This window comes from Melozone crissalis, unplaced genomic scaffold, assembly GCF_028551555.1.
Source record: "Melozone crissalis strain CALT ecotype California unplaced genomic scaffold, PUWL_Pcris_2 ptg000108l_1, whole genome shotgun sequence".
Taxonomy (NCBI): domain Eukaryota; kingdom Metazoa; phylum Chordata; class Aves; order Passeriformes; family Passerellidae; genus Melozone; species Melozone crissalis.
This window is the reverse complement of record NW_026535885.1, coordinates 362,889-475,940: the sequence shown is the minus strand read 5'-3', so window position 1 is coordinate 475,940 and position 113,052 is coordinate 362,889. Positions and strand designations below refer to the sequence as shown.

The window sequence follows — 113,052 nt, the reverse complement described above, 5'->3', positions numbered from 1 at the left end:
TATCTTTAACAGCAGCTCCTGGCTTAGCTTTTATTAATGAATATTGCAGCTCAGAGCATTTGGGAAATATCCCAGACTCCAGGACTGCTTTGGGAAGAGCAAGGGAACAGCAAAACCCCGAGGAAGGGAACAGGAACAGTGAGGATGTTACCGTGTTTTAGGAGGAGCCTCAGCTGCTCTGTTACTGCAAGGGCCAGGCTGTGAGGAATTAGGGTCCATCCATCTGCTTCCTGATGTCTAAGCCACACTGAAATCAGTAATTCAGCAGCTCAGGGTGGGGATGTGCGGAGGAATTTCTTCAACACTCCTGCAGCCGTTCCCTGCAGAGCTCCCGAGCTGCCCTCACCTGGTCCCAGGGCACCCTGGGCAGGGGCACAGCTCGGGCTGGGCAGGACTGGGATCCCTCTGAGGGCACAGCACAGCAAGAACCCACAAAGTGGGAGTGTCTGGAGACTCCTGGCACAACCAAGCCCAATAAAACCAAACAATGTCTTCAGGAAAAGCCAGGTGCTGAGTCAGATTCCCAGAAGGAAGCACCTGTGTGAGAGAACACCTCCAGAGCCAGGTAAGGCTCTCCTGTTTGTGAGGTCTCCACTTGGGCAACCCATTCAGCTCACTCAGCACAACACCCAGTGCATGCTCAGAGCAAAAACCAGTCCAGCAAGAGCCAGGACAGCTCCATCCACAGCAAACAACTTCCTGCAGACAAAACCCCTGGACTCATCCCATGTGTGGATGTGAACCAGGAAACAGCAAACTGGGAAGCTGCTGAACAAACTGGGCTGACAGGCCCCACCCAGCTGGTCCGAGGGCTCCAGACACAAAATCCTCCCCAGAGACCCTTCCCAGCCGAGAGAAGGCAGCATTTACCTGTTCATGGCTCTGAAATCCTCCCAGGAAACACATCCTGGTCCTGTGCGCCAGCAGGAAACCCCCAGGGTTCCTGCCCCAGGGGGTGAGGGAAGGCCAGCGGGCAGGAACGGAGCCCTGCAGGTTATCCTGGGGTTTGCACTGAAATGGGCAAGTGCAGAACTGGTCCTTCCGGTCCCAGGGTCAGAGGCTGGGCCACCCTCCATCCCTGAGCTGATCCTGCAGAGCAAACCCCACATCTGCTGCCACGAGCTGGTGACACCACAGGGACAGCCTGGGAACTCTCCCCCAGGCTCAGCTTTTCCAGAGCTCAGGTCCAGCATCACGCCCTGGGAGGTCCAGGTTTCCCTGCAGGACAACAAACCCTTCCCCAGAGGCTCCTGCATTTGCATCCAGACACCAGCCTGGCATTCAGGATCCCCCTGGAGCCACCAAATGGATGGAAATGTCCTTGTCCATCTGGGACTGCAGGATCCAGCCACCCCCTGTGCAGGATCCCCAGGCTGATGAGAGCAGGAATGTAAAAGCCACAGCACAGTAAAGAGCACAACTTTTACTTTATAAAAAAAACCAAGCCATAACATTTAAGGCCAATGAGTGCAATAGAATCCCATAAGACACCACAGGTGAACCAGCTTCAGGGACCATCGAGTTGACAGTCTTCCTCTGGGTGAGTTTTTGGGGGGCTTGGGGTTTTTTCTGATAGTTTAATCCTCACATGCTCACTCCTCACACCCAGACCAGCCACTAAAATGTGGATCTGCTCTAAACCAGGGACTGCAGCTCTCTGCAAGCTCAGCTCACCCCTCGTTTCCAGCTCAGCCCACAGAGCTGTGTCAGCGTGACCCACGTGAACCTCAGCACACAGCTTTGAGGAAACTTGTCCAAATAACAACGTACAAACCCAGGAGAAGCAGAAGCCAAGCAGGTCCCTCAGGACGGGCAGCATTTGGAGGGAGGTGACCTCACACAGCTCCCCTGGGAGTCCCAGCCTGGCCTTGCTTCAAGTCTTTCCCTTGTATAAACTCGATTTCTCATCAACCAACAGCTTTAAACACAAAGCAGGGAGGGGAAGCCAAATCCAAGGCTCAGTCCCTTCCCTTCGTCTTTGAAATATCTCTGTCAGTGTCTCCAGGTGTGGTCTCAGTAATGCCCCTGATTCCTGGAAGCACACTCTGAAAACAGCCAGTGATTTACAGAAACAGGCTCTAACAGGGACTGCAACTGTCCATTTCAAAGGGTTTTGGCCTTTTAAAGAAGCCTGAGAGCTCCTGAGAGGAATTAAATCCTTCCTCCCTGCCCAAACCTCTGAAGAGCAATCACAAGCTATAAAATAAAGGCACATTTCAGCTCAATTAAGGCACATTTCAGTCCAACTGAAGCACATTACAGTCCATCTAAGGCACAAAACCATGGTCCACACTGAAGCCCAGGGCCTGTTTGGGCTTCCCTCTCCCCAAAATCCAGTGGGTGTGTTTAACTTTTGGCTGGTAAATTAAATGAAGCATTTTCTGTTCCTGTCCAAGGGCACCCAAAGCTCCAAACAAGTCCCATGGCTCGCCGTGTTTACTTTGTGATAAACAACCAAGTGGCAACACCACAGATGCAGCTTCCTCCTGCTGCAGCCTCAGCTGGCACCGAGCCCTGGGGCAGCAGTGCCCATCTCCTGGCCCCCAAGGCCTGCCAAGGGAAGGACAAGGTGCTGAGTGCCCACGGGGAAAGGCAGGGCCAGCAGTGCCTCACAAACCCTCTGCTGACACTCTCAGGAGCCTTTCCTTTGAGGCAAACCAAGGGGTTTGAAGGGATTTTTCAGCAGAACAGTCAAAGAGCCCAGTTCTGAACCACACAGTCAGGAGTGAATCAAGTGCCACAATCCTGCCCCAGGCTCTCCAGGGGAAACATGGACAGAGGAGTGGCGAGAGCTGCAGGCAGTGTGAGCTCCTGGGCTCCAGCAGAGTGATCCCCATGGTCTGCTCATGCAGGGGCAGCCCAGCAGCCACCCCAGCCCCAGCACTGGCCCTGAATCAGGGATGAACCAAGAGGCACAAATTGAATGAGCTCCACAGAGCTGAACCTTCTCCCCAGGCAGCAGCAGGGGACACCAAGGCTCGGCAGGGAAAGGCAGAGCTGCCCGCTGAAAACACCATGGGTGGAAGACTTTGGGTTGATGGGACCAACACAGGCACTTTAAACAGAGATTTGGGTCCCTGCAGAGCAGGATTCAGCCTGCACCTCAACATCAGCACCAGCACAGAGACACCACAGTTATTCCCTATCCAAGTTCACTCAGGCAATGCAGGAAGCAGAACTGTACAACAGCTCCTCAAAGCAGGGAAAGGGCTGAGCCATGGAGCTGCTGGAGCTAACTGTGATTTACAGGAATCACAGAGGCACAAGTTCTCTGCTACTTCCTTGTCCATCTTCTCCTCCCTGGGCACACATTCCACCTCCAAGTTCATTAGTTCTGCAGTTTGCTTCCTTGATTGTCCATAAAAACCAAAATATCCAGTGAAGTTCAGACAGCAGGAGGAATCTGGCTTCAGTAAGGATCAGGGAAGACTGAGAAAAAAAAAAATTAAACTTGGCACAAGACGCTCCACATGGAAGGAGGAGGATTGTGACTGCAGCACAGGCTGGAATGCCTCCTGCTGCTCGGGTCCTTTAACAGTACACCTGGAGCAGAGGTGCCCCCGAGGAGTCAGTCTCTGTGTCCTGGAAAGAGGAATCTCTGCTGGCTGGAGAGCCTTGGGAGGAGAGAGAAGAGAAGAGACGGTGCCATTAGCCCAGGGGAAGCACAGCAGCCTGGCACTGGGGAAGCAGCTGCCACACAAGGCTTTGTGTACCATGAGGGAGGAGAAAGCCACACAAAGCCATGGCAGGGAGCAGCCCTGCCTGCATTGCAGCCATCTCCCAGGACAGAGCTGCTGTGCAGGAGGAAACTTGTCTTGTAGCCCTGGGCTGCTCTCTGGGAGGATAGAGCTCGGGGCAGCCCTTCCTGCTTCCCTTTTGCACAGTTCCTTTTGTTCCCAGTCTCACCCAGCTGTGACCTCTGGCAGTCACACCCCAAATACAGCCCCAAACTTTGTCAGGGTACACAGAGACTGAGAGCTCTCAGGCCAGGTCCTGTGCAAGGACAGGGAACTTGGATTTCACCCTTTTCAGAAAGATCCACCAACCCAGGGAGTGTCTGAGCTCCATCACCTCCAGAGCCCAGGAGAACTGAGGGGAGCCTGAGGAGCAGGGTCAGTTCAGGCTGTGGAGGTGAGGACACAGACGGGGGGGCTCAGGCTGTGTGGAGGGTGAGGACATGGAGCAGGGTCAGTTCAGGCTGTGTGGAGGGTGACGACACAGCCAGGGTCAGCTCAGGCTGTGTGGAGGATGAGGGCATGGCCAGGGGGGCTCAGGCTGTGTGGAGGTGAGGACATGGAGCAGGGTCAGCTCAGGCTGTGTGGAGGGTGAGGGCATGGCCAGGGGGGCTCAGGCTGTGTGGAGGTGAGGACACAGCCAGGGGAAGCTCAGGCTGTGTGGAGGTGAGGACACAGCCAGGGGAAGCTCAGGCTGTGTGGAGGTGAGGACACAGCCAGGGGAAGCTCAGGCTCTCCCCTGCAGCCAGGCCCAGCCCCAGGTGTGTGTGTTACCTGCGCTGCTGTGCCGCCTCATGTTCCTGGCCAGCACATCCGCCGGGGTCTCCTCCGAGATCTGCACGGCCAGCTCTGCAATGCAAACCAAGAGGGGCTGAGACAGGGAAGGAGGATGGAAAGGATGAGTCAGCACCAAGGATCCTGCCAGGGAACACCCTCAGGGAACAGCACAGGCACAGTCTGATTCTTCCCATTGCTTCCGCCATTGTCCGGACAGTCTGAGCTGTGTCCTTAAATCCCAGGAGCAGCCTCTCTGCTAATCTGGGAAGCACAACACCCACACGGTTTGATCAGGGACTTCTGGATATCTCCTTGCTCCCACACTCAGCTTTTCAAGGTTTTTCTACAACAAACTGTTATAGCCTGCTCTGGAGCTCAGACATTTGAGGCTGCTCCCACATGGAGGAAGAAGCAGAAGCTCTGGTGCTGTGGAACAGCCCTTCCCTCCTCTTTGCAGGAATGTTCACTGTGTGGAGGTGGTCTGGGCTCTGAGGACACACTGTCACAGAGTCTAGGGGTGCCATGAGCCAGGCAGCACATGGGAGAGAGCCAGCTGAGTAACTGGACATCCTCGGGCACGAGCAGCTCGTCTGGTCCTACCAGTTCACTTTGACTCACCGTTTTTCTGCCTCCCTCAGATGAGCACGGGCAGGAGCAGCAGCAGCAGCACAAACCCATCTATTGCTCAGCACAAACCTCACGGGCAGGCTCAAGAAAGCCCCAGCACAGGGAGGAGGGTGAGAAGCAGAGCTCTGCACTCACACAGCCCAGCAGAAGGTGCCCACTGGGGCAGAGCAGCCTCCGGCCCCGCCCCAGTGCCACAGCTCGGTGGCTGTGCTGGCACTGCCCTCCTGCAGCACCCAGGGACCCCCGGGACCCCCCGTACCGTCCTGGCTGATGACCATGGACTCCAGCATGGTCTCATTGCCGCTGTCGGGCGCGGTGCCGCGGCCAGACGCGTCCTGCTGGCCCTGGCTGCAGATGTGGGGCCGCACGCGGCTCTTGCGGGTGCTGATGCGGATGATGCCCCGCACCAGCCGGCACTCGGCGTCCTGCTCGTCCAGGTTGTAGTCCTGAGTGATGCTGTTGATGAGGTCCGAGATCTTGTTGGTCTTCTCCAGGAAGACGGTGTCCGAGGTGCACTTGGCCAGCTCGTCGATCTGGTGGACGCTGAAGAGCTCCGTGAGCTTCTTGAAGATCAGCACGTCGATCTGCCTGCTGGACATGGAGCCGTTCAGCTCGCTGATGTCCACGTCGGACTCGTGGAAGGAGTAATACTCCTCTGAGCTCCGGTGGCTGCTGGGGAGCGCTGGCTTTTCTATGCTGTTCCTGAAGGGCTTCTCCAGCAGCTCCTTGCAGCAGGAATCAGATTCCACGTGGTGGTTGGTGTTCCTGTTTGGATAGACAGGGATGCCCTTCAGCTTCACGTCTGGGTAACTGAAACTGCTGCCCATGCTGGACTTTTTGATCTGGTTCCCGTTCTTCTCAGCAGGAGAGGTGTTGGTGGGGCTGTTTGGCAGCCGCCCATTGTAGTCTCCGTTCTTGCCATCATCTGTGGAGGCCTCAGCGGGCCCTGGGTAGGGAATGCAGACACTGCAGTCCTGGAGGCAGCCCCCACACGTCACTATGCAACAGAAAACGGCCTTGTACGTGTTCCAGGCCTGAGACAGGGAGGAGCAGCAGAAGCCCTGGTTTGGGGGAGCCTCTGCCGTCCCAGAGATGAAGGTGATGGTCTCTGCCTCGCGGCCGTTGGGGTCTTTGAGCTCGGCCTTGCGCCCTTTCCTGTCCCGCATCTGCTGCGCGCGGCCGCGGCCGGCTTTGCTCTCGGGGCCGCTGAGCACCTCGAGGCTGACATCCGTGTCCCTGCTGTCCCTGGAGTCCCTGGCTGCGCGGGCCCGCAGGGGCACGGCCTCCGGGCAGGGCTGCTCCCTCTGCCGGGCGCCGCTCAGCTCGGGGGGCAGGCGGCTCCTCCGGCCCAGCATGGCTCGGCTCCGGGGCACCTGCAGGACACAGGGGGGATCAGAGCAAGCCAGCACCACCTCAGCGAGCTGCCCGACAGCACACAGGGGTCTGACAGCCAGAGCTTCCCAAAGCCAACGACTCACAGGAATATTTGTGCCAGGACTCGCGCTGCTCTCACTCGGGGCCTGCGTTCTGTGCTTCTCCCACCACCCAAGCCTTGCTGCCTCCTTTGGGTAGCTGCTCTCATCAGAAGAGAGATGCTTAAAAAGGGCTATTTTCAGACATCAAAATCCCTGTAACCTTCAGAAGAGTTTCCTCCGCGCAGCTGGAAGAGGAGTGAGCTCCAAGCAATGAAGGAGCAGCACAGCTGGAGGTGGAGCCACTGACAGGCTCCAAAGGGAAAGTTATCTTTTTTTAAACAACTTCCCTTTGTCTTGCATTCCTCGGGATTAGGCTGGGCCCTGACAGCACTTATCCATTTCAAAACACATCGTGCCCAGGAGGAGATGACAAGCAATCCATCATTATGCAAGCTGCCAATTCCAACTCCACTTATTTGCTGCTATTTCAATTTAGAGGATTTAGCAATGACAGCATTACCAACACTAATGATTTTTGCCAGTCATGCTAAGGTTGGGCGATGTCAAAGACTTCCCTATGAAAACCCAACGTCTTCATCTGGATTAAGGAAAAGACCTTGTCAACAAGTCGGTCCCAACTCACCCCTTGTGGGAACAAAACCTTCACAAACCCTACAGAAACAGAAAGCCCAGAGCAGACCGTGCTCAGCTGTGCCAGCACAGCTCCTCCAGGTCTGCAGGCAGCAGGGAACTGTTCTTACACAGAGCCCATCACGTTCCCTCTGCACAGAGCCAACCCTCACACTCCGGCACGTTCATTCTCCCTGGTTTTAATCTTTTTATTATTAAAGCTCAGCTTGGGGTGGTGTGAGGGAAGTCGGGTCAGGGCTGTCACTCTGCACTTCTGCTGTGCCTTTATCCCAGGCTGTGGTGGGTCCTGGAGTTCTCCATGGTTTCCAGGCTTCTTGGCTAACGCTGCTTGCACCTCCAAGAGAGCCTTTCAAATACTAATTAGGGTAATTAATAAGCAGTGAGAGCCCAGCCATAGTGTAAGTGTTGTAGGGCTGTCCTTGTTGTTTTACTGTGGACTTTCTATAGGGCACCTCAAGCATGAATAAATAAATCTGTCAGGCCTTGTTAGAGCCCTGCCTCTTTCTCCCTGGTTTTCAAACCCAGAGTCACATTTTCCCCACAAAGAAACTGGCCCAGACTGAAAGCCAGGCAGTTACAGCACACCACTGCTTTCCAGGAATATTTTGGCTCTGTTACCTTATGAAAATTCATCCCAGGAGCTCCCTTTGCCACATTCCTGGACAATATGCAAAATAAAAAGCATATTTTTATGGGAACTGCTTACTGGGATGTTTCTTCTCATTCCAAGGCCTCAATGAGAGACCCAACATCTGCATGGGACAGCAACACCAACAGACAATATTCTGGGATTTCAGAGCATCTGGGACAGAGAGAGGAGCATTATTTCAGCTCTGAGGAGGAGACCTGCAGGCACAGGTGCCAGAGACACCTCTGGGCTGGCCCATTCCCTTCACAGCCCACACCTCTGAGACCTCTGGACCACATGGAAAAGTTCCTCAGGAGCACAGACAGGACACAGCTCCTCGATCCAGCAGCTCCCCAGCATAGGAACGGGCTGGACCAACACCCCCAGCCATAAATAAAAGCTCAGACCACAATCCACATCCAAATGTTACTCACACGATGGCTGGGAGCTTCCTCTGCTCTCACACAGGCACTGGGAGTGACTGCAGGTCCCTCCAGAGAGCCTCAGCATCTGCTCCAGAAGAGCCAGGGAGGATCCACAAGGGGTTTGCAGCACTCAGAGTTAGCCAGGGTCTAAGATCTTCATTGTTCAGAGGGCGGGATTTCCCTGGAAAGTTTTAGAAAAGCTCAGTTAAGTTGTGAATCTCCGGAACAATGTCACATCCATCTGACCATAACCACGCTGCTGGTGCTGCTGGCAGCTAGGCAATGTCTCCTAAATTCAGGAGACAGGATTTACACACTGATGCAGCTTCTCTGAACTCTGTGGAAGCATCCACAGCTGGGAACTGTCCTAAGGAGCCTTGCCAGGAGCTGGAGGTCACCTGTTAAGCTCCTGCTCTGCCGGCACCAGAGGGATGGAGATCCCAACCCGGGGTAAGTGTGGATGCAGCACTGTCCCTGTGCATCCTTGGGGACCCAGCATCCCTCCGGCAGCTCTCTGGGATACCAACAGCCTGCCCGAGGAACTGCCCCGTGCCAAACCCTCCCTGTGCCCCCGGCCCAAACGCCCACCCCGTTCCAGCTGACACCCAGGGCTCCACCAGGGCAGGCAAACAACGTTCGACCCTTTTCCCTCCCAAACGAAAGGGAAGGAGAAGGGGAGGCCTACCTGGGCACCAAGGGGAGCTCCCTCTGCCTACCTTGGCCCCAGCATGAGCTCCAGGCGGGGATTTTGGGGAGAGGAGACGCTGGGAACAGGAGCAGCAGGAGCAGCAGAACAGCCCCGTCCCCGCCTGCCCCGCTCCGCACCGCTCCCACCGCGCCCCCGCTGTTTCCAGCCCTGGGAATCAGAGCCGGTCCCAAACCCCCGGGAGAGCTCCGGCCGCCCCCAGCCTGCCCAGGGACACCGGGACCGGCCGGCGGCGGCGGGGGCTGCCCGCACCGGGGCTCCCTGCGCGGGGGCAGCCCGGGGGCCGAGGGGAGCCCGCCGTGGGGGGACGGACGGGCCTTCCCCCCCTGCCTGCCTCCGTCCTTCCCTGCCTGCCTCCCTTCCTGCCTGCCTCCGTCCCTGCCTGCCTCCGGTCGCGGCCTGCGGCTGTCCCGGGCCGGGCCGGGAAGCGCCGGGCGGCGGGGTCGGGCCGGGCCCGGGGCTGATGCCGGGGCCGAGCTCAGGTCGGGCTGGGGTCGGTGCCGTGCCCGGTTCGGGGCCGGTGTCGGGCCGGGCTCGGTGCCGGCCGGGCCGGGCCGGGTCTCGTTACCTGCGAGCCGGGAGCGCGTCCGGCCCCGCCTCACCTGGGCCAGGTGCGCCACGTGACCCGGACGGGCCGCGCCGAGGGACAGCAGAGCGCGGCGGGCGAAGCTGCTCCGGGGCCGGCGCGAACCCGAGCAAACCGGGCAGAGCCGGGTACAAACGGGGCACACAGCCGGTACAAACCGGGCACAAAGCCGGCACAAACCCGGGTACAAACCGGGCACAAAGCCGGCACAAACCCGGGTACAAACCCGGCAAAAATCCGGGCACAAAACCGGATACAAATCCGGTATAAACCCGGGTACAAACCCGGACAGATCCGGGCACAAACGCGAGCAAAAACCTGGGTACAAACCTGGCACAAAACCTGGTACAAACCCCGGCACAAACCCTGAGCACAAACCTGGGTACCAACCCAGCACAAATCCAGGCACAAGCCCCAGTACAAACCCTGCTCCCTCTGGCCCCCCAAAGGTGCGTGCCCCAAAGCCCCTCGGTGCCAATTACCAAAGCCCTCCGTCCCAATTACTTCCCCGAGGGTCCCTGGGCCCACCCCGAGTGTTCCCACCCCCGACGATCCCTGTCCCGCGGTGTCCCAGTCCCAAAGAGCCGGTGATTCCCTTCTGGGGTCGGATCCTGCCCCGGAGGTTTGCAGGGCAGCGGGGAGGGAGCCCGGTGGAACAGCAGCGGGGCACTGAGTCTGCTGCTGGACTCCAAAAGGATGGTGGGACAGGGAGCTGGGCCAGCCCAGGAGTCCTGGGCCTTAAACCTGAACTCCTGATGCACGATTCCTTCCCTAAAGCTGCCAGGATGAAAGAGCAGCGCCCGAGTCCCTCCTGCCCTGGTAACTGGGACACCCAGGAAAAAACCTGGGGAGAGGCTGGGAGGGAGGGCACGGCGTTAATTATTGCTGCCTGTAACGAGGCTTGGCTTTTCTGGAGCACATCCCAGCGCGGGGCTCTAGTGGGGCTGGAGACGAGGCCACTGCTCATCCCTGGGCTCTGATTCCGTCCTCCTGCATCCCCAATCCCCGTGTCCCTGGGCAATGCCAGAGGCTGCGCTGGCTCAGGATGCAGGGTGGCGTCCCGTCCTGGTGTCTGTCCCGGTGTCCGTCCTGGTGTCCGTCCCCGTGTCCCGTCCCCGTGTCCTGTCCCTGTGTCCCATCCCGGTGCCCCATCCTGGTGCCTCGGCAGAGCGGCACTGCCAGGGAAGGGAGAACAGAGGGAGAGCAAAGGGAGAACGAAGCTCTCACCGGGTTTTTGTCTCACCGAGGTTTATTCTGAGCGTTGCTAATTGCAGCCTCCTCTGCTAAATCATTAATAGCTCGGCAGCCTGAGCAGGAACCCTGCAGTGCCGGAGGGGTTTGGGCACTCATGGCCTCAGGGCAGGGACATTTCTGGTCTTTTTCCACGATTTGCCTTTACCAGCCCCTGTCTGCTCGCTGCTGGGATGTGCTGGGCCAGCCTGGGGACACAAAGGCTGCTCTGGGGGCTCAGCCTCGCTGCCCCATGTCCCCAGCTCACCTCCTGGAACAGCTGCTCCCCCTTTCCATGTCCTTCTCTCGCCCTGGAGCAGGGCCTGGAGCTGGGAAGGCGTCAGGCAGCGCAGACATGGGGGGTGACCCAAAAAAGAGATTATTTGTGATCAGGCAGTGACGGAGCAGGCGCCTGCTGAGCTCCCTCCAAACTCTGAGGTTCCAGGGTTTCATTCTGGGGAATGGGGGAAGCTCAGGGCAGGACACCCCCCGGCCCTTTCCCCTCTTGGGGGGACCCTTGAGGGTCCAGTTCCACCGGATCAGAGCAAAAAAATGAGAGGAGGATGCTCTGTTTAATTCCTGCCTGCCCACACAGTTTTTGGGCTGGGGGCAGAGGAATCATGGAAAGAGCTTTAACCCCAGGGTGGAGCAGCACTCCTCAGCTTCCACAGCCCGTTTCCAGCAGCATTTCTATGGGATAGATGAAGGTTCGATCCAGCCTCCGGCTTCCCCCCAGCCCGGAGAGCAGCGTGAGGAGCTCGGGGAGCGCCGGGGCCGCGCTCTGAGCCGGGCGGGGATGCGCGGGCAGCCGGGGGATGGGTCGGGATGGGATGGGATGGAACGGGATGGAACGGGATGGGACGGGATGGGACGGGATGGGACGGGATGGAACGGGATGGGCCGGCCGCGGGGGCCGAGCAGTGACGCAGCAGCAGTCGCTGACGCTGCTCCGGTGCCTGGCAGACGCGTGGCAGCCTGGTAGGAGCAGGGATGTGATGCAAAGCACAAGAGATGGGGGTTTTTTTTCCCTCCTAAGGTAAGGAAAGGAAAAATGTCACCAGCCCCGTGGGCGACATCCACGGAAGGCCTGGATGTGGTTCTGCCTGAAACAGATTTAGGCACGGTTTTGTTTTTGGCTCAGGCTTTTATTCCAGTCTGGGGGTGGGATGAAACCTTGACACCTGGTTTCTGTCATCTCTGCTGCTCCGATGCGGGACCCACGCAGCCACACGCAGATGCTGCTGCCGAGGATGACATTCCAGCAGGAGGAGCCCCAAAATCCAGGCTCTGGATGGGGAGAGCAGGGGGGCAGTGGCACCCCCCGCTGCAGCCCCCTGCCCCTCCAGCCCACTGCCAGCTTTGTTAACACCGTGTAATCCACAGTGACGGTGGCAGCGACCTTGCCGTGACAGCCGCGCATCCAAGGACGCTCCGGTGCGGGGACAGCCCGGCCCAGCCCGGTCCAGCCCCACCCGGACCCCCAGCGACCCCGCAGTGCTCTGCGATCCCACCGGCCCCAGCTCCGCATCTCCCTCCAAGGGAGGGCACTTTTCCAGCCCCGGTAACGCCCCCGGGCCGGTGCCGTACCGAGCTGTACCGAGTCCGGTGTCCGGGACCGGTACCGCGCCCAGACCCCTGAAGGTGCCATACCGGGCCAGGGCTGTACCGTACCGAGCCCGGGGCCCATCAATGCCGGTACCGCTGCCGTACCGAGCCCGGTGCAGCACCGAGCCCGTAGCGGTCCGGTACCGGTTACCGGTGCCGCGCCCAGCCCGGTGCCGGTGCAGTGCCGGCCCGTACCGAGCCCCGGGCCGCGCCGTGCCGGTCCGGGCTCGCGTGTCCCCCACCCCCTTCCCCCGTGCCGGTGCCGGAGCCGCCCCCGCCGGGGCCGAGCCGCGCCGCCGGCGCCGCCCCCGGGCTATATATCCCCGCCGCATCCCCCGCCGCCGCTCCCGCTCCCATGGCTGCAGCGGCGGCGGCACCGGCACCTCCGAGCCCCTCCGGCGGCGACGCGCAGCGCCCGTCCCGCGGCGGCCCCGGCGGCGGCGGCGGCGGCGGCGAGGGCAAGAGCGGCGGCCCGGGCGCGGTGGAGCTGGCGGCGGCGCGGCGGCGGCTGGTGGCGGCCGAGGGGCGGCGGCGGGCGGCGGCCGAGCTGGAGGGGCGGGTGCGGCAGGTGCACTGCGCGCTGCTGCACGCCGAGCTGCGCCTGGCCGCCCGCGCCGAGACCCTGGGCCGCCTGGGCGCCGGCGTGGCCCAGGCGCAGCTCGCCCTGGCCGCGCAGAGCCAGCGGCTGCAGAAGGGGCTGCGCCGCCGCCCGCGGCCCCGGCCCGGGGCGCTGCTCGCCGCCGCCCGCGCCCTCCGCAGCTGCGTGCCCTGGGCCCCCGCGCGGAGCCGCGGCGCCGCCGCCGGCACCCCCGTGCGCCGCCTGCCCGCCGCCAGCCGCGGCTCCGCCTAGCGCGGCCGGGGGCTACGGGGGGCTGCGGGGGGCTGCCGGGCTCGGGGGGACTCGGGGGGTTTGAGGTGTGGGGACACGGCGGGTTCTGGACGCCCTGGGTGTGGGGGACCCTGCAGGATCTGGGGGAGCCCGTGGTGCGGAGATCCGGTCCTTCAGAGGGTCTTGGGAAGGGTAAATGGTGGGGACGCGGGAGGTTTGGGGAGCTGGGGGGTCTGGGGTGCTTGAGGGGGTTTGATCCTTGCGGAGCCAGCGGGTCTGGGGGCTCTGAAAGTGGAGGGACGCCTGGTTGGGCTCACTGGGGGAGCTGTGGGAGCCAGGGCTGTGGGGGGGTCCAGCAGGGCCTGGGGTCCTTCAGGGAGTCCTGGGGAGTCTGGTGGGTTTGGGACTCCTGGGGTCGGGGGCACCTTGGTGAGTGTGAGGGGCCTCGGGGACCCTGCTGGATCTGGGGGACCCACCTGGTGTGGGGCAACCCAGCAGGGTCTGGGGAATTCGATGGGCTGGAACCCAATGGGTTTGGGGGTCCCAGAGGGATCCTGCAGGGTGGGAGAGGTCTGAGGGGTCCACTGGGATGGGACCCAGGGGGCTGGAAGGGCTAAAGCATCCTTGAGGGTGCCAGGGAGATCCTGCAGGGTCCTGGGGACTCTGTGGGGTGGGGGTGCCCAGCAGGGTCTGGGGACCCCGGCAGTGGCCCGAGGGGTCTGATGGGGGGAGACTTTGGGGTATTTGGGGTTCCAAAGGGGACCCTGTGGTATTGGGGCACTCCAGGGGACCCAGCAGGGCCTGGGCACCTTGGGGTGCCCTGAGGGTTTGGTGGGGAGAGCATCCCTGAGGGCTGTGGTGCTCGAAGGACCCTGCAGGGTCAGGGTCCAGGTGAACTGGCAGACTGGGGGGACACAATGAGATTGGGGGTCCCAGCAGGATCTGGGAACCTCCCTGGGACTGGGAGACCCCTCAGAGTCTGGTGTCCCTGGAGGATCGTGCCAGGTTTGGGAGTGTTTACAGAGGAATCTGCTGCCAGCGCCCCCAGCCCGGTCTGGGGCCGTGTCCCCCTGAAGGCAGCAGGTTCTGGGGCAGGGCCCCTTCCCCGCCTGAGCCCCCGGGAGGGGACCCCGGCCCTGGGGACGCTGCTGGCACTGTGACTCACACAAGCAAGGCTCGGCGAGAGCGGAGCGGGCTCGGGGCTGTCGCACCTGCAGCACCCCGGGCGGGACAGAGCGGGACGGGAGCGGGGCTCGGGCTCCACCGGCACCGTTCACCCCAGCGAGCGGAGTCTGGGACTGCTCCGTGACCGACCCAACCACGCGGGGACACCGAAAGCTCCCGGGGCTTCCAGCAGCGTCCTTGGGGACACCCAATGTCACCTGGAGCAGAGGCGGCGGCTGCGGGCTGGCAGGAAGGCACGGGGAGGCGGAGATGGGCTCGGGGTGAAGGGTCCCTGTATGGATGAAGGACCCCTCTCCGAGATGAAGGACCTGTCTCTGGGATGAAGGATCCTCGTCCGGGATGAAGGATCTTCCCCAGGATGAAGCATCCCCCCGAGATGAAGGACTTCTCTCCGGGATGAATGATCCCCGCGAGATGAAGGATCTCTGTCCGGGATGAAGGACCTCTCTCTGAGATGAAGGTTCCCTGTGCGGGATGAAGGACCTCTCTCCAGAACGAAGCATCCCCGTCCGGGTTGAAGGATCCCCCGGGATGAAGGATCTCTGTTCGGAATGAAGCATCTCCCTCCGGGATGAAAGGACTTCTCTCCGGGCTGAAGCATGTCTGTCCGGGATGCAGGATGCCCCCGGGATGAAGGATCTCCCTCCGCACTGAACGCTGTGCAGGGCCCTGGTGCCGCTGTCCCCCAGCCCCGAGCCGGCCTCAGGACGGGCGCCGGGCCCGGATGGATCGGCCCGGTCCCGCCGGGCCCGGATGGATCGGCCCGGTCCCGCCGGGCATGGCAGAGGCTCGGCCGGCCCCGCTCCCGCTCCGTGCCCGCCGCTCCCGGTGGCCGAGCCAGCAGCGCCCGCTCCGCCGCTCCGAGCTCCGCATGGCGCTCCCGGCAGCTGCATGGATCCCCCGGAAAAACTGAGTCCCTCCGCTATTTATTTATTTAAATTTAAAATACCAAAACCCCGGGTTTGGGCTGGGGTTGGGGGGGGGGAGAGTTCACTAACCCCCTGCTACTTATTCATTTATTTATTTATTTAAATTTAAAATACCAAAACTCCGGGTTTGGGCTGGGGGGGATTTCACTGTCCTCCTGCTATATATATATGTATATTTATTTATTTATTTATTTATTTACATTAAAAAACCAAACCTCGGGTTTGGGCTGGGGTGGGGGGATTTCACTGACGCTCTGCTATTAATTAATTAAATTATTTATTTATTTATTTATTTATTTAAATTTAGAACCCAGCCCCCGGGTCTGGGCTGGGGTGGGGAGGATTTCACTGACGCCCTGCTATTAATCAATTAAATTATTTATTTATTTATTTAAATTAAAAACCCAAAACCCCCGGGTCTGGGGTGGGGGTTTCTCTGACGCCCGAATGTGCCGCCCTCCCTCCGCTGGTGTGACAGCAGGTCTGTTGTGTAACCCCGGCTGTGCTGCCCGCACCGTGCTGCCCGTGCTCTGGAATAAACTTTGATATATATTTTATTCATGACGTGCGGTGTCCTCGAGTGCTGGTTGAAATATAACCGGGAGGGTGATTAGAATGAGGATTAGCAAATAAGCCCTGGTAATGGCATGTAATTAATACCAGAGTGGATTTCTCTGATTATCAGCCTCTTCCCTCCTCTGAGTGTGTGGGGAGATGGGGAAGAATACGTTCAGAATTTCTGCAGCAGGACATCACTGCTATATATAAATATAAATATAAATATATATATATATATGCCTACAGACATGGTCTGTTCTGAAAAACTCACATAAGAGGACAAACAAGGCAAACTTGGGTGACAAACAAGGCACAGCTTGCACATCAGTACCTGCAGAAAAGAGAGAGCAGGGAAACACCCAAGCTCCCATCCTGCCTTTGCAGCCCCACGCTGAGCTCTGCCTTTCCCCTCTAATCCCAGGCTTTGAGCTGCTCCTGGGTTTGTGCTGCCCAGCGCAGGGCTGTGAACGCTCTGACACCTCTGGTGCTCCCCAGCTCCTGCCCTTTCCCTCCCCAGGGCCAGGGAGATTTTCCTGTGTGTAATCCCAGCTGGAAGGTGATTCCAGAGCCCAGAGCAGAGTTTGCTGCTGAGAGCAGCTTAGGGGTCTCAGCCAGGAGAAGAGACACATTATCTCTCCTGGCTTTCAATTAATAGTATGGAATGCACAGCTTGGCCTCAAATCCCTTGATTTTTTTTTCCCTTTCTGTGGTGATTATTTGCAAATCAGCTTTTGACCTGATTAGAGTGGAACCGACTTAGAGGAAATGCAGGGAAAGACCTTAAATGCATAATAAATCAACTCCATTAAAGGAGAGAGGCCAAAATCATTAAAAAATCCCTGTGTGTGCTGGTTGCTCCCCACCCTTCAGTCTCAGCAAGGATACAGTCCCATCCCACTCTGTATTCCTGGAGTATCTTCAGCTGGAACATGACATCCATTACAATTCTCACATTGATTCCCATTTTCCTCCAGGACGGGGAGGCTGATGCAGGCTGTGAGCACAGGAGGGTTGGTGGGAGGGCAAGGAGAGCCCTGCAAGGGGCTGGAATGAGGATGCCTGTGTGCCCCAGGGAATGCCAGGCCCAGGAGTCCAAAGGGTGGGGAAAGGCAGGGGCGCATCCATCTCCATTTTCCAGGCACTGGAAACAGCAAACAAACACAGAGCAGCTCCAGCACCAGGCACAAGGACAGGAGCAGGTCCTGGCAGGTCCCTCCGTGGCTCCAGGGCAGCCCCAGGCTGGGGAGCAGGGGGATTTACGTAACCCCCTGCCCTCCTGCAGCACCCTTACGTAACAGCACCCACACTTGTTGGCTTTATGGGATTACCCTGTTACAGACTTTCTGGGAAAAATGAAATTAATGTGGCGTGTTAATGCCTAAGCCTGGCTTCTCCCCCTTCCCGCTGATAATTCCTCTGGGCTGGGCCTGATGGAGAGAGTTGGTGTGGGGCGAGATGGGCACAGGCACCCACGGGCAGGGACAGAAACTGCCCGGGGCTGAAATGGTGGGACAGAGGGGCAGGGCAGGGAACGTGGGAGGGTGAGGGAGAGGGTGAGAGTGATGGAGGGGATGACACAGAGAGTGGGAGGGCGATGGAGAGGGGACAGGGACATTGGAGGGGTGACAGAAGAGGGATAGAGATGGCACAAGGGTGATGGAGAGGGGACAGGGACAGCGAAGGGTGATGGACAAGGGACAGGCGTGGTGCAAAAGTGATGAAGGGCTGTAAAGGGACGGGGCGAGGGTGATGGAGAGGGTCGGACAGGGACGGTGCCAGAGCGATGGGGACAAGGGACAGGGACAGGGACAAGGGACGGGGGGCAGTGTCAGGAGCCGAGGCCGCCCCCGCTGCGGCCACGAGAGGGCGCTGCGGGAGCCGCCGGAGCAGCCCCGGCGCTGCCGGTGCCGCTGGTCCCGGTGCCGCTGGTCCCGCTGGTCCCGGTCCTGCTGGTCCCGCTGGTCCCGGTGCCGCTGGTCCCGCTGGTCCCGGTCCTGCTGGTCCCGCTGGTCCCGGTGCCGCTGGTCCCGCTGGTCCCGGTCCTGCTGGTCCCGCTGGTCCCGGTGCCGCTGGTCCCGCTGGTCCCGGTCCTGCTGGTCCCGCTGGTCCCGGTGCCGCTGGTTCCTCTCCAGCCCCTCCTCCTCTCAGCGGCGATCCCAGCCCCAAACAGCCCCAGAGGGTTTTGGGAATCGCCCCCCTGGCCTCTGATCCCCCCTTCCAGCCCTGAGCCTGGGCTCCCCAGAGCCTGGTGCGGGTCATTTCCATCTTCCTGCTCCCTCACCCCTGGGGCCAGCAGCCCTGTGCTTCATCCCTGGTCAGGTGTGCTGAGAAATGCCCAGAAATCCTTTATTTTCAGTGTCCATAAACCCTTTATTTTCAGTGCCCATAAACCCTTTATTTTCAGTGCCCATACACCCTTTATTGTCAGTGCCCATAAACCCTTTATTTTCAGTGCCCATAAACCCTTTATTTTCAGTGTTCAGAAATCCTTTATTTTCAGTGCCCATATACCCTTTATTTTCAGTGCCCATATACCCTTTATTGTCAGTGCCCATAAACCCTTTATTTTCAGTCTGTCCCCTAGGCCTGCCAGGTTGGGGACACTGCCCAGGGCCTGAGGGTGGGCACCTTGTCCTCACCACCTCATCACCCCTGTCCCAGCTCCAGGGGCCTTGCTGTGGCTCCGGGCAGCTCCCAGGCCTGGGAAGGCATTCCCATGGCACCTGGATGCCCCGTGCTCTCCTCACTGTGTTAAGCTCCTCTTGGTCCACTTCTCTCTTCCCCACTAAAGCTCCTTAAGTCACTGATCTCGTTAAAGCTCAGCAATCGGGTTGTTTTGCCCTGCAGGTTAATGTGCCCAATTCCTGCCCAGTCCCTGTGCCCATACTGGCCCAGCCCATGGCTCCCCTTGCTCAGATCCTGCCTGGTTCTGGCCAGGGCAGCCCCCCGTGGATCCTGGGGGTCCCTGGGCATGGGTGGCAGGGTCTGGGTGGTGCTGTGCCCCTGGGCTGGCAGCAGGATGGCTCAGGGGGCTGCAGGGCTGGGCAGGGCTGGAGCAGGATATTGAGCTGGGCAGGGCTGGAGCAGCATGCAGAGCTGTGCCACGGGGTCTGTGTGAGCCTGGTGGGTGCCCCAGCCCCAGCTTGGCTGCCCCGTGCCCTCCATGGCCTGGGTGAGCGTCGGGAGTGGTGCCCACCCTGGCACAGCTGCCCCTGGTGTCCCCCCACAGCCCCTCTGCTTGGGGGTGAGGAACAGCAGAAAATGTCTCAGTCAGGCTCAGCCCCTCCTCACACCCCTTCTGCAGGCGTTTGGAGATTTGTTCATCCTTTTGTAAAGGAATCCTTTAAGGGAAATGGGGTAATTAATTAAGCAGGGTAATTAATGCTGCCACGTGTGGGTTATTCAGGCTTTTCTCCCTCCAGCAAGGCCGGGCTGGAGCTGGGCACGGCCAGGGCAGTCCCGGCCAGGATTCTCCAGGGTTCAGCATCCAGGGCTGCCTGACCAGCCCCAGTGCCCCAGCATGGAGCAGCCTCTCTGATTGCACTCCTGGCTGCCCAGGATCACCACAGCTGCTCCTTGCGGGTGCTCCGTGTCCCCAGCCCGGGCAGGAGCCAGCACCGTGTCCCCAGCACCGTGTCCCCAGCACCGTGTCCCCAGCCCTGTGTCCCTTCCTCCTGCTCCTCCCCGAGCGATCCCCGGGCCTGCAGCTGCCCCTTGCCCTCAGCACCAGGGCTTCCCTGCGCCCGCAGCAGCCAAACGCGGGGCTGGCAGTGCCTGGGGAGGGCAGAGCCGTGAGGAGCGGTCCCCAGAATAGCTGCATGACGTGTGCAGCAAAGGGCAAGGTGCTGCTGGGCGGCTTGGCCCGGCTCGCTGTCCCATCTCATGGCGGGGACGTGGGACGGGTCCCCCCGCAGCCTTGATACTGTGACTTATAGTAAATATATAAAATTCAATGTGTGAAATGGAATAGGGAGGTGCGAAGCCCAGCTCCCAGGCCTGCAGCAGGGATGCCAGAGCTGATCCCAGGGACGCCCCTCCCCTGCTGCTTCCTTCCCTGCCCCTGCTAATCCCCAGCGCTCTGACATGACGGGAGCCCTGTAACCTGATCACGGTTCATTAAGAGCTTTAACGAGATTAATTGCCAAAAGCACCAATTATTGCTGCAGCCCTTCCCTCGGGAGGATCCAGAGATCCCTGGGCTCCTTGTGCTGGGCTGTAGGTGAGGATTTCTTAAAAACTGCAGCAGCAGAATCCTCAGAAAGGGCAGCTTTGGGGGTTTGGGGTTCCCTTCCAGAGACAGCTCCGGGTTTCCACATGTCCCAGTGTGGTGCTGATCCTTCCCTGGGTGTGCAGGGGGACACCAGGACCCCCGGAACAACAGCCCCGTGCCCACCACCCCGGGCAAAACAACAACAGCCCCGTGCCCACCAACATCCCCGGCAAAACAGCAACAGCCCCGTGCCCACCACCCCGGGCAAAACAACAACAACAGCCCCGTGCCCACCACCCCCCGGGCACCGGGAGTGCCACCCGGGGGTCCCGGCGGTGCCCCCGAGCCGTGCCGGGCCGGGCCGTGCCAGCCCCGCGCCCCCCGCGCTGACGCCGGGCACTAAATCGGTCGGTGACGGGCAGGAAAGGAATCCAGGGAGCAGAGCCAGGCCCGGGCTCCTCTGGCGCTCCCGCCTCGCCTCTTATGGAGAGGAGCAGGAGGGAGCGGGGCCGGGAGCCGCTCCCGTTATGGAGAGCCCTGGGGAAGCCCTGGCTCAGCCCGGCAGGCACGGGGAGAACAACGTGCTGGGGACCCGGCACCAGCCTGGGGACAGCCCGGAGCCCCCTGACATCCAGGGGTCCCTGGGAGGGGCACCCCAGGAGGGGCAGCCCCAATTTACAATGAATATATGAAATTCAATATAAGAGATGGGCCGTGGCCTCACCCCGGGCTTTCTGTGCCTCAGTTCCAGCGAGCTCTGGCCTCGGTGCTCCAGGCTCGGGTCCCTCTGCAGGGCAGGGGCAGCGGCTGGGGAGCTCAGGAGCTTCTGACACCTCGGGCTGCCAGGGCACAGCCCTGCCCAGCGGCACACACAGGAGCATTTGGGGGACATTTGGGGTCTTTGAGATTCTTCAGCACAGAGGGCAGGGCACGGTGCGCGCCCAGCTCTGCCTCAACACCCCCTCCCTATGTCCAGAGGGGTTTCCTGAGTCCATCCAAGAGACATTTCCCTTCTGGGTGGCAAATTCAAACCCATTTTGTGCAAACCCACGGGGCACAAAGGGCCTCCAACCCCGAGCAGCTCAGCTCAGTGACGGAGCACAGCACAGGCACAGCTGAACCCCCACGGCCAGTCCAGCTCCTGGGAACCTCCCCTGGAGCCGGGGAAAGCAAATCCTCCTGCTCTTTCCCACGTGTTGTTGCGCTGCACAAATATTTGTTTTGGGAAGCGCTGCCGTGCCCCGAGCCCCGCAGCCAAGGCCGGCGCTGGCACCAAGGCTGAGGCCGGGCCGGTCCTGCTCCGAGCAATCCCCGGGGACGGCAGGGACAGCCAGCCCTGGGCTGCATCGGGGCAGGATCCCTGACCGGGGGTGCATTGGGGGCAGGATCCCTGCTCGGAGCAGGAGCTTCTGCCCAGCCCTGGGCTCTGACCGGGATCCCTTCCCCGGGATCCCCATTGGAGAAATGAGGATTTCTCCCCATCGGAGAAATCGGAGAAATCCCCATTGAGAAACCAGACGGGAGGGCAGCCCCCATCCCCGGCCGTGGAGCTCTCCGGTGCCCACACCAAACTCGCAGCCCCCCAAATCCTGGGAGACGCGCTGGGGATGCACCTGCGGAGGGAGAAGCCCTGCTTGGAAGCCTCGGAGGGGAATCCCCGCCTTTCCGAGCTGTGTTTCGGCCTCTCCTCGCCCCTGGAAATGCGCTTCTGGAGCAGCAGACGGGGCCGGGCCCGGGGGGGGCTCCGGGACAGGAATTCGGGGCAGTGGCCCCCGCATGGACTGCAGGGACACTGCCCTTTGTTTGGAGAATAAAGTTAGCGCTGTTACTCAGCCGGTCGCTATTCCAGCAATTCCTGCCTCCACTTTCGCTCGGCAGCGGGAAACATTCCTGCCCGGGGCTACCGGAGGGACCGGGGGGCGGCGGGGGCGGCTCCGGGAGCGCGGCTGCCCCGGGGGGCTCTGGGACACCGCCCCTTCCCCATCCCATAAAAACCCCGTTATTCCCGCGGGGAGCACCACAATCCCAGCCATCGATACACTTCGGTCCCCTGGGTGACCACGGAGCCGCAGAGGATGCGGGCACAAGGCGCGTCCCCTCCGCGCGTCCCCGAGGCGAGGCTTTGTCCCCGAGTGCCACGGCTTTCCATGGAAAGTTCTGCTGATGCCAGCGGGGCTCCCACGCGGAGCCCGGGTTGTTTTCCCTGCCTGTTTTCGGCTCTTTCCCTGCGATAGGCAAAGCCCGCAGGCTGTCCCCGAGGTCCCCGTGTCCCCAGGAGCCGGCCGTGTGTCCTTGTGCTATCGCTGCCGGCCGGGAGCTCCGATAACCCCGTGCGAGGGGGGAAGCGGCTGCCTGGAGGGGAGGCCGCGGCCAAATCCCACACAGCTGCACCCTCCTCCCGCAGCATTCCCTCTCCTATGGGGCAAACTCATCCCGGCGCTCCCAGCTCCTCCCTGGCATCCCTGCCCGGTGTGGGACACACGGAGCCGTGTGGGATCCTCCTCCATCCTCCTTGGACAAGCTGCTTTCCCCAGCTCCCTGCCCCTGCCCGGTGTGGGACGCACGGAGCCTTGAGGGAGCCTTGTGGGAGCCTCCTCCATCCCGCTCCCCCTCTGCTCCCTGTCCCCGGGGAGATGCTGGCATTCTCCTCCTCTGGAAAGCCCGGAGAACGGCTCCCCCCTGACCACCTGCCCACTCCTGAGGCTCCCTGGAAGTCGCTGCGAGCACCAAAATCCAGCGGCTGCCAGGGGAGGAGGAGGAGAGGCCGGGGCAGCCCAGCCCCTGCCGGGGCTCCGCGCTACACTGCCCGAGCCGGAACAAAGGGAGGCCAGGGAACGTCCTTTGCCAGCCCCAGGGACATCAAATAAACCCCAAAGCCCATTCTCGCCGTGTCGGCCCCGCGGGTCAGCCCGGGTTTGATCTACAGCCCGGGCAGCAGATGGAAAAGCTCCCAGGGAGGGTTTTGGATCAGGTCCTGGTGTTTTTCTGCTGCTGGGACGCTCCGTGCCGTGGGGAGCCCCAGAGAGCTCTGCTCACCCTCCCACGGGGATCACGGGGATGTGCTCTCCCCACCACCCTCCTCCTGAGAGCTGTTAAATCTTTCCTGTGACCGGGACTCAAGGGCTGAGCCACAGATCTGCTCACCAGCCTGGAAACATCCTAAACGTAAAGCTCAGCTGCACTGTGAGCTCCCAGAATCTCAGCCCCCTGAGCTCCCATCACCTGCTCTGCTTCCAGCCCAGGATTTTAACCCAAATCCCCACTTTTCACCAGAATTTCAGCCAAGATGAAGCTGTATTTCCGCTCAAGAAGAGCTGCTGAGAGCTTTGCAGCCAAAGAAGACAAGTGGCAGAAAGGGGAATGGCTTTAAACAGAGTAGGTTTAGATGGGATTTTAGAATAAATTCCTCCGTGTGAGGGTGGTGAGGCCCTGCTGAGCTTTCACCCACCAGGAGCCCCAGGCCCGCCTGCCCAGGGCTGCTGTCCCTGCACCCCAGCCCTGCCCGTGCCACCCCTGGTCCCTCTCTGCACACCCGGGATGGCCTCGGGCCCATGGGGTAACCCAGCCCGCCTGGATAATGCAAATCATGGGCTCAGTAACCAGCGGCAATTAGCGCCATTAGCAGCGCCACCATCCCCAGCTCCCTGGGCGTTCTGGGGGCGGCGGGCCCGGCCCCTCCCGGCTGAGCTCAGCTCTGACGCGGGCCCTGCCGAGGATGCTCTTACTCACACCGTGCCCTCCTCACGTCACGGAGCAGCAGCACCAGCAGCGCCCTGCCCAGAGGAGCAGGCTGGCTCCGAGGCTCCCCTGTTCCCTGGAAGGGCGCGTTCCCAAAGCCCGCAGCTGCTGGGGCTGGCAGCATCTCCCGCTGGCAGAAGGTGACACACGCTCCCCAGCCCTCCCTGTCACCCCGGGCAAGGGCTGGGTCTGCCCTGCCTTCCCCCATCCACGGTTCGGGGTTTTAGACTCTGATCTCAGCTGAACACCCCCGGGCAGAGCAGCACCTTTGGAGGGACTGGTGAGGTACTGGGGCCTGTGGGCCCTGGCATCAAACCCCTCTGGAAGGGGATCCCAGCCGGATCCTGGCTGCAAACCCCTCTGCAAGGGGGATCCTGCTGGGCCCTGGCTGCAAACCCCTCTGGAAGGGGATCCCAGCCCAAGCCTTGCCTGCAAACCCCTCTGCAAGGGGGTCCCAGCCCGGGGGCTCGGGCTGGCCATGGAGCCGGCCGGGGCTGCGGGAGGAAGGAGGAGCAGGGCAGGAACCGGCCGGACCCGTTCCGCCGGTGCCATCGGGAAGGGTGACGGTGAGTGGCACGCCAAGCATCGTGTCCAGTCCCTGAGGAATGCACCCGGGATCGTCAGGGGAGCGCTCCTGGGTGAGTCACGGCACGGACACGCGGATTTAGCCGGGATTTCAGCCCAAGCCTCCTCTAATTGCACATTACTAGAGGGATGCTCACGGTAATCAGCTGTTCCAGCCACGCCGGCACGGGGGGAAGGGAGGAGGGCTGCAGGGGTGTCCGTCCCTCCAGCCCCTCCCTGGATTACAAGGCACAAATATAGGGCACGCAAACAGCCCCGCAGCGCTGCCTTCCCCTTTGAAGGCACGGTGACACTGCTCCGGCCGGGCCCGGGCTTCGATAGCGGCCAGATAAGGAGGGTAAACACGCCGTGGTGGTGGCCAGGGCAAGGATCAACCACCCCGGGCAGCCGGGGCTGTGTTCTGTCCCCATTCTGTGCGGAGGGAGGTGGGAACGGCCCGGCAAGGGGAGAGGAGCGAGCTGCTGGCAGTGAAAAGGTGAGCTCAGTGCTGGCAGTGAAAATGCGAGCTCTGCGCTGGCAGAAAATGCGAGTTCTCACCTGCACGGGGAGAGATAACACATCTCACACCGCCCTGCGCCTCCGCGGGCGCCGCTCCAGCCTCTGCCCGCTCCGGAGCCGCCGTCCCGCCCTCCAGCCCTCATCCCTCCCTACAATGTCACTGTTCCTCCAGCCCTCATCCATCCATCCAACCCAGGAATGTCACTGTTCCTCCAGCCCTCATCCCTCCCTACAATGTCACTGTTTCTCCATCCCTCATCCATCCATCCATCCCAGGAATGTCACTGTTCCTCCAGCCCTCATCCATCCCGAGAATGTCACTGTTCCCCCAGCCTCATCCCTCCCGGGAATGGCCCTATCTCCCCCTGGCCTCCTCCTGGCATCCTCCTGGCATCCCACTGATGCCCCCGGTGGGACGGGCAGGGTTTGGGGTGCAGGGGAGCAAGGGCACCCCGTCCTTGGCCTCTCCCTTGTGCAACACCTCCGGGCTGCGGTGACAAGGCAATTGATTTCTCTTCCTCCTCTCCTCAGGAAACGCCTCTGTCCTGGCTGTCAGTCATCCCCCTGAGCACCTCGGGATGCCGGCGGAGGATTTCAATCAAATTTGTCAGGGCTGGAATGCGTGTCCGGGCGCGGGATCCGCCCCGGTGAGCGAGCACAGCTCGGGCACGTGTGGGTCATTCCCGGAGAGCGGCAGCGGCCAAGAGCAGGATCCGGGAGCCTGGGGCAGGCTGGAATGCCGCGGAGCAGGCAGCAGCCTCGGCAGGAGCTGATCTGCTCCTGGGGCGGCTCGGGAGGGGTGGCAATGCCCGGGCTGCTCGCTCCAGGCCGGATCCAAGAGGTGAGAGAAGGTGGTTGTCAGGGAAATCACCGAGCTGCTGGCCTGTGTTCAGAGCTGAACAGAACAAATACTCCATGCACAGAGGGGGAAAAAAAAGCTTTTTACAGGTTCCTCTGCCTGTGCACACAACAGGTTCTACACCCAGGGGTGCTGGGCACGGAACAGGCTCCCCAGGGAAGTGGTCACAGCACGAGTCTGCCAGAGGTCAGGAAGGGTTTGGAAACCCTCAGAAGCACACTTGGGGCTGTCCTTGATGCTCTGCGTGGCTCCATTCCAAACCAGGGTATTCCACAGCTCCAGCAGGAGCTCAAACCCTCCGTGGAGCAGAAAAGGCTGAGCTGGTCCGGCAGCAGGGCTGGGAGATGGGATCAGAGTGAGGGACAGAGCAGAATCCTCACCTTCAGCCTGCCCTTTGCCATCCTGGGGCAAGCAGGGAGCTGTGGGACAGGCAGGAGGCTGTGCCAGCCCAGGGACAGGCATTGGGGCTGTGCCATCCTGGGCAGACAGGCAGGGGGCTGTGCCATCCTAGGGCAGACAGAGGGCTATGGGACAGGCACTGGGGCTGTGCCAGCCCCGGGCAGCCCAGCCCGGCCCGGCAGCTCCCGGGGAAGGGACACATCAATGGAGCGTTTGTCCCGTGCTGGGCAGCGGGCGCCGAGCCCCGAGCGCGGCTATAAATGGCAGGGGAGGCACACAGACAGGCCGTTCTCTCCTCCGCTGCAGCCCAGGAGCAGCCTTCGCAGCCGGGACGAGGAGGAGGAGGAGGGCAGCCAGGGAGAAGCGCTGGCACGCTGCGAGGGAAAAGCTGCACGGAGATAGAATGGAACGGAAGCGCCGAGCCGGGCCTAGCGAGCGCCTGCACGGAGCTGGTGCCGCCCGGGCACGGAGCCAGGCTGGAGGCAGCGGGGCTGCAGCAAGATGCTTCTTGCATGCTGCAGTCAGGACAAATTCCTGCCGTTTCAGTGAGCTTGGAGCACGGCCAGGTGTCCTGCCAGGAGAAAAAGCTGCAGCTGCAGCAGCCGCAGGCAGCCCCGGGAGCTCTGCAGGGCTGGGTGGTTTGGATGCTCCTGCAGCAGAGGGGCTGTGGGCACCGTGCCACCAGCCCTGGTCACAGAGCTGGGCACTGCCCCGGCCACGGGCTGAACCTCGGGGCTGCATTCACGGCCCTGAGCTCAGAGCCAGGCTGAGGGGAGCACTGCAGCAGCACCTGGGCCTGGATTGCACCCAGCACAGCCTCAGGCACGGCCTGACTGACCCATCACCCCTCTGCTCAAAGGGGAAAATAATGACAGACTACAGGCTGTGAGAAAATATGTAGGGTTTTTTTTTTTATTTGACAATTAACAAAAGAGGGATGGGAATCTGGGCTGTAAACATTGATAGCTCCTTTCTGATCACAACGAGTACTTTCCACCAACATCCCTTTGTATGCTCTGATCCACCCAACAATGCCCAGCCAACTCTGTCAGGGCTTTTGCTGCTCTGCTCAGGGTCACAAATCCAGAGGCAGCTCATTCACCACACACCCACAGCAGGAGCAGCACCCACACAGGAGACAGCTGAGGGACTCAGATACCTCAGAGCTGCTTCCATAGGTGAGAGACACTTGGAAAAGGCAGGAGATCATGCTGGGCTTGGGCCAGAAAGAGGGAAACATCTCTAAACCCAGCAGGTCTGAAAGAAATGAGCCCTGAAAAAGGCAGAGCCTGCCCAAGCAGGGACAGGGGCTGTGGCAGTGCCAGCCCAAGCAGGGACAGGGCAGTGCCAGCCCTGCCGTCAGAGGGAAGCTTTGGCCCAGGACTGTGAAGATTTGGAGCTGCAGAGCCAGCAAGTCTGTCCCAGAGAGGGACTGGCACATCGTCAGCTCCATTGTTGCAGTGGAACCAGAACTGCCCGGAGCTTGACAGGGGGAAGTGAAACCTCATCTTGGGCTGGAGGGCAGCCAGGGCTGGAGGAGCTGCACCCAGCTGCCAGCCCTGTCACCCGCAGCACACAGCCTCTCCTGGGACACAGCCCTCCCCAGCACACGGCTTCTCCTGGGACACAGCCCTCCCTGCCCCAGGAGGAACCACCCTGCAGGTGGGTCAGAACCAAGCCCAAGGGCTCCGGGCACCTCTTGCTGCTCTCAGCAGCAGGGAGGGTTCTGGTGCCACCCTCCCTGTGCAGCAGCAGGGAAAGGCAAAATGCACGACTCCAAAGAACAGAGTTTAAAACAGAAACCTCCCCCAGCTGACACAGCCACAGCACTCCCCGGGCTCAGAGCTGCTCTGGACTCGGGCAGATCCATTCCAGAAGCTCAGCCTGCCCCTTTCCAGGTTCCCAGCTGGTTCTGAGCCTGGTTTTTGGTGGGAACAGGGTTGGGGCATCTCCTCATCACACCACCCGGATGGACAAGCAAATAAAAATAATCCAATGAATTAGAATACACTGTATTTATTCGTAACAGATTCTAAAGAATCTAGTGAGTCTATGTCAAGCCCATCGCATGACAAGTGATACAGGTGTAGGAAAAAAAAGACATTTAAAACAAACAAAACAACAAAAAAAAAAAAGAAATCAAGTGCCATTCAAGCTACTGGAATCTTCCAATTGCCCCCTCACAAGAGGCAGCACAGTATCACTGCAAGGTCTAGAAAAATTCAGGTTCAAGCCACTCACAAGAGTCCCACCACACACACTCCATAAATCCAAAGTGCAATCTCAATGGTAGGTCGCCCTATCGAGCTGTTGGCTGTAGGGGATCTGTTCGGACACCTCAAAGGGAAGGAGGGAATCTCAGTTTAGTGTGTCTGTGGGCAGGAGCAGCCTGTAAAAAACACGCTACATGGCATCTATGCTCCATTTCAAACGCAAGGAAAAAATCTCACCTTCCTCAAAGCCACAGGAGCGGCACAGTCAGGCTCCCACACGCAGCCCCAGACCAGCGTGACCCTGCATGGGAAACGCCAAGCTCCCAGCACGGGATGGGGCTCTGGGAGCTGGGGGCCGCCACGAGGGCTGGGCTGAGCTCAGGGGGCACCAAAACCCGCACGGGGTCAGCGCCACTGCCCAGCCCCGGGGCAGGGAGCAGAGCTGGGCTCCAGCGATGCCAAGCGCCACCCCCACCCCCTGACTCCCCATCCGCGAACCCCCACCCCAAAAAAGGTACCAATCTGGCTGTACACATTCCAAGGATCTAGTCTTTATTTCAATCTGCCCGGCTATTACAGTTTTGTCACAAAAACAAAAATAAACCCCAAAAAACACGAGTTAGTAAAGGTACCGGATAGGTCAGCAGCGGGAAGCCCGGCGCTGTTCCCGAGCAGCTCCCTGGGGAACGCCGGCTGCCCGCCCCTGAAACCTGAGACTCTGGGGCTCGGCAGCCCCGGCACCTCCCGAAAATCCTCCGGGCTCCGGACACTCGACAGCTTCAGAGCCACACGGGACTGAGAGCGCCAGACCCTGCAAACAGCACAGGGCCTGCTCACAAGACATTGTTTCCCTAAGGCCAACTAACCTCACCCCTCCTTCTGCCCCCAGGCTCCATTTCTAGCTAGAGAATGAATTTCAAATGCTATCAGGGAATCACAGAGCTGGGAATGGGCTGCTTTGGAGATGGGACCTGCCCAAGGGATGATCTCCAGCGTGAAGAGGTCTGTCCACCTCCCTGGAGGACACAGCGACAGCTGGAAATGACTGACCAGTGACCTGGACGCTTTGTGCTTCAAAGGACAAGCCTCACCTTCCCCATGGCCCAGCTGGCCTGTGGCTTTGTGCATTAAAATCACACTGCATGTCAAAAAAAAAAAAAAAATTGGAAGAGCAGCATTTCAAATTCCCCTAGAAAAAACAGGATTAGGTTTGGCAGCCTGGGGCAGGCTCCTGGACAGATCATCTGCCTCACTACATTTTGGCACTGCAGACTTGGGAGCTTGAAGAAATCCAAGTGTAGGTCCCTGCTGCCTTTTTTCCAGCAAGCCCCGCACAGCATTTTCACCATGCACTCCCCCCTTGCCAGTGCTCCCAGTTTCAGGCATTTCCAACCCCCCGGGTTGGGCAGCCCCACTTTGGCAGCTCTTGGCTCCAGCTGGTCCTGGACAGAGAGCAAGTCATGCCCAAACCCCTGAGCCACACAGAACCTGCTCTGGCCTCAGCCAGGATAAGAAATGATCTTGCGACCCCTCCCACCCACGACAGAAACGTTTTCCTCCTCAGACATTCCCCACTCGAGCTCTGGGCCATCAGCCCCCGCAGAAAATAATAAAGTTTACAGTACAGTTGTGTTTATATTGTTACAGGCACTTAAACAGGATTCTTTGGTCCTTCAAAGGAATTAGCCACCCTGGCTTCTCTCGGCAGAAACCACAAGTTTGCACACCCAGAACAACTCCTGCACTAAAAAAAACAAACCACAATTCAGATCCGTTTCAGGGCAGTGCAGCTCTACCTTAGCGTAATTCTACAGTCTCCCCTCACACACCCCACCCACCCCGCTGCCTCCACAATTCCATAAGGAGTCATTCCCATAACACTGCACTTCCCATCACAGTGTACAGCAGACAAGGCTCGTCCCAACAATCCCAGGAACGAGACACTCGAGCAAGAGTCCAGGAAGTTTCCTTTTGTTGCAGTTCTGGGAAGGTCGGTAGGCTCCGTTTGCTCCCCCCTGCCCACCCTCCCAACCCCCCAAGGCACGGAAATACCTTGGAGCACAGACCCTGGGGTTTGTCCCGGCTCAGTTACAGGGCAGCCACGTGGGGTAGGACTGATTGCAAGGCAGGAAGGGCTGCACGTGGGTCACGTAGTAGTTGAAGTTTATTTCGCTGACATAAGGGGCCGGCTGGTAGAAGCAGGTAACGTTTGTGACCGTGGGGATGATGTTCTGCTCAGCCAGGACCCTCACGGCCAGCATGGCAATGAGGTTCAGGGTCTGCCTCCTCTCGTGTCCCATGAGGCAGACCGTGCTCTCGTTGACCACCCTGTGCAGGGTCATCAAATAGTCATATCTGTTGCTCTCCATGCCCACGAAGTGGCTCTGCAGGTAGCACTCCAGCTTCCGCAGCTGCTCGCCGATGTCAGAGAAGTCTATGAAGAACCTGGAGCACATGTACCTCTGCAGGGCCTTCATGTCCACCTCGGACTTGGGCTTGAAGCCCCTGACGAGGAGGTTGCAGTACTTGAGGAGCCCCCCGCCGCGGATCTCCTCGGGGTTGCGCGTGGCGATGACGCGGTGCCGCAGGTGCTCCATGGCCTCCTCGAAGTCCCCGTACATGCTCTCCCCGGTCACCGTGGGGTGGAAGTTCTCGGCCATGGGGTTCTCCGAGCACTCCCCGAAGAGCAGCAGCGAGTCCAGGATGATCTGGAAGGAGTCCACGCTGAACTCGAACTGGCGGCGCAGCGAGTCCACGAACTTGAGCTCCACGTTCTTGCCGCTGTTGTTGGAGAGCGAGATGAGGCTCCAGCGGTCGGTCTCGTTGCACACTTTCACCAGCTTCTGCACGTAGGCCTCCTTCAGGGTCACAGGCGTGATCTTGTCCTTGTTGACTCCTTCGGGGAGGAAGTCCAGCAGGCAGTCCATGACCACATCTTTCACCAGCTGGAAAACGTCCTCGTTCTTCAGATCCACGCCGAAGATGAGGTCCAGGTCCTTGTAGCCCAGGCCGCTGTCCTGGTGCAGGACATGGCTGGCGGCCGAGCCGTTCAGCCTGACGTTGTGCACCGGGATTCCCTTCTTCTCCAGGCGGCTCCGGACAACCTGGGGCAGAGACAGAGCCAGTGAGAGCGGGAGGGAGCGGCCTGGGGGCAGCAGGAGCGCTCCCCGCGCTCACACAGGTCACTCCAGCGCAGGACAGCGAAATAAAAAGCTAATCCATCGGAAATGGGTCACTCTGGAAAGCATCCCGAGTCCTGCCAGCAGCTGGGGTGGCTCTCCTTCACTTATTCCCTGGCATTAGAGATCTCACTGCACATGATCAGCTGCTCGGCTTCCAGGGCAGGGTCTGCTCTCCCTGCCTTCCCCACTCTGGCCTGGAGGGCCTTCCTGACCCCATTTTTTGGGGTGGTCTCTGCCCTCTACGTCCCCTCCCCGCTGCAGTGACCAAGTCAAGAGCAGCCGACCCCAAAGTGACCCCAAAGAGGAGGTGGCAGCACAGTCTGCAGCAGTCCCTGTGGATTTAATCAGGGTGGCTCACTCCTTTTAGCCATCCCCTCGGCCTGTCAGGATTCATTAAAGGCAAATCAAGATGCCAGAGCAGCTCAAAAGCCCCAGCCAGGCGTATGCAAGTTCATGTCCCAACTAGTAAGTGTATCCTAACAATTTCCAGTGTGTCAGAGCTTCGTGCTGAGCTTGGCGTGCTATCAAGCACAAGAGGCAGCTTTCATCTTACGGGTGTTACTCCGGTGATTTTAATGCTGCCTGCTCAGTCCTGGCACACCCAGCAGCCCCTCCAAAGCTTTGTTCATTTACTGGGAAGCTGAATCACCTGCCTGATTACTTAACAAGCAGGAGGCTAAAATAACCCCCAAGACCATAAAATAAACTATCTGGACACCAGCTTATAATTTGAGTTTAACTCATCTCAAAGATCCCAGGAAGATTAGGTTTGCACCTTCCAGCAGAAGCTCTCCCCACGTCTCATCCTGCTTTCGTGTTCCCCTCCAGCCATTTCCCATTTTCCTGGGAGTCCCAACCAGCCAGCCCAGGGCAAGGCCATGGCTTGAAAGAGCCGAAGCTTGGGACACAAATGGACAAATTGGATCATCAAGAGCCAGTCTGACTGGGCCCTGGGAGCCTGCCCTAGTTTGAGAGGCCCTACAAACTCTGCATTTTGGCTGCCCAAAACGTGAATCTCAATTCCAAGCTGCATCACAAGGGCCAAACCCTCTTGGCCGCCCTGGGCCTGAGCAGTTCTGGGGGAGACCAGAAGCGTTGCAGATCTGGTCCCAGCAGCAGTAAAGCTGCCCCTCCATGGGTTTTGTTTGGAAGGAAGAACACACAAAAGGTCAGGGACTGCAGCAGGGAACCCTCATCACATCCCAGACCCTCTGTGACCGTGCCAAGGCCCACAGCAAGTTCTGCTGCCTTCCCAAAAACACCCCAGAACAAATTCCCGGTATCTGCACACCTGGGAGGCCGTCAGGGCTCAGGAAGCAGCTCCCTGGTGGTGCTTCCCCCCTCTCCTGACAGGAGCCATCCCTGCTGGGCTGGAAGGGCAGCCCAGCCCGTGGTGACAGTCACATGCCAGGCACAGTGAACCAGGGGCTGCTCCCCTGGCAGCCAGGCCACACCTGCCCAGCCAGGGAGTGAAGCTGTTTTCCAGCCTGAAAGGACGGATCTGCTCCTAGAGGACACGCAGGGCTGCCGCCCCAAAGGGAGCAGACATCACCCAGGGGAGCTGCTGGCCTGCCCTGCTGCCAGCTGCAGTCACTCACCCGGGGCACAGCTCCAGCACTGCTCGTGCACTCAGAGCCTGCTCCCAGGCTCACAGACACAAGATATAGGTCACAAAGTCTTAGAGGCAGAGCTGGGCCCGGTGCTCGGAGAAGATCTCGTTCCAGATTAATTTCCTGACCCCAAAGAACATTTGCTTAACCCCTTTATGGGCACGGCTCAGGACCTGCAGTGTTCCAGGCCCACAGGCTCCAAGCTTACTCAAGTTCCCCAGGCTGTCTGTGTGAGATATATTCAGAAAACAGGGAAAAGACCCAATTGCTCCAGTCAGTGTCATCCCAAACCATCCCAGAAATCTCCAGCCTGCTGGGCAGCAGGGAGCAGAGCACTCTGCCATTCCCTGGGAGCTCCCAGCCCCCAGCCCTCAGCTGGAGCTCATCCCCCCTGGCTGCAGGCAGTGGGTTCAGGGCTGCACGTTCCCCCAGAGGGCTGGATATTTGCAGGGTTAGGCAGCTGCTGACCTGCTTCCCAAAACAGCAGCTCACCTTCCGTGCGGTCGGGATAATTGACCGTGACAGCCAGGCAGGAGCAAATCCTGCTGCGTCCTGACCTGCGCCTCGCAGCTCCCCGGACAACAACAACAGGATAAATAACTGCCTTTTGGGTTACTTGTTCAGCTTAGTCAGCCCTAAACACAGGCTCTGCCAGCACGGCCGGGCACAATTACAGCCCTCAGCTATCCCGTGCTGGAGGCTGCTGCTGGCAGCATCCTTTGGGCAGCCCCACGAGCTGCTGCAGGGCCAGGGCAGCCTCCTCCTGCCTGCAGCTCTCACCATCTGCCGTTCCACCCAAGGCAGCCAAGCCCAGCGCCGCTGCTGCCCCGGCAGCAACTCGAGGAATCCCACACCGGCCTTTCAAATGTCACCTTCCGTCTCCCAGGCTCAACTCTGACTCCTTCTCAAGCAGCCGAGGCTCCAAAATCCCGGTTATTGTTATTGTGAAAGCCGGTTGGGTCTTAGCGCCGTGAATAGGCTTTTTAATTAGAAGCCAACATGCCCGATTTTACATTTGATGAGTCATTACTGAGGAATGAAGTCGCCTCCCAAATATGAATATGCATCAGCTCATTCGAACTACATTGTTAGTTTAATATTAAACACAGTTATTACTTGATGGTTAAACTAAGAGGAGCTCATGAACAAGCAGAAGTCTCGGGCAGGCTCTGGAGAATTCAGCCAGGGGTGCCCAGAAATCAAAGGACACGGACATTTGATCCGGCCTTTGAATTAATGTTACTCTTCCAGCACGAGCCCAACATGTCCACCAGCACGAAGCCATTTCGTGGAAGCAGCTCCAAAAAAAACCACTTTTGCCCTGGCCACACACATTTCACTGTTTTTAAGGGCAATAAATTAACTAAAGAAGAATAGGAAGAAGGTAAGAGGGGAGGAAGCTAAGCAGGATCTATGGCAGAAGCTGCAGCAGCTGCAGGGATGGGTGAGCTGCTCAGGAGGGTCCTGCCAGCTTTAGGCACTCCTGCTGTGGGTGCTGCAGGGGCCAGCCCCACCGGGACCCCCGGGATGACGGGGGCCAGCCCCCCCAAAGCTTATAACTCCCCCTGGAGCAGCCAGGCCAGGCTGACAGGACTCAGAGCAAGTTGCTCTGGTGGAAGGTGTCCCTGCCCATGGCTGAGGCGCTTTTCCAGAATTCCAGGCCTGGCAGGAGCCGAGCAGCAGTGGGACACTGCTTTGGGGCACCCAGCATTGGGACACCGCTTTGGGATTTCTGGGTGTCCCGTGCAGAGCCGTGCCGGGCTCCCCGGGCTGTGCCGTGCAGAGCCGTGCCGGGCTCCCCGCGGTCCCTCAGCCCAGGCCATGCCCCGATATCAATTTAAGGTCCCTTCCAGCCCGGGCCGTGCAGCGGCTCCGCTCTCCCCGCACGGGCCGTGGGAGGAGGCCGCGGTGCCCGGCCGGGCTGGCTCGGGGCCCGCCGGGCCGGTAATCGCCGCCTCAGCACTTTTATTTTCTGCCTGCCCCCCGCCGGAGCGGGGCAGAGTCCAGCGGGGCCCGGCCCCGGCCCGCAGCCCCTCAGCCCCGCGGCCCCTCACCTGCACGATGGTGCGCGGCCGCACGGACAGCGTGGGGAAGTTGCCGCGGCCGTGGATGGGCACGGCCTCGCCCAGGATCTGGTCCAGCCGCTGCACCTGCTCCCACGTCAGGACGCTGAAGCGGCTCCCGCGCTGCTCCGCGCCGCCCGGAGCGGGCCCCGCCGCCGCCTCCAGCATCGCCCCCGCCGCCGCCGGAGCCGCTCGCCCGGAAACCGCCGGAAACCCGCCGGAAGTGCCGGTGCGGGGGGGAGCGGGAGGAAAATTTAAAAGTGGGGGGAGGAAAGCAAAAAAAACAAAACAAGAAACAACCCCCCCAGTGGCGCCGGCGAGGGGCGGCTGCGCGGGGCGCGGCGGGAGCGCGGTCGGTGCCCGCAGGGACTCGCACAGAACCGGCCCCGGCCGCCCCCCGCCCGCCACCGGCTCCGCCGAGCGCTGCGCCCGCCCGCGCCCAGCCGCGCCTTTTATGGACCCGCGCCGCGCCCCATTGGCCCGCGCCCCCGCCAATCCCGGCCCGAGCGCGGGCCCAGGGGGAGGAGCGCGGCTGGACCGGGGCCAATCGAAGCGGCGATGAGGGGAAGGGGGCGGGGCGAGGGGCGGGGCGGGGCGAGGGGCGGAGCGGGCCCGGGGACACGGGTGACAGCGACAGCACCGGGGGACACGGGTGGCACCGGGGGACAGGGACAGACCCAGGGATACGGGGACAGGGACAGACCCGGGGGACACCGGGTGGCCCTAGGGTGTCCTGTGGGACCCCAGCCAGGGCCTTGATGTCCCACTGAGTCACCTCGTGCCACAGCAGTGCCCTCTGATGTCCTGTCGGTTCCCTTTGGTGCCCCATTGGTGCCCTTTGATATGCCCTGGTACCCTTTGGTACCCCACTGATCCCCCACTGATACCCCACTGATACCCTATTGGTACCTCGCTGATGCCCCTGATGTCCCATGACCTGGTGCCCCATGAGCTGGTGCCCCGGTGATGCCGCATTTGTACTCTGGTGCCCCACAGATGCCCGGTGATCTGACGCTCCATTGGTGCCCATCCATGCTCTCTCTGCCGGCTGGCGCCCCATTGATTCCCCTGGAGTGATGCCCACGGTCTGGCACCCCACAGATACCCCGTGGTCTGTCACTCCACAGCTCAGTGTGCCCATCCTGGCACGCCCAGCTCCCCCTGGCCCCTGTCCCGGGCCAAAAGGGCCCCATGTGCCAGCTCTGGGTGCCACCCTGAGGCGATGGAGCTGCAGGAGCTCAGAGCCAGCCCCTGGATCGCAGAGCGTGGCCCAGCTCCCAGCGGAGCCACCGCCTCCCCCTGGGGCCAGAGGTGTCCCCAGCCTCTGACCGGCCGTTTCCTTTCATCCCAACAATCCCATCCCTCTGCAGCGCTCATTTCTCCGCGTTTCACCCCGCAGACATTTGCAGCAGGGCCCTCCCTCCCTGCCGAGCCGCTGCCCCGCGGCCCCGGGAAGGACAGAGCGACTCCAGCTCCGGACCTGCACGGCCGCTCCCATTGCCCGGGCTCCTCCTTCCAGCTGGGACCCTCCTCGGGAGCCCAGAGCCCCCCAGGAGCTGGGACCCCTCCTTGGAAACCCAGAGCCCCGGCAGGACCTGAGCCAGGGCTGGTTGTGTTTTACACCTCGCAGGGTTTGATTGCAAGGACTCCCCTGAAAACCCCCGATCATCCACCCTGGGACTCTCCACCTCAGGGCAGGCGCTGCAGAGCTCTCCCAGGAGGCCGAGTCTGGCTCGGGAGACCTGCCCCATCCCAGGGCTGGATGCTGGGAGCTGGAGCTGGCTGCAGAAAGGGGAGCTGGGGGAATCGGGGCGCTCAGGAGCATCCACAGAGGGGTAGGAAGGGAGGGAAGGGCAGTGGAGCCCTGATTCCCCCTGGAATCGCCCCATCCCTGATGCGCTGACAGCCAGAGGGGCTCCCGGGGGTCCCCACTGAGATGCTCCTCCTGCTGTGGGGTTTTGCTCCCTGGCTTTGCACCCCTGTGACTCCGCAGGAATCAAAAGCCGCTCCTGGGTGCTCCCAGCTGGGGCACAGGACAAGGGCAGCCCTGCTGGAAACGGATTTTCCAAGGAACTTGATTAAAAATCAGGCAGCTGCCTCTCGTTGCAAAACCCTTTTGACGTTGCTGGTGAAAAGGCTGGATCGGGGAGGGTTTCCCAGGAGGCTGAGAGGGGCCGAGTGGCTTTGGGGATGGCTCCATGCACCGGGGGTGCAGCCGGAGGAAGGGCTGAGCGGGGCTGAGCATCCCACGGGCCCGGGGGACCCGGCTGTGGGATCCGGGCAGGGAGAGGAGCTGCGGATCCCTCTGGGATGAGCTGGGGGGGCTCTGGTGCTGCTCCGTCCCTCGGGGGTCTGGGGTCCGCAGCACCCGGACCCCGCTCCATCCCCGGAGATCGGCGTGGGGAGCAGCGGGGACACCCCGGTTCCGGGCACGGGAAGGGGCACGGGGGGCAGAGTGGGACCCTCCCCACCCTGACGGGAGCCCCTCGGGGCGCTGGGGACCCCTCGGGGCAGCCCCGGGCAGCGGGAACCGGGGCTCAGGAGCGGGGAGCGGCCGGCACTGGGGCAGTGGGTGAAAACCTCTCCGGCCTGCGGGGAAGGGACCTCGGGCGCTCCGTGACGCGCGTGGGACGGCTCCGACCCACTCGGCATTAGCAGGGCGTGTGCCACCTCCCTGAGCAAGCACAGGGACCCAGCCCTGCTCCCGGAGCCACCGGCGTCACGCAGCCGCCCCGCGGGAGCCGCCAGCGGGCGGGGGCGCGCCGGTGTCCCCCTCCCACGGCACCGGCCCCGTGCCCCGGCAGCTGGCACCGTGCGGGCACCGCTGTGGCACAAACTGGCACCGTGCGGGCACCGCTGTGCGTGGCTGCCCCACGCGGGCATGAAGTGTCTCCAGGTGGGCATCGCTGTGCGTGGCTGCCCCACGCGGGCACAGTGTCCCCAAGCGGGCACAAACTGTCCCCACGCAGAGTCCAGCCATGCCGCTGCACAAAAGCCACCGTCCCTGGCCAAACAGGCACTGTGCCCAGCGCAGCTGCTGCTGTCCCCGCTCTCGTCACTGTCCCCACGTCCACGCTGCCATCCCCACGCGCACGCCCGTGCCCACGTGTCCCTGTGGGTTTAGCAGGTGGAGTTCTCTCCGTGGCCTTGTCCAAGTCCTCCCTGGGCAAACACGGCTCCTGGACACCTCCCAGGCGCTGGAGCTGCTGTCCGGCCCCGCTCACTGCCACACAGCCAGCCTGTCCCCGAGGTGCCACCGCCGCTCCTCGCTCCGCCCTGGGGCAGCGCCACCAGCTGCTGTGGCTGCAGCTCTCCAGAGAGGCAGGGCACCGTCCCCGTGCTGGCCACAGCAAGGCTGGCTTTGGATCAGGGCACTGCGAGCGCCCACTGCACGGCATGAGGGGTGACACTGTGCTGCCACTCTCTGATCTCAGCCTGGCGTCCCTGTGTCACCGCCCTGGCCCCCCAGGCTCGGCCACATCCCCTCCTGGAAGGGATGATGAGTGATGCTGCCCGAGAGGGGCCACCCGGCAGGCGCTGGGATGAAAGGGAGTGCAGGGTGTCATTAGTGCAGGTGACACAGAGCTCGGGAATGGCACCTGTCACCTGCCCTGGCTGCTGCACAACGCTGCCCGGGGAGTGGGGGGGACACGGCCCCGCCGGGCTGTGGGGACGGGGACACAGCAGTGACCCCAGCGCTGACGTGCCCTGCCTGAATCTGCCCCGGGTGTCGCTGGCTGGGGACACTCCTGTCCCTGGCAGCATGACCCGTGTGTCCCCAGGCTCGGTGGCTTCCCGGTGACACCACGTGCTGTTTTTCTTGGCGTGACCTGTGCCTCTCCAGCCCTGGCAGGGGATGACCCATCCCGGTGCCTCAATCGGGGCTGGCAGGGAGCGCAGCCGCTCCCTTCGCTTTGGGCTCGGGGCCCCGGGTGACACCGAGTGCCCTGCAGGCGGTGGCAGCTCCAGGGCTGTGCCCTCTCCTCTGGGGACAGCCGGGAGCTCTGCTCTGGAGGCTGCTGAGCCTGCAGCAGCTGCTTCACTCGGGCAGGGACTTCATGGGCACCTCCAGGGCTCTGCTGGGGCCATGGGGACAGTCCCTGCACCCCAGGCTTCGTGCTGGACCACAGAGGGAAACTGAGGCACGAGAAAGCCCTTCTGGCTGGGGCAGAGGCAGCAGATCTGTAACCCTCATGGATGGGGGCTGTGGAAGGGGCATAAACACCTTGGAACACACATGGAAGGACAAGGTCATCCTGCTCAGAGTCCCTTTTCTCCCTGTTCTTGGTGCCACCAGCAAGGCCCAAACACATTCTGGGAGGGAGAGGGGGATATGGGGCACGGGGGAAGCACACAGGGAAAAGACATCACTGCCAGGATGGGGGACTGGGGGGACACGCTGGGGCATGGGGGGCACACAGATCACTGCCAGGACCGTGGGGCCAGGGGGACACGCTGGGGCCCCTCCACCCCCCGGCCCCAGCACCGTGAGTGCTTTGGCAGCGCCTCAGTGGTGACAGCACAGCCCCGGAGGGATCGTTAGTCCTCCCTCATTAAAAAAGTTACTCACCCTTTGAGACAGAAACAAGAATATCCTGGAAATGCCTGGGTTTGGGGAGCTCTCGCTCTAAAGGCATGACTGCCACCAGGCTGCAGGCGATGCTCCCCAGCACGTGGGCAGGTGAGTTACCTGGGCACCGCCCGGGGCTGCCGCGCTCCTGCTGCTTCCTCCGTGTCCAGGGTGGGCAGCGGACAAACCACCCCGGGCCCTGCTCGGGATGCCAGGGTGGCGCCCACTGAGCTGGCACCGCCTGTCGCACGTCCCCGGCCACCTCCCCGTGCCCGGGCCCCCTCGGGCCGGCCCTGCAGCGGGTGAGGCCGCTGTGCCCGCGGGCACGGGGACCCTGGCGCTCAGGTGTGCCGGGCAGGTGAGCTGCGGGCTGAGTCACGGCTCCGGCCCGGGGCTTTGCAGCCGCGGAACGAATTCCCAGCGCAATTCCCCGAGCGAGGGGCTGCGCTGCCCCCGACACCCCCGGCCCCGGGCCTCTGCTGAGGCTGGGGGGATCCGGGGCGTTTTGGTCCTTCTTCCACCAGAGAAGGACCCTCTGACCCCCCTGCACACCCTCACAGCACGCAGCTCCAGGGAGGGATTTGGGAGCCCCTCCTGAGCCTCTGTGTTTGTCACAGCCACCTTGTTCCTCTGGGACAGCCAGGACCGTGAGGCAGCGCCAGGAGCCCGAACAGCTGGAAAAACCCCCACTAAAAATTAACATTAATTTATTAGAATATTTATGATAAAAACCAAGAATCTCTTTACATGTGGGTTTGGTTTTTTTTTTTTCCTTTTTATACAAGAGAATTTCCATTGCTTTTTTTTTCCTCCTGGACACAGAGCAGGGCAGCAGGCAGGCGCGGGCAGCGGCGCGGGCGCCGGCCCTGGGGGTGCCAGCGGGGCGGGTGGCACGGGGGGCAGGTGCCCACCAAGGCAGCGGCAGAGCGTGGCAAGGCACGGCACGGGGAGGGGACAGCGGCCGGGGGCCCCGGGCAGGGGCGGTGAGCACCCCGTGGTGGCACAAGGCGGGGGACAGGGTGACAGACACAGGGCGCCCCTGAGCCAGGGAGGGCTGCGAGCCACCAGAACGCCCAGCGATCCCTCCCAAGCCTCGGGGAAAGATGGGTCCTTCCAGGCCCCCCGGCACCCCCAGTCGTGCCCGTGCCACCAGCCTTTGGGATCCGAGGTGTCCCCACGCTGGGGGAGCTGGCACTCGGCTCTCCCAGCTCCTCTCGCTGCAGGGGGACAAGCAATCCCCCTGGCACACCCCGGGGGACAAGCAATCCCCCTGGCACACCCCGGGCCTGTCTTTGGTTAAGGAGCAGCCGCTGCCGCGCTGGCACAGGGCGAGGGGCCGAGGCTGGCCCGGGAGGGTCCCCACGGGACAGGTGACAGCAGTTCCAGGAGGGATGGAGAGGCTGCTCAAAGCGAGGGGTCCCAGCTTCGCCCCTGCATGGCTCTAGAGTATTTCTCTGAAAAGACCTGGCATGAAATGTGAGGCCAGGAGGGAGGATCCCAGGCACAGCCGGGCCCACGGGGGAGCTGCCAAGGCGAGGGAGCAGCGCAGGAGCCCGAGGTGAGGGGGCATGGGGAGCGTGTGAGTGTGTATATGTGCGTGTGTGCGTGTGCGTGTCTGTGTGTGTGTCTGTGTGTGTGCGTGTGTGTGTGTGAGTGTGTCTGTGTGTGTGTGTGCATGTGTGTCTGTATGTGTGTGTGTGTCTGTGTGTGTGTGTCTGCGTGCGCGTTTGTATGTGTGTCTGTGTCTGTGTGTCTGTGTGTGTGTGTGTGTCTGTGTGTCTGTGTCTGCGTGCGCGTTTGTGTGTCTGTGTCTGTGTCTGTGTGTCTGTGTGTGTGTGCATGTGCGTGTCTGTGTCTGTGTGTGTGTCTGTGTGTGCGTGCCAGCCCCGTGCCAGCTCCTGCTGTCCCATCTCTCCGCTCCGGAGCAAGGAGAGGGGGCAGTGAAGCACAGCAAAGAGGGGAGAGCAGGGCTGTGCCATGGGAGTGACTGTGGAGACCCCTGGTCAGAGCCGGCCGCAGGTCCTGAGTGGGTGGGCGCCTCCGGGGAGCCCCGCGGGGGCTGAGAGGCGCCTGCAGATCCCAATCCCGGGCGGAAAATCGTCCGTCACCCCCAGGCCACGCGGCCCGAGGAGCCCGGGGCGCCCCGGGGCCCCTTCCCTGCTCGCTGGGGCCAGCCCAGGGCTCGCCGGGCAGAGCCGTCCTGGCAATCCCAGTCCAGCCAGGACAGGCTGCCCTGGCTGAACCCGGTGTGTAGTGACAAGGAACCGAAACGGAGAGCAAAGAACGAATGAATGAACAGAGAGAGAGAAACGCTTTGGAGGCCGCGTGCCAGCGGCTACTGGCCCTTGGGGATGAAGGGCTCCCCCTCCTCGGGCTCGGGCCGCGGGCCGGGGTCGCTCAGGCACCGCAGCATGCGCTGGTTGCTGGGGCTGTCCCCGTTCCCCGGCGTGAAGACGTCGTCAGTCCCCGGCGAGGAAGGCTCCTTCACCCGCATCACCAGCCCCTCCTCATCCTCCTCGGGCGAGGGCGGGAGGCCGCCGCAGCCCTTGGGCTCCTCGCTCATCAGGTCCACGGACTCGGGGGACTGCGGCGAGGCGGGGTCGATGGTGATGATGGGCAGGTTCTCCGAGTCCTCCTTGGGCTCGTAGGCCAGCGGGTCTGGGGGCACAGAGGGGTCAGGCAGGGAGGGGGGGGTCTCAGGGACCCCCGGTGATGCCCCCAGATGTGTGTTTGGGGCCGGGGTGCCTGGGCTGTCTCGCTGATCTCCAGCTCAGCGGTGTAACTCCTGTTCCCGATTCCACAGCCCGGCGGAGCTGCCGACAGCCCGGCTCCATCGGGAAGGGCGAAGCTGCCCTCTGCCGATGGACCGCGGGCTCCGCAGCCGCGGCACGCCCGGCACAGCCGGCACAGCCGGCACCCCGGCCCCGGAGCGGGAGGGACGCACAGGACAGGGGGAACCGCGGGTGCCAAAGCCAATGTGCCAGGGACAAACCGGGAACGCACTGGCAACAGGTCCTGGGCTAAGCGCTCCTGATGCCCGCCCCGCGAGGGGCACAGACAGAGATGTGGCAGCGTGGATGGAGCGAGCTGGGCTCCAAAGGGACTGCCCAACCTGCCTTCCCAGGGAATTGTGCTGGGAGCCAGCTGGGCGCCTCTGCTCGGAGCAGCAACCCTCGGGGCCGGGCTGGATGGGCGCGGGGTGGGGACAATCGGGGCTGGAGCGCCACAGGGAGCTGAGGCGGTGCAGGACAGCTCCGAGGGCTCCGGGTGAGGGCAGTGCCGCTCTCGGCAGCCCCTCCCACCTACCTGAGCCGATGCGAGCCCGGGACATGGTGGGCGAGTCCACCTTGTGCGCCGGCACCGTCAGGTAGTTGTTCATCTGCAAGGGAGCGAGGCACCGTCAGCAGCGTGGCCACAGGGATGGGTAGGGGACTGGACATGGGGATGGGCAGGGAGCAGCAATGGGACGCAGAGCACACGGGCACAGATCCTCCCAGCCTTGCTCCAGGGACTTGCTTGGAGCCTGGGGCAATCACAGGACCCCCAAGGCTTGGGGTCCCCCTCTGTCATCCAAACCTGAGCCCCCTCCCAGGCTGGGAAGCCCCCCTGGCCCCAGTCCTGCCCACCCTGGTGTTCCCCAGCACCTTCTGCTCCAGCTGCCGCGCCTTCTGCCTCCTCAGGAGCATCTGGTTCCAGGCCTCCTCGTAGGGGTCAGCCACCAGCGTGTGCCGGTTGTAGGAGCGCAGCTGGGAACAGATCCCGGAAAAGGACACGGGTTAAAATCCCACACGGAGAGGGAGAGAAAGGTCACAGCCCCTTTTTCCTGGAGATGGACGGGACAGCCACCAGTGGGCAGAGCAGGCCCAGGCAGGCTCGTGGCTCATCCCTTGTGCGCCACCATGGGATGCCTGATCCCAACCCACCCTGGCCCAACGAGGGTTTAAGGGCTGGGCTCAGCCACTGACCAAATCAGCCTGGCCCTCAGAGTACCCCAGCACCATGCCAGGAGGAAAAGCCTCCTGGGGAAGAAGCCAGGCCAGGAGTGCAAGGCACAGCAGGGCAGGGGACACCTCACCCTCTGCCTGGTTTTCTGCAGGTTCGTGCGCAGGATTTTGCGGATCTCCTCCTCCTTGTCCTTGGACAGGGCTGGCAGGACGCGCTCCAGAGGGAGGGTCTGGGGGTTGATGTTCCTGCACGGACAGACAGGGCTCAGAGCCACAGACCACCATGGCCACGCAGCAGCCAAGGGCAGGGAGCACTCAGGGTGCCAGGGAGGTGCCCAGGGCAGGGAACTCACTGGATGGAGACGGTGGAGACGGCAGAGGGGATCTTGCCGATGCCCCCGCTCTCCACCAGCTCGATGGCCTGCTTCATCTCCATCTTGTGGTAGAAGGCGATGAGCTGGGGCTCCTTGGAGCGCTCCCCCGCGATCAGGCACTTCTTCACATACTTCTTGTTGAAGCGGTTCAGCCTTCCCAGAACGGGGCACAGGAGGGGCAGACACAGCTCAGCCCTGGCCCCGGCCCACTCCCACTCCCCATTCCCCACTCCCACAGAGCTGTGAAACCTGCTGGGTGGTGACTGAAACCCTTCCCCAGCCACCAAACTCCCACTCCCACTCCCCATTCCCCACTCCCACAGAGCTGTGAAACCTGCTGGGTGGTGACTGAAACCCTTCCCCAGCCACCAAACTCCCACTCCCACTCCCCATTCCCCACTCCCACAGAGCTGTGAAACCTGCTGGGTGGTGACTGAAACCCTTCCCCAGCCACCAAACCTCCCCACTCACTTGTCCTTCCAGTGGTGATGCCCGTAGTGACCACAGATATCCTCGATCCCCGTCAGAAGGTGATCCAAGAACTGGAAGAGATGGTGCAAGGCGTGAGCAGCTCGGAGGGCTCCTGCCCACCCCCTCCCTGCCCTGACACCCACACTGACACACGGGGAGGGCACTCAGGGTGTGTGAAATCAGGGCTGTGGGTCCAGGGTGGGCTTTGGGAGGGCAGGACGGACCCACACAACGGGCTTGGCTCTACAGGCACTGGGGGTCTGGGTCAGAGCGGGCACTGCACGACACAGACGGGGAGAGCCCTCGCTCTGCCCCCTTACCTTGGGCTCTGATCTAGGGGCAGGTCCCAGTGACAGAGGTGGCAGAAGCAGGGAGAGCAGAGGGCTGAGGCAGCACGCGTTACCTGCGTGTGGATCTCCTCGTTGATGGAGCGCTTCGTCTCCTGCTTCTTCTTCACAGCCAGCAGATCCACCAGGGGCCGGATGGTCATGCCCTGGGCAGGAGGAGGAGGAGGAGGGTTACATCTCTGCCCAAGGCACAGAGTGGGGGTGGGATGGGCTCGGCAAAGCCAACCCGCTGTCGGTGTCACTGAGCAGCGTTTTGGGGACGCGGGGCAGTGACAGGGTAGGGATGGAGCGGGGATGGGCTCCCACCCTCCACAGGGCCATGAGAGCCCCCTCCCCTCTGGAAGCACAGCCTGGGTGGGCGGCACCCACCTGCACGAAGACGGTGAAGAAGATGACGGTGATGATGGCCGTGAGGAACATGTCCCTCATGCCGAAGTGCTTGTAGTCCAGCAGGTAGCCCAGCGAGAAGGCGATGGCGCCCCGCAGGCCCCCGTAGGCGATGATGAACTGGTCCTTCGGCGTCAGCTTCACGATCCGGAACTTGTTGATGAACCAGGTGAGCACGAGGACACCTGGGGGACAGCACAGTCCTGGGGGAGTGGTCAAGGGTCCCCTCCAGTCCCAAAGAGCCCACCCTGCAGCCCCTCAGGGCTGTCTGCTCATCTCAGCATCCCATGGCACCTTCCACCCCATGTCCGGCACCACCACGGCCTCAGCCCCATCTCCCCAACACCAACCACCAGCACGGGTGATGCCCACGGTGCAGCAGTGCCACCCAGGCATCTCCAGCCTCCCAGCAAGGCAAACCATCATGGTTGAGAGTTCACCATGACCCAGGTGCCCACTCTGGCCAGGCTGGACAGCGCTTGGAGCAGCCTGGTATGGTGGAAGGTGTCCCTGCCCATGGCAGCTGGAACGAGATGGGCTTTAAGGTCCCTTCCAACCCAAACCATGCCATGATTCTTTTACCACTGAGGGCTTTGCCACCACACTGACACGCACCCAACACCCTGGCGATGAGGCAGAAGAAGAGCGTGCTGATGACGAAGGTCCAGTTCCAGTAGTGGTGACCAGCCACGGTGGAGACGCCCAGGAAGATGAAGATGAGGGTCTCGCTCACACTGCTCCACATCTTGAGGAAATACTTGATGGTGGTGTGGGACTTGTGGGAGATATTGGCTTCCACATAGGGCCGCATGACCACACCAGCAGCGATGAGCCTGGGGGTGAGGTTGGGGCCCTCAGCAGCCATGGGGACGTGGGGACAGCCCCAGGCCCTGGCCCTGCAGCAGCATTCTGTGCCGTGACACCAAACTCCAGGGCAGCACAGGCATTAGGAACCACCAGCAAACATTCAAGGCAACATGAGGTTTGTCCTTCCTTTGGCAGGGCAGGAGTGAGCCCTGGAGCACAAACCCACGGTGTCCTGAGTGCTCAGCAGGCCCTGCCTGCTCCTGTGTGCCAGGAGAACAGGAACAGGCTGCCAGCACCCTGAGATCCGTGGGACAACTCCCGAACCCACTTCTCTGGTGTCCCTCCTTGCATATCCCAGCCCAAACACAGCCCTGGGCCTCACTGGGCACGCAGTGACCACGCTGGGCCAGGCAGGACTGTGGTCACACACCCCACAAACCCCCAAAGGCCAAAGGGACAGGCCCTGCCCGCCGCACTCACGCCATGATGCCCGACAGGTGGAAGAGCTCGGCAGACAGGTAGGCCATGTAGCTGTAGAGGAACACGAAGAGCGGCTCGATGACGCGGATGTGCGAGGTGAAGCGCGACGTGAAGGCGGCGATCACGCCGTAGATGACGCCCACCAGGACCCCGCCCAGCGACACCACGAAGAAGCTGAGGAAGCCGAGGATGATGTCCAGGATGGTCACCTGCTCGAAGCTGGCAAACTCCTCAAACAGGTGGTAGAGGACCTGGCAGGGACAAAGGAGAGCAGGGCTCAAACTGTTCCTCTGGTGAGGGACAGCCTCACCTCGGGGGACACCTGTCCAGGGAGTGCGGCACACCTGAGCTGAGCTGCGTCCCTGCCTGGTGACCCCAAGCCGGGTGCTTGGCCAGGGCTCACACCAAATGCAGCTGCTGGTGCTTTGCTGTGCCAGACACAGACCCGGGGTACCAGCTCCCTGCCCTCTGTGCCCACAGGGACACACAGAGATGTGTCTGGGACAGCTCTGCCCTCCAGCTGTGCCAGGAGGGCCTTTGGTCAGCAGCCAGAGCCCGTTCCTGTTTTCCCAACGAGCAGGAAAGGACAGATCCAGGCTGGGGGGCTCCTGACAGATGCATGGAGAGAAAAGTCCCATCTGCCCTGCCCAGCCCAGAGAAGAGCCCAAACCCTTGAGGTGGCTTCTGCAGCTGTGGGAAACCCGAGGGAAGGACTTGGGCTGTGCTGGCTTCTCCCACCCCCAGACACTGCAGAGATGTTAAAGCACATGTCAGGATGGGAACAGGATTTATTCCTGCAGGAATAGCAGGAACGGAGGGCGAGGTGCCAGCTCCTGGGACAGGGGCACACAAAGGCATCCCCCAGGGATGAGAGTGGGGACGCAGACCCTGCAGGCACCCCTCTGCTGAAAAACGGGGGAGAAGTGCCTGGAAAAAGCCCTGTGGTGGGACAGAGTGTTCTTTGTCACCAGGAACCTTGTCAGCAGGGGCTGAGCAGCCAGCTCCGGAATGGACAGCTGGGATGTGGGAAAGGAGCCAGGAAAAAGCAGTGGGTTAGGAATCAGTTTAGAGGTCAGCCCTGCAGAGAGGAGAAGGCCACGCTGACAGCCAAGCCAGCACCTGGACACTGATGTCCTCTGGAAAGGGAGCAGGCCTGGCCCCACCTCCCAAAGGTCCCCCTGCTTGCAGAGGGGCTGGGGGTGATGCAGGGGGCTGCTAGCCTGGCTCCAGCCCCTCCAGCCTGGCCTCAGCCCCTCCAGTTCTCCCTTTGCATGGCTGATGTGCTGCCCTCCCACCTCCTGGGGGCTGGAGGACAGTGGCCACATGAAAGGAGAGACAGAGCAGCAGCTACAGGGCAGCTCTGCCTGAGCCAGGGTCAGCCCCTCGTGCTGCCCCTGGCAGGGCAGGCACGGGCACAGCAGCAGCTCCAGCCAGGAGAGCAGATGCCCAGAGCCCATGGCACCAGGAGGCTGATGGGCACACAGCAATTCCAGGAGAGCAGATGCCCAGAGCCCATGGCACCAACGGGCACAGCAGCAGCTCCAGCCAGGAGAGCAGATGCCCAGAGCCCAGGCACCAGGAGGCTGATGGGCACACAGCAATTCCAGGAGAGCAGATGCCCAGAGCCCATGGCACCAGGAGGCTGATGGGCACACAGCAATTCCAGGAGAGCAGACGCCCAGAGCCCAGGCACCAGGAGGCTGATGGGCACACAGCAATTCCAGGAGAGCAGATGCCCAGAGCCCAGGCACCAGGAGGCTGATGGGCACAGCAGTGACTCCAGCCAGGAGAGCAGATGCCCAGAGCCCAGGCACCAGGAGGCTGATGGGCACACAGCAATTCCAGGAGAGCAGACGCCCAGAGCCCATGGCACCAACGGGCACAGCAGCAGCTCCAGCCAGGAGAGCAGATGCCCAGAGCCCAGGCACCAGGACGCTCACTGGGTACGTGCCCAGCCCTCCAAGTGGAACACTCCGCCTCAACCCACCTCTGTTTCAAGGCTCTACTTTTAGCTCTGCACCTGGACACGGTTTGGCGCAGGTGGAGCAGCCGGGCGGCCGCTGGCACGGCCCTGACAGGTGCCCCCACGCTGGGATGAGCAAACCCTGAGCCAACCCCGTTCCCCAGGGCACTCACGACGGTGACGGCGTCGTTGAGCAGCGACTCCCCGAAGACCAGGATGTGCAGCAGCTCGTTGATGTGGATCTCCTCGAAGACGGCCAGCACGGCCACGGGGTCCACGGCCGAGATGATGCTGCCGAAGAGCAGGTTGGCCAGCAGGCCGATGTGGTTGAGGCCCGGCCCGCCCAGCTGGCACACGGCGTACATCAGCCCCCCCAGGAAAAAGGCGTTCCAGAGCGTGCCCACCACGGCGAAGATGAGGATGGTGCCCAGGTTCTCGGTGAAGGGGCGCAGGGGCAGGAAGTAGCCGGCGTCCAGGATGATGGGGGGCAGCAGGAACAGGAAGAAGATGTCCGACTTGAGGATGGGGGGCTTCTCACCCACCCCCTTGATGAGCCCCCCGACCAGAAGGCCCACCACGATGAGCAGGCAGCTCTCGGGAACGATGCTGGACACCGAGGGGATCACGTGGAAGCCTGGAGAGGGGGAGAGAGGGAGAGACACACTGGGTACAGGAATGGAGGATGCTGTCTGCAGGGACACCCCTGCCAGAGCCAGGGACCACTTCCCCGCACTCCTCGTGACCTGCCACTCCCCGTGTGCCTCAGTTTCCCCTCCTGCCCTGCTCTGTCAAGTGGAAACTGCAGCTTAACCAGACCGCGGTACTGCTGGTCTCAGCCAGAACCCTGAGAGTCCCAGCAGCAGGTGACAGCCACCCTTGGGACACGCCAGGGTCTCTCCCTGGACCCCAGGGTGCCCACGGCAGGCGTCCCTGCCTGTGACGGCCCTGCAGCTCTCCCCACACAGCAGTCCCTGCTGCAGCTCTCCCCACACAGCACGGCCCCCAGGCACACACAGGCTGTGGCGTTTCCCTCCCAGCAGACAGCAGCCTGCCCACCGGTGCCACCGTTCCCAGCGTGCCAGGCCAGCCCCATCCCCGGGCATCCCTGGCACAGGGCACTGAGGGATGCGGATGGCAGCTGCTGCTTGGTGCATTCCAGGACGCAATTCTCCCTCCTGGAGGCTTTACAGGCTGGTTGCAGCAGGGACAGGATGCATCCTTGGGGTGAGGGTGACAGGGAACACATTTCCCCCTGTTCCAACCCCAGCACGACCCCAAGGCAGGTCCCTGAGCCAGCCCTGACCATTGGGATGACATTCCCACCCGGCACCCCAGCCGGGCCCCTGCCAGCCCACCAACACCCACAGAGGGTTCTGGGCTCCCTGCACCTCCTCCCAGCCTTTATCACTATTATTTTGAAGCGAGGCATATTTGTTCCCTGGCAAGGGAAGCAGTTTAAAATAAGGAGCCCTGCCTTGGCACGCCGCGTTCCTGCGCTCCTTCCGGCCGTGCCATCTGCAGCAATCCCACACCAGATTCCATCCCTCCAGCAGGAGCCAGATCCCCCCGAGCCTGCAGGGGCCACACCTGTGCCACGGCCAGCTCAGCCCTCCCGCACCCTGCAGACACTCCTAGGGGAAACAGGTGCACAGACCCTGCCCAGGGAGCACAGGTGCACAGGTGCACAGACCCTGCCCGAGGAGCACAGCCCCCAGCCCAGCCCTGTGCAGGTCCTGGGGCAGGATCAGCCCCCAGATCCCCCCGAGCCCGCAGGGGCCACACCTGTGCCACGGCCAGCTCAGCCCTCCCGCACCCTGCAGACACCCTCAGGTGCACAGACCCTGCCCAGGGAGCACAGCCCCCAGCCCCACGCAGGTCCTGGGGCAGGATCAGCCCCCAGATCCCCCCTGAGCTGCAGGAACAGGCTCCAGCCCAGAGGATTCACCACTCCAGGAGCCATTCCAGCTGCTCCAGAGGGCCCCAGGTGCTGCAGGGATGCTGGCAGCAGCCTGCCTTGGCTTTGCCCCCAGCACACAGCTCGATGGACACAGAGGGAGGCAGGAGGAGCTGGGAACACCAACCCTGTCCCAAGGCACCCCCAGCCCCTGCATTCAGGGACTTCCCAGCCCCTGATTTACCCCCATGGGAATTTCCCCTCTTTCCTGGAGCCCGCACAAGCTCCGGGCACCCCAAGGCAGCCCTGGCACGGAGCTCCCATGGGAGGGGAGGTGACAATCCCCTTTCCACGCACAGCTCGTGCAAACCCTGGGAGCCACCGACCCTTCCAGCACACCGGGCAGTTTCTGGCTGGAGCAAGGCTTAAAGCCACACAAGCAGCGAGAAGCCGACAGCAGGGCAGTTTTTGCTTGCTAAGTATGTTCAATCATGAATAAAACACAAACACTGACAATTAAGCATCTCTCACTTCTTCCCCACAGGCCCCAGGATTCCATTAAACTGGAACATTCCTGTGCTGATGGGAATTCAGTGGTTTACAGCCTTTTTGTGGGGCCCTAAAAATACACTTACACGGGCTGCATTTTAATTATGCCTTTGATTTCACTGAATCTCAGCCATTTTTTGCTCCCCGCTTGCTCCGCTCAGTATTTTTAGAGCATCCCAGAGCTCACTGGTACCCATCTGTTGGTGGGAGCCAGCGTCCCACCTTGGGATGCTTGGGGGTGACTGGTGGGAAGGACGAGGCCAGGCAAGGGTGAAGTGCTTTGATCCCAGCCCTGTGCCTCAACTTCCCTCCTGGAAGACGAGGAGGGCTGGGCAGGATGCTGGGAGAGGACAATGCCCAGCCAAGGGGCAGCAGAAAGGGGAATAAGCCTTGATAATGGCTTTAAAGATTACGACAATAATAATAATAATAAGAGCAATAAAATAGTAATAATGTGACCCCTGATCCCTAAATCCCCAGCACAGGGCAGGCACAGCCACCCAAGCTTCCTCCTTTGGAAAACAAACCCCACAGGAGCAGCTCCCTCTCACCAGCATCAAACACACCTGAGCCATTAAAGGAGAGACAGTTGGGTTAAACATGAACCCCGCGGGGTTGAGCAAACACAGAGAGGGAAGCGCAGGAGATAACAGCTCCTGTGAAAGCAGCTCCTTGCCCACGCCACACTGCCAGCTCCCACGTGCCCGGCAGGGCACACACTGGTGGGCAGCAATTCCTTGGGTCGGGGCAGAAAGGAACCAGGGACAGGAACCCCAGTTTCAACCACGGACTGAGCACTTGCAGATCTGGAGGAAATCCCATCCTTGCAATTAAAGAGATTTCCGGCAAGGAAAGCTGCTCTGACAAAGGTTGCTCCGCTGCTTCTGGGTCTTTATTTTGGGGTCAGTGGATTTGCCGGACAGGAGGGAGCAGGGAAGGAAGCATGGGCACAGCTGAAGGGCCCAGCATGCTCATGGTTAAGCCGGATGCTCCTGAGGCTTCACCCCACATTCCCAAACACCCACGCAGGGACACGGCCTCAGCACGAGAGCCAGGATGCTCCAGGAGGATCCTGTCAGCCCAGAGGAGGCGCGAGAAAGGAGAGTGCTCGCACAAACCCCCATCCTGGCCAGGCTCATTGCAGCAGCTGCAGGCTCCAGCAGGCAGAGGAGGAATCACTCAATTATTAACCAGGGCCAGGAGCTCTCCCAGCCTGGGGATGCTGCTCTGGAGGAGGTGGTGGATGAAGGGGCAAGGGGGTGTAAAGCCCCCCAGGAGATGCTCTCCCAGCCCTGGGGACGCTGCTCTGGTGACACATGAAGGGTCAGCCTGGGAAGGGGCAGTGAAGCCCCCCAGGTGATGCTCTCCCAGCCCTGGGGACGCTGCTCTGGTGACACATGAAGGGTCAGCCTGGGAAGGGGCAGTGAAGCCCCCCAGGTGATGCTCTCCCAGCCCTGGGGAGCCCGGGCAGGGGCTGGTTTGGGCTGCAGCGTGGCTGGGAGTGGAGCTGGCTCTGGGAAGAGCAGGCATGCTCAGAAGGGCTGCCCTTCTGAAGGACACTGCAGAGAGCAGGGCTGGAGCACACACGAGTGTCTGACAGCGCCGGGCCCCTCCGAGGGCCACCTTAACCCTGCAGGCAGCAGCAAGCCCAGGTGAGGCGTGCACAGGTGTGCTCACCTTCCCACACTCCCGTGTGACACACAGAGAGCCCCGCACACCGACGCCCTGCTGGCTGAACCCCAAAATCACACATGTGTCACCAGCCCTGGGGACCAGCGCTGCACGGAGCCGTGACTCAGCACCGTGCCCTTCTCTGCGCGTGGAAGGAGCAGCAGGGAGGGAAGGAGGGCTGGGCTGGGCTGGGCTCCAGGGGCTGCAGAGCTCTGGGATCTGCCTTTCCCACGCTGTGCTTTGGGCAGGCCCAGGATGGGGTAGGACCCAGCAGGGTTAAAGCCCGGTGAGCACGGCGATGCAGTGACACAACATTTGGCAGCTGGCTCCCAGGGGAAAATCCATCCCAGCCCTCCAGAGCTGGGCTGCAGCTTCTTCCATTCATCCCGCACAAAAACACGGCGGATTCCTCTCTGCCCTGGCCTGCCCAGGGACCGGCCAGGCTCTGCTGGCTGCTGTGGCTCCAGCAGGGATCTCAGGGTGTCTCTGCTCTGCTCTCCCTTGCAAAATGGAGCTGGATCCAGCAGCAAAGACAGGGGACAAGGAGAACACAGAGAGCTGCACCAGATGCAACGGGGAGCCTCGAGGGAAGGGGATGAAAATTGAACTTGCTCAAAAGGAATTAAAAAGCTGGTGCTCTACGCCTATAAATAGAGCGAGGCCACGGCCGGTGTCACCCTGCCAGGAGAGGGGGTAAAACCACTGTACTTAAATTACACTCAGTGCCTCTCACAGGCTCCAGCACCACCACGTGCCCTGAAATCCCAGCCCCACAGAGCCCCAAGCCGGCTCATCCCCACAGCATCCCACTGGGAGGGCGCACGTGGGGCCGTGACGCAGTCTGGGCTTTGCCAAACCCTCTTCTGTTTCACCAGGGAGCGGGCAGGGTTTAACGCAGGTGCAGCTCACCCCACTGCTCCCCTGCAGCTCCTTCTGGGCTGGTTTCAGCAGCTTGGGTTGATTTGGGCAACCTATTACGCACCCAGTGGCTCCAATGTCCAGAACGGAAAAGCGTTGATTTTCCACCCCAAAATGCCATTTCCTGGTGAGAAGTTGACTTCTTGTTTTTTGTGTTAAGGCACAGGTACAGAAAGTGCTTCTAAGCAAAACAATTTCCTCCAGAACAAACCAAATGTTTCACTCAAGCCTCATTATTTTGTTGTCGCTAATTACGAAGCAAAGCCAAGAACCAGGAAGGTAATTAATTTATGCTGCTTTTTGTGAGTCATGAGCGAACGCAGATCCCACACAAGGGCCACAGAGCCACCCTCCCAACCTGGCCGTGGGCACAGCGTGCAAAGCCAGCACAGCAGAAGGGAAAAGCAAAACACCCAGCCCTGGTTTCGGGGTCACTGCTGCACCCCAAACTCGGGTGGGCAGCCAGGCTGGTGCTCAGGGCAGCATCAGCTCTGCCCCACAGCCCCCAGGCATTTTCAGGAGTGGGGATCAGCTCCATCCATGTGGGATGGGATGGGATGGGATGGGATGGGATGATGGGGTGGGATGGGATGATGGGATGGGATGATGGGGTGGGATGGGATGGGGTGGGATGGGATGGGATGATGGGGTGGGATGGGATGGGATGGGATGGAGTCCTGGGCTGGTCCCCAGGTCTGCCTGCCCAGGGTGCCCAGCACAGCCTGGCCGTGACCCTGCCCAGCACACAGTGTCCCCAAAAGCCACGCTGCCACAGCCCCCAGCCATCAGGAGCCGTGCCAGATGGGGAAGGGGCTGTTGTGTTTCCCCTTGGTGTGACATTACCGCCCCTGTGCCTGCACACCCTGCTCAGCCCCACCCCACCCACCTGCCCCTGGCTTTACCCCTCTCTCCCGCCCAAAGCAAACAGCCCGGGGCACCAGGAAGGAGCTGCTGTGATGGGAGCCCCAGGTACAGCCCCAGCACCTGGGCCAGGTGCGTGTGGGAAGGTGACCCCGCCGGACCCTGCTGCTTTGCTGGAGATAAGAGCAGGGCTGATAGCATCAGGCCAGCCCTGGGGTGACTCAAAACCTGAAAGGCACAGGACAAAAAGCAGACACTGCCAGGCACCAGCCTTGCTGCGGCTCGGCCAAGCAGCCACAAGCCACAGCCTGAGCTGGCTGCACACAGGAGGACTCTGAGAATGGCTTGGTGAGCCCTCAAGGTACAGCCAGAGCAGGAGGCCGGGCTGGTGCAGCCTTCATCCCTGAGGAACAATCCATGGACAGAGGCCTTTAGCACAAACACTTGAACAGTTTGTTTTTTTTTTGAGAGCAGCAAGGGCACGTACCCTGGTTTTATCTTGAAGCACTCACAAGAAATTAACAGATCAATTGGGAGTCTTTTACAGAGCTGGTATTAATTTCCTCCCAGCTGTAAAAAGGAAATGAGAGACAAAAGACATTAAATGGACTTGCCCACGTCCCCAAGCGAGTGGCGTCAGAGCTGGTGTGAGAACCCACAGCTCCCAATTTCCAGTCCTGTGTTTAGATAACGCTTCTCCTTCACACCAGAAGGGAAGGCAAGGACACTCTGCAAGGAAAGCACATATTAAGAAAGACCTAATTGCCATTAAGGACTGCGAGACCCCTGGACTGTCACCCCACGGCTGCAGCATTCCAAGCAGGGAGGAAAGCACAGAACCACTGGGAGGCTTCAAGGCTCGGTGCCACCACATGTGGAGAAACCCTCTTGCAGGCCCAGCTGTGCACAGCTGTGCACGGAGCAGCTCTCCTCCCCCTCTCTGCAGGTCTGGAGCTGCCCTGTGCCCCAAGGCTCACGCAGCCCGGTGGGCTCTGGGACACCAGCCCGGGTTTGGAGCTCCCCGGTAGCCCCGACCCTGCTGACTGCATTCCTGTCACGGGCAGGTTCCAGAGCCACTCCCAAACCGCAGCTGCAGCCACCAAACCTGCTCAGAGCCCCTGGGCAGGCTGCACTCAGCTCTGCTCACCAGCCCGCGGCACTCACCCAGCAGCAGCTGGGCACGGGGCACTCGGGGACAAACTGCCACCCAGACTCTGCTGCGGCTGCCTCCAGGCTCACTTTGACTCTGCCCCACCAGCTCCGGTGGGCGCAGCTCGCAGCCAGGCCTGCAAGCTTATTTATCATTCCTGGCACGGCTCGTTTACCCTGCAAAAGTGAGTTTTCTACGGGATAACAGCATCCTCATCCAGGTGTATATCCTTCAGAACAGTGACAGCAGCTGGACTCGTGCATTTTGAGGATGTTTAGGGTCTAGAAAAACTTCTTTAGCTCCAAGGAAAGGGACAAGGAGCTAAACATAACTCACTCTCAGCAGCCACGCTCTCCCCAGATTCCTTCAGCTGCTACAAGGCGCTGGATGCCGTGAATAGCTGGGCTAGGAGGGGTCAGTGCCAGGGGATTTCTGGAACAGAATGCTCCCAGCGAACATCTGCGTGCTGCAAAGGGAACCCTCACACTGCTGGATGCGGACGGAGGCTCTGGAGCAGGGGGATGCAAACACACAGAGCCTGGTCACCCAAAACAGGGCTCCGGTCGCTCTCCCAGCTCCTGACCCTCAGCCACAGCACACAGCATTCAATGCCCAGCTCCTGCTGACCCTGGAAGCCCTGGGGAGAGCTGAACCTGCGCCGGCCCGAGGTGAGCACGGACACAGTCCCCAGCAGGGCGATGCCAGCCGCCCTTCCCAGGAAGGGCAGACTTCCTACCAGGAACACGGGCAGGAAAGACAAACAAAAGCTTTTCAGGAAACAACCTGTTGGTCTGCACTCGGACAGCGGGGAGGCGGTAATTGCAATTAGCACTGATTGCTGCCGGGCTTTGCGAGCCCAGACAGAGCGACACCGCTCTCAGCACATGCCAGCAGCGCAGCCGGAGCCAGTGCCAGCGCCGGCCACTGTCACCTCTGCCCCAGCACAGAGACAGCATCCCAGCACTCTGAGACAGCATCCCAACCTTCCAACAGCATCCCAGCACTCAGAGACACCATCCTAGCCTTCCAGCACCATCCCAACACCACCCCAGCACTCTGAGACACCATCTGAGCCTTCCAACACCACCCCAGCCTTCCAACACCATCCCAGCACTCAGAGACACCATCCCAGCCTTCCAACTCCATCCCAGCCACGATGGGATGCTGTGGGAAAAGCGTTCCCAAGGGAAACCGAGGCACCAACAGGGCTGGAAACACCAGCTCTTCCCTTCAAAGGCCTGCATGTGCTTAAATCTGTGCCCCTGGGGTGTCTGCTGTTAGATCCCCAGCAGTGGGGTGGGAAGCTGCCTTCTCTCCAAAGCCGTCATTAGGATCGAGCATGTCGTGACTCCAAAATGCAGAATAATTCCAGGCACTGGGAATAAACTGCTGCCACGGGTGTCTGCTCTGCAAGTGTGTGTCTTGCACAAGAGAGGGGAATTATCTCCCTCTGTTCAGTGGGATTTAAGTGCTGTCCCCGGAGGTCGATTGCATTGCAACTCTCTGGAGACAAAGACCTCGGATGCTGAGATGTTTGTGAGTCACTCCTGGGCAACCCGAGAAAATCTGTGTGTTCTCTTTAGTCTCTCTGACTAAAAAAGCACTCTGCATTCCTAAACTTTCCACTCAAAACACCAGCCCAACTCCAAACGAGCCTCAGCCGTGCCCTTCTTACACAGGCGGGGTCTGGGAAGGAGCCCCAAGAGACGTGGGGTGATGTGACACCAGATTTCTGTACCTCCAGAGGTGACACACCACCAATTTCTGCACCTCCACAGGTGACACACCACCAGATTCATCTCTCTGCCCCAGTCCAAGCAAGGCTCAGCCTGGATCCTGCCCCTTCTGACAAACAGGCAGCAGCGAGTGTGTGCACGCCCGTTCTGCTGAGCTTTCACTTTGGTTTCCTCCTCCCCAAGCAGGAACACACGAGCTCTGCTGCCCCAGGAAAGAGCCAAAGAACAGAACACGACAAGGTTAACACACAGCTGGAAGGCATTGTGGAATCAGAGTGGTCCCTGAGATATCCAACACCACGGGGAACAGATGGTGGGACCTCAGTGCAGTGAGAGACTCAACCACCAACACTCGGTTCAACCCAAACCATGCCCTGCTCCTCTGCTGCTCCCTTGGAAGCTGCCTGGCCCTGATCTCACTGAGGTTTTCACCAAACCCACGCTGGCAGTTTTGAGCCCCAATGGGTGAGAAAAGCTGCTGCTGACTCAGGCAGCCCAGCGCAGGGATGAGGTGCAGCCCAGCTCCAGCTCCACTCAGCAAGGCTGTGTTTCCACAGAGTATTCCGTGTGGATTTCGGGTTTTATTTGAACAAATTAGGCCTTGGGGACCCAAAACAGAAGAAAAAAAAATAAAAAGAAAGCAAATGTTTACAAGGCAGCTGCAGTAATTCATGCCCATTACTGTTGGTGCCCACAGCTCCAAGGATGCTGGACCAAGGAGCAGGCCCTGCATGATCCTGGGACAGGCTCAGAGCCCCCACCAGCCCTGCACCCACAGCCAAAACCAGGGCTTGCAGGAGGGAAAAGGGAAGGATTGTGATAAATTAGTATTTATTTGCAAGTCTAATGAGCATCTGGTTTGCACAAGTGCTAGAGAGAGATCTGTGTCTCGTCTGCACGAGGGGCTGCAGTCCCTCAGTACCACAGGATTACGGACACCCCAAGAACGACCCCCTGCCCTGCACCACCACCTGCATTTCCCTTCTCCCATGTGCAACCCTCAAACCCCAAGGGAGACTGTTCAGCTGCATTAATTGCAGACAAAACCTTGTCCTCCACCCCAGTAACTCCCAAGGGAACCCCAGCATCTCTGGGTACGGTGGGCAAGCTGTGGTTGGGGGATTGGGCAGTTTGGGACAAAGGATGGGCACCAAACGGGCCAAGGATCAACACGTTCTGCTGCCACCCCCAAGCCAGCCCGGGTCAGCTGCAGGGCTCAGGGCAGGAACAGCTCCATGGCACCTCCTGAGAGCCAGGCCAGCTCCATGGCACATCCCTGAGAGCCAGACCAGCACCTGGCACCTCCTGAGAGCCAGGCCAGCTCCATGGCACATCCCTGAGAGCCAGGCCAGCTCCATGGCACATCCCTGAGAGCCAGGCCAGCTCCATGGCACGTCCTGAGAGCCAGGCCAGCTCCATGGCACATCCCTGAGAGCCAGGCCAGCTCCATGGCACATCCCTGAGAGCCAGGCCAGCTCCATGGCACGTCCTGAGAGCCAGGCCAGCTCCATGGCACATCCCTGAGAGCCAGGCCAGCTCCATGGCACCTCCTGAGAGCCAGGCCAGCTCCATGGCACATCCCTGAGAGCCAGGCCAGCTCCATGGCACGTCCTGAGAGCCAGGCCAGCTCCATGGCACCTCCTGAGAGCCAGGCCAGCTCCATGGCACATCCCTGAGAGCCAGGCCAGCTCCATGGCACATCCCTGAGAGCCAGGCCAGCTCCATGGCACCTCCTGAGAGCCAGGCCAGCTCCATGGCACATCCCTGAGAGCCAGGCCAGCTCCATGGCACGTCCTGAGAGCCAGGCCAGCTCCATGGCACATCCCTGAGAGCCAGGCCAGCTCCATGGCACGTCCTGAGAGCCAGGCCAGCTCCATGGCACATCCCTGAGAGCCAGGCCAGCTCCATGGCACCTCCTGAGAGCCAGGCCAGCTCCATGGCACATCCCTGAGAGCCAGGCCAGCTCCATGGCATGTCCTGAGAGCCAGGCCAGCACCTGGCACCTCCTGAGAGCCAGGCCAGCTCCATGGCACCTCCTGAGAGCCAGGCCAGCTCCATGGCACATCCCTGAGAGCCAGGCCAGCTCCATGGCACATCCTGAGAGCCAGGCCAGCACCAAGCTGGGCCCCGGCTGCCCCAGGACTGGCAGCTCCCACACCCCAAATTCCACCCACAGCCTGTGTGGGAAGCCAGCCCAGCCCTGACCCCAGCAGCAGGTCTCCAGGCCTTTGCTGGTGAATGGGATGAAACAAAAGCTTTGGTTCCTGAGGGCCCTGAGGCCCAGGAGCTGCCACGGGGCCCTGCAGGGAGCAGAGGCAAGGCTGCCACGGGTGTGATCCTGCCTTAATGGACATCAGGGCTCGCCAGGGAGGAATGGCTGTGATTACAGACCTGTGCTGCTTTCCCCACTCCATCACCATCCCGCACCTCACAGCGGGAATCCTTCACTCTTCCAACCATAATTAAACTAATGGTTTTCTCAGATCCATGGAGGGAACAGTTTGGATGTTTTTTAGCTCAGACACCAGCAACGGGCAGATCAGAGAGGAAAAAATAAATGCCGTGGCTGTTCTTTCTGAGATGGCAAAGCAGGGGAAAAGGGAGCCAGAGCATGTTTAGATCATCCCCACATCCAACAAGGAAGTGGGAATGCAACAAGTCTGCATTGGAAGAGACTGTTTAAATTCATCATCACGACAATTTACACTTGTGTGGCACTCCAAATCCTTTCTGAACAGTCACTCCCCAAGCCCAGCGCCCTGGGACAAGGGGGGACGCTGGGGTGATCCCCAGGCTCTCACCACCCCGTGTCGGCAGCCAGCAGAGATAAGCCAGGCTGTAGGACAAACACTGCAACCAGGAATGAGACAAACATTTCCCTCTGGCCCAGAGAGGGAACCCGGATCAGCCAGGGCCAGGATCCAGCAGGAACAGCCCCGTCCCCCAGCCCAGCAGGGCCATCCGAGCCCACGGAGCACACCTGGGGTGCACCAGGGCCACAGAGCTGACCCCAGCACACCTGAGAGTCACACACACGCATTCCCCACGCTGGGCACAGCTCCTCTGGCAATGTGTCCTGGCTGTGCCATTCCCTCCCTCGCAGGTGGCACTGGCAGAGGTGTCCCCACGCCAGTGGCTTTGCTCTGGGGTGCTCCTGCTGTGTCCGGCCTCAAGATCCAGCTCTTCCATCCAGGGCCACCACCACAGCAGGTTTCCCACCCTGCTTATCAGCCTACAGGAATCTCACGTTCCTCCACTCCCAGGGCTCTGTAAAACCTTGGGGTGGCTCCTCCAAAAGCCACGATTCCAGGGCAGGGATGTGGGCTGATAAAAACGTTTGCAAAGCACCCAAGTGTTTTAGCACCCAAGAGTTTTAGCACCCAAATCTCGCTGCCAGCCAGCAGCCACCAGCTTCCACAAACGTTTCTGTGGCAATTTTGAAATTGTCTCTCCTCCTCCAGGCACAGGAGCCACCCCCATGCCCTGAGCCTCTGTGGGGCTCCACAACCCCACCTGCTCCCGTCAGGTTCTGCCCTTCTTCTCCCAGCTCCTATCACCAGCTCACAGGCACTGGGACCTTCCCTAATCTGGCTCCTCTGCAGGCACAGCAGTGCTGGGAGCACTGGAGCTCTCAAAGCAGTGTCACCGAGCAGGGTGCTGTGCTGGCACAGGGGGCTGAGCTGTGACACCAAACCTGCCCAGGGCACCAGTGTGTCCCCATGTAATCCACCCCAGCACAGCTCTGGGCTCTGCTCACTGAGCTCAGCTCCATCCCCAGCTCGTTTTACACCAGCCCAACATGCTCAGGGTGGGGACACACGCTGGGGACACGCGGGGGACAGTCCTGTGAGTGCCAGGCTGGCGCTGGCAGCTGTCACTCGCTGTGCAGGGGCAGGGAGAGCCCTGCAGGTGACTCGGGCTGGTCTGTGGGGTGGCAGCAGAACGTGTTGGTATTTGGCCTGTTGGGTTCCCATCCTCTCTCCCAGACACAGCAGGGCTGCCAGCGGGGAAGGAGAGACACAGCAGTGACTCAGTGACTGTCACAGCAGCAGCACTGGCGAGTGAAGGAGCTCAGCTGCTCCTTCATGCAAGCACTGTCCCTGCCATGGGCACACAGGGAGGGACGTCCCCACACCCTGGCTCCGGCTCAGCTGCAGCCCCTCTGCCCCACAGCCCTCCGTGGCGGCTGCAGGGGGCTGATAACACCCCGAGCTGCTCACAGCGCCAAAGCTGCCCCACACTGACCCCCAGCAGGAGCTGGGGCTGGGAGGGGACACTGCTGGGACTGTCCCACGCTGGCCACAGGGATATCACACACCGCATCGAGCAAAGGGAACAGAGGAAGACAGGGTGGGCAGCTCAATCAGGACATTGGCTTTCCGGAGCAGCCACCCTGCTTCTGAAGGAACTTCCCAGGAAGTGACTGGACATCATCTGCTGATGGGAAGTAGAGAATAAATCTTTTGTTTCCCTTTGTTTCCGCACCTGACCTTTGCTTCTGCTTTATTAAACTGCCTTTACCTTGATGCATGAGGATTTTTCCATCCTGGTTTCTCCTGCAGAGGAGGGAAGTGACAGAGCAGCTTGGTGGGCACCAGGAGTCACAGAATCATGGAATGGTCTGGGTGGGAAGGGACCTCAAAGCCCATCCAGTCATTCCACATCCCCCATATCCCAGGGACCTCAAAGCCCACCCAGTTCCACACCCCTCACCATGGGCAGGGGCACCTCCCACTGTCCCAGGTGCTCCAAGCCCTGTCCAGCCTGGCCTTGGACAATTCCAGAGCTGGGGCAGCCACAGCTGCTCTGGGCAAGCTGTGCCAGGGCACAGGTAGCCCCAGCTCTCCTCCAGTGTGGGTGGGAGCTGGTGCTCACCACAAAGCTCTGCCTGCTGGGCCCAGCACAGCCAGCAAAGCTGACCACAATCTGTTATTTACATTCCTGACTCACTCCTTCCCTTTCCCCTGAAACGAGGGGTATTTACAGTCCAACTTGAATTCCCCTCAACGTCTCTGGGAGCCACGTGAGCTGAAAGGTCAATCCTCAGAGAGGAGAGCAGGTTTTCCTGCAGAGAATCCCCTCAGCTCACCAACCTCTCCCTGGGCACGGCATGAAGGAGCCTTACGACAGCCCTGCAAACCCTGGAGAAGGGCACAGGGAGCTCCTGACTGGGCTGTTTTGGGAAGGTCTGGCCTTCTGCAACAGTACAACAGGTCGGGACAACGTCTGGCTGCAACCTGCAGCTGCAAAGGCTTCTCCCGGCAGAGCCAGGCCACCACCAGACCTGATCTGCACATGGTTGTAGCTGCCCCTCGCTCCCTCTTCCCCTACACAGCCCAAAATATCATGTGAGCATTAAGCAAAGCAGCCAGGAGCAGCTTCCCCTTCTGCAGGGGGATTAACACAGCAGGAACAGCCCACGCCTGCAGGACACGCTGGGGACACACATCCCCTGTGCCCTGCCCGCTGAGGGATCCCCCACAAACCAGCTCCTCTGAGGCACCTCACAAAAACTGCAGCAAAGGGGAAGGGCTCAGCTCACACCTCTGATTCCCCAACACACCCAGTGAGAGCTGCTGGAGAAAGGACAAATCCCCTGGATGCATTTCAGTCTGAAGAGCTGTGTAAAGCATCAGGAGCCAAAGGGGGAAGCTGAGCAACAGGACAAGGTCAGGCTGCAGAGCAGAGCCCTGGGAGTATTCCTGGGCTCCTCAACATGGTCACCCTGCACTGCCCGAGGGTGGGTGACACCCTGCAGTGACTCACAGGGCTGAAGACTCACTTTTGGAGCAACTTGTGGCTCAATCAGCAGCTTCAGCCAGCAAGGAGAACTGTGGGGCTGGAGGGGACAGGCAGGAGGTGCTGTCATGCACAGCCCACACCCTGGGAATTCCTGTTCTTGGAAAGAGATGATGCTGGTCCCCTCAGGATTACCCTGATGCATCAATAAATGCACACTGACGGCGTGGGGAGAAGGAGGAGCACTGCAAATTCCTGTTCTATTTATCACCCCCCTTGCTCCCTTGCTGGAAATGGGATGCTGCAGAGCCTGTCTGGTGCAGGGAGCCAGGGCTGTGTGAGCCCCATCCTGCCATTCCAGGCCGTGCTGCCAGCAGTGCCCAGCTGTGTAAGAGCCATCCCTGTGTGGAAAAAGCCGATTTTGCTGCTGCTGAACAGCACCCCGTGATGCAGGGCAGGAAACATGGGGCTGGGACAGGGACACAGAGCAGTGAGAGGGCTTTGGCTGCTCACGAGCACAGGGAGCTGTACCTGCAGCTGGGGAATTACCTGCCAAGGCAGCATGACAAGAATGCAAAACGAGGAAAGGAGGCCAAGGAAAGGGGTGTCCCGGGACCGCCCTGTGCCAAGGCCCTGCCACAGCTGAGGGTGAGCTGAGGTGTGGATTCTGGCATACCCAACACCTCTGGAGCTCTGCACAGCACCTGCCACCTCTGCCAGACTTGCAGGGCAGCCTCTCCTCAAATACCCCCCTCGAAACACGCAGTCTTGCATAAGACTTGTACGGCATCAAAGAGCTGACAGCCGGCAGCCACAACTTGTCCTGCAGCAGCAGCACCACGGAGCCCTGGCTGCGGGCAAGGGAGGCAGGAGCAGCTCCGACAGCATCAGTGACAGTGCTGGGTGTCAGCTCCCCATGGCAGTAGTCACAGGGTGCTGGGTGTCAGCTCCCCATGGCAGCAGTCACAGGGTGCTGGGTGTCCCCTCCTCACAGCAGCAGTGGCACAGAGTGCTGGGTGTCCCCTCCATCCCCTGAGCTCTGCTCGCCCTGCTGTTTGCCAGCTTTCCCCTCCATCCCCTGAGCTCTGCTCGCCCTGCTGTTTGCCAGCTTTCCCCGGCAGGCCCGCGGGCCATTGGCCCCTCCTTTCTGCTCCAGCTTCCGCACAGATATTCCTGATTTCATCACTCCCTGCTCCGGGAGCAGCGCTGGAGGCGCAGTGCCACAGCCAAGGGAGCCCTGCGAAGGGAGCCCTGCCGCCCCAGGCAGAGGCACCTTCCAGCCCCAGGTGCTTTGGGGAACGCCAGGAAGGCACAAACCCCACCTGGCTCCAGCCTGTCCCCACTGCCTGTCTCCCAGACAAGCCTGCGGGTCTCAAGTGCTCTCACTCCTCCGCCTGCACGTAAATAAAGCACTCGGGAGGCACTGTGGGAATGGGGCTGCACCTGCCCACGCACGCTCAGCGGGCCGGGGAGGGGATGGGGTATGTGAGGAGCAGCTGGGCAGGAAGGATCTGAGTCCTGGGGGTCTCTCAGACCCCTTCAGACCAGGACAGGGCACAGTTTACAACAGGAACCAGCTTTAGAAAGCTCCCAAAGCAAGATTTCCCCCAACCCATAAGTGAGCGTTATCAAACCACTGATGGCAACTGAGGAGCAAAACGAAGGAGCACAGAGCTCCCTTCCCTCCTCACCTGCTCCAAGGCAAACACCCCACCTGTCCCCTGGCTGCATCACCAGGGATGGGAGCAGGGCCAGCTCAACCTCTGCACTGCCGGGGACAGCACAGCAGGCTCCACCGCGTCACGGTCTGGGCTAATTCGGCCGCTATTGATCCAGCTGCAGAAGTTTGCAAAACACTTTGTCAACAGCCCCCGCCCCGGCAGAGGGATGCCGTGATGCGTTCCCGGAGCGGGGCATCCCGGGCTCAGCCTTTTCCAGCCCCAGCCGCTCTCTCCAATGCGGGAACCTCGGGACGCTGTGCGTGCAGCACAGGCAAAGCCGCCCCGCTCTGCTGCTGCGGAGGGGCAGGAAGGGGAGGCCGGGCACCGGGAGGCTTCTGAGGGATTCCTCCAAGGTTACAGAAAGCATCTGTGGTTAGGGAGGAAGTGAGCAAACGGGGCGCTTCCTCCCTGGGTGTCACAGAGAGGAGAGCAGACCTGGTCCAAGCAGGGTCAGCAGCATCCCCAGGTGGGAGTGGAGGGACCGGGATGCTGCCGTCCACCAGGCCCAGGACAGGGAGCCAAGGTCGCGGGGAGAGCAGTGCCCACCCCGGCCCAGCCGGCCTGGGAGCTCTGCGGAAGACGTGCGGCGGATCTCGCACTGGGATGTCTGGGGTGGTCCCACCCTGGGATGTCCTGAGGGTCTCTCCCTAGGATGTCGCTCCTCGGGATGCTCTCAGGAGCCACTCCTTGGGATGGCCGGGGGTGTCTGTCCCACCCGGTTGGGGGGTCCCGCCCGGGATGCTCGGCGGGTCTCTCGGGGCAGATGCTCACGAGGGTCACTCCTTGTGATGCCCGGGGGTCTCTGTCCCATTTGCCCGGGGGTCCCTCCTTCTCCAGGCCCTCCGCAGGCCCTTTCCCGCGGACCCCCCCGCCACGCCGCCCACCTACCCAGCTTCATGAGGCAGGCCAGGAGGATCCAGAGGGAGATCTCGAAGGGGATGCGGACGTGCGTGTAGTCGATGCCGATGACCGGGAAGGCTTTGCGGTGCTTGGCGTGCCCCTCGGCCGAGCCGTTGGCCGGCTGCTCCTTGAGCGGGTGGATCTCCTCGGGCGCGGCGGGCGGCGCGGCGGTGAAGCCGGGCACGGCGCCGCCGGGCAGCGGCGCGGGCTGGCCCTCGGAGGTGAGCATGGGGTTGGCCTGCAGGACCTGCCCGGGCAGCAGCGGCCCCAGCAGCAGCAGCGCCCAGGGCAGGGCGCGCAGGGCCGCGGCGCCCATGGCGGCGGCGAGGCCCGAGGGGCGCGGGGCGAGGGGCGGGGGGCGCGGGCGGGGGGCGGCGGGGCCGCCGCGGCGGCGAGCGCTGGAGCCGCCCCGCCACAGCCCGAGCGGAGCTGGGCCGGCCGCGGCGCCGGGCTCGGCCCACACGGCGGGCGGGACGGGCCCAGGGAGGCACCGGGGGCGGCGCCGGCGGCGGGAGGCGGGAGCGGGCGGGGAGCGGCGGGGAGGGAGGGAGGGGATGGGGTGGGATGGGGTGGGGGTGGGATGGGGTGGGGGTGGGGTGGGATGGGATGGGGATGGGGATGGGGATGGGGTGGGATGGGATGGGGATGGGGATGGGATGGGATGGGATGGGATGGGATGGGGATGGGGATGGGGATGGGGTGGGATGGGGATGGGGTGGGATGGGGTGGGGTGGGATGGGGATGGGGATGGGGATGGGGTGGGATGGGATGGGATGGGATGGGGATGGGGATGGGGATGGGGTGGGATGGGGATGGGGATGGGGATGGGGATGGGATGGGATGGGGATGGGGATGGGGATGGGATGGGATGGGGATGGGATGGGGATGGGGTGGGATGGGGTGGGGTGGGATTGGATGGGGTGGGATGGGGATGGGGATGGACTCGGGGCCGGGGCCGGGAGCGCAGGGGGGCTGTGCGAGGGGAACGGACAGGGGGAGAAGAGGGGAGAAAGGGAGCTGGGGATCCTGATGGGAGAGGGAAGGAAGGGAAGGGGAAAAGGAAAAGGAAAAGGAAAAGGAAAAGGAAAAGGGAGAGCGTGGGAGAGGCCGGAAGGTGGGTGCAGGGGCAGAGGAAGCAGGGCAAGGGGATGCAGGGGCAGAGGGCACCGGGGCAGAGGGTACCGGGGGCAGAGGGTGCTCTGCAGGGCTGGCTCGGGGGGAAGCGCAGCAGGGGCCGCGCAGGGAGCGGAGCTGTGCGGGAATCCAGGCCCCCAAAGCACGGTCCGGGTGCCGGAGCACAGCAGGACAGCGGGATGTGCGGGCAGGCGGCTGCCGCTGCCGGGGAGCACGGGGGGCTCTGCACCGGGCACCGGGGCTGGCACGGACAGGGGTGCCCAGGCACCCTGCGGGACCGGCCCGGGGCACGGGGCAGGGGCACAGCTCCCTGGCACAGCCGTGCCCGTGCCCTTCTCCCCGGTGACCGCTCGCTCTGAGTCACCAGGAAATCTGATAAGGCTCCGCTGAAACCTCTGGAGCAGCCTGGGGGGGCCGCTGGCACCGCGGCCGGCTCAGCCTCCCTGATTTCTTGGCTCTCCTCCACCATCCTGGCTGTCACACGTGTGTGACCAGAGCGACCCAAACCTGCTCTGCTGCCCAAACTTTGGGAGCCGAGGGGCCTTTTGGTAAAGATGCAGCCCTTAATTCTAGGGAGAAGTGCATGGGCCCTTGCCATGGCATGTGGCAGCCGAGCCTCGAGCTTTGGAGGCGACGTTTGCCGGTTTGCACCAGTTACACTCTCGATTTAAGCCTCCCAAAGCGCTGGTGGTCAGAGGCTGCAGGGAACAGGGAGGGCAGGAGGGGAGCAGCATGGAAAATCACCCCCAAACGTGACCCATCCATTAAAGCTCATCATCAGCCCCAGCAGGAACACGCTAGGTGCGTCAATTCCTCTTTTCCGTTTGGCCGTGTGCTGGGCAGCCAGATTCATCTGTTTTAGCAATCAGGCAAGAAACCCCGAGCGCTTCTCGTTCTGAAGGGCTCAGTCATATCTGGGTGAGAAGCCCGAGCTGGTGATGTGGGCAGAACCCCGGGGGCTGCTCGGCCTCCAGAGGCAGCTCCTGGGAGCAGAGCAGGTACAGAACAGCTGGAAATGCTCCTGTGCAATCCCTGGCTCGGGTTTTGCTCCCTCCTGGCACCAGGATCAGCCGGAGCTGGGGTGGGATGGGGATGCTGGGGGTTTGCAGGGGATGCAACACCCAGGGAAGGGCTCTGGCAGCAGGTTCCTGATGGACAAAGGGGTGTCAGCCCTGAAAAGGGTCTGGGTTGGTGCAGGTTCTTGGCCAAGAGGAAATTTCCTTGCTCTGGCCTGAGGGTTTTAACCTGCAGACAAATCCCAGTCCAGCTCCAGCTGTCTGCAGGACAAAGCACTTACAGGGTAAGGTCTGTGTCTGTGAAACTGCATCTGCACCCTGGGACGTCCTGACTGTGGCACAGGGTGTGAAATTGAACTTTATGTGCGTGTTGTGGGGGTTTTACACTGAGTTCCCTTTTTTCTTCTGTGTAGGTTGAGGATAGAAAAGGAGACAGGAAAGTCACCAGGAAACTGGTGACTTTTAAAATTATTGTTGAAATAATTTAAAATAATTTTAATTTATTATTAATTTTAAAATACATTATTTTAAATTATTATTAATTTTAAAATACATTATTGAAATGCCTTTTAAAATTAATAATAATAATTAAAAATACCTTTTGTATGACTTAAATTTGAACACTGTGAAAAGGGAAGGCTCTCGGGCAGGTTTATTCCTTGCTCCCTGCACCTTTCCTTGGGACAGCCGCAGCCCTGCTCCACGAGGATCCTCTCCAGGTGTGGCTCTCCTGCAGGAGCTGCGCTGCTGGGAGAACACCTTGTTTGCATTCCCCAGCTTTCACACCGCACCAGCAAACTCCAGGCCTGACAGTCAGAACCAGCAAGTCCTGCCTGGCCCCAGCCTGAGAGAAAATCCAGCTCCCCTGGCCCAGTTTCCTCTGCAGCAGCAAGGAAAATTTCCATGTCAAGGGCACCTGAATTTTCTGCGTGGAGCTTTGGGTCCCCATGGAGATGGCATCTGAGGAAAGAAGATAAAACCCTTTTGTGAGGACGGATCCCGGTCATTATTTGTTTAATTAGAGTCTGGACTGATGCAGAGGCAACAATTAACAATTACCTTCTGCGGAGGACTTTGACAGCCGCTGAATAGGTTAATGACTTGCAGGATGGAGAGAAATCATTGCAGCTGTCATTTATGAGGCTGGAGGTGCGAGGAGGAGTCCTCGGGCCCGATGTCTCTGATTTAAGGGGCTTTTCCTCCTTCTTTTAGAGTAACCAAGCAGGAATTTTCCTCTGCCGTGCAGCTGGGATTATCTGGGAGCCAGGGAATTAAGTTCCGAATGAAAATTTAAACTGTTCATTACGCTTTATTAGCAGGCTTCGGGAATGCTGAATTGTGGAAATAAATTACAGGGAGGTGAATGGGTAAGTTTTGCTTTCTTTCACGCACCTCCCCGTCTTGGGAGGGTTCATTAGGAGGATTGGGACCGGGCCGGCTTGTCCCCAGCGTCCCCAGGGCGGGTGGGGAGGATTTTGCAAACACTGCCACCCCCTGGCTCTTCGCGCTTTATTTTACACAGAGTTTTATTTTCCGAGCAGAGCCGGGCTCGGTGCTGCCGCAGGGAGGGGAGATCCCAAAGGGCCGGGGGGTTCAGCGCTGTCCAGCCCAGCTGTGCCGGGTCAGGGGCCACGGACGGTCCCGGGGTGTCCCTGCCGAATCGGGGGTTCGGCTCCTGTGCCCGGAGCTGCAGGACTGGGTGGGGACCAGAGGAGCCTCAGGGTGACCCAACTGCAGCTTCCCAGCACCTGAAGCAGCCAACAAGGGTTGGCTCAAGGAAAAGAGATTATTTAAAAGGGTCTGGAGAGACAGGACAAGGAGGAAAAGCCTTTAGCTAGTGGAGTGTAAGTTTAGATGGGATTTGGGGAAGGAAATGAGGGTGGGCAGGCACAGGGTGCCCAGAGCAGCTGTGGCTGCCCCTGGGTCCCAGGCTGGACAGGGCTAGGAGCAGCCTGGGACAGTGGGAGGTGTCCCTGCCATGGCAGGGGTGGGACAGGGACATTTCCAGGGACAGGAACAGGACCCTCAGCCCCCTCTTCTCCAGGCTGGACAAACTGAGTGACCTCAGCCCATGCCTTCCTGGCTTCCCCTGCAGGCCCTTCACCGTCCTGGCCGCTGTGGAGCGGTCCGAGCTCTGGTTTGGGGCTCTAATCCCCAGGTTTGGGGAAGGGGAGGCGGCGGCCATAACTCCTTCTTAACTACATCTCCCAGCAGCCCCTTCGCGCCGCCACGCTCCCGCCCCCTCGACGCCGTATGGCGGATCTCTCCTCGTCAGTTTCCTCCCTTTCCATTGGCTCCTCGAGCTGTCAGTCCTGGCTCGGCGGCGGGCAGGAAGGGGCGGCATTCACGAACGGGATTTACGCCATTTGCGCGGGGCGGGGCGCGGCGGCGCGCGGGGGGGGGCGGTTGCGCAGTTGGCGTGGCGCATGCGCAGCGCGCGGCGGCGGCGGGGGGCGCAGCGCAGCCCCGGACAGCTGGCGGGGGTACCGAGGGCCGGGGGCGGCGGGCACGGCCGGGGCCCCGCCGCGGCCCCTGCGCTGCGTCCCGCTCTGCCCCGCATGGATGGAGCCTCGCAGCCTCCGGTGCCCGCTGCGCTCGCGCCCGGCAGGCCTGACAGGTAACGGGCCCCCGCGGGCCGGACGGGCCCCGCCGCGCTGACAGAGCCCCCCAGCCCGGATCCCTTCCGTGCCCGCCGCCCCCCGGTGCCCCCTTCCCTTCCCTGGCAGCTGCGCCCCGTGCCCGCTTCGCTCGCAGCTACATCTGCCGGGCCCCTTGTCGATTCGCCGGCCCCGGTGCCCCCGTTCCTTGGCAGCTCTGCCCCCGGTGCCCCCGTTCCCTGGCAGCTCTGCCCCCCGGTGCCCCCGTTCCTCCCCAGTCAAGCACACCTCGTCCCCCTTCCCTGTCAGCCTGTGCCTTCCCTGTCAGCCGTGCCCCCGTACCCCCTTCCTTGGCAGCTGCCTGCCCTGCAGGCCTCAGCCCCTTCCCTGACAGCTGCCTGCCCACGAGCCCCCTTCCCTCTCCGCTGTCCCCCTTGCCTCCCTTTCCTGACATTTCCCCCACCCCTGTCTTTCCCATCAGTTCCCCCCAGCCCAGGCTCTGTCTGCTGTCCCCTTATTCCCCCGAGGTGTCACCCCCTTCCCCCCCAGGAGTCTGACTGCCTTTAGGGATCTCTCCCTTATCCATCCTCCCACCCCAGCCCCTCACCCTCATTTTGCCCAGGCCCTGTTCCCCCAGCCCTGCACCTGCTGGTGCCACCCGTGCCAGGTACAGCTCCTGCGTTCTGCCTTCCTTTCCAGCCCAGCACTGCCCTGTCCTCTCATTCCTCCCACTTTGCTGGGTGTGACCCTGCCCTGCTCCCTCCTCTGCTCCCTGTCCCTGTCCAGAGCTGTTCCCTGCCCTGCTGGGTGTGCTGCAGCCGCTTTCCTTGGACAGGAGGTCAGCCTCTCCTCCTGGAGCTGCTGGCCCGTGTGGATCTTGGCGCTGGGGGTTCTCTGTTCTGTTCCCTTTCCCCGGGGGTGTGTCAGCGTGGGGTCAGGGGAGGCAGGATTGCAGTGGGAGGGCTGAGCTGTGAGCTCTGTGTGCCCTGAGCGTGCCAGAGTTCCCCTGTGCTGCCCCTGCCCCTCTCACCCCTTCTCCTGCTCCCTGCTCCAGCCATCTGTCCTGGGGAGCTCCTGACAGCTCCTTCAGCTCAGAAAAACCTTCTTTTAACAAAGTGCTTGCTGCTAACCAGGGCATTCCCTCTTGGTTCTTCAGGTTTCCTTAAAACAAAAATTCCCAAAAATTTAATTTAGTCTGTGACCTCTTGGAAAGTCAAGGTAAAGAGGGCAGGGAAATAAGTTGTGAGGATAAAGAAGCCTCTCAGAGTGGGCTCTGGGTGGTGTTTGCAGGGGTGAAATAATTTACAGGTGCTGAAGGGAAGGGTCTATGGAGTCCTCCCTTGGGATGAGCTGTGGATCCAGAGGCTCGTGGTGTGCAGTGCTGCTTTTTTCCAGTGACCTTGAGTGTGGAGCTGAGACGCTTGGGCACACGCAGGCAGTCAGGAATGGGATTGCTTGTTGGAAAGTGCTGGTTTTGGGAGCCCTGCTGCTCTGGGGAGCTTTCCCCAAGGGTGCTGGTGCCAAGGCTGGGGCTCTGCCCCCCTGCGCAGAGCCCGTCGCTGTGTTGCTGTGGGTGGGAGGTGCTCAGAGAGGGAAATACAATCCAGCCAAGGAGCAACCCCCCAAATCCAGGCTGCGTTGGGAGCGTTTGGTGTTAAATTGATGGAATTATTTGTGTTATCAGCGCGGAGGCTTTGTTTCCAGGCTCGCGTGAGTGTTCCTGTCCGTGCCCTGGAGCACCCTTTGGAAGTGTACTTTCCCAGGAGCTTAAGGGGCTTTTCAGTGGCTGTCAGTGTCAGCAGAGCCTGCCCGGTTTGGAGCCCGTGGCAATGTGTGCCCTGTTAATTTTTGACTGTGGGTTCGGCCTTGCGCAAGCCCCGCTTGTGCCCTGCGGTGCTGTGGCCACAGAGGGCAGGGGACAGTGCAGAGCTGCAGGTGGGAGTCCTGCTCTCTCTGTGTGCTCAGGGAGCACAGGCTGGCACTGCAGCCCAGGTTTCTCCTCCTGTCCGGGCTGCTCCAGGTTGGAGCAGTGAGGGGCGAGGGGGAGCTGTCCCTGAAGGGTGGCAGAGAAACCCTGGTGCCATCCAAGGGGTAACCCCAGAGAGGCCACGGGCCATGGGAAGGGGTGGTGGGAAGGGACTCAGGGTGGTTTTGTGGCAGGGCAGCAGCTCCTCCACAGCCCAGCTTGTCCCAGGGCTGGCCTGGAGCACAGCGCCAGGGCTGGGGCTGTCTCTGCCTGGTGCAGCACTGCAGATCTGTCCTGAAGTGTCCCTCACTCTGGGACTCCATCCCTCATTCCACCAGGGGCTGCTTGTCCCGGGTTAGTTAGAAGCTGCAAGAATGGGTTAGAGCAGAATTTGCACGGTGGTTTTGCCTAAAGAGGAGCATTCTTCACCAATTTCCATGGTGGAAGTTTCCAAGGAGTTTCCAATTCCTTTAGTGGCGACAAAGACAGACTCTTTGGAGGGACTTCATGTTTGGAGGCCTTTGTGTCTAAGAAATTGGGAGGCACGGTTGATTTTTGTCTGATTTTTATTACATGTATTTTGCATGAGATCTAAAAGTCTTGGGAGATTTTGTTTTATTCCAGGGTCAGTTTGAAACTGGAGGCTGGATCTGCCTGTACAGTGGTGGGGCCAATAGTCTTTAGTGTTAAGAACACTTAATATTTGTTTTATTTGTTTATTATTTATGTATTTAATTTTTGGAGGAGGTCACTGTCATATCCATGGGGACTGGGAGTCGGAGGCTGTGATCAATTGTGGCTAATGCTCAGAATGTGATCTGGAATGAGAATTTGGGCTCCATACTCCTTTGTTTGTGATTCCATGGCAATTTAAAGGTTGCTAGAGCCTTTGTAGTTGGGGAATACCTGTTGAGCACCAAAAAATAGCAAAGGGAAAGGAGGAAAGGCTCTTGGAGCCTTCGTGGCCAAGCAAAGGCACAGAATCTGGGAGACCTTTGAGCCTTGTACAGCATCCGGTTGCCAAATGAAGCACTTTGCTGGAAAGAGAGACACCTGGGGCTCCTGCATTCCTGTTGGACTGGGTTTATCCAGGCCTGTTACCCAAGGTCTGATTTCTGGGGGGATTTTCCTCGCCTGTATTTTTCAAGAAGTAAAGTTAGGATGTCCCACAAGGTAGAAAATGCTGCACAGAGGAGTCTCTGTTGAAAAACAGAGTTTCTAACAGTCTGTTAAGGAGCCGTGGCTTTGGGGGGCTTGGCTGTTCCTTCTCTCTGTGTGTACAGAGGGGTTATGGGGTATTAATGGTTTTGCAGTGACTTATTTAGCTCCAGATTGGCCTCCTGGTGTGGGTTATTTATGGGAGATGTGGATCTTTCCGTGCTCGTGCATTTTCCCACGTGTGTGTGTCCTTGAGGTTGTTTGGTGCTGTTGGAAGAGAAAGGAGCTGATTAGAAATTAGCCATAACTAGAGGTGGGAAATGTGACAAAAACACTCCCAAAAGAGCAGTGGGGTGTTTGTTGTGGGGAGGTGACAGCCTGCCTGGCACTGGCATGGTGGGGCCCCAAGAGCCAAATCCAGCTGCTCTCAAAGAGGGGGACAAGAAATCCCACTGGGTGGGACAGGAGGGCCGCTGGGAGCCCTCCTGTGGCAGCAGGGAACCAGATGAGGGTTGCCAGGACTCCTGTTTGTTGCAGTGTTTCTGTGAAATGCTCTGGTTTCAATGAATCAGCATTTCCTCATTTAGAAGAGGAAAATTTTTGGCTTGTTCTGCTTGGAAATGTTTTTAAACTAGAAGGTTACATAGGACAAAATGGGTGTTTGGAATTTCATTTTTATTCTTTTTGTTGTTTTAAAGAGAACTGTAGAAATGTCTGAATGGGCCAGGCTGTGGGGTGGAAACTGGGGGAATTGCAGCATTTCTCAGGGGCTGACTGATCCTTAGCTAGGCAGCCTGTCCAGCTCAGGGTTGGGACCATCACTCTGCAATTTGAATATTTTTTTAGCAGAAGTAGCCAATTCCATGGGGCTTCAGTTATTTAGGTTAGTACATTAAACTCCATTAAGAGTGTGCAAAACTCTTAATTTCTCCTGGAAATTCAATTTTAACTGGTCACCTCTTTTCTCTTGCTGAGGTAATTAGGTGTTCAGTTGTGACCTCATGTTGTGATTTCCAAGGAATGTTTATGCCCTTTTGGATATTTTAGGGGGGTTCTGCTGATAATCCAATGTAGTAAATGAGAGAGAAGAATGCTGTGTTTATTCACAGTATAACCTTTGTAGAGTTTGGGAAACATGGCATTGGACATGAGTGGTCATGGAATGGTGGGAGGGAAGCCTGGGACAGGAGACTGCTCTGCTGGGACAGAGACATGGATTTTCCAGGCTGATACAGCCCTGGAATTCTGCTCATCCTGAATTTCTCCACAAACCGGGAACGGCCTTGAGTCAGACGTTTATTCTCCCATTGTTCTTCCCTGGGTTTCTCCAGGAGCCTTTATTCCCGGTTTCCCAGCCGTATCCCCACTTTCCCAGCCGTATCCCCACTTTCCCAGCCGCATTCCTGGTTTCCCAGCCGCATTCCTGGTTTCCCAGCCGCATCCCCACTTTCCCAGCCGTCAGCCCCCCGTGTTTCTGGAGCTGGGCAATGCCTAACGCGCGGTGTCCCCACCGTGTCCCCGCCGTGTCCCCGTGTCCTGCAGGTAACTGAGCACCCTCAGCGTGGATCCTGGCATGCTTGGATGCACAGCAGCTCTTGCCACTGCTTCTCTTGGTCTGCCCCACTGCAAGAAGATGGCAAAGGCCAACATCACCAGAGACATCATCCACAGGCAGATCAAGGTAGGTGTGAGCCTTGGGGGAAGCTCCTGGTGCTGCCTCTGCTCGGGCACCAGATCTCTGTTACTTACATATTGATAAGCCCTGTAAGGAGCTTAGGAGAACAAACACCCAGGACCTGTCGCTGTCCTTAATGGAGAGCTGGGATGAAGTCTGGCATGGCAGGAGCGCAGTTCCTCTCCCTGGGCTGGTTTGCCATCAGCAGCTCTGTTCCTTCTGAGTTGAAGAGAGAAATGGAGCTGCTTGTGTTTGGGCACCACAAAGGCCCTTAGCCAGCTTCCCTCTCTGCTTTCTGTGTTCTCCCCGTGTGATCTTGCCATCAGAGGTATTTCTGACTGTAGTAAAGCTAATGATCTCTGTCACAGCCTCTCTGTCTCCTTTTCTTTAGAGAGTGCTGTGTTGCTTCCTTTGTGTAGGGAAAAAAAAACTTGTGCAGTGGTGGGATCAGTCATCTGATGGCTGCTTTGGTGGAATATCAACGTGAAAGGACTGGCTGCAGCAGACACAATAGGCAATTATTGCTGGGACTCAGAGGCCTGAAATCATTTGCAGCTTTGCTGATAATCAGCATTCAGGAAAGGGATCAGTGAGTGGCCAGAATAAGGAACTGGGAGCTCGAGTGCTCACTTTGCAGTTTGGTACCAAACTCGGTTATAAGCTCGTAATTCAATCCATGTGCAGAGATTTGTTTTGCTGCCCTAACAAGGAAGGGCTGGTTCTGTGGTTTGAGCCCTAGCCTGGGACTGTCTCAGTCTGTCTGCTCTGTCAGACTTTGGGAAGATTGCTAAGTCAGGCAGTTCCTTGTAGGAAAAGCAGTATCCTACCCCAGAGCCCTCACAAAGCCACTGGGGCTGCAGCAGCACAGAATTACACCTGCAGCACCTTGCATGGGCCTTGCAGTGCTGCAGGAATGCTCTCCACAAAAGTACACCAAGGGGTTTGAAATCTGTCGTGGAAGCTCCTACAAAAAGCCTGGTTTGTTTTGCCTCCAATCCTTTTATGTCTGTCTCCATTCTGTCTTCAAATAGCTTTTGGTGTGTGGAGTTCATTACTGAACATTGGGCTGGGATGGGAATTCAGCGCTTCTGTGTGTGCTCTGGGACTGCTGATGGGCTCTGAGCACCACCAGGGTGGTGTTTTGGGCACCACCAGGGTGATTTTAACATTGGGGTTCCCATCTCTAAATGCTGGTGACAAAGGATTAAGTTGACAAGTGTGGCATGGAGTGAGACCACACTGGGTCAAGTCCTAGGGAAGAATCTCCATCTAGATGCTCCATCCAAAATCTGACTGGCATTCTCTCTCCTTCATTGCTGCCTCTGCAGTTGGCCTTCTTTCATCAGAGCCATCTGCTGATGCATCTGTGAGCCCTGTGAGATCACAGGGGAAACAACTGTCCTGCTTTCCTTCACCTTCATTTGTACTGACGCAGTTCTGTGGCAGCTGTTCCCATCCCTCTGGAACAGGCTGTGCACTGCAGCTCTGCTCCTGCCTGAGGAGCAGCCCATCCCTGAGGGCGGCTGGCCAGTTCCACTCCAGCTCTCGCCCCGTGCTGCTGCTGCTGCCTTGGGACAGCTCTGCAGTGGCACAGCTCTCCTGGGCAGCTCAGCAGGGAGGTCCTGCTGAAATCCTTGCCAGGGGACAGTAGCAGCCACTCCCAAGTTCTTCCCTATCTTCTGCTTCAGGCCCCAGGTAGGGTCAGCTCACTCTGCCTCAGTCCCAGAGCTGGTTCTGGCTCCTCAGCTGGAGCCTGGCACTGACTTACACAGCATTTTCAATCAGTTCGGGGGCAAGGATTAAGATTTGCCCACCTGGAGATGTTCAGAGGATGGGAAGGCTGGAGAGGGACTTGTCACACGGATGTGTAGTGGTGGGACCGGGGGGAATGGCCTTGAGCTGAAGGAGAACAGGGTTAGGTGGGATATTGGGAATGAATTCTTTCCTGTGAGGGTGGTGAGGCCCTGGCAAAGGTGCCCAGAGCAGCTGTGGCTGCCCCTGGATCCCTGGCAGTGCCCAGGGCCAGGCTGGACAGGGCTGGGAGCAGCCTGGGACGGTGGGAGGTGTCCCTGCCACGGCAGGGGTGGCACTGGAGGGGCTTTGAGCTCCCTTCCCACCCAAACCATTCTGGGATTCTGTGACTCCCTACCACAGTCCAGGACCTGTGGACCCCCCAGTACCTGGTGTGGTTTTTAAAGCTGAAGGATGTTCTCTGAAGGGGCAGGAGGAATGTTTGTGTGGCGTGCTCAGTGTGCTCATGCTCCCTTTCTGCCCCTGCAGGAGAGGGGAGCGCTGGGCTTCGAGCGCCACTACCACGTCACCGACCCCTTCATCCGCCGCCTGGGGCTGGAGGCTGAGCTGCAGGTGGGTGTGCAGGGGGAAACCAGCTCCTGGGGGGCACCTTGCTGCAGGAGGGCCTGAACTGCTCTGGTTTATCAGGTCCCTCAACCTGCATCAGAGCCAGGAGCTCAGTGAGAGCTTGCGCGAGCTTTCTGCACTGCCTGGTGCACGTGAGGAGGACCTTTAGCAGGGTGGGCACCGCCTCATCTCAGCACTGATGCCTGAAGAAGACAATTGTCAGCTGTTCAACGTGCTCGGCTCTAATGGGATCCCTAAGGAACAGGTTGTAGTGCACCCTGACATACCTTAGAAAAGATTTTAAGATTATACAGAATATTCTGAGTTGGAAGGGACCCACAGGGATCATTGAAGTCTTAAGTGAACAGCCCCATCTGGGGGTCAGACCCTCAACACCCTGCTCCACCCAACTGAGGCAACCTCTAACACATCAATTATCTTGGTTTGGGGGAGAAAAGGGTTATTTTGTCCCCCTTTTCAGTCATATCTCCCACATCAAATGGTGCTCAACACTCCCCCACTTCCTGGAGCAGTCGTTGGTTAATGTGGATGGAGATGGATGATGTAGTCACCCAGCAGCAAGGTGCTTCTAACAGAGCTATCAAAAGTGCATTTTCCCTGTGTTCCCAGAGTGCCTGTACATGTAATTTGTCAGCCTAGCCAAGGGCTCTGGAAGCAAAGTCACCTTTCCGTGTGTGCAGCAGGATTTCAGCTGTAGCCTCTGAGACTAAACTGCCATTTTATTCAACACTACCTTTTTCTATTTGTTTCATTTTGCCTTTTCTACCCCAACTGCTCTAGCATGTCTGTCTTTTCTGGAGGTGCCTATCTACCAAGTGTGTGGAGTTCTATGCAGGGCTGGAATAAAAAAATCCTGCTTTTATTGGAAGAAGTTATTTGTGAGGAGCTCAGTGTGTCCTTGTCTCAGGACAGCTCTGTTTGCTACATCTGAAGTTTGACTAATGCCATCTTCCCTTGCCTCCTTCCCTCAGGGTCACTCTGGGTGTGTCAACTGTCTGGAATGGAATGAAAAAGGAGAGTAAGTATGTGGCTTCATTTGGGGAATCAGCAAAGCCACAACCCCAGGTTTTTCCAAGAGTAGGATGTAGGTCATGTTATCATAAGCAGCTGCTTCCCATTTCTAGTAAAGTGGAGCTCAAGCTCAAATTCTGAGTTGTAGTAGAGCTCACGCTTCAAAAGAAGCTTTATTTTGTTAAATATATCTGGATATTATTAGAAATGCCCCTTTAGTGAGTTCAGAAGGGAAATGGTCAGACTAAGAAGTGGAGATTGAAGGCTGCTTCTCTTCTCTTAAGTGGTATTATGGATTATAATGGATCTTTAGGATTTGCCCAGCTGGTGGTGACATTTCCCCACCCCCTTCACCACGCTGTTCAAAGCTGCTGCTGGGGGACAGATATCCAAGGGAAGGAGGTGGAGAATCCACCCCTCTGCAATTTTAGAGGGGCACTAAAGAGCAACTTCCAGTAACCAAGTGGAATGAAGAGTTTCTGTGTGAGAAATGAGTGGATTGGAGGAAGAGTGGGTATTTCTGCACATGCCTCTTACAGTGTCCAAAGTCTGCCCTCTGATACTCTTCAGAATTATTTACCAGTGAAAACTTCATGTGCTTGAAAGAGAATGGCTGAGTTTAAAAGAGCTGAGAGTTGCAGATGTCAGATTCCTTTGGTCCAGGTGCAGATGGATGGACAAGGCCAAGAGCACCTTGCAATGCCTCTAAAAGCAGTTTGTGGTTCACAACTGAGCCCTGGGGCTGCCTGGGCACCTCTGGAGTCTGTGAATGGATGCCTTGGCTGGGCTTCAGAGATGGTGTGGAGCAGTTAACACAGCCAGGTAGTGGGGAGGTGGAGACCCTGCATTTTGCTGTTGACCAAACACTCCTGTTTTCCCATCACAGTGTGGGTGAGAGCCTTCAGTCAGCTGTGCTTTCTGTGGAATTGCTTTTTGTCTGCTTTAGCTCCTAGACCTGGCTGGAGGGATGGGTGCACGGTGAGCAGCAAGAGCAGAGAGCTGAGGGAAGAGAGGAAATGGGCTGGTTAGGGCTGAATTAACTCAATGGATGTCTGTGGTCAAACAGTTCCACAGACCTGGGCACGGTGTGGAGCAGAAGAATTCATGGTGCATATTTGTCTCCTGTTCCTTTCAGCTTGTTGGCCTCTGGCTCTGATGACCAGCATACCATTGTGTGGGATCCTCTGCACCACAAGAAACTCCTTTCTATGCACACAGGACACACTGCAAACATCTTTTCTGTCAAGGTATGTGTTCAGAAGGAATGAGCAGCTAACAGGAACAGCAACCTGAGCAGCAAAATAATAAATCCTTGCTAGGAAACATTTTTCTGCAAACAGTTTCTCCCCAAAAAGTTAAATATTTCTAATTATGGGGAAAAGGATTAAATCTAATGCTGAAATTAGTTTATGGAGATCCCAGGCTTATTCTCTCAGTGAATTGGAAGGAAATGGTTGTAGCAGACTGGGATGTGTGATGAAGCCACTCTCAGTGCTGCTGTAGCTGGTGACTCTTGAGTGTGCATGCTGACCTGTGTAATAGGGAATGCCATGGGTTAGCCCAGGTTCCTGGAGCAGAGTTCCTGCCCTGTGAGTGCCAGGGTGTCCCTGTGAGCAGCCCCAGTGCTGTCCAGGCTCAGTGTCCCATCCCTCTGCCGCAGTTCCTGCCGCACTCGGGGGATCGGATCCTCATCACGGGAGCTGCAGATTCCAAGGTGCACGTCCATGACCTGACTGTCAAGGAGACCGTGCACATGTTTGGAGACCACACCAACAGAGTGAAGCGCATTGCCACGGCGCCCATGTGGCCAAACACCTTCTGGAGTGCAGCAGAAGATGGCTTAATCAGGTACAGAATTCCAGTTGGTTTGGTGTTGGGAACCATCACAATGTGTGCTGTGCACAGACCTGAAGAGAGGCTGTCTCTGTACTGAACAGCTTAAGCTCATCTCTCCCTTTCCTAAAACCGGAAAGGTTTGTCTTGTAGAGTCATAAATACTCTCCTCAGCTCCTCCATTTTCCTCATTGCTGGAAAGGGAGGCCAGGAAAGGAACAGGTCATGACTTGGGAATTTAATTTGGAGCTAGAATAAATCTGTGCACATTGTAGATCTGCTTTTAATGATTATCCTGGTACCAAGGCCTAGTGAGTGCTGTCCCAGCTCAGGACATTGCACGAGTCTCTTCTGCTGCCTCTGTTACCCTGTGTGTGTCTGCCTCACTGCCACCCCTTTGCAGGCAGTACGACCTGCGGGAGAACAGCAAACGCTCCGAGGTCCTGATAGACCTGACTGAGTACTGTGGGCAGCTGGTGGAGGCCAAGTGCCTGACAGTGAACCCCCAGGACAACAACTACCTGGCCGTGGGGGCCAGCGGGCCCTTTGTGCGGCTCTACGACATCCGCATGATCCACAACCACAGGTAACAGCGCCTGGCCCCGGGGCAGCCTCCTGGGGCTGGCATCTGGTGGGAGGAGGGACCTGCAGGGATCCAGCACTCTCCTCTTTCTGGGAAGTTTCACTCAGTTTTTTCTGTCACCCAAAGCCTTTTGGCTGAGTGCACCGGGGTGGTGTGAGGCTGCTGACCCCGTGGCTGTGTGGGCAGCTGTGTCCTCGTGGGTGGGCAAGAAAAGCCAGTGCAGATGGGGCTTGCAGCAGCTGAGTGCTGTGGTTCCCATGAGGCTGTTGCTCTGTCTGCAGGAAAAGCATGAAGCAGAGCCCCTCGGCTGGCGTGCACACGTTCTGTGACCGGCAGAAGCCCCTCCCGGACGGGGCGGCTCAGTACTACGTGGCAGGTACGGGCCCTGCTCCAGGGCTCACCTGGGGGCTTCACTGGGCACACACAGAGTCACCCATCACACACAGACCCCTGCCAGGGCACCTCTTCCGTGGGATATCCCATGGAATTGCACGTTATTCCACTGGGGAGGTGGGCCAGCTTTGCTGCTTTTTGTCCAGCATAAAGGTGTTTTTGTCGCTCCTGCTGGAAAGTGAAGGATTGGGTATAACCTGGGCTCTATAGGCTTTCCTGGAACTGGTCCCAGTTCAAAATCTTTTTGGCACAGAAGTGACTTGTCCTCATCCTGCAGATAAAGAATCAGTGATGCAGTATCTGAGCAATCTAGATGACATTTTTCTCCAGTGCTCATAATTTACTACGTTTTACCCCAAAATATTTGGGTGGGTTTTTTTTTTACAATATCTCAGACCAGCATGTTCAGCAGACCAGTTCTGACAGTCCTGCTCCTGATGGTTCCCACTAGAGGATTCCTCAGGTCCCCTGAATTGGTCATGCAACACATCTGCTGTCTGAAGAACAGAACCTGTGTGTGAGCTGAATATTTAGGAGCTTTGGTTTCCTTGTGCTGAGGGCTTTATTAAGGAAACCTAATTAGGGGGTTGAGGATGGAGGCATTTGCAGATGGCCACAAATCACAAAAGCCAAATCCTAGAGAATCCCCAAAACTGAGATTTGCTGGGTTCTGGAGGCTCATTATTAGCAAGGCAGTTATGTGGGGTGGCCGTGCAAAATTGGAATGATGGAATCACAGAATGGTTTGGGTTGGAAGGGACCTTAAAACACGCCTTGTTCCACCCTGTACCATGGGCAGGGACACCTTCCACTAGACCAGGTTGCTCCAAGCCCCGTCCAGCCAGGCCCTGGACACTTGCAGAGATGGGGCATCAATACCCAGGTGAAAAGGCACCCGTGCGTGTTTTGGTTCCTCGTGGAAGGATCCCGTAAACAGCGGGAGATGGAAAATCTGTAGGTGCTTGTGCTCCATGGCTTTGCCCTTTGAAAGGGAGCAGCTGGGCTAGGACAGAGACAGCATTGAGAGTTAAGCCAATAACTCTGGACTTGTCCTCTCCCCAGGGCACCTCCCAGTGAAGCTCCCAGACTACAACAACAGGCTGAGGGTCCTGGTGGCCACGTACGTCACCTTCAGCCCCGATGGCACCGAGCTCCTGGTCAACATGGGGGGGGAGCAGGTAAGGAGGCAGAAAGGCTTCACCCTGGGTCACTGGGCATTGCTGTGTGCTGTTGGAAACAGGTACAGCAACTTCTCTGTGGGTGATGTGATGGATTTTAAACTGCTCTCTGATTAATTCAGACTAAATGCTTGGGATTAGGGATATATTTGTTACGCTGTCACTGATCAAAGTTAAACCACGTTCTGTTGTGGTTTTCCAATTCACATTTCACTCTCCGGAAGAGGGGAAAGAAAATAAACAAAACCAGTTGTGAAACTGACCTTTGTTGACCTAGAAAGGATTTCATAACTCATTCTTGAAACATCAAACTGCTTCTGTAATAGAATGTAGTGAATAAGAACTTGGAGAAGCAAAGGCCTTCACCTGGAATATTGATTGCTTTAATTTTAAGCTCTGGGTGTTATTCATGGATCTTTTGTAAAGCCTATCAATGGAATGAGAAAATCCTCCTGACAGCATTAATCAGCGTGGATTAAACAGGACCTTTGCTTGTGGGCAGGTTGCACTGTGCTTGTCCTCTCCAGCTCTTTCTCACACTCGCTCCCTTTAGGAGAGGGTGAGCTGTGGGTCTGGCCTGGGCTGTCCGTTCCTGTCCCGGTACAGCTGTAAATTGGGATTTCACAGAGCTGCCCTGGCAGTTTCTTGGGAAATACTGGTTCCATCTTAGAAAGACTTTTCCTCGGTGCCTCACCTCTTTTCTGTCGATAGGTGTTTGGTTTCTTCATTATCATGGTGTTAATTGAAATACCCTAGTTGCTTAATTGAAATATGAAGCTTTCTGAGCAGGTTGGTCAGTGGTCAGGTCATCTTTTAAAATCTGCAGGTGTGGAGTAAGATCAGGTTCCTGTTTCTCAGTGTTGTTCTCTCTGAACTGGGCTGGACTGGGACACACCCCAGTTACTGCTGCCATCCCTTGTGTGTCCCTCTATAAAAACGATTCCCAGTGAGAAATTGGAAATAGCAAACACAGACATGGAACTGTGTACCTACTGAGCCCTCTTTTATTTCTGACTTGAGCATCTCTGTTTTGCAGACTTGTCTCATGCTCTTTTTTCCTTTCCTCAGGTCTATTTGTTTGATCTGACATACAAACAGCGACCATACACTTTTCTCCTCCCAAAGAAGTGCCACACTTCAGGGGGTAAGTGTGATGCTGTCACAAAGGGAGCGAGCAGCACAGGGGAGTTCTGTAGTGCACAAATTCATTTTCAGGGCGCAGGAGGAGAATGAAGCAGGGTGTGGGTGTTGCTGTGCTGCTTCTGCAGTGCAGTGCATGCCCTGGTGGCAAAGTCCTTCTGCAGTGGGACAAAACATGAGGGCAGAAGCGACCTGTGGAGAGGGGGATGTGTGAGTTGGGAGTGCCTAAAGCTGTGCTCAAGGATTAAGCAGACTGTTGAGTGGTTGAGGTCCTGGTATCCTCCCAGACCATTCCAGGATTCCATGATACTCTAACCATGGCCTGAAATCAGTCTAAGGTATTTCCCTTAGCACTTAGTTCTCTGTGTGTGTCTGGTTTTCTGATCTAGAATTGTATTGCAAAGCACACTGCAGAGATTTGTAAATAAAGAGGACAAATGGAATCCAGGTGGCTGGAGCAGGTGGAATCATGGCAGTTTTGTTTCTGCTCTGAATGGGGCTGTCATGCTGGGTTGGTCCTGCTGTAAAATAAACCCTGAGTTTGTATAATCTACACTGATACTCAGCATGGTTGTATAATACTTTTTCTAACCCTCAGAAGTGCAGAATGGCAAAACCTCAACCAATGGAGTGTCCAATGGGATCCATCTCCACAGCAACGGCTTCCGCCTGGCCGAGGGCAGGGCACACGTCAGGTGAGGGCACACGTCAGGTGAGGGCACAGCTGCCCCTCCTGGCGGTTCCATGGCCTTGTCCTGTGCCCCTCACAGGGCGAGGGGCTGCCACAGAGGCGTGAACTGCACACCTGTTCCTGGATTGCCAGGTGGCCTCTGTCCTTGGGCTGCGTTGGCCTCTCGTGCCTGGGCTGTGAACAGGAGTCAGACCAGGCAAGAGCATCCTGGGAGGATTTTTCCTCTTGTGACGAATTAAGGTGCACAAAACTAAGAAATGATTTTCCAGGCCTGGAAGCACAGTGTCCTGAGTGGTGTTGCTTCCTGGCCTGCAGGATCTGTGTGTTGATAGTGGCAGAGGCTGGCAGGTGAAGGAACCTTGCTTCCCTCTGCCGTTTTTTGGGCACTTGCCTGCTGCAAACTGAACTGAGGCAGCCAGAATTGTTCTGTGGCAACAACACTGGAACACTACTGCCATTCCTAGCATGGGAGCCAGGACTGGATGGAGCCTCTTCTATTGCTCCTGCTGATTTCTTTCCTTAAAACAAAATGCATTTGGGGTGAAGGAGCAGCAGCACATCTTCGTGGCTGTTTTTCTTCCAGCTGATGAGACTTGGTTCAAAGTCAAGACACTTATTTAATACCATATATGGGTAGTCTGGGTTCCTCCAGAGTCACTTTGGGGACTGTTTCAGCTCCTCTCCTCTAGATGGCCCCTCCACCGCGGCAGCAGGAACAGGGCTGGAATTTTGGGTGGTGGAGCATGGGCCTGGTGAGCTCAGATGCTTCTGCATGTGCATTGTTGTGCATTGCTAAAAGAGCACTGGGAACGTTGTTTATGCAGTCAAAACAAAGACCTATTGCTGAAGTCTGATGCTTAAAATACCCACTGCTCAATTTGGAGTGTGTCTCTGTAGATGAAGAAAAATGGGAAACGGTCAAATGATGGTCACAGTGATGGAGTGAGACTGCCAGAGGGTGGGAGGGCTGGCACAGGGTGCCCAGAGAAGCTCTGGCTGCCCTGGCAGTGCCCAAGGCCAGGTTGGACAGGGCTTGGAGCACCCTGGGGTAGTGGAAGGTGTCCCTGCCCATGACAGGGAGTGGAACTGGATGGGCTTTAAATTCTCTTGCTACCCAGATTATTCTGGGATTCTGTGGTCAACACCAAACTTTCTTCTTAAACTCCAGTTCTTCAGGTCCAGAATCCCTTCTGCCTTTTCCTGAACCTTTTGTTAGGAAATTTAGCAAGCATTAGCTAAGCTGGAGCTAAGCACTGCAGACTGTGACCTGGCGTGAAGGATGTACAACTCACCTGTGCCGCTCCCTTGTTCCCTGCAGCCCCCAGGTGGAGTTGCCCCCGTACCTGGAGAGGATCAAGCAGCAAGCCAACGAGGCCTTTGCGTGCCAGCTGTGGACACAGGCCATCCAGCTGTACAGCAAGGCTGTGCAGAAGGCCCCCAACAACGCCATGCTCTACGGGAACAGAGCCGCTGCCTACATGAAGCGCAAGTGGTAAGGGGCAGTGCCACTGCAGGGGCCTGCAGGGACACCTGGTCAGGGGCCTGCTGTCCCTCTGGGGGTGGGGGTATCAGGCTGGAACACAGCTGGGCACCTCTGGCACAGAGGGGTGGCACAGCAGTCTGTGCTGGACAAATTCTGGGGAGGCACAGCTGGGAACCAGCCCATTTTGTCACCTACTGATGTGCTGGGTGAAACTCTGCTCCTTTCCTGTTGAAAAAGAGACCCAAAATCCACATCTGATGCACAGCGCTCTGGATGTCTCCGAGGGTGTCTGTGTTTCTTTGGGTGGTTCTGATTTGCATTAAAGAAGGGCTCTTAAATCTGCTGTCAACACATGACGTAATGGTGACTGTGCTTTGTAACATCCCATGACAGGAGGTTGTTTTAGGGCTGCTTTATCCAAGTGCCTCATGCTGCAGACACCCAGACCTGGTGGTTCCTGTGTTACCCCAGTTAACCCACACTCCTTGGACTGGAAGCAAACCCTTGGGAGGGCTCTGGGGAGGTGGCAGATCCTTGCAGTCTGCAGAGGATTCTGCCCTGCTGGTTGCAAAACACCCTGTCAGCCTCTGCAGTAGGTAATGTCTGCTCTGACCAGTGGCCAGGGCTGCATCTGCAAGATACAGCTGAGTTATTTTAGTGCCTGTCCCCTTGAGCAGAGTAAGACTGAGTACCATGACTTGCCATTAACATATTTAAAATAGCTGTGGTCCTTCATCTCCATTTGCTTTGTGAGGATATCCTTCTCCTCTCCCTGCTGAAATCCCCAGTATGAATTCTCCTCTCTCCTTGCCAAGATAAAGAGCAGCCAGCAGTTGTTGTGACTGTTGGTAACTGGCCTACTGGCTGTTTTGCAATAGCAGAGATTTGGGAGCTGCCTCAAAAAGACCTCAGTGTTCAGAAGGAGAAGAACAATAGGTTGGGATTAAGGGATGGAACACAGAAGCTGAGTGCTGATCTCATGAATGACATTTTTCTTATAGGAATCGTTTTTCCCGAAGGGTGTTGGCACATCTGAACCTTTCAGTGTGTCAGCTACTGCTCTGCCACAGTTTGGGGTAGCAGGAAGATGTGGAAAACACACACAGTGGGTTTCTGTGGCATGCAGGGGGTAGGATTTAAATAGCACTGAGGTGATACCTTCCAGGGGCAGAAAAGGGGCACTTTGCTGCTAGGAGCAGTTTGTGGAGCGTGGGGAAGGTGGCTGGGATGGCACTGAGCAGGGGCAGAGGCAGACAGTGACCCAGGCTGAACCACCACGTCTCTCTGAGGTGTTCTTGATGTCTGGAGCAGGAACAGGTTACAGGCCACCCTCAGAACCCTGCAGGTTCTGCTTTGGCCTCCCTCTCTGAATAACAGAGCAAGAGAAAAGGAAGGTCTGTAATTTCCTAACCTCCCCTTGTTCATCTCCCTTAAGATGCTGCTCATATTTTCCAGCACTTCTAAGGCTGTCCTTTGAAATTTTGCTCCTAAAAGCCAACTGCATCCCCCTCTGGATTGCTTTCAGCAGTCCACGTTGGCAGTTCTGAGCTGATTTCTGGTTTTGCACAAGCTGAGTCAATCCTGTAACAAAGGGAGAAGGCAGAGCCTGCTTTACATCCCACCAGGTCCATTCTCACACCAGTCTGTTGGGCTGCCAGCGCTGGTAGTTGAGCTTGAAGGATGTTTGAGGGTGGCAAAGCAGCTGAAAAGCCCAGTCAGGTGTACAAGTGTGTGACACCTGTCATCCTAACAGATAGCTTGCATTCCCTCTTTCTCTGAGTGAAAATGGCCCATTGCTGGGTGTCCTGAGTTAACCCTGGCAGCCCTGCAGAGCCCTGTGCCTGCTGCACATCTCATGGGCAGGGCTGGGCAGGAGGGAGCTGCAGGGTGCATGGTTTGCAGAACATTCTCCTGCAGGATTTGGAGCTGCCCTTCATAAGGCCAGACACTGAGACACCTCTTCCCTGTTCACCTGGGCATGAGGAGGAGATCCTTTCTGTGAGGGTGACAGAGCACTGGGACAGGCTGCCCACAGAGGGTGTGGAGTCTCCTTTACTGGAGATACTCAACAACTGTCCACAATCCTGAGGAATGTGCTGTAGGGAGCCCTGATTGTGCAGGGAAGGTGTCCTGCATGACCTCCAGTGGTCCTTTCCAGCCTGAGCCTTCCTGTGCTTCCCTGACAGAGCTTTCATGTGATCTCTAATTGTTGCTCTGTGAATCATCCTCTCCTTGGGACTGTTTTGGACCTTGGTAGGTGCAGTGCACAGAACCCTGGAATGGTTTGGGTTGGAAGGGGCCTTAAAGCCCATCTCATTCCATTCCCTGCCATGGGCAGGGACACCTTCCACTGTCCCAGGCTGCTCCAGGCACTGTCCAGCCTGGCCTTGGACACTTCCAGGGATGGGGCAGCCACAGTGGGGCATGTAGGTTACTATGGAACATTATCATTATTATTATTACTATTATTAGCCTTCAAATGGAGCCGTGGCACTCTGTTGAGGCAGCTTTGGGCAGGTGTGTGAGCAGTTGAGGTCAGTGCTGGCACGCCAGGTGTGTCTGCCCTGCCAGCCTGAGCTGCGCACCACGCAGGGCTCAGCCAGTCCCTGCTGCTGCAGAGACAGGCAGACAGCCCCATTGCCCCATTGCCAGCCCCATTGCCCCAGCCCCACTGCCCCAGCCCCAAGCTCGGGCTGTCAACAGGACACAAAAACCCACAACGGTCCATCTGCTCTAACAATCACTTCTGAAACGCCGCCGATTTTTCCTGTGAAGGCAGAAAGGCTCTGCTTGAGACGTCTGTCCCTTTGTGTGCGAGGTCCTGCCGGGGCCGGGCCGAGCTGTGCCGTGTGTCCACACAGGGGCACGATTGAGCTGTGACAGGGAGCCCGCCTGGCACGGGAGGGCTCTGCTGCCTGGCCAGAGGGCTGCTGCATCCTCCATCTTCAAAGGACTTCCCGAAATGTGCTGCAGCAGGGAGCTCTGCTCTGGCATTTAAAATGGCAGGTCAGGGCTGGCGGGGCGGCCTGGTGCGGTCACATCCCAGAGCTGCCTGTGGGCGTCTGCCGAGCCCTTGGGGAGGCTGGGCTGGGTCAGGTGGTGCCCCCGAGCCGCGGCGAATGCTGTTAGCGAGCTCCCGGGGTGTGGGATTGTGTGCAGAGCTGGAAACAACAAGCTGTGGAGGGAAACGAGGGCTGGGAAACGGCAGTGGAAAATGTTTGCTGTTGCTGCCTGGGCTGGCTAATGCAGCGCTCTGCTTTCCTCAGGGATGGGGACCATTACGATGCTCTGAGGGACTGCTTGAAGGCCATATCCCTAAATCCTTGCCACCTGAAGGCCCATTTCCGCCTGGCCCGCTGCCTCTTTGAGCTCAAGTACGTGGCAGAAGCGCTGGAGTGTCTGGATGACTTTAAAGGGAAGTTTCCAGAACAAGCACACAGCAGTGCCTGCGATGCACTAGACAGGGACATCAATGCTGCCCTCTTCTCCAAGAGTGATAACGGTGAGTGCTGCTGCTCCTGGGCTTCTCCAAGGTCACACTGCAATCTAATGAGCACACAAGGACCTTCCTCCTTAAACTGCCCCTCTGAAGTAAAGCTCCAACTTCTGAGAGAGAGAGATTGATTGTTGCTGTGCGCAAAAACTGGCCTGAGCCTGTTCTTTCCTTGTGCCTGGTCCTGGCTTGCTCTTGAGTGAGAGTGTGATAAAAGGAGTCTGATGTAGCCAGGAGATAATCTGGAAGGAAGGAAGCTCATGCTCTGAGCCCTGCTTCCTGCTGGATTCGTCCTTAACCCTTCTGTGAGGCTGCTGGGCTCTCCTGGGCTGTGTTTTGCTCACAAGTCCCGCAGTGGTGCTGAGGGAAACGTGTTGTCCTTGCAGCTGAGGACAAGAAGGGGGGAGGCCCCATCCGGCTGCGCGCCACGGGCCGCAAGGACTCCATCTCTGAGGACGAGATGGTGCTGAGGGAGCGCAGCTACGACTACAAATTCCGGTACTGCGGCCACTGCAACACCACCACGGACATCAAGGAGGCCAATTTCTTTGGCAGGTATGCAGGGGTGCAGGACAGGAGAGAGCAGCAGCAGGGCGATCTGTTCCGTGGAAGTAGCCCCATGTTACTGTTCATAAAATGACATGGACACAGGGTTGGGATGAGCTGACAGGAGCCCTCCTCCCACACTGCTGCATGAGGAGCTGATCCACAGAGTTCTGTTGGGCTAGCAATTCAGAAATCCATTTGGGATTGAAAACAGGGCTCCTGGGGCTGCAGGGAGCCAGCATGGGGAGCTTTATCTGGATGTGCAGCTGGGAGGGGTGTCAGCCTGCTGATGACAGAAGCTGTGTGGCATTGTCAGCCTGCTGGAGCCTGGCTCTGGAGGGTGACCCAGGCTCTGCTCCTCTGCCCTAGCAACGCCCAGTACATCGTCAGCGGCTCGGACGACGGCTCCTTCTTCATCTGGGAGAAGGAAACCACCAACCTGGTGCGTGTGCTGCAGGGGGACGAGTCCATTGTGAACTGCCTCCAGCCTCATCCCAGCTACTGCTTCCTGGCCACCAGCGGCATCGACCCGGTCGTGCGGCTCTGGAACCCCAGGCCGGAGGTGAGAGCTGCCCTCGTGGTTGGGTGTTCTTTCCTGCTGTGTTCCCCGCTGGGATCTCCTTGCAGCAGCCCCTCCGCGGTGCTGAGTGCTGTCCCCCGTGTCCTGCAGAGCGAGACCCTCAACGGGCGCGTGGTGGTGGACATGGAAGGCGCTTCCCAGGCCAACCAGCGGCGCATGAACGCGGACCCGCTGGAGGTGATGCTGCTCAACATGGGCTACAGGATCACGGGACTGACCAGCGCCGGGGCTGCGGGCTCAGACGACGAAGACAGCTCAGAGGGGCAGGTCCAGTGCCGGCCCAGCTAAAACAGAACTGCCTCTCCTTCCTCTAAATGTTTGGCTGAAAGGGAACCGAGTTTCCTTGGTCCTGAACTTTCTCTGGTGAATGACTGCGCTGTTTCGCACTATGCACAGGGTAGGACAAGCTGGCAGGGGCAGGAGCGGCCGTCTCTAAACCATCACCACCTCCTCCTCCTCCTCCTCTTCCATGGCAGTGCAGTCCGGGGTTTGCCTTTAGTGGAATTTAGTCCCAACAGGGGTCTTTGAGTTGTCTGTGAGCAGTGTAACTGGTGATTATTTTTCCAGAGCTGCTGTATGATCTGGTACAGGGGCTGTTGCCTGCATTGCAGGGGGGATGTTAAATTCCTGAATAAAATACAAACCTAGGGCAGGGGTTATGGAATGAATTTACTGCAGTGATTTTGAAAGCTTGACTGTGCTACCAGCCTGTCTAGAGGCCCCTGGTTTATGGCTGTTGGCCATGAAACACCTGTTTTGTCCCATAACATCTTTCTTCTGGCTTCCATCTCAGACACGTCAGCAGATGTAGCTGTGCTGTATTGAGGGCTGGAGGTTGCCTGGTTTGTGCCCCTGTCGTAGCTGAGGGATCAGTGAAGGCACTGGGTGTGTGCAGCTCCACGGGGCAGAACGGGCTTGCCCAGTTGTGATAATCCCTCCTGTGGTCCCCGAGCCCATGCAGGGAGGTGACAGCAACGGGCACAGGCTGCATCAGAGGCCCAGGACTTGTGTAGCTAAAGCTGCTGAGGAAAGGGCAGGTGACAGCACCTCTCCATTGCCCAGGGTGTGTAGCTGTGTTCACTTTCTCCTCTCCATGTCACCTGTGCAGGAGCTGAGGCTGTTGTCACCGTGTGAATGATACAGCTACAGCCTGGAGTTGTCAGAAGCAGCATTTCTGTGCAGCCAGCTGCTCTGTCTTGGCCAAGGTGGGCCTTCCTGCCTCTTTGTGCTGTAACATCAGACGGATTCGTGGTCCTCTCAGGAACCCTCCTTCCTGTCCCCGCTCCCCAGGCCCTGGTTGGCTGCACAGCCAGGAGCACACCTGGAAACACAGCACTGTACTTCCATTCCTCCCCCTCCGGTGACACACAGCCCCGATTTCCCCCCTTGCAGTTGCCAAACACTAAATACCCCACAGATCTTACACAGCTGTGCTGCAACCACCTCTGGAGGTTGTTTTTTTAGGACTATCAACTAAGACCAAAGAGCCCCTGGAGATCTGAACCGCTCTGCGCTGTCTCGCGTCTCTTCCTGCCCAAGGTCTGAACACGTTAGCCTGGGTCCCAGGGGTGTGAGGTGCGCGTCTGGGAGCGTGTGCGCGTGTGTGTGTGCCGTTCTTCCATGTGCTGCAATCCCTGGTCTTCCTGTTGCTGCCGTGGAAAGATGAGAGGCCTCCCCTTCCTGCCCTGCTGCCTCTGGCTGCCTCTGGCTGCCTCTGGCTGCCAGGCACCGCTGGGCGCAGCTGCGCGGGGCTGCCCGGGCCGGGCTCTGCCTTCCAGAACGGTCCTGGAGCTGAGGAGCCACGGAGGGAGCTGGCAGCGCCTTCCGAGGGCCCTGCTCCTGCAGGGAGGGCCGGGGGTGCCCTCGGACACTGCCCTGCTCCGGCCCGGGGTGAAGCCCCCGGTGCTGGGGAGCCCCGCAGGGGAGCAGCTCCTGCTCGGCCCGGCTCGGGGGCAGGACGAGCTGAGCTCACCTGGCCAGGTGTCCCTGAGCCCCTGGGGCGGATGGTGTCTCTTGGCCTTGGGGTAGATGGTGTCCCTGCACCCCAGGGCAGGTGTCCCTGAGCCCCGGGCAGGTTTGTTGGTTGGTTTTCACGCGGTACCTGTGACTGTTGCGTTCACCTGGCTGGGGCGTGGCCAGGTGCACCCCCGGCATTTGCTGCTCTTCCAAACCCAGAGGCAGCAGAAGATTCTCCTCACTTGGGTGGCTTTCTGACATGGTCTGCCCTTTCCTTTTTTTTTGCTTAAGGCTTCCTACTAGACGTATCCTCTTCTTTTTTTTTTTTTTTTCCTTTCCCTCTTCTCCTCCCACTCAAACTTTTTTTCAGCTTTCAGTAGACAACGTCTGTAGACTTTGATTTTTAAACTGAGAGACTGAGATGGAAAGCTCTGAAGAGAACAGACCTCTCCCTCCCCATTCACCTTTTGCTGTGGCAGCTATTTTTTGGTTTTTTTTACCCTTGTGAGACAGTGCAGCTCTTTTACCTGCCAGTTGCAGTGTGAAAGCAACCAGATTCCCTGCCTCTGCAGTGGGTTGCTGTTTTTAATGGCTGCTTTGGTTAAAAAAAAAGAAGATTAATAATAATAGGAGAGAAGGGGAGAGAAAAATCTCTCTGCCTCTAGCCCCTTTTCCCCTTGCTGTGGGCAGATTACCTGCTTGTTGCTTGTTAACAAGGAATTTGTATTTATTGGTGAAGGAAAAAAAAACATGCTGGGGAAGTCAGGAGAAGATGTTGCTTTATTGACCTCTGCTGTTTACTTCAACCCCCTCTTTGGGAAAGCTTCTTCCTGCTCTTTCTGGTTAACTCTTTCTAGCCTGGGATATGCAGGGATGCCTCCTTTATTTTTGTATTCTAGCAATGGGCTCTCTGTTGGGAGACTCTAGGATTCTCTTAGTGTTGCAGTGACCATTGCTTCTCGCTTTTTTGAGTACTAAAGACGATCATCTCGTAAACTTTGCCCCTGCAGTTGTAGAGGTAACACACGAGCCTTACTGCCCTCGTTAGAAGGAGCAGAAAACTTGTTTCTCTGGTCCCTGGAAGAGAAAGGGTTAAGCGATTAAACAATTCTTTGTTCTAGTTCTTTCTCGGTGTGGTTTTGTTCGGGGGATCCTTGTGGTTTTGTCGTACCTCTCTGCTCCGTGAGGGTGGCCTGGGTGGGCCAGGTGCCGTCAGTTCCTCAGAGCACAGAGGCTCCAAAATGTGGCCCATGATCTGTGCTGGCCACGGAGTCAGTGCTGAGTTAACTCGCCCAGGTTTGGGAGCTCAGGGCTGTCAGAGGAGCGAGGGTTTGGGGCTGCCAGCGCTGGGGTGGGGACGGGAGCAGCTGTCCCGAGGGGAGGGAGCTCATCCTGCAGAGCTGCTGCAGCAATCCCTGGGCCGAGGGGCCTCCCAGAGACAGCAGAGCTCCGAAATGCTGGGGAGGGCCCTGCTGGCCCCAGGAGCCCGAGGGGCTCAGAGCTGCACCCATGAGAGCCCAGCCTGCCCTGGGGCTGCTGCCTTGGGCTGGGCTGGGAGCGCTGGGGCTCGGGCACCCACCCAAATCGCCCTTCCCGAGGTGTTCTGTGTCAGCAGCAGCGCAGCCCCTGCCATTCCCTGCCTTGCATGGTGCATCCATCAGAGCCCACCCTGGGGCTCGGGCACAGCCTTCACCTGCCCAGGCCACCCTTCCCGAGGTGTTCTGTGTCAGCAGCAGCGCACTCCCTGCCTTGCATGGTGCATCCAGCAGAGCCTGCACTGGAGCTGCTCCCTTGGGCTGGGCTGGGAGCGCTGGGGCTCGGGCACAGCCTTTACCTGCCCAAATCGCCCTTCCCAAGGTGTTCTGTGTCAGCAGCAGCGCACTCCCTGCCTTGCGTGGTGCACCCATCGCCAGCCTTTGCACACAGAGATGTTCCTTTGCTAAAGCATTTCACAAACTCACTTCTTCCTCTGGGTTCCTGCTGCAAAGCCTCCCAAGCATTTCCTTGCTCTCCAATCTGCAGGCCTTAAGGGAGAGCTAGAAAACCAGGCTGTTATTCTCAGAATCCATTTGAACTCTTCTCTTAAAAATTCCTGTTGGACACCTTTCAGCTGAAGGTCTTTTGAGGCCTCTTCATTTCAAATCCTGTCTGATATAAATTATTGCTTCCAAAGGCAGCTCTGCTGTAACAAAGCAATGAGCATCCATAGCTGGAATTGGCAATCAGCTAATTGGGTCAGCTCTTGGAGTGAGTGGTTGGAAGCTCAGTGTTTGAATTGTGGGTGGAAATGGGTAGAAGGACCCAGAAAATTAGTTTTATTTGTCATTTGGATGAGAGGATTGGGTTGAGGAGGCAGAGGAGGGATATGCTCTGGGACGTGGGGGGAGGAACATATTTGCAGCCTGACAAATTCACTTTTCTCTGATGGAACCGTTGGCAGTGCCAGCGACAAAACTGCAGAGGGCTCAGGATGGGTCCTGTGTGTGAGCAGGGAGTGGGGATGTGCCTGCTGTGGGTGCTGGAGGAGCTCGGCCCTCCTGGCTGTCCAGCCTTGCCCTGCAGGACCGGAGCCTGATCTGATGGGGTTCAGGGCTGGCTGGAGGGGAGCTGGGTTTTGTCCTGGATTTCATGGCTGAGCAATCGCCATGACCAGCACTGGGCTCTGGGAGCGCTTCCAGTGTGCCATGGGAAAGTGGGGCTGTTCCCTGAGCCAGAGAAACTGCCCTGTGCATTGGGAAAGGTGGGAGGAAATGCAGCTTCCAGTGTGCCATGGGAAAGTGGGGCTGTTCCCTGAACCAGGGAGGAGGAAATGCAGTGACAGGAGAGAGAGAAAAGCCGCCAAGGCTGGAGATGAGGGCCGGGGTGGCTCAGGGACACTTTGGGGAGGGTGGCTGAGGCTGGGGTGTCCCCTGGGGCTGTGAGTGGCACCAGCAGAGCCCCGAGGGACCTTTGGGCTCACACTGAGCCAGGAGAGGCTCTGGGGCTGCACAGAGCAGAGCAGGGAATGGCACAACCAGAGCAGGAGAACAACAAAACCAGAGAAGGGAACAGCACAACCAGAGCAGGGAATGGCACAACCAGAGCAGGAGAACAACAAAACCAGAGAGGGGAACAGCACAACCAGAGCAGGGAATGGCACAACCAGAGCAGGAGAACAACAAAACCAGAGAGGGGAACAGCACAACCAGAGCAGGGAATGGCACAACCAGAGCCAGCCTGGAATGGGAGAGCCCCGGGTCCCAGCTGGGCTGGGCTCCAGGCTGGGTTGGGACAAACCCAGGGACAAACCCACAGTGCCCCGAGCCCCAGGCTGGGCTGGGACAAACCCACAGCTGGACTGGGCTGGGACAGCCCCACAGTTTGTCCATCTCCCCATGGCTCCCCTCAGGAAGGCTCTGGCCCCGCTGTCCTGAGGGTTTCTGGCTGCGGGCAGGCACAGGAACCATCCCCTGGCAAAGCCTTTTGTTCCTCCTCAAACGAGAGCTTGCACAAACAATGATGGCACCGTTCCTGCTCTGCACATCGATCCAGGGCTCTAGTCAGGCAGGAGAGCTGCAATAAAAGCCCGGCCTTTAATTTTATGCATGGAGAACTTCTTACCTGCCCTCCCCTCCTGCGCTCCCCCCCACAGCTCCTTTTCCAACTGCAGCTATTTTTCCCTGCTGACTTCAGGTGTTTTGTATTCTGCTTAGATCAATAGCAGCACAACAGCAGCAGCTTCCCGGCTGTCACTGGGAAGACCCTGCTGTCAGCTCCAGCTCTGCCGGGCTGGAGAGCCCTTGTGCTTCCCCGGCAGACACAAAGGGCTGCGCAGCCAACCCGTGCTCTATTGATTCCGGCTTTAATTATTTCTTTTTTTAATCCAGCCTGGGGAAAGCTGTGTTCTGCCCAAGCTCCGGCAGCGGGGTTTGGGTTCGGGAAGGAGAGAGGAGTCTGAGCTGCCCCAGGAGGGAGGTGGCACTGGGGGGACACTCCTATCAGAAGTGGCACTGCAGGGACATCCCTGTCAGAGGTGGCACTGCAGGGACACTCCTGTCACAGCTGCCCCAGGAGGGAGGTGGCACTGGGGGGACACTCCTATCAGAGGTGGCACTGCAGGGACATCCCTGTCAGAGGTGGCACTGCAGGGACACTCCTGTCACAGCTGCCCCTTGCCAGGGGAGGTGGCACTGCAGGGACACTCCTATCAGAGGTGGCACTGGGAGGACACTCCTGTCAGAGGTGGCACTGGGGGGACACTCCTATCAGAAGTGGCACTGCAGGGACATCCCTGTCAGAGGTGGCACTGCAGGGACACTCCTGTCACAGCTGCCCCTTGCCAGGGGAGGTGGCACTGCAGGGACACTCCTATCAGAGGTGGCACTGGGGGGACACTCCTATCAGAGGTGGCACTGGGAGGACACTCCTATCAGAGGTGGCACTGGGGGGACACTCCTGTCAGAGGTGGCACTGCGGGCACACTCCTGTCACAGCCGCCCCTGCAGGGACGCTCCTGCCAGCGCTGTCCCCGCCGTGTGGCTCTGCCAAGGAGCTGCTCCCCGGTGATATCCTGCTTAGCAGCCTCCCAGCCGTGGGCAGGAAGCGCAAATCCATTGCCTAATCCGAGCGGCGTGCCAGCGCCACATTAGCTGATGTGAACATTGGCCCTCGCTTGTGACTTTTTCACAATCTCTGATATTTACGTTGGCCTGCAGCAAATCGATGCCAGAGAACAAAAAGTGTTCGGTGAAACGCAGCCTTTGTGTGCATCTGCCATCCCGAGTGCCAGGATGGAACCAGAGAACGTTCAGGGGTGGGAGGGACCTTAGAGGGCACCGCACTGCCCCCCTGCCCGGGCAGGGACACCTTCCCTTCCCTGGGCACTGCCAGGCACCCAGGGCAGCCCCAGCTGTGCCAGGGCCTCACCACCCTCCTGTGATGGTGCTCACAGGGGCCAAGGGTGAGGGAGAGACGAGGATCTGACTCCATGTATCAGAAGGCTTGATTTATTATTTTATGATATATATTATATTAAAGCTATACTAAAAGAATAGAAGAAAGGATTTCATCAGAATGCTGGCTAATAGAAAAAGAATGAATGATAACAAAAGTTTGTGGCTCGGATAGAGTCTGAGCCAGCTGTGATGGGCCATTAATTAGAAACAACGACATGAGACCAATCCCAGATCCACTGTTGCATTCCACAGCAGCAGATAATCAATGTTTGCCTTTCGTTCCTGAGGCCTCCCAGCTTCTCAGGAGGAAAAATCCAAAGGAAAGGATTTTCCATGAAAGATGTGTGTGACACCCTCCCAGGGAGGGATTCCTTCCTCCTGTCCACTCTGATTTCCCCCTCTCAGCTTGCACCCATTGCTCTTCGTCCTGGAAGAGGAAAGCAGAAACCAAAGCGCCAGCCATGGCCTGACTCTCCAGGGTTTGATTTCCTCAGCTTCCTCTCTTTTTTTTGGACACAGACGATTTTGTGGATTCCTTTCCACCAGACAGCTGAGGCTGAAGGGGAGCTGCTGTGGCCTGAGGGGGCAGAGCCCACCCTGAGAGGACACTGCAGTGACATTTTCTGCTGCCCAGAGGGGAGGAACCCTCGGGTGGGCAGAGCTCACCCGGAGCCCTCCAGAGCTCTTTGTGCCAGCCCTGCTGTGCCCTGGGACACAGCACACCCACGGCCAGGCCCAGCCCAACAGGAGGAAAAGAGGGCACAAAGCAGGGAGAAGATTTGGGGAAAGACAGAAATGTTGGTAAAAGGGGGAGCTCTGAGTTTGTGATGAGTGTGGGGAACGGGGTTTGTCAGTCCCCAAACCCCCTTGGCTCTGCGCTGCCTTGCAACACATGCAAGAAGGGGTTCTTGGTTTTATTTATATTTATTTTTAAAATTTATTTATTTCTTAGGAGCGTTTGTTTTTTTGCCAAGCCCTGGCAGAGCAGTGACCCCACAGCTCTCCCGGAGATCTGGCTGTGCCGTGAGGGGCAATGAGCGGCTCCAAGAGAACGGGGAGGGAGGCAGGGCTGGCAGGGGGCCCGGGCAGCCCCGAACCGGGCTGGGTGTTGTGGTGGGTGGGAATCTGGAATAAACACATTTCTCCAGCTTCCTCCTGCAGTTTGAGTTTAACTTCCTAATAAAGCGATTGTTATTTTCCCAACCCGCTGCTTTCCCTCTGCTGGTGCTGCTCTGGCAGTTCCTCCCCCGTCCCGGAGGCTCCATGGCATGATGATTTCGGATTGTTTCTGATGATTTCGGATTATTTATGATGATTTCGGATTGTTTCTGATGATTTCTGCCCCTGCACTCCCCTCGAGACTTTAGGGGGCTCCCCCAGCTCCCGGACCTGGGGCCAGCCCGGCGGGTACGGGGTGTGGGGACAGGGACGGGGGTCCCGGCCCGGACCTGGGCTCTGGTCCTGGGGCTGCGGCCCCGGTCCGGGTCCCGTTCCCGGTCCTGCGCAGTTCCCATTCCCTGTCCTGTCCCGTTCCCGGTTTGGGCCCTGTCCTGTTCCCGTTCCCGTTCCCTGTTCTGTCCCATTCCCGTTCCCGGCCCTGTCCCATTCCTGTTCCTGTTCCCGTTCCCATCCCCGTTCCCGTTCCGGGCCCGGGCCCGCTCCCGGTTCCCGGTGGCCGGAAGCGCGCGGGCCCGCCGGAAGTGACGCGCTGCGGGCGCGCCCCGGGCATGGCGGCGGCGGAGCCCGGGATGAAGCAGTTCAATGGCGGCGGCGGCGCCGCGCCGGACGCGGAGCGCGGCCGCTTCCCGCACTGCGTGGTGTGGACCCCGATCCCCGTGCTGACGTGAGCGAGCCGCCGGGGCCGCACCGGGGCCGGGCCCGGACGGGACCCCCGCGCCTCCCCTCGCCTGTCCCGGGAACCCCGCGCTTCTCCCGGACGCCCCGCGCTTCTCCCGGGCCCTTCTCCCGGGTTCCCCCCTGCCCCTCCCGGGTCCCGCCTGCCGTCCCGGGGCGCTCGGCTGCCGCGGGGCCCCGGCCCGGGACGGGCTCGTTCCGCGGGAGCGGGGGAGGGCCCGGTGCCGAACGGGCTCGTTCCGCGGGAGCGGGGGAGGCCCGGTGCCGAACGGGCCAGTCCCTGCGGGAGCGGAGCGAGCCGGGAGCGTGGGAAGCGCTTTAGGAGCGCGGGGAGCTGAGAGCAGCCCGTGCCCCGGGGAGTCTCGGTGCGTGCCTTTGCATCCCCGGGACCGGCTGTGCCTGCCCGGCCGAGGGTGGGCGGGCTCCGTGCAGGGAGGGCTCGGAGCTCCGCTCCGGCCGTGAGAACGCGGGCAGCTGTGGCTCTGGGGCTGGCCGGGCACAGCCGGGCGTGTTTTTCCACCCGCTCTTCCCCCGGGCTCCCGTCAGGTGATGTTTGCCCAGCCGGGCTCCCAGGCGGGTACGAGATGTGGGGCGGGGTGTGCCGGGATCGGGAACGGCCCGGGAGAGGCTGCGCGTCCCCTCCTGCCGTCTCTTTTATCCCTTTTATCTCTTTTCTTTTTTGACTGCTTAAAACTTTCATCTCAGCCTTTCCCTGGAGGATTTTCCAGAGCTTTTTTAACATTCCTAACCCCAGCTGAAGGGAGTGCTGAAGGGAGCTGCCAGAGCCACTGAGGCCCTCAGGGAGGGAGGAGAGGGGAATCGGGGAGATCAGCACAGCTGAGGGTGCTGGAGCTGGTGGGAGAGGGCTGGAACGGGACCTGGAGTACAGTGATGGAAGAGGCTGGCATGTAGGTGTGATGAGGGAAAGGGATGTAGATCTGGTGATGGAAGAAGGTTGGAATACAGTTCTGAGGGAAAGGGAAAGGGTTTGGGATGTAGGTCTGGTGAGGGCAGGCGGTTGGGATATTGGTGTGCTGCTCCCTGGGGCTGTAAGCACCCATCAGGGAGAAGGTCTGTGAAATACTGGGATCTCTTAGAGGAGGGAATGCCCTTGCTAGAGCCAGGAACTCTGTCTGGAGAGCTCGGATCTGGGTTGCCGTGGAAAGCTGCAGCGCGATGGGAGGGTGGGCAGGGCGACCTGGTTTTTGGTTGCTGGAGTGGAAAGTCCGGTTTTGTGCGCAGGCAGTCCCTGCAGGATCTGATCTTTGTGCTTGGCTGCACAGAGGGGTTTGTGTGGCTCTGGGCTCGCCCTGCCCTGCCTGCCCTGGTGTGTGCAGGGTGCTTTGGGGTGGGTGGGTGCTTTGGGGCGGGTGCTGTGGGGCGGGTGCTGTGGGGCGGGTGTTCCCTCCCAGCCTCCTGCTGGGGGCTGGGGCTGCTCCTTGGTGTTCTCCCTGTGCTCTGCTCCCTGCCAGCCCTCGCCTGGCCCCGCGGCCGCGCTGGGAGCAGGGCCAGCTGTCCCCTGACGTGTCCCTGTCCCTCGCAGGTGGCTCTTCCCCATCATTGGCCACATGGGCATCTGCACCTCGGCCGGCGTCATCCGCGACTTCGCGGGGCCCTACTTCGTGTCTGTGAGTAGCCCTGCGTGCCCTGCCTGCTCCTGCTCAAACCACACCTGCAGGGCCCTCCCAGGGCCTGGGCTCCTTCCTGCTGCTCCTCTGGGGCTCATCTGGGGTCCTGATAAATGATGGCTGCTTTGGTCAGGAGAAGGGGAAAAAAAATCTCGTGTTCCAGTCTCTAAATTGGGAGTTCAGGAGTTAAATTCTCTTAATTCTGAGCAGCAGAAGTGCCTTCGGCTGCCTCAGCATGGCTGTTTCTGTCGTGCTGCTCAGCATCAGGTGTGTGCCAGGCTCAGGGTCCAGTGGATTCTGAAAGTAAAGACAGTTTTAATTGGGGATAATTAATGCTCCTGATAGAGTGGGACATTTGCAGACAAGAGTTAACAAAATATTAACTCTTATAAAAAAGGGAGGGGAACAAGGCACTTGTAGGTCAGTGGTGTCACTGAGTGTGGGGTGTAAACGTGCCCAGAGCAGAGTATGGGCACAGGGGAATCCTAACCCAGGCGCCCCAGGACTGGTGTGGGGGCAGTGGGATCGCTCAGCCTGTGGGACCTCCTATACCAGCCATGGCCTGAATGTTGCCTTCCACCTCCTGAGACAGCTCTCCTTTTGTTTTTGCAGGAAGACAACATGGCATTTGGGAAACCTGTGAAGTAAGTGCTGTGTTTGTGTTAACCTGAGCGGCTGCCCTGCAGCTCCTGGGGACACACGAGCTGTGACACTGCTTTTCCTGGTGCTCAGCTGCCCTCCTTCACCTTGGTGGCCGCTGTGTCTCTGCTTTTCAGGAAACCACATGAAATTAAATCGTTTTAGCAGCATGACAGCAACGTGGTGGTGTTAATAACCAGAGCTGTGTGGAGCCTTTGTTAGAGAAAAGGAAAAGAAAAGGCTAAATGTTCTAGGATGATGTTAACAAGTGCTCTGAGTAAACACTGCCTGGCTGTGCTGGTGAGCTGAGGGCTCTCCCATCCTGCCAGTGCTGGGTTTGTGTTTGGAATGGCTGGGGGGTTCCTTCGGGACAATGGAGCAGCTCAGGGCTGTTCCCTGGGCTCTGTGATTCCTGTCTGGGGTGCTGGGGGTGCTGAGCAGCCTTTCTGCTGCCCCTGCTTGTCCCAGAGCTTGTAGGGGGGATAGAATATAGGAAAATAAAGATAGTGTAGAAAGTAATCTCACCACTAAGGAGTTGCAGCTGGGCCAATTATCAAAGATCAGGAGCAGGCCTGACTTTACCAGGCCACAGCTGTACCCAATGAGAAGGAGATGCTATTAAAGAGTGGGGTGGTGCTGAGAAGGAGCTGGAGTCAGTGGCTGCTTTGTGAAGAAGGGTCAGTGCTCTGAGGAGCTGCCCACGAGAAACACCAAGAAGGTGTGAAACCTTTGCAATAAGGAGACAGCAGCATGGAAGCCCTGCAGTAAGGTGACAACAAGAGCTGGGCTCCCTGCATTCCAGAGGCCCTGGCTTTGTCCAAGCCCTGTAGGAGTGTGCAGGGCCAGGAGCTGGTCTCTGACCCTCGTGGCCCCTTTGAGGCTGTGGTTCACCAAGGGGCAAGCACTGGGGCTGGTGCAGCAGTGGCACCGTGCCAAGGAAGCTGTTCTCGCCCTCCCAGGTACTGGAAGCTGGATCCCAGCAAGGTTTGTGCCCCTGGTGCCAACGCGTGGGACACGGCCGTGCACGACGCCTCCGAGGAGTACAAGCACCGCATGGTACGGCCCCTGCCCTGCCTGGGAGGAGGGAGGGAGGGTCCCCAGGGGCTCCAGGGCTTCCCAGAGACTCTCTGGACACCCATCCCTGGCAGTGTTCAAGGCCAGGTTGGAGCAAGGAGCTTCCAAGTCCATCCAACCCCAACCATTCCCCATCTCTGCAGGGGCTGGAAGGGATCCCTCCCCTCCCCAGTGCTTGGCTCCTTGCCACGGGGTTGAGACCTGGACTGGGAAACCTCAGGGACAGGATTTCTAATCCCTTTTTGTGTTCCAGCACAACCTCTGCTGTGACAACTGCCATTCCCACGTGGCCCTGGCCTTAAACTTGATGAGATACGATAACAGCACCTCCTGGAACATGGTGAAACTGTGCTTCTTCACACTCCTCTATGGGAAATACGTCAGGTGAGCTGAGGGACAGCCTGGATTTGGCAGCAGAAGGGGCCCTTTCCTTCTGAGCCCTCTGAGGCATCACCTGGCCCGTGGAGAAGGGAGAAGCATCCCCCCAAGCCGTGGGTGGTGCTGCCAGTGCCTGTGCTCAGCAGGAGAAGCAGGAGTGCTTGCTGGGTTGCACTAGATGCTGCTCCCAAAATCCTGTTCCTGGCTGCTGGTTTGGAGTGCCTGGAATTTGGGAAACGCTGGCTAAAGCAAATCTCCCTCTGTGTTGTCTTCTGGCTGGGGTAGGTCAGAACATAAGGTCACAGGATGGCTTCTCTCCAAGGATTACTGGTTTCCCTCCCCTCTCTTGAGTCTTGTTTACATAAAAACTGGTCTGATTTCCAGCTGCTGGGGAGGGAAACCCCAAGCTTTCCTTAAGGAAAGCCTCGTGAAGCTCCACTTCTGTGGAGTCTTCCCTGTCCTGGAGGAGCTGCTTTACCTGCTGTTAGGCAAGGATAGCTCCAGCTGTCCTGGTTAAATCCACCAGCAGTCAGAATAACAAGCCCTGTGGTAATGGGGTTTCATTTTTTGTGGCCTCCTGTCACCATTCCTGTCTATGCAGGGGTGAAATGGGTTTGCCTTGCACTTAATTTAAGCTGAAAGGAGACTCCAGCCTGGTGTTTGTGATATATTTATTGTGATCGTGAGTCTCAGCTTTTAACACCAAACTTCCAGGCTGGGGTGTGTGGCAGTGCCAGCAGCAGGTAACAGTCAGGCATCTGTCTCCCTCTGATTTCTCCAGTTTTTCTCCCATCCCTTTGTCTCTGCTGGTTTCTCACATTTAACCCTTGCCTCCTTTCCCTCCTGCAGCATAGGGGGGTTTGTGAAGACCTGGCTGCCCTTTGTGCTGTTCCTGGGGGTGATTGTGACCGTGGTTCTCACCCTGCACCTGCGGTGATGGCAGCCCTGGCCCCCCATTCCTGAGCACACAAAGGAAGAAACTGTGACTGATGCAGCAGGATGGCGGCCCGGGGCTCCGGGAGCCTTTTCCAGGGAAGGTGGCAGCCCCGCTCCATCGTGACAGCTCATCTTCGTCTCCTGGAGCTGGCTTCTTTTCCTCCTGTCTCTGTTCTCTCGATGGTGTCTCCCCGTGTCAGGGGTCTGGAAGCTTCTGCCCTCTCCCTTTTTGCAGCTGGGGAGGTGGGAGTGGGACCAGGGAAGGAGAGGGGTGGGCACCTTGCTTTCAGTGCCAAGAAAAGCCTCAGGGCAGGCTCTGCCTCCTGCAGGGGCACAGCAGATGCACCCTGGCAGGGTCTCTCTGATCCCCTGCTTTCCTCCTCCTCCTCGCCAGACGCTTCCTCAGCTCCCTGGGTCTGCAGTCGGGAGTTGCTGTTTTCCCTGTGGCACGCCTCTCCAGCAGCACCCGTTCCAGAGGGGAGGCGTGGGGTGCCCAGCACCCAGGGGTGGCCCCGGCAGGGGCAGGAGGTGAGGTGGGAGCCTGCTGAGGGGTGCTCCATGGCAGGGCAGCTGCCCTGGACAGGCAGGGAAGCTGAGGGGCTGGCTGGGAGCAGCTCGTGGCAGGGTGCGCCCCTCAGGAGCCTGCTGCAGCTCGGGGAGGCAGCCCTCGGTCCCTTTCAGCTTGTGCCAGACAAAACATCACTCCCCTGCTCCTCCTCGGGCTCTCTGCTGCTGAATCTGGCGCTGCAATCCTCACAAGCGCTCGTCTCCCTTTGATCCCCGCGCTCCCAGCAGGCAGCAGCTGGGGCAGGGGGCTGAGCCCGGGGCTGCAGGAGCTCTGTGGGAGCAGCACCTGAGCCTGGGGCTGCAGAGGGGCTGCGGGCACTGGGAGCTGCCTGCCTGGCTGGGCCTGGCAGCAGCAAACTGGGGCAGAGGCTTCTCCTGGCTGGGGACTGGGGAATGGTACAGGGAGCTTTGGGGAGCACAGCTGGGCACGGGGATTGGTGTGAGGGGCACAGCTGGGCATGGGGATTGGTGTGAGGGGCACAGGGATTGTTGTGAGGAGCACACCTGGGCACAGGGGCTGTGCAGGGATTGGTGTGAGGAGCACAGCTGGGCACGGGGGCTGTGCAGGGATTGATGTGAGGAGCACACCTGGGCACAGGGATTGTTGTGAGGAGCACACCTGGGCACGGGGGCTGTGCAGGGATTGGTGTGAGGAGCACAGCTGGGCACGGGGGCTGTGCAGGGATTGGTGTGAGGAGCACAGCTGGGCACAGGGGTTGGTGTGAGGGCCACACCTGGGCACAGGGATTGGTGTGAGGAGCACAGCTGGGCACAGGGGTTGGTGTGAGGGGCACACCTGGGCACAGGGGCTGTGCAGGGATTGGTGTGAGGGGCACACCTGGGCACAGGGGTTGGTGTGAGGGGCACAGGGATTGTTGTGAGGAGCACACCTGGGCACGGGGGCTGTGCAGGGATTGGTGTGAGGGGCACACCTGGGCACGGGGGCTGTGCGGGGATTGGTGTGGGGAGCACAGCTTGGACAGGATGGGCTATGGGGGGTTGTCCCTGAGTGCCAGGCGGGAAGGGAGTTCGGATGTGCCCTGGAACCCCTTGTGCAGCTGGGTCTGCTCTGCAGGAGCTGGTTTTGGAGGGCTCTGAGGCAGGGGAGTTTAACCCCAGCCTGTCGTGTGCAGCTGAGCAGGTCCCTGCTGGCTGCAGAGGGGGAGAGGGGCTTTTCCACTCACGCCTGTACCCCAGTACCTGACAGGCTCCAAGGAATCCGTTTCAGGGAGTGCTTGTGGCCAGCAGGAAAGCTTTCCTGGGGTCCCTGCCGTGGCTGCAGCCTCCTCTGACTGCAGAGCCCACCCACTCACCGTCAGCCCGCTGCTTCTCAGACCCCTCCCCATGTGGCGTTCCCCGACTCCTCCGGCCTCGTGGGAGGGTTGGGCCCCCCTCAAGCTCGTTTCTGTGCTGTTCCCTTTTCCTCGGTCGCTTTTAAGCCACCCCTCGCACCTGCTGCTCATTACTGTCCCTCTGTCACCCCGTCGTGGCCGTGCCCCCAGCCTGGAGCTGCTCTGTGCGGTCCCTCCCTTCCCCTCCCGTGCTCAGAGCAGGGATGGAGGCGCTGGCACTGAAATCCCGGTCGGAGAGAGCGGGGATGGAAGCACGGAGCGTTCGGGAGCGCTGCCCAGGGCTGGAGAGGGCAGAGCTTTCCCTTGTGCTGATTTCAGAGCGATTCCTTGCAGTGCCGGCCCCGGGGCCGGAGCCGCCCTCAGCAATAACCCCGAGCCCTCCCGTCCGTGTTTTGTCCACGAGCTCTGCGAGAATTGCCAAAGCTGAGACTTGGGGGTGTGGGGGGGCCCCTGGAGTTCCAAAACCCCACTGTGAAATTCCCTCTCGTTTGCTCCCGACGCTTTTTACCAGAGCGGAGTTTGGAATGGCGAGGGCGAGCCCCCATCCCTGATCCTTTGTTCCCTTCATCTCTGCGGGGCGCTGGATTTCTTTGTAAATATTTAAACTCAGCTTCTGTGGTTTCATAATCCCGACGGCAGGGAAATAAACTGATTTCTGTGGATATCTCCCAGTGCTGCATCTCCTCCCAGCCCTCAGCCGAGAGCGGGGTTGGGATCGGGATCTCCTGCCGCACTGAGCCCTGGCCCCTCTCCTGCCCAAGGGATCCTTTGGCTTTGTGAGCTCGCCCTTTTCCCTGCTCCAGGGAGAACTCCCCACCCTGCTGCTGGGAGGGAGCTTTGGGGCAGGAGAATTCCCCATCCCTGCAGTTCCTGGGGTTCAATGCCGGGGCAGGGGCAGCCAAGTGTTCTGGGCTGGGAGATGCTTTTTCCAAGGCTGATTCCCTTCAGCTGTGAACAGCCTCCCTTTTGTCTGTCCTTTTTCTGAGGCTCTGCTTTCCCAGCCCCTTTCCCTTCCCAGGGGAGGGCACGCCTGGCCTGGCCCTGGGGCGGCCCGGAGCAAAGAGCCGGGCTCGTTTTCCCCTCTCCCAGCAGGGTCTGCTGCCTGAGCTGAGCAGGGAAAGCTGTGCCTGCTGACTGCAGATGCAGCCACTGATTTTCTGTTCCATCTGATATCCAGGGGCTGGAGCTGCGGGCAGGGAGTACATCAGCCTTGAAATTGGGTTGTGTCCGAGGCCGGGGGATTTCATGGCGCAGCCATTTCGTGGAGAAGCACCTGGCTCTCCTGCTCAGCCCTGCAGGCAGCGAGCCCAGCTCCTGCGGGCTGGCAGGCGGCTCCCGGGGCTTTATCCCCACGCAGCTGTCGCTGGGAGCTGAGGTGAGGCTGCAGAGCCCCCGGGACCGCCTGCCGAGCCCGGCAGGATTGTCCAGGCCATCTCCTCCTGCTGCTGCCGCCGGGGGCTCTGTGGGATGTGTGGGATGATGAGCTGCGGGGTTCAGGGCACCGGAGGGCAGCAGCCGGGCCGAGTGTGCCCCTCTCAGGTGCCTTGGGCAGGGGGCTGCTGTGCCAGCCCTGCTCCCAGCGCGGCCCCGGGAGCCGGGAATGCTGCAGGATGGATGGAATGTCAGGATCCTCCAGCTGCCGCATGGCCTGAGCGGGGTCACTGCATCCATCCATCCATCCATCCATCCCGTGTGTGGCACCATTCCTGTCTGTGGCACCATTGCAGGCAGTGCTGGGTGCCACATCACCGGGCCTGGGAGGCCAGAGGGCCGGGAAGGCTGAGACCCCACCAGAGGAAGGGGCCAGGTGTGCCCCATCCCTCTGGGGACACGCGTGGCAGCGTCCAAGCCGGGGTGCTGTGCTGCAAGGGCTTCCCCACCACCCCAAAATCCACTGCTGGGGCTCCACCCGTGCTCCAGCCCCTGCTCCTGCCTCAGTTTCCCCCGGGAGAACCAGACTTGCCTGAACCTCCCAGACCTGAGGAGCAGGTCCTGGAGGGGAGCAGGGCTGGGAGCAGGCTGGGACTCGCCCTGGCCAGGCTCAGCACCCAGCTGAGACAGAACCTGCCGCTGTGCCTGTGCCCACGAGCTGCCTGCAAGGAAAACCATCCCCGAGGGCTGGCCTGGCACCTGGCTCAGGTGTGCCAGGGTGTCACTGGGTGTCACCGGTTGGTGCAGCTCTGTCCCCAGCACCCGAGGCTGTGGCTGGGGCCCAGCGCCCTCTCTGCACCCCTGGGTCAGCAGGGATGGGGTGGGACACACTGCAGGACGTGTCCTGCTTCTCCTCACCCCCTGCTCCATCCCAAAACCGCTCCTCACTGTGGGCGCTGCAGAGCAAAGGGCCCAGGGTGCCCAGCAAGGGCCTGGCGCCCACCGGGGGTCACCCAGAGCTGAGCCCTGAGGGGACTCAGGTGTCCCCACACCCCTGTCCCTCCGCAGGGCCTGGCTGCATTCCCAGGACGCCCCTGGCACTGGGGGGATCCCCCTCCTCCTGTGGGACCCCCCCAGAGCTGAGCAGCAGCGCCCTGCAAGGGGACAGGGAGGGAGGGGAGTGGCCCACAGAGGGACAGACAGACACACACACGAAGCCACTGCTGAAGTCTCATTTCCTGAGACACCAGGCTAAAAATAATCCCCTTTTCTTGCGGTCCTGTGCTCGTGAAGTGCTGCCATCTCACATCAGAGCTGGGGGGGAGCCTGTCCCCCACCCCCAGCCAGCTGCTCTCCCTGTAGCATTGAGGGAAACTGAGGCACGGGTCCCTCTGGTGCTCCTGCCGGGGTTTATCCCTGCCTGGCACTGCTGGGCCCATCCTGCGTGGTCCTGGCTGCTCAGGACCCCTGGCCATGCAGAGCAGGATGGAGGTGGTGTGTTAGTGCAATACAGCAGTGCTGGGGCTGGGTGTATCGGTGGGACAGGGAATGTGGGGCTGGGGGAGCCGTGGGGTGGGAGGGGATGGGGGGGGAACCACGGTTTGGGGAGGGGGCTGGGGCCGTCCCGTGGGCTGGGAATGCACTATGGGATGGGGGCACCCTGGGATGGGGTCCTGCAAAGCCCCGGCGACCTGGGGCTCCACACTGGGCTGTGGGGTGGGGGCTGCAGGTGTGCTGCTCCCCCATCCCAGCACAGTCCCCCCAGCTCTCCCGGGAGCCCCAGAGCCACATCCTGCCCCCAGCCCCCGGTGCGGCCCAGGGTGGGACATCTCCCGCCCCCTCCCCTTTCCCACCCCCTGCAGTCTCCCCCAGGTTTGGGGTCCCCCGTCCCGGGCTCGTCCCCGCCGCGCCGCCCCTTGGCGGGCGCTGCCGCCGCCCAGTTCAGCCCAGTTCAGCCCCGTCCCGCGGCGCTGCCGGCTGCAGTCGCTGCCTCGGTGCCGCCGGGTGCGGAGGCGCTCCGGGGCCGCGCCAGAGTCACCGGGCACGGCCGGGCCGGGGCAGCGCCGGGGGCACGGAGAGCGCACCCGGGCAGGTGAGGGGGGCGCGGGGCTGCGCGGGGGCCGGGGGGCTCTGGGGGGCTCTGGGGGCCGGTCCCGCTCCTCTGGCCCCGCTCGGGGCTGCGCCCCCTCCTCCCTGTGCCCGGTGGGGAGCCTGGGCTGGGGGCGCCGCTTTGAGGGGTGGCATTCCTTGTCCCCGCGCTGTGACACGGACCTGGGGCTGACCCGAGCCCCCCGATGGGTCCCTGGTGCCGGGAGGAGCCGAGGGGGGCTCCGGGCGGCCCTGGGACCCGCCTGGGGGGTGGGGGCTCACCCGGGAGGGGCCGGCGGTGGGGGCGCTTTGGGGAGGGGGCCTGGGGGGCGTTCCACGTCCCCCCTCCTTCTTGTGGGGCCGCCTGCAGTGAGAAAAGGGGGCGGGCAGGCCCCGGCTGCGGCTCGCTGGGGAGGCTGAACTGGTTTGACTGGTGCGGGGCGGGGGCCGCTGCCAGCACCCCCGGGGGCTCCGCTGCTCCTTCCCGCTCGGTCTGGGACCCCGAGGGAACGGGCGCGCAGCAGCCCCGGCTCAGGGTTCGGTGACATTCTCAGGTGGCGGCTCTGTTCCGGGGTGGGGGAACCCCCCCGTGCGCCGGCGGTAAACAGGATACGGGCGGCTGCGGCGGGGAGACAGCGGCAGCATCGCCCCCGCCCCGGCAGAGACGGTTCGTGTCCCCCAGACCCCTCCTGACCCGGGCAGGGCCGGTTCGTGGCCCCGGGACCCCTCCCAGAGCCGTGTCGGGGCCGGTGTCTGAGATCCCAGGGACACCTGTGGGGCGGGGAAGGGACCCTCGAGGGGCTGGGGACAGGCTGGGACAGGGCCACCCGTGGGGCGGGTTCAGGGTCACCTTTGGGGCTGGGACAGGGCCGGTGCTGGAGGGGGGACACGCCGGGCTCGGCTCTGTGGGTGCCCAGAACCCGGGCCGTGCCCGGGGGGTGCCCGGGGGGTTCAGGCTGCTCCTGCCCCGCGGCTGCCGCAATTTCCTGCCCTCGGTGGCTCCAGGCAGCTCTTTCCCAACGCCGGGGACAGGAAGGGCGCGGTGAGGCAGCGCCAGGCATGGGGCAAGACCCCTCTGGAGGTGCCGTGGGCCGGGCACGGCCTCAGCCTGGCTCGGCTCGGCCCGTGGCAGGGACAGCCGAGCCCCTTCTGCCATCTGTCCGTGCGCCCTGGCAGCGGGCGAATCCCTGGGAAAGCGGCAGGGGCAGAGCCAGCCCTGGGCAAACACGCTGGGCAAACAGCGGCCGCGGGCAGGGCCGGGCTGGCACGGAGCCGGCAGCGGGAGGAGCGGCCCGGCGTGCCCGGGCTGCCCGTGCTCTTACCGGGCACTCCCGGCACCGGCCCGGCGTCCCCGTTCGTGGCCGGGGGTGTTCAGGGGGTGTTCAGGGGGTGCGGGCTGAGCTCGCCCCCCTGTCCCTTGTCCGTGCAGCGGGATGAGCGGAGGGGATCCCCCCCAGCCGCCCCCATCTCCCTCTCCCGATGCTGGCATCGCTGGTGCACGCCCGCTGCGCTGAGCCGCCCGTGTCCCCGCGCTGTCCCCGCGCCGTCCCCGCGCTGTCCCCGCCGCCCCGCATGGCGCTGCCGCCCGAGGAGCTGGACCTGAGCTTCCTGACGGAGGAGGAGCGCAGCTGCATCGCCCGCGTCCTGCAGCGGGACTGGCAGCTCCGCCGGCGGGAGGAGGGCCGCGTCAGGTGGGCGGGGGTCGGGGTCACCCCTGGGGACAGCATGGGGTCCCTGTCGGGGTCACCCTTGGGGACAGCGGGGAGCCCCAGCAGCAGCTCCCTGGGGTCTGAGAGGGTTCCCCGTTCCCAGAGCAGCCAGGCCGAGGGTCCCCTGCCCGGCGGGGATGGGGTCACCCCCGGAGCTCAGCCAGGGTTGTCACACCAACACCGGGGGTCCCACGGGCCCTGGGGAGGGGTCCTGCTGTCCCCCCGGCCCTGCTGCGGCGGCTCCGTCCCCTGGGGAGTCTCCGGGGCGGTGGCACAGGGGCCGATGGCGGTGCCAGCCTGGCGGTCCCGGTGTCCCCTCCCGCCCACCAGCAAACTCCGCAAGTCGGTGTCGGACCCGGCGCGGCTGCGGAGCCTCACCGGGGACTGGTTCAGCGACGCCCGCGCCCAGCGCCACCAGCGCCCGCTGGGCTCCGACCTGGTGCGGGCCTCCATCCGCCGCAGGAGGCGGCCCCGGGGTACGCGAGGGGCGCGGGGGGCACCGGCACCGGGGGGGGCGACCCGGCTGGGGCCGCTGAGCTCCCCAGGAACGGGGGGAACAGGGCTCGGCCCGCTGAGCTCCCCGGTGTCCCCAGGAACGGGGGAGCTGGAGCGCGGCCCCAGCCTGGAGGCCATCGATGAGCCGCTGGCAGAGGACAGGGAGGATGAGGATGGTGCCTTGGAGACGGACGCGAGGTGAGGAAGGAAGGAAGGGCATCATCACCCCGCAGGTGCCCCAGGGCTGGTGGCACCTCACTGGTGCCCACTGGGGCTGGCACGAGGGGGCTGGAGAGGCAGAACCCCCAGTGGAGGGCACGGTGCAGTCAGGGCTGGTGTCTGCCCATGTGTCCACCACTGTCCCCCACCATCCCAGCGTCTGTCTGTCCACCATCCCAGGGTCCCTCTGTCCCTCTGTCCATCTGTCCCTTGTCCCAGTGTCTCTCACTGTCCTGGTGTCTGTCTGTCCACCATCCAGGCCAAACTAACGGTGGTCTCTTCCCGCAGTTCCCCCTCCGAGGAGGTGCAGGAGGCCACGGAGCCCCAGGTGGGTCCCTGCTGGGGGGGTGAGCAGTGGGGTTCACCCTGCAGCACCCCCAGCGCCATCCCAGGGTTGTGCTGCACTTGGAGCGATGGGAAAGGTCCCACAAAACGTCCCGTGGGTGTCCCTTGGGTCATCCTGGAACACAGAGGGGAGGCCTGGGCTGGGGACGAGGGGCTGCCCGGGGTCCCCTCTGACCCTTTCCTTCTCAGCCCAGCCCCCCCGGCCCGGCTGTGGAGGGGACCCCGGGGTCACAGCCCGTGCTGCAGGGTGACACCCCCCCGAGGGAGCAGGACAGCCCGGCCCAGCCAGGTGAGTGGGAGGGGGTCGGTGCTGGGGGGGCCGGGGCTGGAGCCCCCCAGCCCCGCAGGGATCCCCTCCTGCCCCCCCAAACTGCGGCCCTTCAGGGATCCCCTCCTGCCACCCCCGCCCCTTGGACCCCCGCCCACCCCTGGTCCTTGCAGGTGACACGGGGGGTCCCTCCCTGGGCTCGAGCAGCACCGAGGAGGATGAGGAGGAGGAGGAGGAGGAGGAGCCGGACTCAGCACAGAGCAGCCACAGTGCTGGGCAGGTGGGATGGGGCTGGGGGGGCTGCATGGAACTGGGGAAGCTGTATGGGACTGGGGGGCTGGAGAGGGTTGTAAGGAGTTCTGGAGGGAGAGTGGGGGGTTTTGGGGGTCTGGAGGTGTCTCTGTGGGGTTTTGGGGACCCGGGGGGACTGGACAAAGCCAGCACAGCATGAGCTGCACCCAAGCACCAGGCCCTGCTGGGAGCTGGCTGTCCTCAGTGGGTCTGGGGGCCCAAGGGGAGGTGCCGACCCCTCTTTGCATTTCCAGAGACCAGAGACCCCCCAGAGGGATCAGACCCCCCCAGACCTACTGCACCCACAGAACGGCCACACGCCCCCGAGGCTGCTGAGCACCAGCTCGTCCGTGTCCAGCCTCAGCTCC

At 59.9% G+C, this 113,052-nt stretch overlaps 6 protein-coding genes across 6 annotated transcripts; 3 read left to right on the top strand and 3 right to left on the bottom strand.

Annotated features, from left to right (window-relative positions):
• Positions 1–3,194: 3,194 nt before the first annotated feature.
• KDF1 (keratinocyte differentiation factor 1) lies at positions 3,195–8,298 on the bottom strand. Its single transcript, XM_054292366.1, has 4 exons — positions 8,267–8,298; positions 5,398–6,511; positions 4,509–4,583; positions 3,195–3,614 (listed from the first exon to the last, which is right to left on the bottom strand). Exons 2-4 carry the CDS (start codon positions 6,491–6,493, stop codon positions 3,532–3,534), a joined length of 1,254 nt encoding a protein of 417 aa, XP_054148341.1. The 5' UTR covers positions 6,494–6,511; positions 8,267–8,298; the 3' UTR covers positions 3,195–3,531.
• A 4,170-nt stretch (positions 8,299–12,468) lies between these two features.
• Positions 12,469–13,234, top strand: TRNP1 (TMF1 regulated nuclear protein 1). The gene is made up of 2 exons (XM_054292194.1): positions 12,469–12,643; positions 12,750–13,234. Exons 1-2 carry the CDS (start codon positions 12,469–12,471, stop codon positions 13,232–13,234), a joined length of 660 nt encoding a protein of 219 aa, XP_054148169.1.
• Positions 13,235–30,436: 17,202 nt separating this feature from the next.
• Positions 30,437–35,410, bottom strand: TENT5B (terminal nucleotidyltransferase 5B). Its single transcript, XM_054292192.1, has 2 exons — positions 35,234–35,410; positions 30,437–31,491 (listed from the first exon to the last, which is right to left on the bottom strand). The coding sequence occupies exons 1-2, from the start codon at positions 35,408–35,410 to the stop codon at positions 30,472–30,474; spliced, it is 1,197 nt and encodes a 398-aa protein (XP_054148167.1). The 3' UTR covers positions 30,437–30,471.
• A 6,694-nt stretch (positions 35,411–42,104) lies between these two features.
• On the bottom strand, positions 42,105–66,040 carry SLC9A1 (solute carrier family 9 member A1). The gene is made up of 12 exons (XM_054292234.1): positions 65,713–66,040; positions 48,759–49,219; positions 46,623–46,873; positions 45,951–46,168; positions 45,318–45,520; positions 45,005–45,094; positions 44,602–44,672; positions 44,110–44,283; positions 43,888–44,002; positions 43,457–43,558; positions 43,119–43,191; positions 42,105–42,470 (listed from the first exon to the last, which is right to left on the bottom strand). The coding sequence occupies exons 1-12, from the start codon at positions 66,038–66,040 to the stop codon at positions 42,148–42,150; spliced, it is 2,409 nt and encodes an 802-aa protein (XP_054148209.1). The 3' UTR covers positions 42,105–42,147.
• A 4,340-nt stretch (positions 66,041–70,380) lies between these two features.
• Positions 70,381–91,244, top strand: WDTC1 (WD and tetratricopeptide repeats 1). The gene is made up of 16 exons (XM_054292216.1): positions 70,381–70,491; positions 75,138–75,276; positions 77,551–77,634; positions 78,621–78,667; positions 79,796–79,907; positions 80,321–80,508; positions 80,897–81,079; positions 81,358–81,452; positions 82,532–82,647; positions 83,716–83,791; positions 84,386–84,482; positions 85,797–85,970; positions 89,228–89,463; positions 89,841–90,009; positions 90,370–90,562; positions 90,671–91,244. Exons 2-16 carry the CDS (start codon positions 75,169–75,171, stop codon positions 90,866–90,868), a joined length of 2,076 nt encoding a protein of 691 aa, XP_054148191.1. The 5' UTR covers positions 70,381–70,491; positions 75,138–75,168; the 3' UTR covers positions 90,869–91,244.
• Positions 91,245–99,191: 7,947 nt separating this feature from the next.
• Positions 99,192–104,302, top strand: TMEM222 (transmembrane protein 222). The gene is made up of 6 exons (XM_054292215.1): positions 99,192–99,313; positions 100,868–100,952; positions 101,565–101,596; positions 102,551–102,647; positions 102,919–103,049; positions 103,893–104,302. Exons 1-6 carry the CDS (start codon positions 99,198–99,200, stop codon positions 103,978–103,980), a joined length of 549 nt encoding a protein of 182 aa, XP_054148190.1. The 5' UTR covers positions 99,192–99,197; the 3' UTR covers positions 103,981–104,302.
• Positions 104,303–113,052: the final 8,750 nt, after the last annotated feature.

Coding starts and splice junctions, on each gene's coding strand:
- KDF1 (XM_054292366.1), bottom strand. CDS start 6,493: ATGCTGGGCCGGAGGAGCCGCCTGCCCCCCGAGCTGAGCGGCGCCCGG. Junction 4,584..5,397: donor CATGGTCATCAGCCAGGACG/GTACGGGGGGTC, acceptor TTTGCATTGCAG/AGCTGGCCGTGCAGATCTCG. Junction 3,615..4,508: donor GAGGCGGCACAGCAGCGCAG/GTAACACACACA, acceptor TCTCCTCCCAAG/GCTCTCCAGCCAGCAGAGAT.
- TRNP1 (XM_054292194.1), top strand. CDS start 12,469: ATGCCGGTACCGCTGCCGTACCGAGCCCGGTGCAGCACCGAGCCCGTA. Junction 12,644..12,749: donor CACCCCCTTCCCCCGTGCCG/GTGCCGGAGCCG, acceptor CCATGGCTGCAG/CGGCGGCGGCACCGGCACCT.
- TENT5B (XM_054292192.1), bottom strand. CDS start 35,410: ATGCTGGAGGCGGCGGCGGGGCCCGCTCCGGGCGGCGCGGAGCAGCGC. Junction 31,492..35,233: donor GGCCGCGCACCATCGTGCAG/GTGAGGGGCCGC, acceptor TCTCTGCCCCAG/GTTGTCCGGAGCCGCCTGGA.
- SLC9A1 (XM_054292234.1), bottom strand. CDS start 66,040: ATGGGCGCCGCGGCCCTGCGCGCCCTGCCCTGGGCGCTGCTGCTGCTG. Junction 49,220..65,712: donor GGCCTGCCTCATGAAGCTGG/GTAGGTGGGCGG, acceptor CCCCCTCTCCAG/GCTTCCACGTGATCCCCTCG. Junction 46,169..46,622: donor CACCTGTCGGGCATCATGGC/GTGAGTGCGGCG, acceptor CCTCACCCCCAG/GCTCATCGCTGCTGGTGTGG.
- WDTC1 (XM_054292216.1), top strand. CDS start 75,169: ATGCTTGGATGCACAGCAGCTCTTGCCACTGCTTCTCTTGGTCTGCCC. Junction 78,668..79,795: donor GAATGGAATGAAAAAGGAGA/GTAAGTATGTGG, acceptor TGTTCCTTTCAG/CTTGTTGGCCTCTGGCTCTG. Junction 81,453..82,531: donor GGCTCAGTACTACGTGGCAG/GTACGGGCCCTG, acceptor TCCTCTCCCCAG/GGCACCTCCCAGTGAAGCTC.
- TMEM222 (XM_054292215.1), top strand. CDS start 99,198: ATGGCGGCGGCGGAGCCCGGGATGAAGCAGTTCAATGGCGGCGGCGGC. Junction 99,314..100,867: donor ACCCCGATCCCCGTGCTGAC/GTGAGCGAGCCG, acceptor TGTCCCTCGCAG/GTGGCTCTTCCCCATCATTG. Junction 103,050..103,892: donor CTCTATGGGAAATACGTCAG/GTGAGCTGAGGG, acceptor TCCCTCCTGCAG/CATAGGGGGGTTTGTGAAGA.